The 144,179-nt window shown below is 37.5% G+C and overlaps 9 protein-coding genes across 17 annotated transcripts in view; 7 read left to right on the forward strand and 2 right to left on the reverse strand.

The window, feature by feature from the left end:
- Positions 1–9,866: 9,866 nt before the first annotated feature.
- cks1b (CDC28 protein kinase regulatory subunit 1B) lies at positions 9,867–13,357 on the reverse strand. The gene is made up of 4 exons (XM_020932770.2): positions 13,217–13,357; positions 12,960–13,027; positions 12,433–12,560; positions 9,867–10,639 (listed from the first exon to the last, which is right to left on the reverse strand). Exons 2-4 carry the CDS (start codon positions 13,016–13,018, stop codon positions 10,593–10,595), a joined length of 234 nt encoding a protein of 77 aa, XP_020788429.1. The 5' UTR covers positions 13,019–13,027; positions 13,217–13,357; the 3' UTR covers positions 9,867–10,592.
- Positions 13,358–14,931: 1,574 nt separating this feature from the next.
- pbxip1a (pre-B-cell leukemia homeobox interacting protein 1a) lies at positions 14,932–26,805 on the forward strand. 2 transcript variants are annotated; one of them, XM_020932523.2, is made up of 10 exons: positions 14,932–15,255; positions 16,064–16,192; positions 16,916–17,000; positions 17,078–17,145; positions 18,318–18,996; positions 20,027–20,245; positions 22,891–22,934; positions 23,064–23,159; positions 23,992–24,172; positions 24,254–26,805. In XM_020932523.2, the coding sequence occupies exons 2-10, from the start codon at positions 16,121–16,123 to the stop codon at positions 25,210–25,212; spliced, it is 2,403 nt and encodes an 800-aa protein (XP_020788182.1). In that variant the 5' UTR covers positions 14,932–15,255; positions 16,064–16,120; the 3' UTR covers positions 25,213–26,805. The 2 variants fall into 2 exon arrangements, with proteins under 2 accessions (XP_020788182.1, XP_055013494.1); XM_055157519.1 differs by lacking the exon at positions 14,932–15,255 and adding an exon at positions 15,346–15,507.
- A 1,397-nt stretch (positions 26,806–28,202) lies between these two features.
- Positions 28,203–30,466, forward strand: s100a11 (S100 calcium binding protein A11). Its single transcript, XM_020932862.2, has 3 exons — positions 28,203–28,231; positions 28,300–28,454; positions 30,264–30,466. The coding sequence occupies exons 2-3, from the start codon at positions 28,326–28,328 to the stop codon at positions 30,393–30,395; spliced, it is 261 nt and encodes an 86-aa protein (XP_020788521.1). The 5' UTR covers positions 28,203–28,231; positions 28,300–28,325; the 3' UTR covers positions 30,396–30,466.
- A 3,080-nt stretch (positions 30,467–33,546) lies between these two features.
- Positions 33,547–40,267, forward strand: s100u (S100 calcium binding protein U). The gene is made up of 3 exons (XM_020932786.2): positions 33,547–33,688; positions 37,031–37,157; positions 37,444–40,267. The coding sequence occupies exons 2-3, from the start codon at positions 37,038–37,040 to the stop codon at positions 37,948–37,950; spliced, it is 627 nt and encodes a 208-aa protein (XP_020788445.2). The 5' UTR covers positions 33,547–33,688; positions 37,031–37,037; the 3' UTR covers positions 37,951–40,267.
- Positions 40,268–43,137: 2,870 nt separating this feature from the next.
- Positions 43,138–45,026, forward strand: s100s (S100 calcium binding protein S). Of its 2 annotated transcripts, none has more exons than XM_055157385.1 (3): positions 43,138–43,265; positions 43,597–43,750; positions 44,525–45,026. In XM_055157385.1, exons 2-3 carry the CDS (start codon positions 43,598–43,600, stop codon positions 44,699–44,701), a joined length of 330 nt encoding a protein of 109 aa, XP_055013360.1. In that variant the 5' UTR covers positions 43,138–43,265; position 43,597; the 3' UTR covers positions 44,702–45,026. The 2 variants fall into 2 exon arrangements, with proteins under 2 accessions (XP_055013360.1, XP_020788369.1); XM_020932710.2 differs by having other exon boundaries at positions 43,233–43,261.
- A 10,681-nt stretch (positions 45,027–55,707) lies between these two features.
- LOC110167500 (SH2 domain-containing adapter protein E) lies at positions 55,708–68,546 on the reverse strand. Its single transcript, XM_020932860.2, has 7 exons — positions 68,428–68,546; positions 66,790–67,735; positions 64,831–64,957; positions 62,434–62,667; positions 61,281–61,488; positions 59,288–59,407; positions 55,708–58,620 (listed from the first exon to the last, which is right to left on the reverse strand). The coding sequence occupies exons 2-7, from the start codon at positions 67,279–67,281 to the stop codon at positions 58,437–58,439; spliced, it is 1,365 nt and encodes a 454-aa protein (XP_020788519.1). The 5' UTR covers positions 67,282–67,735; positions 68,428–68,546; the 3' UTR covers positions 55,708–58,436.
- Positions 68,525–72,967, forward strand: pygo2 (pygopus homolog 2 (Drosophila)). 2 transcript variants are annotated; one of them, XM_020932795.2, is made up of 4 exons: positions 68,529–68,664; positions 69,362–69,425; positions 69,985–70,037; positions 70,114–72,967. In XM_020932795.2, the coding sequence occupies exons 2-4, from the start codon at positions 69,374–69,376 to the stop codon at positions 71,743–71,745; spliced, it is 1,737 nt and encodes a 578-aa protein (XP_020788454.1). In that variant the 5' UTR covers positions 68,529–68,664; positions 69,362–69,373; the 3' UTR covers positions 71,746–72,967. The 2 variants fall into 2 exon arrangements, with proteins under 2 accessions (XP_020788455.1, XP_020788454.1); XM_020932796.2 differs by lacking the exon at positions 69,362–69,425 and having other exon boundaries at positions 68,525–68,664.
- Positions 72,968–73,757: 790 nt separating this feature from the next.
- Positions 73,758–115,249, forward strand: cgnb (cingulin b). Of its 4 annotated transcripts, XR_008632749.1 has the most exons (23): positions 73,758–73,960; positions 80,312–81,400; positions 81,475–81,554; positions 81,632–81,701; positions 90,575–90,672; positions 93,033–93,165; positions 94,098–94,310; positions 97,302–97,450; positions 99,438–99,464; positions 100,899–101,007; positions 103,303–103,512; positions 104,833–104,928; positions 105,740–105,994; positions 106,449–106,619; positions 108,417–108,578; positions 109,202–109,291; positions 109,384–109,467; positions 110,517–110,635; positions 111,584–111,692; positions 113,065–113,228; positions 113,695–113,744; positions 113,841–113,881; positions 114,533–114,601. XR_008632749.1 is itself a non-coding variant. In XM_055157671.1 (21 exons), the coding sequence occupies exons 2-21, from the start codon at positions 80,339–80,341 to the stop codon at positions 114,660–114,662; spliced, it is 3,531 nt and encodes a 1,176-aa protein (XP_055013646.1). In that variant the 5' UTR covers positions 73,760–73,960; positions 80,312–80,338; the 3' UTR covers positions 114,663–115,249. The 4 variants fall into 4 exon arrangements, 3 of the variants coding, with proteins under 3 accessions (XP_055013646.1, XP_055013648.1, XP_055013649.1); XM_055157671.1 differs by lacking the exons at positions 113,695–113,744; positions 113,841–113,881 and having other exon boundaries at positions 73,760–73,960; positions 114,533–115,249; XM_055157673.1 differs by lacking the exons at positions 113,695–113,744; positions 113,841–113,881 and having other exon boundaries at positions 73,761–73,960; positions 103,303–103,503; positions 114,533–115,249.
- A 7,205-nt stretch (positions 115,250–122,454) lies between these two features.
- Positions 122,455–144,179, forward strand: part of tuft1b (tuftelin 1b) — a 26,429-nt gene continuing 4,704 nt past the window's right edge. Inside the window, exons 1-7 of one of the 3 annotated variants that reach the window (XM_055157483.1) lie at positions 122,455–122,475; positions 137,321–137,374; positions 137,474–137,563; positions 138,616–138,702; positions 139,354–139,419; positions 140,040–140,126; positions 142,727–142,837. In XM_055157483.1, the coding sequence (XP_055013458.1) occupies positions 138,670–138,702; positions 139,354–139,419; positions 140,040–140,126; positions 142,727–142,837 (297 nt within the window). In that variant the 5' untranslated portion in view covers positions 122,455–122,475; positions 137,321–137,374; positions 137,474–137,563; positions 138,616–138,669. Of the gene's footprint in view, positions 122,476–128,732; positions 128,807–137,320; positions 137,375–137,473; positions 137,564–138,615; positions 138,703–138,896; positions 138,961–139,353; positions 139,420–140,039; positions 140,127–142,726; positions 142,838–144,179 lie in introns of those variants that run through there. The other 2 variants (XM_020932711.2, XM_055157482.1) reach the window with 2 other exon arrangements.

A 144,179-nucleotide genomic window follows, 5' to 3' on the forward strand; every position in this document is an offset into this window, starting at 1 on the left:
ATAGGATAGAATAAACAGGGCAGTAGACGGGGGGGTCTGTTGTCCCAGGTCCCTGGGTTTTAGGGGCCCAGTATTTGACCTTCTTCCTATTAATTTATATTACAGGGGGCCTGTGTGAGGCTTCTTGCCCCAGGCCCTCAAATTTCTGTCAACATATTTGGTAATAAATAGTGCACAAAAGGAGTAGTTTACGACACAACGATTGGTGCATGGTGCATGGTCAGTGGCTTGTACCCACAGGAAAAAGGTCTCAAATACCTGCTGGTGTCTTTCTGATTAGAGATTGCATTTGCATTTATTTTCATTTATTTATTTGTAAGGGGACAGCACATATTAATGAACAATTAAAATGTAAATATGTAAAGATTATAGCCAACTTGGCTCATTTCCATCTTCAGTCCCCCGGCAGGTTGATGTCAAATAATACAGGACAGGGAAAAGTAGAGCAACAATCACACAAAACTACATATAATTCCAGTGCACTCATGATACATACAGTTCATTTAGTTAGAAGTTAGAAGTTAAAAGTTAAACTAACAACCTCACAATATGAAAATTATATTTTGTTAAACGTGATGACATATTTGACCGTTACACAACTGCTCCTTTAAAGGTGCATTGTGTAACTTTTCTGTTGGAGGGTCTGCCAGATGCTTGTCTCCATGGAGATGTTATTGCTTTGTCTGGAATGTTGGAATGTCTGTATGGCATTAAACCTTTCCATCTTCATAAAGACCAAACCAGGTTAAGTTACAGGACAGATCTGTGGAGAGGCAGCCCCACCAACAGTTCAAATGCCTTTTTTTCTATGTATTTTTTGAGCTCTAAAACCAGTGTAAGGTAGAATTGTTTAATGTCATACTGTGCAGCATTCTGACATTTCCATAGAAACAAGCAGGGGACGGATGCCCAACCAAAAAGTTACACAGTGCACCTTTAAAGTTATAGAAAATGGTTGATTGTTTTTGACACGGGTTTCTTCAGGGCAATATATTTCCCCCATCAATTTATAACATGCACAATAGGCAAAATCCTCCAGCTAAAGTAGTCCTGACTAAGACAAGCTCAGGATCTAGGGATGGATCCTTGGGCTTTGCAGCTTTGCTCTCTGCTCCTGACATGTTGCCCCAGCGGCATTAAAGGATCAGTTAAATGTAAAGGAAGAGTTGCTAAGATAAGTGAATTTTTCCACTGTGATATCAATTAAAAAAATCTTATAAATCTTCATATAAAACTGGACATCCACGGTTTTGTTGATTCCTTGGGGTGATAAGCTCTGCTGATATTTCGGGATCGATACATAGGGCAGTTTTTGATTATTTTCTCCAAATTATGCCATTTAAAAAAGCATCCACAGCCTTTTTTGCCACAAACATTTTGTGCTTTTATCTTTTCTTATTGTGTTAATATAAAGCCTTATGAGTATTTTCAGGCAGCAGACCAAAACAAAATATTGGCCTTTGTTGAAGATTTGAGGCCAATAGCTGATACGTTAAAAAGCTCAAATATTGGCAAATACTGGCCTGATTTATCGGCCAACCATTATATAGATCTATATACAATCCTGCCATACAATCCTGGGGCTGTCAAACTGTGCCAATGGCCTTTTTCTGACCACTCTGCCAACCTCTTTCTCATGCTCATAATTTAAACAGGCAGTTTGGGTAAAGTTGCAATACGCCGAAGGACAGAACAATAAGCACTGACTGGAGCAGGAACTGAGTCACTACCATTTAAGTATCTATCACTCCTACAGGCTACAGTGGCGATGGTCACTTGCAGTTGCACTTTCAACATTGTTACCCTAAGAAATATCTTTATTAAATTATTTTTGGGTCAATTTATCTATGTCCTCCTGGGACCCGAAGAAAAAAAGTGTGTTGCAATATATGTATATTTTGTGATTTTCTGTCTGTTTGGAGGTAAATGAACACCTCAGTATTTAGATTTTGTTAATTTTATTTTTATTTATAATTTTATAACATGTCCTCTGTGATGGACACCAGGGACATTTTGGTGTTAAATCAATGTGAAGTTAACAACCTAACAATAACAACTTTTTTGATGACCAACATCTCTGACAAGCTTCTATAGTCGGCTCAAAAAGTCTTTAGATTTTTATTTTTTTTTTAAATCATAGTGCAGTCACAAACTAACTCCTATTGATTTTTTTTTTTTTTTTTTAAATATATATATCGTGGACATGATAGTACCCTATAATGCCTCAGCCCTATTTAGACAGAGGAACCTAGTCCCCCCATTAAGAGTCTGTCTCAAAACACATAAAAGATAGACTGGTTAACTCAATGTCCGCTATAAAGGGCACAAATGAATGGGCCAGGTCACAGGAGGATATACACGGAATCTGTACTCTTAATATTTCCACCAACCTGATGAGGAACTACAAGTGTAAATCAAAATAAAAAGCATATCATACCCTGCCACACCATACCAGTAATATTCACAAAACCACTCCTGAGTCCTGGTAATGAAGACATCTGGACTTGGACACTGTATCTATCTTGAGGAGGATAAGGAGGCTCACGGTGACCAATAAGACAGACAGTCCGTGAAGCCACGAGATAAATCTGTAGTGAAGCAGCCATTCATATTTGTGAGTGGTGTGAGCGGGGCGGGCCATTTAACCATTTCCATTGATTACAGGCGTTTTTGGAGCGCGCTGTCTTTGGGTCCTGGATGGAGAGGCTGCGCTGGAGCGGACACAGAGAATCAATACGAGAGTCTACAGCCCCGTGCACACATCAAAGTCCAAGCTCTAACAGGAAATGTCTGTTTAAAACCAACTGGAAAAAAACAAGGAAATATGTGTTGTTGTTGCCATCAGGTAGAGATAATTACAGTACTATTCCTTATATATATTTTCAACTTTATTTTCTGAAATATACCACAACAAATTACAATTAAAAAATGATGAAGATATGTGTTACACTGTTGACTACAATCCTAATATTTTCAACCCAATGCTTCACTATAAACACATAGACAAATCATTTAGCTTATTACAACCAAATAGCCTTTTCAATTAAATGGCATTTTGATAGTTAACTCTAATTTAAATCAGACCTATTATGTAAAATCGACCTGTCAGAGCTTTCAACCATCTTATAGTTTTTCCCCTCACCATTTACTCTCTCAAAATTGTGTTGGCATGTTTGAGCAATATTTAATCACTTATTTTCAAGACGCCATATTGCTGATCAACCCCAATTTTCACCGTCCCAGCATACGCCCACTCCTCTGTACTCACTTTGTTCTCCAATTTCATTTTCTTAATCTGTGATACACATAAGATTTGGCAGCATCGCATTGTCATTTTTGTATTAATGAAAAAAAAATCTGTTACTCGCTTGTGTCTGCAGCTATCCATCGGAGTTGATGGCTCTTTGTTGTCGTTTTAGATCAATATCGTGATTTAAAATGTGCAAATTAAAACATAGTGATCCACAGGTCTCAACATGTGTGCTTTAAGTATATTTTCAAAGAAAAGTATAATAACAGTAACATTTAAGAAACATTCAAGTCTATTAAAGTTAAATTCATCTGAAAATGGCAGTCGCGGGTAAATCTAGAACACAGGACCCGTACATTCTAACCATGACAGTTGGAGGTTAGCAGTTCAACATGGTCCATTAACAAGATGTCAAAATGGTCACAGATTCAACCGTTTTATAAAAAGACTCTTCAGACCTATAATGTGTAAAAGACCTCAAAAGGACCTGCCAAGGCTGAAATCAAGATGGAGCACAAAGTCAGACCTGAAATTGATTTATAAGCAACATCAATGCGCTCTTGAAAATATATGAACCTACTGCTGTGTTGGAAAGTGATCCCATTTTAAGAATTATATCAAACATTCTTGGACTATTATGTTGTCAAAGTTGCTCTAAAGAGAAGTCAAAGTCTGCTGGGTTACCAGCACATATACGTATACGTATGCCATAATAACATATCTGGACTCCTGCAGCTCTTATTGAAGTGAGTTATTTGTGAACCTATTGAACTTACAGCCAATCATCTTATAGGAACAAAGTCAGTAGTGCAGGTTTTCTGATGCTTGAACAGTGAAACTTTACTTCTGAACTTTACAGCTGAACTAACGCAGCCTAAGATTTTTGTCTTGCTGACTGTTGCCATGGCTTGATATAGAGAACTATTTTCAGCCTGCTTTTGGTTGTCATCACCAAACTGTTTCTATAGGTGATGATGAGGATGATACTAAAAAATGAAAATTCTTACTTAAGTTTTTATAGCTATGGAGAAATTACATTAACCTACAAACCCTGAGTTATGATTTCAGATATGATTGGAAAATAGTATGTAACTGGGTGGTTAGCAGAGACTATTCTGTAAATGCATCTGCCTGTGCGTTTCTGTGCTCCTGGCATCACTGATTAGTAACTAGTAGGGGTGTAACGATATCCAAGTCTCACAATTCGATATCGTCATGGTATGAACCTCACGGTGCGATATCATGGGAAAGCTTACGATATGGTGGGGAGGCTCACGATTAGGGATGCAACAATATCCAAATCTCTCAACGATATTTTCAGGATATACATCTCACAGAACAATATTTATTGCGATATTTTGTGGAGGTGAACAAAACTGTTAATATGCTACTTTTTCCTCTTAAAATGCCTTGACAAGACTTTATCCAAAGAACTAAGACTTAAAAGTGCTTAGAACTGTTATTCCTTCTTGTAGTCTACACTGAAATGGAGCAAAGGATCATGGTCTATGTAGTTCTTTCTTTCTTTTTAGCTATTGCTGCACCATAACCATTCATTTAAGCAAACAGACTTGTAATTCGATATATTGTGATGGTCCACAATATTATTTTGAGAACTTTGACGATACGATATCACAATATTTTGGTTATTGTTAGATTCCTAGTGACTAGAAATAGGTTGTCAGGACTTTCGGCTCATAAATGTAAGTGAAACTGTTTTCCTCAGACTGTCTCCTGTTAAAAATCTGCCCTAAATTGCCCGAATGTGTTGTTTGTGGAATCCGGATTCAAGGTGCTGTGTGGAGTTGGTGATGACGGTGGCTGCTACTAACTTGCTCCAAGCCCCATGTAGAGTGCACCCATCTTCCTTCTAAATTCTCGGTAAATGTAGTGTTCCCTGTGTAACAGATTGCCACTGCTGCTTTATTCTTGCTCTTTATCCTTTATTCTTGCTTTTTATCCTTTATTCTAATTCTTAGTGGTGTGGTTTATTTGATGAATGCCGTGGGACAGTAGTTGAGGTCTTAGAGATGAAGTGCAGTATCTGGCCAGGTTCTCAGTGCAATGCAAGCTTAGGCCCCAGTGTTAATACAAGTCACTTTAGCACAGATAGGCCTCCTTAGCACGAGCACTTTCCCCATCTGGAACTCTATGTACTTAAACTTAACAAAACCTACGTCAAATACCTCAGCACACACACTTTATGTACCAATTAGCACAGCATTCAATGAAATTATTTTTAAATGTCTAGAATATTAAATAAAGATATGTTAACTTTTTATACCACATTGCCCTTGTCCTTCCTTTTTTATGCCAGAACTATTTGTGTGAGTAATTAATAAGGGGATACATATCACTCGGTTACAAGTACATGCCTGGATTTTGAGTAGATTTTTAAGCTTATTTAGTTTAGTTTGTGCCATAGACTGTATAAAGAAGTGGACTAAGTGAGTGTGACGTCACCCATAGCGTTTGACTCCAGACAAATGAAGCTGACGAGGCTAGTAGTTAAAGGGACAAATTAAGTGAAATAAAAAGAGCAGGTGAATGTGAATATTTTACAACCAAAATAAAGAGAGGTGACTATTTTTCAGTGTAAAGTCGATGGAGCCACAGTCGATGGAGCTGGATGTACCCCAGTGCTCACTTCTATTTGGAACACAGCAGATTGGGGGTTAGTTATGTCTATTTACAGTTTATGATTTGTACTTAAGGGCAGTGGTGATGTTTGAGCACAAACCCACCACATATTTATTTATTTCTACATATTTAGTCTGGTGAACACGCATTCCCCTGCTGTCAGTGTAGATGGCCCAAGGAAGGGCATCCAGCATAAAAACTTAAATATATAAATCACATAAATGACTGTGCGTCTGCTTCACTAACAGCCCAGACTGAACCTCTTCACCTCTTACACAGAACTGTTTAAAATACCATTACAATCGTGGGTCATTTTCACCTCTTAAATGTTTTTAGTGCAGTTCACGATTGCTAAAACACACAAACGACTAGAATTTGTAACTTTACTCAATTAGATCCAGACTTTAATGTTTGAACTTTTTGGCGTTGTCCACAGTTTTCCGCGTAGCCTCCAGCCACTTTCATTTGAGTCTTTAATTAAATATGTGCTATTACTTTTTGAAAGATTGTCCTGGTGCCCTTGTATCTTGCCTATTAAATTTCAAATTCTCATTTCCTTTCTATGTAGAATGAAGCAAATTGGTAAATCATACGAGCTGAATTATACATTTAACCAAATGTATTATTCAGATATTAATTTTTCACTCACGGTTTGTTGTTTTACAGAAAATTAACCTCGAGATGAACCGACATTTTTTGTATACTTTGACAGATTAGTTCATGAATAATTTTGTCAGAAATTCACTTTTTTTTTGCAAGATTCTTGGTTTAATGGAAGCAATTTGGGAGCTTTTGTTCTATCCGCCTTTCCATCAAACAGTAGCTTTTTTCATTGGCCTATCCTTCACTTCTCCGAATTCAACTTGGCCCCTTTTAGCAGGCACCCCGCTGAGCTACGACTCTGCGCATAAATAGTCTTCTTGGAGGAGCACTCTCCATCTTTGCAGCCTGACCTTCTTCCTGTCCTCACGCTTCATCCTTTTTGTATTCCTCGCCTATTCACGACGGCGGTGCAAAACCCAGGCTCCTATCACTGCTATCTTTTGTATCTCTCAGCACTACAGCCTCCTCTCCTGTACGTATGCTCACCCGTCCTGGCCTTAAACCTTTAACATATTCACTCACACTCTGCTCTTTTTGTTGTGAATCATTTCTTTGTCAAATAATTCTCACTCAGCTCAAACTGCGAATACTGCTGAGGTCTTGTATCTTATCTCAATTCTATTTAAGAAAAGTTCATGATGCTATTACTCTGCAAAGGGACATACATCTTAGTTTACAAATGTTAAAAAGGTTACACGGTTAAATGTGATTAATATTGAGTAGGAGCCATTCATTTTTCTTCCCATGGCAACTTCTTTGTGGGCTGGACTTAAAATGTGAAATTCTGTGTGTGCATGGAAATAATTAACCACATATTCATCTATATAGTGCTATACTATACAGTAGTATAGTATATAGTGTATAGAAGTATGTAATGGAAATGAAATAAATGGTAAATGGTCACATTCACATAACACTTTTCCATCATGGCACTCAAAGCACTGTGCATTAAGGAATCACTCATCCTCACTCATTATATTAATGCTGGGAAGTAGCTGAATATATGTATCAAGAATATGTATTCTTAATACTTTTTTTCATTTGGTCTTATTCTTATTCTGGATACAGTTACTTTTCTCAAATCAAAAGAATACATGACAGTACTTAATCACACAATTTAGGCCTCAAATTGCTCTGTTCAAACTGATATGTGATTTTTCCTTTTCCAATTAGTGATAGCAAAAGGAGTAACAAATTGTGAAACAAATTTAAAGAAAGTTTTTATGAATGTTGCATTTACTTTTTATAATTTACCCTATAATGTAAATGCAACTCAATGTAAAAGTACTCTTAAGTATTCAGAATACAGTACTCTGACACTTTATTGCAGGTATTCAATATCCTGTAACTAAATTACAGAGTAAGTATTCTTCCCATCACTGCCCATTACACACACCCACACCAGTGTACGCACACACTGTAGTATTAATCTGTGGGAGCTGGGATATATCAATGAAGTTCATCATGTCAAGAGCGGGAATCAAACCTTTGACCTTAGGAGCAGAGGGTGAGCAGAGTACTAACTATATTTACAATGAAAAATGCATGCCGACTATAAAACCATTATGATGGCAAGATTGAATATATTTTAGATTTTTTGAAAGAAATATTCAAACTTATGATCCATAAATGTGGGTCCTTAGATCTGTTACTTTTTAGAGATTGGGTCCACAAATGTGCCACATTAATGCCACTACTTTCTGAAACTATTGTTAAAAATGTATTCACCTTAGTTTATTTATACTGAAAGAGAAAATGTGTCAGCTATGGCTATGATAAGGTAATAGGGCTTCATATTTAACTTGCATAATATGAAGACCAGAAAGTGACACCACTACACCAAGTTACAGGTCTGTTCTGAGGAGAAGCAAGCCTGCTCAAAATAACAATGCACATTTTTCCAACTATATTTTCTGCAGTTAAAACACAATAATGCGATGGTGTGGAACATTACAGGCAATAACTTGCCTATAGAGACAACTGTGTACTCTCCACTAGAAAAGTAGAGTATCTTTATTGTGTTAAGGTTTAAAGGTGGCCTATGATAATTGATTACTGAGATTCTAGACTTGCCACCTGTGCAAAAGGACCTTGACTTCAACACTGAAGCAAAAACATGTCAGCCTTCCAGTGACTCTGCGGGGGCCATCAAAAAGCTTTAATAGAAAAGCTGACATCATCATCTTATTTCGCTGAAAGCGTCTTTGCTGTAAATTCACTTGTAGATTGTAATTTGCGGTTGAAAATGTGTCTATTTTTCAAGATGATTCACCAAAACCTCTGGCGAAAGCTCTTTTTCTCCACAAGCGTCTCTTTCTCAGCTGGATGTCTTGATTGCAGGCCGACAGCATAGTGATTATGATTGCAAAATTTCCCCAAAATCGCCCTAAGAGAAAGAAGAGAAAAAGTCTTCCCCCTGCAATTGAAAAACATTTCTTATCTTCCATTACCTGCGGTTTTCAAAGTGTGGCAGTTACTACCCGTGGTGTGGAGAAGCTTGGATGAGTGGGCACCGGGCATGTTTTCTTTGTGGAACATCTTCACTTAATGTCAGAAGCATCAACATTCAAAACTGTTTTAGAAATGTTTACAATAAAAGGCAGTTTCATCAGTGTTTAGAATTCCATTGTCACACTGCTTCATGTTCAATTGATTCAAATGGATAGATTGAATGTATGCAACAAAATGAAACTTGTGTTATAGTGCCCCCTACTGTCCAAAAGAAGAAATATTAATAAGGTCAGACAGTTGCTCAATGTAATTCTGGGGCTTTTTAAAAAAAAAAAAAATTCCAAAATGCCACCTCTAATTGTGATGATGAAGAAAGCATGCACAAGTTCAATTAAATACATAATTCTGTTAAAATGAAACAGAATTTTAACAAATCCCAAAAAGAATAATTTTGCACACCTTACAGGCTTCTTTTCAAAGCTATTGAACTTGATGGAAAAAAAAAATATCTTGTCTTATGTCCAGAATTGCCAAAAGCAGGCCCGTCAGTACTAAGATTTAAGAATCCCGAATCATATAAAAAAAAAAAACATACATATTTGGTTCAGATCCTAGTTTTGGGTTCACAATAACTCATTTTGAAGTATGATATATTGCTGAAGAAATTATAAAACAATCGTACTGAAATGAATTTATGCTACCAACAATGTAAAAGCAGATTTATACAGCAAAAACAGTTCTAAATCTTATATTTTTACATCTTTATATTTAAGAAAAAACATACGAGATGAAGAATTAAACCCTTCTGTAATTAGTTTGCATCTGTAATGTATTAATTTAACTTTTTATTACTTAAATCTTATCGTATAACCAAAATAAACATTTTTTTCCAGTAGGGGAAAGAAAATAAGCAGACAAAAACTGTCATGACAAAGTTTCCATATTTATTAAAAATGAAAATGGCATCACGGTAACCTTCTCTGACCCACTTTTGAATGCAGGAAAGACTTTTCAAAAAGTTCCAGAAATAAAGAACGCAAAGCACAACTAAAAAGGATAAGAAAGTTACATTTATTTCAGAAAGGGCAACACATTCATAAATACTGAGCTGCTTACTGGTACTCAAGACCCAATGAGAGTTTTAAAGAGGCCAAAACAAAATATTCGCTTTCAAAACAGCAGACACTCAAATGCAGAGTAAACAACATGATAAGTATAGTTAAATGCCAATTGACATTTTAGCAGCAACATGTCAAACTGCAGATGGATTATTTTGAGTCTAAAGATCAACTATTTGAGTAGCTTTGTCTGACCAGAGCCTCACCAAGTTAGCATTTTAAGAACTCAAAATACGTTCCCTCGCTCCCCACATCTTATAGGTTTGTTTTAAAAGCTGGCAAATCCAAGCAGGTTGAGCATATACATCACAAGTCACAGTGCAATTTGATGAAAGAATCTGTGGACAGTGTTACACATGGAGAAATCTTGTCTGCTCGAAAAAGGAGATGGCGTTCCCTTGAAGACATACTTCATGCATCAACATCATAGTTCATAATAGTTCACTTTAAGGTCCAGGATCAGTCCGTGTCAGGGTCTTGCAGCATGATGAGATCCTGAGATTTGGGACGATCATGGACCCATTTGATCTTTACTTCTGAGTGGAAAGGGGGCGTCGAAAGAGCAGGATGTGGGGTTCTAATGGAGAAGAGAGAAAAATATTGAATTTAATTTGTGTAATGAAATTTTCATAGAATCAATCTGAAAAGTGCTAAACGTATGTAAACGTAACGTAAAGTATTTGGGTTGAGGCCAAAGTTAAATTGTTAATGCATTCCATAATGGTTTTTATTCAGGACTTTATTAGTAAAAGTAACATCTAAAAATATCATAACTATTGATTATCATTTGTTTTTATTATTTAAAAAAAAAAAAAAAAAAAAAAAAAAAAGGGACAATGCATACTAAAAAAAAGCAATATAATGCAAAGGAAAAACACAACATTCCATTCTTAGTCCTTAATTTAGAAAGTTAAAATGTCATAAAGCTAGAACAATCTTTTAAACTATTAGGATAAAAAAGTAAATATATGATTTCATTGTTTGGGCATGGCGTCTAGGTTTGTCAAAAGTAAATCAGATTCCAATCAATACTAAAACAAGTATGGAAACTGCAGGTATCCATACAAAAAGAAAATACACAATCACATTCAGGAGACAGATATTAAACTTTCCTGAGTAGCTTTAGAATGTATCAGAACAGGTATAAGAGAACAAAAGACCAGTATACGCCCTTGGACCACTATGGAACCTACTTGTATGACAGAGATTACATAGATTGTAATTTTCAATATTAAATAGTTTCTGTCTAAAGAAAGTTTGTATAATCACGGTATAGTAATTGAGTTTTCAAACTTCAGTATCAAACTAGTTCAGCATTTTTGTACTGTGACACTCCAATTTGCTCACAAAAATGATTTGTAAAAAAATTAAATGAGAAGTGAAGATATTTTATTTTTACCCTTGCTTGGTAAGCACAAGGCAATGTTTCTGTTTTGAAGATTACAAATTAGTTGTATTTAATCAAGACAATATTTTCACAGTTTCAAAACAACAATTTGGATTTAATCTTGTACAAAGTAGAAAGCACCCATCTACAAGGGCGTGTCATTTAGAGCCAAGGACAGCTGTGATGCTTTGATTTTTGGGAGTGTCCGACACCAGTGACCTGTATTCAAAAGAGGGTGTGGCGGGGTCCTGTTCACCATATGGTTGTGAATAACAAATCTCTGACATGTTTACTGCAAATCACTGCCTCAAGGTCAAAGACACTAGTTTCAGTGTTTGGCAGCTAATGTTGTTAGACTGTCAACTTCAATAGTACAAAGAGCACCCCTCCTAAATACACATCCCACCTGGTTAAACCGTTATGGTAATTAACGCCTGACAACTGAGCAACATTATAGAAACTAATGGGAGTGTCGTGTGTGTCTCAACTACTGGTAATGGCAGTCTCGGGAAGTAGCTGAATATGCATATGAATGAGTGCAAACTTTGAGTAACTGTAACTGGTAGTATAGATTATAGATTACGGTACTCATTTGATTTATGTAAACTACACATAATCTGTGAGAAATAGATAAATCGCACATGCTTCCCTCAAAGAGCAAAGTTATGTTCAGTTAATGATAAGAAATGCTTTAAAGACTGTAAAACTAAGTAAAAAAAAATTATAAAAAAATAAAAAAACTTTTTAATCTTATATTGAATCTAAAGTATTCTTCCCATCACTGTGTACTAGGAATCTGACTCTGGAATCAAATCCAACCCATGCTTTTTTGCCAAAACAAATGAGCAGCAGGGTTTTTATTTCCAATGCAAAAAGGGCAGACTTCAAGCATAATGAAGAATTGTATGTTGAGTATTATTTTCAGGAGATGTGACTAAATAAATGTAGTTTTGTAAAAAAGCTGTTAACAGCTGGGACTTTACCTGGTTGGTGGATCATATAGTGAACCCATCCCTGGCTTTGCTGCACACCCAGGTTCCTCCACTCAGATTCAGACATTAGATGAGTTTTGGGGACACGTTTGGCAATATCTTTTGGCAACATAACATGCCTAAAGAGGGAAAAAAAAAAAAAAGGAAGAAAAAAACATACATCAGGGACATTGTTGTTAAGTGAATCATTTCATCTTTCCAAAATACTTTAGCTTAAAATACTTTATTTTAAACATGTACTTCAATTCTTTTACTCAAGTATATTTTTTCTTGTGATAGTTTTATGTGAGTAATCTTCTGCCCCTGTATCTGTACGTTTATGTAAGCAACAAAATTGAGAATTGAACTAACCACTGCACAGGTATAACTCAGAACCATGGAAGTTCCCCAAACATACAGGTTATTGTCTCAAACCACTTTTACTTATGCTTCTAAACATGTGACTCCTGCAACGGACCACGCCACTTTGTCCCACTTATGCGTGTCACTTTTGTCCCACTTTACCATGTCATACGCACCTGTACTCGTATTTGTCATCGTCGTATTTGTCAGAATAGTAGATCTGTTTGTGTGACATGATGCAATCCTGAAATTATAAAAAGGTAAAAGGTTAAAATGTATAAACAAACTTTAATTCAGACTGTTTGCGTTTTAAATGTCATTCTGACTTGCTCGCATCGCAGGTATAACAACTAAATCACTACTAACAACATCTCTCGTTAAAACACGGTAGTATAACGCTAATATGTCTAGTAATTATATGTCAGTGACTTACAGAAATGTGAAGATTATTCCAATATTTGCCTTCCAAAAAGAGCAAAGTGTTCGCGTCGCTGTTTCCCTCTCGAATGTTCGTGAAACCGCTTTTCACCGTTCAAAAAAGCCTCCCCTCCTCCCATTGGTGGATTGAGCAGCGGAACTCGTTTCCTATTGGCTGAAACATTGACCGCGTCTAATTTCTGTTCCTTGTCTCCTTTTAACTTCACTTCCTCGATTCCTCAGCTGTAAGTCCCGCTCACTAAGAAGAAAGAGCCAATTGGAGACATCGTGCTCCTCTCCTCATTGGCTTATTCTTCAGCAGGCGTGACAGATGCAAAGGAATCGAGAAATTCAAGCATTGAAAAAGTAAGTGACTAGAAACGAGACGCACCCATAGACTTGTGACGTAATACTAAACTGAGATCTGATTGGTCAGTGTGAAAGTGGTGATTGGAAAAAAGTCTTGGCATAGGATTAGTACAAATAAACATGACACACATTCTTATTGTTATTACATAACTACGGATTAACAAATGTTATTGCATAGAGAATGTTATAGATCTCTCAAATAACGAACTCACCAGGAATATTGTAACTAAAACAGAGGGAGGGTTTTTTTCATCATAGAAAAGTGACCTCAGAGTAGATGACCCAGAGTTAAATTATTGATTACAACAGCTAAGTACAATCATCATAATTTTTAAAGTCTTACAGGAGAGCTATGCTATGTCATGGGCAAATGGAAATTGCAATGTTCCATCTGTTTGAAACACCTATGTCAATAATATTGCCTAATGTTTTATCACAATTAATACTAATATGTAAAACTGAAGATTCTACTAAATTCACTATTGTTAGGGAAAATAAGTGTTGTCCTAATGAGTTCTAGACTTGTAGAGGCAGAGACTCTGGATGTCTGAGGCAGGAGAAGTTTATTTACCATCAGGCCAGGACTGGGCTCGGTGACTTGAATACTCAACACTGCACATTAGTATTGGCTATTCAAGCCTGACTTACACGCAAGGAGTTTTAAATAGTAACCAAACAACAGCTTGGAAACAAACTGGTCGAGATAAAATGAGAAGTGCATAGCTTCTGTGAGACAAGTTGAGGAAACTGATCAGATTGAAAAAGGACAAATTCTTGAACCATTAGATGACGCCATAACAAGAGAGGAATATCAACAATGAAGTGGCGGTGTCCTTGCTAAAACTATGCAGAGGATGCAAAATTCCCCAACAAACATTAGGCCTAATAGACTGAGCAGTGTGCAGTGTTTGCATGTCTTCTTGCTCCAAGTGTTTAAGGACACTTGTCCCTGTTGGTTTGATCCTGACCAATCTACAGGAAGGTCACTGCTGAAAACAATTTGTTTATTGAAAGCAGTGCTATAATATAACCCAGATATAATTACTTTGTTAAGATTAAAAAATATTATTAAGGGAAAAAAAAGCATGTAGACATAAGTAACATGAGAAGCATTTATGGCCAGAGTTCCTGTTTCTTACAGTTACTGTTTTGGTCAGATCTTCTTACAAATATGTCAAAGGGAGCTTGAAAATGAGAGGGATGCAACAGTTAAAGACTAATTATGGAAGAAGGTTGAACAGCTGATGAAATGACCAACCACAAAGAGGCAACAGGGGGTTGTCCAGGGGTAAGTCCCAGTCAAATATAGTTAGGCAGACGTGTCAGTGTGCGGCTGGTCCTCTCCCCCTGTATATATACGTGCCAGTGTGTGTCTGAGGGTGTAGACTCACGCATGAAGTTGTATTATTACATTCTCCATCACCTGCCACAGTCAGCTGCGAGTGTCAATCAGGCTCAGACCAACATGGACCATTCGGACACGACACTTTAAAGTGATTGGCTGAGCGCTGGTTCGAGGGCGGGCTCAGTGTCCCTTTCCCAGATTCTGATTGGACGAGAGGCGCGTTGGTTGACGTGACGCAGCCTGGAATTCCCAAAGTTCCCAAGTTCACTGGAAGAGTACATCGCTGTGCATGCCGATTTCAACCAGATTTAAGAAGAAATAAAACCAACAATATCTGAAGTGTAAGTGATTTGCAATTAACGCTTTTCTGTTTGTGATTTTTCTGCATTTGGGCGTGTTTTGAAGCAGCTAGCAAGTGGATAGGTCTGTGTGAGAACGCGGAAGAGTGGGAATAGTCAGCATATAGCTACCAATCCCTTTGTTTACCTTCATGGGTGAACCTTGGATGTGGTTGCTACAACAGTAAGAGCCTACTAATCCACCTCAGTAATACATTTCAAGCAGAAGCGTGTCGCATACGTGCAGGCGGATAAGTGAGTATTAATCCCTCCATTGTTTCATTCAGTCCGATCCCAAGATTTGCCCCTGCGTTTGAGGTTTGACCATTTTTGGGCATTTAACAGCTGCACGAACTGTTTTCAACTGAGTGTTTTGGTTTGGAGAAATTGCGGTGTAGTTTTTGTAGGAGAAAGCTGAGTATAACTATAATATTTGTTGCTGAAGCTCTTGTTTAAGCGCAGTTGTTATGGTTGCCTCTGGAGTTACATAATGCATCATCAGCGACAATCTGTCCTTTTATCCATTGTGTACCGTGCATTCTGTACCAATGTGTAAGATAAAAGCAGTCTATTTGTGGCAGTAGCTTTTGACCTGGGAGATATTGTCTTATTAACCTGCTGTTTTCATGCAATGTTGCACAAATCGTACGTTTTAGTGTGTATATTTCCAAACTAGCTGTTAGCCTAGCTGCGTCAGACTTGCAAGCTGCATGAACGTGTTTACTGCTATTTTACATCACGGTGGACACTTGCAAAATCTCTGCAGCATCACGCTTTTATCCCTAAGGATGCATTTTGTTGTCGTCTGCAGAAACGAGAATAAAGCTGATCCCTCCCGTGCTGTGCCGCGTTGAGCCTGCAGAGGGCGATGTCTGACCACAGCAACAGCACTGGCAGCACTGGCTCCTCCACTAACAGCTGGACCCTCCTCTCCCCCGAGGTGAGACCACAGAACCGGCTCAGGAAACTCTGCCTAGGGCCCTGTGTGAGACGGGATGTCATCTAGAGGACTGTGTAATGTTCCTGTTCCATGATACAGGCCAAATATTGCAGGATTTAACATGCAATCCTGCATCTATCATAAGACAGTACTGCCAAATCATGACTCAGCCAAATGCAAATAAAGCTAATATGAATATTGACTGTATTTGTACACTACACACTGTAGATTTGCTATAGAAACAAGAGATTAATGAGCACAATGTTCAGACTCTTGCAATGGACACTTCCTTTGTGAACTGAAAAGATGTATTTAAATTACGAGGTACGTTTTGGCCATTATAAGTATTATGAAATAAAAGAGTTAAGAGTAAACACCATCCAGTGGAACATTTGGCTTCAAAACATAAGCTACAAAACCAGTGGCTTTCTTCCTTTGAATGTATGAAGTTCATTATGTCTTGTTGTGCGTGTGCTTTTGTAAAGATAAGATCCATATGACGGATGTTTATTTAACCTCAACATTCAGTACTCACTTCATTTGCATTTCTAGTAGCTCTCTGCAGCATCATATCAAGATATTTCCATTTAGAATAGTTTTTGTTCTCCTACAACACTACAACTGTGTAATGGACTCAAGGACTGTCTCTAAACGTGAAGAACTAAAACAAGCTTAAGTGAAGAGTGTAGTTTTATTGCCCCATTGTTGTTCTCTGTTCCACAGGAAGCAGCTGTGGAGAGTGTGGGGCCGGTGGATGACGGCACTGAAAGTTTGGGAGATGTGCCCAGTCTGTCGGAGGAGCTGGCAGGTCTGTGTGAAGCTGTGGTTAACGCAGAGGTGCCTATTCTTCTGCCCTATTGCCTCATTGTGTCTGTTTTATTACAGGAGCCACTGCAGAGTTCAAACACATTGACATTCCAATAGAGACGGTCCTGTCTGAGGAGGGTCACCAGGTTAGTACAATAGACAATGGATATTCATCTTATCACACACAGGTGCTACATGTATTGAATGAGCTTACCCAGGGGAATAATAATATACATGCTATTAGAATGTTTATATTTCCTTGGTATAATAATAATTGTAAACATGTAAAATTCACACATTAAAGGACCTATATTACGCTAGTTACAATGTTGTTTCGTCATCACAAACATACTTGGAGTTGCGTTATGTTTCATTGACACATGTTTAACACACAAGTTCTGCATATTTAGACTGAGTTCTTCTCTCAAATAGAAAACACTCTGTTTCACCTTGTGATGTCATGTGGTAGTACAGGAAGTGCTCCACTATGTTTTTTAATTTCATAGACCTTCACTAGAATCATTTGGATAATTGAAACTCTGGACATGTGTGGATGTAATGAAACACAGCTCCAGATTTTTGATGAGGTAACAACATTAAAATCTAAAATCTCACAAGAGCCAATGTTGTGTAATGTAGGACCTTTTAATGATGAAACCACAAGGCAGAAGCCAAAAGCTAGTAACTAGCTGTAACATGCACTCTTTCTGTTTTATAATTAACAAAATCGTAATTGAGTCTTATGCCAAGTGTGTGTGAGCTGTCATGGCATGTCACTGTATTTGACAGTCCTTCAGCGTTCATTATAATGATCTGGCAACCAAGTCGTAGCTCATTCTGTTATCTGCTTGGACTACTAAAACACAAAATGTTACTTAAACAAGATGTTTTTAGAATTGTGAATAAACCAAAATAACAATTTTGGTTTATTCACAGTGTTATGTTATCTAATGTTAAATTAGATGTTTAATGTTAATTTATTAATTTAAATATTATTGAAGTCAAATCTATCATTACAATGACATACACTTCGCAGCTGATGTTATCTGCATTCCTTGTGAGTGTGAAGCTAACTGTAGGCACAGCTCTGTCTGTAGCTCTGTTTCTCAAGTTAGACTTTAACCTGAGCTTTGTCTTCAACTGTTTTGTTTTTTTTTTGGCTTTGTTTGGTAATCTGTTAATTGTGTAAACACCCCCAGTGTGATGCCACTGCAAAGTAGATATGGATATGCACTGTTTTGTAGATGGTAGTAGAAAATCCCACAGAATACGATCACATTTAACATTAAATTTTAACACGTATTCCTTTATTGTTCAGATCTGTCAAGAGACCACTCCAGAACCAAGCGAGGGTCCCATCCCGTCAAGTCCATCCCGGGTCAGCCCGCTCCCATCTCACTCCTTCAGTCCCCTAGAGGAAGACCCAGAGAGCCAGCCTCCTGTGATCCATGACATCGTAACCAGTTCTCCCAGTGACAATGACAACCTGGGCACCGTCCCATTTGTCACTAATTTGGATTTGGGGACCCCTCTGGAGATCCCCACCTCTGATCTGCTTCAGGACGAAGAAGAAGTGTGCTGTGCCACTGACAACCCGCTCTCTGCTGTACCAGTGTTTGACAAACCTGCTGACATTGGTCCAATTAGTGAGACACCAGCGGAGGAGAGTCCAAGTCCTCAAGAGGAAGATGAATCAAAACCAGATGTCCCTTTAGAGACCCTTACGGCGGTTGAAGGCACTGAACCCTCACTGCCTGTCCCACACGATGACAGGCAGACAGAGGAGGAGAGCAAAGAGGAGCCCAGCACAGAGCCAGAGGTGAACGAGGAGCCATTTTGTCCCCCGGACCTGCCTGAAACTCCTGCTGGTGTGGAGGTTGAAGACATTGAAGGTCCAGTACCTGTCGAAGAAACAGGCGACTCAAATGTACAAAAAGAGGAGACAGAGGAGCCCCCAGAGACACTAACCCAGGATGAGGAGGTGGAAAATGAACCAGGTAACATTATATCATTTCATTGATAACCGAGAGGTGACGGTACTCAAGACGAATATCACTAAACATTACTAGCACAAACATTTAAAATCATACTCTGGAAATTACATGAACCAATTCAACAAAATATCAATAAATCAAAGTGTAGTGGTTATGTATCAAGCCATAAAAGAAACATGCAAATTATGTTCCTTTGATTTTTATTATTTTTTTGTTGTTGTTTGATTTAAAAGCCAAGATCACTTAGTATAAGAACCAAAATAATAGTCACTTGTAGCCCTGTTAAACATTAAACATTTGTGGAAATTTTGAATCCCATTTCCAAGTATATCCCATAACGGGTAATGATGGCCATAATCATTTTAACATGCGGTCTATGCCATTCAAGTCATAGTCCCATTCACACAAATCATGATACCACTTGGTTTCCCACTTTACCCGTCCATAATAGGTTGTATAATGTGTTAGTTTGTAGCTCCTGTAATTACCACTTGCAGATAGGCAGCGGTAATGAGAGCCCCCTTGTGGTAGGATTGTTAATCACGTCTCATATCCGTGGCATGCTGGAAACTCAAACGTGATTTATTGGCACGACAGAGAAGCGCGCTCCCTGTAGAGAAAATGAGAAACAGCCAGGCATGAAATTACTGTTGTCATAATTTAGAAGGAAAATGTCATGCATTTCCAGATGTGTAGGGGCAGACATTTTTACATATTGTTTACACTTTGTTTTTCTTGTTGTATTTTATTTTTGGCGTTTTAATTAAAGGTGCACTGTGTAACTTTCTGGTATGACATTAAACAGCTCCACCTTACATTTATTCAATTACAGGTGGTTTTATAACTCAAAAATATGTAGAAAAACAGGCATTCTGACTGAGTGGGGTTGCCTCTTCACAGATCTGACCTTTTTAACTTGGGTTTGGTTTTTCTAGACAGAGCAATAACATCTCCACAAAAGTATTTAACTCCTCCACCAGAAAAGTTACTTAATCCACCTTTGAATACCTTGTAATTTTACTTCCTGCTATAGAGCCATCTTACACTTTTGAGTCTGGAGACACACGTGGCTTCGATGATGGACTGAGGAGGAGGAATTTACCCAGGACGTCTGATGAAGAGGAGGATGAGGAGGATGAAGAAGTGGAGTTTAAAATAGAAGAGAAGAAAGACACCAAGCCATGGCTGTCTGTGAATAAGTGCATCGTGGCTGGTCTAGTCCTACTGTTCCTGGGATCCCTGTTCCTCTCAGGTGAGTTCCTCATGAATTTCCCCTCTACAAAGTACAAAAGTAAAAGTACAATACTTCAAAAAATGTACACAGTATCCTTTTTACTTGAACTTCACTACATTTGAGAGCAGTTTATACTGAAAAGTAAAAAGTACTTTGAGACCTGCTGAAATGGCTGAGACGTATTTGCAGCGCATTTGATTTGAGTTAACGTTCCAATTTTGAACAAACCAAATACACAAATACACAAAAACAGCTTGAAATTTTAAGAAATCAGTTGAACCACTCAAAATAAGATCTGTTTTAATCTAAATCACTTTACATTTGATGTTTTAATTTACAAAATACTTTTATTTTTTTACAGTAAAGGTACATTTTTGAAGAGGTACTTCAGCACTTTTACTGAAGTAGATTTTTTCATGTGATACTTTTACTTTTACTTGAGTAATTTTTTGCCCCTGTATCTGTACTTTTACTTACTTTTACTTTTAACAAAATTGAGTACTTCATCCACCACTGCCCCTGTATTAAAAGATGTTGTGCTTTGTATTCTCTGTGTGTTCAAACTTCATTAATCCCGTGTTGAAATCCCATTATATTAGATGTGATTTTTGACTTTCAAAGTGTCAATGAGACCTAATCAACGCTGATTAAATGCATGCTGTGTTTTAGAGTCTGTATAGAGTCCAGATAACAACCATTTATTAAGTCATTTTAATAAACTCATAAGATAAGAGCACCTTTATTTGTCCCACAATGGGAAATTACAGTGTTTCAATGCAAAGTACAAGAAGGGCAGGAAAATATTAAATAGCAATCAAAAATACAGATAAATAACTCTTAAAAATAAATCTAACCACTTCAACTAGAAGATTAGAATATACTTTATTTTAGTTTATGTATATTATTATTTTATGGTTTCTACATCTACAATCAATAATATGCTTTTATTTACTCATTATTAATGGTCCTATATCACCCAAAACTGATCCTTGTGAGCTTAAAGCCATATTATAATGATTTAGCTTTTTTTGTTTGTTTATTTGTTTTATTTACACATGTTTGAGTAACATCTCTGTCCATACCTCCAAAGCTCAAAATGCACCTTGTGATGTCATTAAGTGGTCATTTCAACTTAGCAACAAACCTCTTACCTTTAGTTCTGTAGAGACTGGTAATTCCAGTGTTAAATCATCCAAATGATTCTAGTGAAGGTGTGTAGGGTTTAAAAACACAGTGGAGCACTTCCTGTGTTACCACATGACATCACAAGGTGGAACTGAGTGTTTCCAGTGCATGCAGAATTGTGTGTTAAACATGTGTGAATGAAACAAAACACAACTCCAGATATGTCTGTGATGAGGAAACATCATAGATCTTAACACAGAGTAATATGCACCCTTCAAGAGTAAGACAGTTTTCTCATTTTCAAGTCTATAGGCCTCTACTTATCTCTCCATGGTGACGTAGTTGTGGCTGTGTTGAAGTATGGTCCGTGGCCTTGATAATGGCAGGTCCCGTCCATGTTGAGATAAGGCAGCTGTGTAAGCCTCCAGCTCTCAGGCCAACACTTAACAGCTTGTCCGGACACTTATCTGACCCCAGGCTTCACACAACGCCAGCAAATAAAAGGCCTTACTGACAGTGAAGTGAGGAAAGAAAGTATTATGGGGGAATAGAAAAGCAACATAAATAAATCTGAATATCAAAGTTGAGCAGAAAAAATTTGATATTAAAAGTGTACAGTGTCTTTTTTCGTACATTATTGTCTCCAGTTGTCTTGGGATTTTATGGTTTTACTTTAAGTGTTTGTAATTTATCTTTAACTTGGGGGTGGACACTGGCAGTTTCTCTTGTAATTTCCTCTCTTTATGCAGGTAAATAATAACATATGTTTGCTTTGCTCAAGACCAAAACATAATAAAACAGTATTTTGTTTCTTTTTGCTGTCATAAATTCTACAATAATATTTACTGACACCTTATAGTTACCGTATATATTGAAGTTAGACCATAATTTAACTTTTAAGGGCCCATACGTAGCATTGTCATTACCTAATCAGAAACATAGCTGGAGTTGTGTTTTGCTTCGTTCCCCCATATTTAGGCCGCGTTCTCCTCGTGATATCATGTGATGATACAAGAAGTGCTCCACTGTGTTTTTAAACTCCGTACACCTTCACTAGAATACTTCTCTCTACTGAACAAAAGGTAAAGGGTAGCTTTTAACTTAAACTACTACTTCATGACATCACAAGGTGGAACAGCATTTTGAGCTTTTGATATGTAGACAGATTAATAATAAAAAGTTACTCAAACATGTGTGAACACAACCCCAGGTATGTTTTGGTGAGGTAGCCACATTTTAATATGGCTCAAAGTTCACAAGAATCCATTTTGCATAATGTAGGACTTTTTAATTCTGTCATATCTTATCTTTAAATCGATTAGCTTTTTAATCTGAAAACACCTGTTCCTACTAAACATACTGGAACAATACTATATCAATATGCATAGCCATTTTCTAAAATAGTAAGTTTTAGTAAGTCTTGGTAACGTTTAGGTCATGACTCTGCCTACCAACACAATACACTGCCTTTCACAATAGTTGTATCTTTCACTGTTGTTTCAGTTTGTGTGAAGAGATGTTCCTTTCTTATGTGACAGGTGACATTGACGGCCCCGAAGTGACAGAAGGAGAACAAAGCCAGGTCTGTTCCCCTCTTTATCCCCGTTACTCAATAACCTTGTGAATGTTACAAAAAACAGGTCAAATAGCTAGAGAGGTGTGGCTGTTTTAAATGTTAATCTTATTTGTTTGCTGATTTGTTTTCATCTAGGACTGGCTTAGTGCTGATCCAAAGGAAATGAAAGAGCTATTGGACAAACTTACACAAGAAAACCAACAAATTGCTCAGCTTGAGGCTCAACTAAAGGTCAGTGTAGCGCTCTTATTAATGCTAATGATGTTGTTTGCCCTTTTCAGACATTAAAATGTGTGTTTCTTATAGACTTTATTTTACTTGACATATCCAGCACATTATTTAGGTGAACTTGGCTGAAAATATGGAAGGAGGGAATGTTTGGGCGAATGAATGAACTGTGGACTGAGAAGTGGGACAGTTTTTGTACTTGTCTGTTTATGTTTAATTGTGTAAATGTGTAAAGGTTTCATATTTCCAGTTTAGTTAATGTTAATGTACGTCACAATCAGAGTATCCTGGATATTTAGAGTGGTAACTATGGCAACTACAGCACAGATATGGCAAGGAGCGAAACATGTTTGCAACTTTGGTAACTTAAAGCTTTTTAGAGTGTTTTTAACAAAAATGGGACAAGATATACATTGAATTAAGAACATAAGACAGTTGAAAAATACTACAGAGTCCCACAACATCAGTTTAGTCCAAGAGCAACACAAGACTGATAGAAGTTTGAGTCAAAAGTTGCTGCTTTTGCAGTATTTTTACTCTACTTCAGTTCACACATGCTCAGTTAGGCACCAGTGGTGGGAAATCAGGATACTGTGTGTACATGCTACAGTATCCTGGACACTATCAGAATATCCCAGTGAGAGTATCCTGGGTTCTTATAACTGGAATAATGGCTTATCCAGGAAACTGAAATCAGGATACTGCGTTTACATGGACACTCACAAATCCAGGATACTCAAAACCCAATCATAACCCGGATACTAGGCACTAACTGTATTTGTTGCTAAATATTTGAACTATTAAAAAATAACCTTGATTTGTTTCCATGTGTTAGGCTCAGAGAGAAGAGTTGGATGCGGCGTTGAAGGCAGTAGCGGTCAGCGGTGATGAACAGAGGAGGGCAGATTTGGAAACTGAAAATGCAAAGCTGAAGGACGAGCTTCTGGTGCTGCCTGACCTCAGAACAGAGCTGGAGAGTTTGAGAGCCAGAGTGACCGAGCTCAGTGCTCTCTCAGGTAAGACAGAGAATCACAAGTTTCGTTTTTTTATATAGCATATTTTAAACGTACAATTTCTAACTACCTTTTTGTCCACAGCTCCTCAGACAGTAGCCCCAGCCCCCTCCCTACCTGCCCCTGAGCCTGAGGATGTAAAGTCCCCTGCTCCTGAGAGGAAGAGCCCCCCAAATGAAGCCCACGTCAAACAGGAACTTCAAAGACAAAAGAAACTTCTGGAGGAAAGCAGGAAGAGACTGGAGACAATGAAAAATAAAGATGTCAGCGACCGCAAACATGTCAGAGATCATTTGGCTGAAATTCAAAAGAGGCTCTCAGAAAAGGTTGAGAAGTGGGGCAAGAAGAAGCCAGAGGAGTTGAAGTGGAAAGGAAATAAAGATAAAAAACAGTGGAAAAAAGAGGAGAAGAAAGAGTGGAAAGGAGAAAAGGACAAGAAAGAGAAGTACAAAAATGATGAGAAAGAGGTCAAATCAAAATATAACTCCCATAAAGAGGCTTGGAGGAAGAACCAGGATGAGTGGGAGAGGAAAAAGGGGGAACGGAAATTGGACAGAGAGGAGAGAAGGAAGGAGAAACCATGGCATAACAAACCCAATAAGAAAAGCCAAGATGGCTCCCATCATAGCCATAAACACAAGCCAATCCAGCAGGATTTTTGGAAGGACCAAGAGCAGAAACTCAACCGAAATATCCGCCCACAGCTCGGGTGCAAAAATGTGGAGGACTGTGCGGCCAAAGAGGGGCTGTATCCGGTCGAGTTGTCCGAATTTGATGAGCTTCTAGAGGGATACTTGAGCAAACTCGATGACCTCTCCTCTTCCAGTGGCAAAGACAAAATTCGTACACTGACCGCTCAGTTTTTCGAGAACGGAGTGTTTATTCATGATCGGATGCGCTTCAGTGACTTTGCAGAGGAAGTGGCAGACATTTTGGAAGATGCTGTTGATATTTTAGAGGGGCACAAAGACAACAATTCACTGGAGGAGGAGATGGAGGAGTTTGAACGAGAAGCGCTCTGGAAGTTTGCAGCCACAGCCTAAAAACTGGACAAAGAAATGTAACACTAACATATTCAAATCAACTGTGGGCTGATTCCAAGGACACGATTGCCTACCCTCTGCTTTTCAGAGTTGTAATTATTTGAAAAAAGAGATAAATGTCTGTTATAAAAAAAAATAATAATAATAAGCTAGACTTGTGCTTGTCTTTTTGGACTTAGTTGTTGTTACCTACCTCCATCAGGTCACTCATATGTGTTGTGTAGATTTTCCTCTGCTTCAGGCTATGGTGTTTTCTCAATAACAAGTGCATGTCCCAGTTAATAGGATAACTAAATACACCCAGATTTGTTTTTAATAAGAATTTGAAATATGTATTCCTTTATTTTATTTAAAACGTTTAATTACAAGAAAATCATATTTAATTTTGCTGTGTCTGTCACAGTTCCTCTCTGATTTGCATGGGCGTTGTGTGAAGCAGGTTTGAACAAATACTAGTCGTGGCAGGTGTAAGTGCTTTCCCTGCAGCGAACGGGTGGCTTATCTACAGGACGTGGTGAAGAGACCATTTCAGGTTTGATGAATTCTGGGTGTTTGGGGTGAGCTGCCACTGTTAAAAAGCCTGGAGTGCTTGGTTTTTACACCTCATCGTCTGTACTTGTCCATGTGCTCGAGCAGTAACCGTTAGAGGAGTTATGAAACGCTACAGGACATAGCAACAGCCTGAACTCCCTCAGTTTGAATCACTTTGATTATATTTTTACCTACACCTTTGACTTATTTTCTGAAGCTTGTTTTGTTGTTAATGTCGCCGTGGAGATCTGCAGCACATCATGTACATTTACTGGGTATCCCAGAGCTTCAAGTGAAATACTAAAGAGTCTATGAGACAGATTCCTTCGATGGATTTTAAATTCACCTTTATGGGATTGGCAACAGTGTTTTATCATTTTTGTATGCTGTGCACATTGTTGATTTATTAGTATTAGTTGTTATAATGTTGATGAAGGATCCTAAGTTTGATTTATGTTTTCACGTGTTCTTAATGTTGCCATGGTCTTGTTTAGAGATAGAGAGAGTTTTAGTTTGCGGTTGAAGCTTGAAATTGTTCATTACAAGTTTATGTTTATTTATTCTTATGTTGAATTCTGAACCACATAGTTATAGACTCCATACACATTGAATGTGAATATGGTTTATATACAGTTTGCCAGCTCATGCTTATGTGCCTTTAAAATGGCTCTATTATATCAATGGGAAATCTTGAGTTTCAAATATCAGTAATGTGCATTTCACATGAAATGGTACTGCTGTTTGGCAGAGTGAATGTCAGGTTTACACTTTAGGTGTCAAACTTTTATGTGTTAAAAATGTCTTCTCTGCTGTGTACTAGAATGTTTTTGATTCAAATTATTTTAGACAATTTAGACCAAAGGAATTGGAAGAGAATGCCAAAATATCATTTTGTTTTTGTTGGACAACACCAGGGCTAAAACATGAAGCTTTGATTATTTATGCACCCTGTGAAAAGTGCATGTATTTGACCCCTGAACATGTTTATAGTAGTCTTTTCTTTCACCTGTAATGTCCTCTTTTAGTCAGTGTTATGTTCAATAAACTTTTTCACCAATAAAAGTGTACTGTACATACATTTGTGGCCATTCTGTTTTAACTATTCATCATATTAAATTAGTGAAATGAACAGGTTCTGTGATATAAAATTATTGTGCTTTTATAAAATATGCCCAGGCTTATCTACAGCGATACTTCTAAATATGCACTATTATTGATTTGTAGAAAGGAACGACAGGCATGTTTTTATCACACATTTCTGATGCAAAGCTGAAATATTTAACTCAGATTAAAGCTCTTGTTACACTGCACACTTCCACATACACGCACACACGCACACACACACGGTCTCTGGCCCTGACACACTGATGACCAAGAATGTAAGCAAAGAGAGACTGCCATTCTTAACATTCTGCCAAAGCGTCACCTGAGTTCACTGTGGTCTGTGAGCTGTTCCTGCATGAGTCATGTTTTGTATAAACTCATTAGTGCTTACGTGTGTATGATTCAGCTACTTGATTAAAGTGGACAGGTGCTGATAATATCTGGATTTCAAGGGCTTTGTAAACACACTATAGGTTACTGGCTCACAAATGTTATCAATGGAAAGCGTACATGTGGATTTGGTAATTAAATTGATTTAAATGTAAACTGTTTAAATCAATATTGATAAATGACTTAAAAGTATTTCAAAACTTTGATCCCGCTGTTTGAGGTCACCATGACAACATTAACATTTTTCCTCTGTGGCCTCCAGGATAAGATTTTGGAAGCATATATATTGAGTTAATTTGACAAAGGCCAGTAGTGATGATCATGAACAACAACAATTCTGCAAGTTTATACCACATAGAGAAAGCCTGATCTCAGTAGCTAAGGATGGTTGGGTCTGGTCAGTACTTGGTTGGGACACCACTGGGAATGCTAAAGTGTGGCTATAACTGCTGTGGTGTCCTTAGGCATGACACTTCACCCAGTGAGTCTAGTGCACGCTCTTGCTGTGTCTTTCAGCAAGATGCTTCACACCTTTCTTTCTGTGTTTAAAGTACGCTGTTGAATGACTGTGACTACAATCTCTAAAATCTGCTCTACAGAAAATACTCTACAATCTGGCATTTTTACACCTATATCATGTATGTAAATTCTTCAAATCTTTTAATTTGACAGGCCATCAGTAATCAGGTCGCTGCATCTCGTGGTCTTGATTAGATGATTCTGGCTGATCTTCAATAGTCAGCCTTTGTATGTTCAACATTTTGGGTGCACCAGCTTGACTGTGCTCTTCCTGTTTTTGGTGCTGCACATTTGAAGGACAGTTTGCTCATTACTGGTCTGAATTGTGTTTAAGTTTGAGATGTTTATCTTTATTAGTAATCAGAGAAGGTTCATTTGAAGGAGAAATGCATTTTCCACTGATGCTGCAAATTAAGTCTATAAAACCAATAGGCTCATGACTGTGAGGCTAGACAGACAAAGGCTGCATTCACAGGTGAGATCTCAGGTAATGGTTTATTATGTGTAAAATGATTCTCTAATTAATGTCTATTCTATTTTCAGAACATAGTATTTTACTCACATCCACCATGGAAGCTGCTATCTCTACTGTGGTGTCCCAGTTCAAGAATTATGCTGGAAAGGATGGGTCAGCTAGTACTCTGAGCAAAGACGAGTTTCAAAACCTGGTCAGCTCTCAACTCCCAAACTTTGTTAAGGTACTGTAAAGTTTTATACTTCTATGAATGAAGGTCTTATATGTGACAAAACTGATTCTTGTGATCTTTAAGCCATGTTAGTTAGTTCTTACCTCCTCAAAAACATACCTGGAGTTGTGTTTTGTTTCATTCTCATGTTTTTGTAACTCTTTATTATTTAATTACTGTCTACGTCTCCAAAACCTCAAAAATGCTCTCTTCCACCTTGTGATGTCATGAAGCAGTAGTTTTCAAGTTAACAGCTGCATTTACCTTTAGTTCAGGAGAGATTGGCACATCCAGAGTTGAAATCATCCAAATAATTCTAGTGAAGGTGTATGGAGTTTAAAAACACAATGGAGCACTTCCTATATTACCATATGACATCGAAAGGTGGAACAGAGTGTTTTCAATTTGAGAGAAGGAAAACTCCAGAGTCAAAATAATTAAATAATGACAATACTGACTCTTAAAATGGCATGTCATTGCTATTGGTCATGTTTTACTCCAGTTTAATCAAACAGTTCAATGTTTGTTCTCTAAAATTGGGTTCACTCTTTAAAAAATAACTCATTCAAAAGCCTACTTCAGATTCCAGGCACTTAAAAATTATTACTAGACTTACCATACAGATTGAAGGTTTTTTCTCTTTTTTATTAATATTCAAATATCTCAAATAAAATGTGTTTCTACATGTGCAAAAAAAAAAGTTTGAGAAATGAACTCGGTCTAAATATGCAGGGTTTGTGTGTTAAACATGTGTGAATGAAACAAGACACAACAAAAAATAATGTTATATGGGCCCTTTGACGTTTCCATGAGTCGCATTGTATTAGTAGTTTTGCTGACATCAAACATAACATAACAAAACAATAGCGTCAGCAAAGTACAAGTAATATTTGTCTACTAAATGTGGACTCTGGCTCCTTTTGAAGTGACCGATAGAATCCCACAGTAAACAGCCTAGAGCTACTTCAAAATCAACACAGCTACATACGTTTTTTCTTCTGTTTGTTCATTGTATTTTAACAGAAGACCAGGTGACAGGATTCTTTTTTCTCACTTTTTTATAGTGTTATAACATTGTATTATAACAGGGTAGTGCACACAAACTGACTGCAAGTTAAATTTTGATTACTTGAATTGCACTACACTTTGAGAAATGCTAGATTGTTGGGAATGACTACTGATTTGACTGATTGATTGATTTGGGTTACAGGTATATTCTGACATTATTTCACAGACATTATTTAATATTTAACATACACACACCAAAAAAATTTAGGCTGAAACTTGAGCTTATTATGCCTTTACCCTTTATTCTTTTATCAGAGCGTCATCTTGACACCAGTTCATCTTCATAAATACAGCAAGAGCAACAAATCATTAACAGTACATCAAAGTACTACACAGCCCATCTAAGGATCATAATTCATGTATCTGCCCAGAGTTAAACATTTAAACTTCTTTATAAATTGGAAGAAAGTGGTGCACAATTTTAGGTAAACTTGTAAACTTGTTTCAGAGCTCCACTCCTTTAACAGATAGACAAAATTTCATGTTCTGATTTTCTTTTTTGATAAACATGGCAGTTCCTCTGGGCTCATATTGGCTATTTTGGATTTTGAACATAATACAATGACTATTCATAGACTTTATCTTTATAACAGATAACTTTATAACTGACCAATATCCAACCTAGCACTCATCTTCCTCTCATGACCATTACCGCTCTTGACCAATAGGTGGCAGGACAGTCTAGCAGTCACTGATGTTGCACCCCCAGCTCATTCATAACTCATTGGGTCTCCTCTCCCTTCACACCCACAGCTCAGCTCTGATCCCGGTGCTATAGACCAGCTGATGAAGTCCCTGGATCAGGACAACGACGGGGAACTGACTTTTGCCGAGTTTTGGCAACTTATTGGAAGACTGGCCAGTAAGCAAGCAGGTCTCGACTAGCCCATTTCCTTTTACTAGTTAACCATTGGTGATTTTATGGAAATCTGGAATAAAGCCAATATTGTTCCTCACACATTGTCATTCATTCACCACTTTATATGAGATGTCACTCCTCCCACACAGCACAAGGGGCACATTACATCCTTGATTTAGGGGCTTGTAAGCTTATCCCATCCTCTACATTGTCCTCTACATATCTAGTTCCATAGAGCTTCATAATGCCTGTTCAAAGATGTCCAACCAGGCGTGAAATAGTGCTGATGCAATTACAAGCCAGAAGCAGTGAACTCAGAAATACAGGTGTCTCAGGGATAATTTTGTCATTCATTTACTTTACTTTACTTTACTTTGGGGTGTTTCATTCACTAGGCGTAATTCTTCAGTCTAGACAGAGTTGTGCAGCCCAGCCCTGGGAATTTGTCTGAAAAATAAAGCTGTTGTGAGTGCATTGCTTTTTTACTTTTTACCATCTGCTTGTGTCCATGGAGATGCTCTTGTGTTGCCTGAAATGTTCCACAGTATGGCATTAAGCATATTTATTTAGCACTTACTCTATATTACACAAAATTACTGCATTCTGCAAACATGTATTCTTACTGTGAGTGAAGTCGCCCTCCACCTGTATCTTGCTTGTAACTATGGAAACAGTTGATATGCTTAATGCCATACTGTGGAGCATTTCTGGCAAAAACCTCCACATCTCCATGGAGACAAGAAAGTACAGAGTATAGACCAGAAATGTTGCATAGTACACCAACGCTTCAACAGTTTAGTTAATTTGACCTTTGTATTGTGGTGGCACATTTACTGGTGCCAAAGTGGGCGGGGCAAAGTGAGTGGGTGAGTCAGCAGACGGAGTGTTGGCTGGGCACCGTACTGAGTAATTAATCACTGGAGTAATGGTGTATGAGTAATATGTGTACAGATCTGATAGAGATACAGTAATATTTGACTCCAATGATTGTTGTGCTTTAACCTTTAATAAGTCACCAAGTGTGTTTGGGACAAGTGATAGAGTTTGCACAAAGTTTAACATTACAAAGAAATATGAGGTATAACTGGTAACTTTACAAAATTGATTGTAAAGTTACATGATGATTGGTGTGTCTCCTTAACCTCCTGGAACCCGAAGAAAAAAAGTGTATTGCATTATATATTTTTGGGTGATTTTTCTATCTACACTTTAGCATTTAGAGTTTGTTAATTTTATTTTTATTTATAACTTTGTAACATGTCCTCAGTAATGGACGCCTAATCCAACCTTGGTCTCCTCAACTTGGTCTGGTTTGGTGTCTGTGAAGATGGAAAGGTTTAATGCCATACTGTAAAACATTCCAGACAAAGCAATAACATCTCCATGGTGAAAAGCATTTGACTGACTCTCCAGCAGAAAAGTTACACAATGCACCTTTACTACCCATTGCTGATGTAGAGTCTGTTGTCTGTTTGTCTTCACTGAGTTGTTGCTTTGTCTGGAATGTTCCAAACTATGGCATTAAATTAACCAACAGGTGACGCTGAGCCAAATTGCAGGTCAGATCAGTGGAGAGGCGACCCTGCTCAACATAAGAATGCATGTTATTCAAGGTGTCTGTTTTGCAATACAAACACATGTAACATATTACGTAATGTAATGAAAGCAAGATAGACAAGTTTACTGTTATACTGTGGAGCATCCCAGTTACAGCAATAACATATCCATGGAGACGAAAGTGGAAAATCCCATAGTGCAGAGGTGACAAACTTAAATTCAAAAACTGGGCCAAACTAAATATTTACTGAAAGATTTCAACAACATCTGCATGTTTTCTCTTCTTTCGAGATATAACGTTAAACCTTTTCTTATTAAAATAAATGTTTAACAATAGTTTTGCTTAAACACTGAATCCAGAACAAGCATAATATAAAATAATAACAGCTTTAAAAAAAACAAAAACAAAAAAAAACAACTAACAACAATTTTGAATGAATAATGTTTCTATAGCCCATCTGTAGTCGGCAGAGCAGCTCATATACATATTTGATTTGATCTTGCAGGTCTGCTTCGGAGATTAAGTACTATTTTTGCAAAGAAGAAAAATAAGTTTTCTCTTGTCTCGTTTTAATCCAGTATACTGAAAGAATCCTAATGTTAAAGGTGCATTGTGTAACTTTTCAGGTGGAGGGTCCGTCAAATAAATGCTTTTCTTAAGCATTACTGCTATGTGTGGAATATTTAACAGTATGGTATTAAACCACCTTCATCTATCTTCGTGGAGACCAAATTATCATAATTATCATTATTAAGATCTGTGGAGAAGCATCCTGCTCACAGTCAGAATGCCTGTTTTTGCCTGTTAGTGTAGTATTTTCGAGCTATAAAACCACCTGTAATTGAATAAATATAAGGTGGATATATTTTAGCCATACTGTGGAACATTCCAGGCAGTGTAATGACATATCCACAGAAACAAGCAGGTGATGGAAAGTTACAAAAGTTACATAGCCCACCTTTAAAATCACGCCATTAGACGATCCCACCTAAAGCCCATAGCTGTTGTGACTCTTTCAGCCTCCCATGACTTCCATCAGAATGTTTGCTTCTTATTATCCTTATCTACTATGAAACTTTCCCTCAACTATTTGCCAAATATTCATTCTGCGCAGCTGCAATAAGAAACGGCGTGCCTTTTTCTGTCTGACAGTTTGTGTGTGTAACTTTCGGTGATGCAACGCAGCTTTAAGACTTCTAACACACATCTGGGACATGTGCCATACAGATGTGGTAAGCGGGACATATTTTCAGTCTCTTTCTAACTTTGATTTGAGTTGAAGTTGAAAACCTGCATAATTTAAACCCTCAGATGGAGTAGCCTAATCCCACCGCCCTGCCCTCGCTGTCCCCTCGTCCCGGCAGCGCCAAACTGCTCCGAGGCACGAGCTGTGTTTAGTCTAAAAACTCTGCAACCCAAATGTGACGTGAAACATCTGGACAAAACACAAAAGAGAATGTAAACATAAATCAATTCTCTTCGGTTTTATTCCATTCTAACGCACTACTACACCACCGTAGTCGATCACATTCCCAGATCTTCCTCCCTCTCTCTCCCTCTCCCAGGTACACGCCCTTTTGACTTGTCAGGGGGAAACTTTTAGGAAAGAAAAAAAAATCACGGAATCGCGGAAGAGATTCTGCAGTCCTACTAGTTTGGCAAGTTCTCTGCGACTCAAAGCGGCGTAGAAAGGCGGGGATCGGTGCACTATCTGACTATTACGCGCGTTAGTTCACTTCGCAGTCCCGCAGACGCTAAACGGTGAGTTCAAAGTTTGTTTTTGAGGGGAGTTTATGAAGTTTTTCTCGCTGTTTAAGCACTGCATTTGGTGCTGCTTTTGCCACGTTTCGTTAGAGTCAAGAGCCATCCCCTGTCGGATTCATTGACTGCAGCCCGCTCTACTTTTACGCAGACATCATTGTGGCTTTTAAACTGTACAAACTTGTCTTTTTGTTTTATATGTGCGGGTTTGTTGGGTTTAAGCAGCGCTAGATGACATTTCACCTCGTCTCTGTTACTCCTCTGTTGGAAGGATATCTGATATTTTGATGTAGATCAGCTGTCAAGTTGCCTATCAACTGAAAATAGCCTATCAAAAATTGAAGTGCTGTGCAAGCAGAGCGCCAGGTAGCATCAAATAATGGTTGTGTTATTGGGATGCAGCTTAAGTGTTAAATCAGAATTTTGTGCGCAATTTACCGCCACTTATACGCTATTTGGGTCCATTTGGTAACATATGCTGCAATGGGATGCCTTCACAGAGAATGTTTGGCTCATTTGGTGTTGAGTATTGGCGAAACTGAAGGCGTGTTGACAGCCGCGCTCAGACCCGTGTGTTATGGCCAAACCGAAGCCAAGCGCACTGGCATGAAAGGCAGCCAGTGTCCGTCTGCGTACCGCAATTTACAGCCACAACCTAACTTGTTCCTCTGTTAATATTTGATGGCACACGAGCGGTAGTATTGTCATTACTCTGCGCACATACCGTATCGCATTCGCCTATTTGGAAACGCTACACTCAATCTCCTTTGGGCTCTGTGAGGAGAAACGGGAGACCCACGGTAGTAGCCTGGGCCTGTAAATTTAATTATTTGCGCAGGTTTTAAGGGGGCTTTTAAGACAAATAACTCGGATTAGTTTGTGTTCCCCATGGGACGAGATGCGGCTCTGACGTGGGTGTAGACCTGGGTTCATTTGTCGAAATTGTACCAAGTGTTTGAAATCCAAGAAACACCTCAAGACCGGTCTGGACGTAAATAATATATGTGAGAATAGACAAGAATAGCGTCTAAGAATAGAACAATATGTTTTGGACACTGACAGCACCCAGTGTGAAGTGCTGGAGTTTGGTTTAGAAGGGTGTCGCTACTAGAGGCTGAAGTCCTCTAGGTTCTTATACTCGCCTATTAACTGCTCTATTCCGTTTAATTTGCTCCATGCATTTTAACAAAAGCAAGATTCATTATTTCAGAAGATTTATGAGCAAATTTTGTTGTCATGGTTACTTATTCTATTCAAGCCTGGGCCTAAAAATTGCAGGCCAAGCCCCAACCCATGATGACAAGTTAGTATGATTAATTTAATAAAATCCTTAGTTTATGTTTTAAATCTGTTTTAAAATAAGTCATTACTAAGAGATAGACGCACTTGGCAATGCAAACGATTTATGTAACACAGCAATGCATAGATCATTTTAAAAGCTCCTTTACTATTTAAATTGTAAGAAGAAGAAGAAGGGTCTTTCAATTAAGCTTACTTTACTAAACATTCATGGATGCCCCAAAACTAGGCTCTTTAACTAGCATTTAACATAAAATCATTAACATAAAATCTAACTTGTCAACAAGTCTGTTTAAGTCATATACCGCTCTTCATATTTACTTTTCAGGTATATTTACTTTAAACTATTAAACAGTCACATGCAATCTGTGGCTCTAGTTATCGGAATTAACTAATCTTGATAATATAACTTAACTTAATTTATCTATCTGGGTAAAGTTAGATTTATTTTTCTTGTCTAGGCAAACTTCATAGTAGAGGGCATGACATAGTACAGGGCATGAAAAGTCTACAGTATGGGATCAGTAGGTCAGTGTGAAATAGTAGATTTTAATAGCACTGTCCTTCGTCACACCCTTCTGTATCTCGTAATGACGCTAACAGGAACACGTCCTAATTGGTCACATATGCTCACAGAGAAATTGCGTTTGCTCCCTGGTGGGTAGTTAACTGTGACATGCACTTTTAGTAAATTAGAGAATAATTATTGTAGACAGAACAATAGACACACGCACATACTGCGGCTGGTTACTGGTGCGTTTAAAAGCACTCTACATCCTGTCTGGTCAAGCTGTCTGTTGTCACCGGGTTGAGACTGTCATAGTCTGTGTTATTTGCACAGTAGTATTTTAATAACTAAGATGACAGACTATTACAGTCCTTTAAAACATGTAGCCCCCTCCTCTCAGCCTTCTGCTCCGGGCCAAACTACCAGCTTGGAATTGTTGGCCTGTAAATTCCTGTCTAAGTGATCTTCGCAGACAGCAATGAATGGAATTCCTGCCAAGATGTGTCACCTACTGCACGTTTTACACTTGTAGCGTCTTTGCTATGCATTGATCATAATCTACGCTGCGTCGTTCAATCATCTCTCTGTCTCAAAAGGAGTGGGTGGGCAACTGAATGGAATAGCTGGCATTTGTAGTATTAAGGGACATGCTGTTAAATTGTGGGCTTTAACTTACAGACTAGAGTTAGCCTTTAATCACAAAATGTATTATAATGGTAATCTAGTCACATATAATATAATGCAGGTAGTCTTCTAAAGGAAGATCAAATTAAAATGCAAGACTGCTTGTTGTCTGTGATACATACATACAGTCTTCCCAAGTCTGCATAGATTGCAAATCAATAAATACATTTAGTTAGAGTTGAGCCATTAATTATATTTTAAATGAGATTCTGTAATTTGTAAGTGATATGTTTGGGTATTTTTATAATGCATTTCATGATAATTAGACACCCAGGGGACTTTGAATTTGTAGAAATACCCTATTGTGTAATACAAGCTTCGAACAGGTGGCCAATGGGCTAAACTGTAATTACATGTGAAACAATGAGATTAGAGTTAATGAGTGAGAAGACAAAAATAAAGCATGACGACAGGCATTGGCCAGTCTAGTTCATGCCAGTGTATCATCATACATACATATACTTTACATGGGCGCAGGGGTGGGACCGGTGGCAGGGAAGAGGCAGCCACAGACATGTACTAGGTAATCCCTCAGGAAACCTAACACGGGTTCTGCTGGCAGCTTGAGGAGATCGGGTGACCTATCAAAGATCAGAGCGGCCTTTGTCATGAGCTTGTATCTCAATCAGACTTGCTCTCAGCCTCTTCACGTCACTGTCTCCTTCAGCTCCACACAGCAGATTAACTTGTGCATTTTCCACTAGATGTCTGTCACAGTTTAAAATCACACTGTAATACTTCCTCTACATAAACTGACACAGCTCTTGTTTACTTATATAAAATAGTGATGTTTATTGAAAGAATGTTTCATTATTTGTTCCTTTGTTTTGACCTTTGACCTCTGCCTGCAGAGGAGTCATGGAGCCTGCTATTAAAACCATAGTGGATGTCTACCTGAAGTCCAGCAAAGGGAAGGAGAGCCTGGGAAAGAAGGAGTTTCAGACCCTCGTCAAGACTCAGCTCAGCAACATCCTCTCGGTTAGAAACATTTCTTATAAAAGTGTCTCCCACGCTGTTGTTAATTATGTAACCACTACACAAAGTGCCAAGGAGTTCAGCAGACAGCCTGAGCTGCCTGAACCTGTCTGCTCTGGCAAATACTGGGATATGTATATACAGCATGTGAATGGGAAAAGTAATGTGATATACATGTGTATTATAATGTAAATAGAGGAGCAGATAAGAGGGTCATTTGCTCTTGGTGAGAGTCCAGCTCGAGTTACTTACAGCTCATCATCATGTCTCCTGTCATTGTGCCCTATAGGATACAGACAGTAAGGAGGCGATCAACAACATGGCTGCCGGTCTTGACGAGAACCATGATGGTAACCTGGGCTTCCCCGAGTACATGAAGCTGATTGGATACTTGGCCATCTCCCTGAGCGAACAGCGCGCACTTGCCAAAGAGGAGTCTAACCAGAACGCCACAGGCCAAGTGGCTCAGACCGAGGCTAACGCAGAGGTCAAGGCTGAGCCTAAAGTGGAGGTGAGGGAGGAGCTTGCCGCAGCAGTTCCTGCTGTAGAGCTCAATGTAGAGGCTCCCAAGGTTGAAGCAGAGGGAGAGGTGAAGACCGAAATAGAGCTCCCCAAAGAAGAGACCACTGATGTGGTGGTCACCACGACAACAACAACAGTGGTGACAGAGGAGATCAATGGAGAGGTCACTGAGGTGACGGAAGTGACGAAGGTGGTGGAGGAGGTGAAAGAGGAGACAGTAAAAGCAGAAGATGCTCCTGCGGCTGAAGAGAAGAAAGAGGAGACAGCTTCATAGAGGACAGTACTGACCCAAAGTCCACACTACAGAGCAATAGCCCTGCCACTCTCCAGTGGCAACAAACTCCTGATTTTGTAAAACACTACCCGAACCCTGAAATAATGAACTCTGGCAAACACTAAAATCAAGTCTAAAAATATCTAAAAAGTATATGCCTTTATATTTGATATCCCTTGTAGATGGCATTTGAGTGTGACTTTGTACTACTACTTTATGTCCATATGTACAGCATGTGTATCCCCTTATTTAGCACGTTTACCTCATGATATATGATGCTATGAGTCGATCCCTGTGAAACATGTGCCACTTGACAAACCACTAGAGCCAATGCGTCCCATCTCTCTCATCAGGCTCAGGGCTGTATCAACTGTCAACAAAACAACTCCAGAACAACTTTACACCATTTTAACATGACAATAAACAAGTCGTTTTGCTTTTGTCCCTATTCCTCCATTCACTCTCACTTCTGCCTTTTGTTAGTCTAAACCACACTGACCCCAGTTTTGGGATCCCCCAAAAGATTATTTTCTCTTGGAGCATCCATGGGTTACAAGGTGGACAGCCTGTAGTTAAATAATTAAGTGTCCAAGATGGAAAGCACACCAAAAGGCCCTGTGGTTCAAAGGAGGTCTGTGTCGTCCATTGGGATCAGGCTTTAGGTCAGGGAGGTGTTCGCTCATGCAACCTAATCCTGAGGATTAGATCTGGCCATAGCTCCACTAACTAAAGACTACAGAGTCTCGGACACGACAGGTGTCACTGGTGTTAGATATGAGAATATGTGCCTGATTCAGTCCTACTGTGAGATGTGGGCCAACTGCAGTAATGAGCAGAGCCCATATAGAAATACCCTATTGTTTTGTGAGCCTGTTGTTTTCACTTGTCCACGCTTGTGTTTATTGTCTTTGCTGGTCACGCCCCAGTACAGTTAAAAACCCTGTTTGACCTGCAACTGGATCCTTATGTCCCGAGCATTGGAATAGTGTGGATTAAGCATCTGGTGGTAACACGCCCAAGGAAACAAACAATTACATGAAAGTAATCCTGGGCTTCAGGGATGCGCTGATCAGACAAGAGCTGGTAGTAGTTTTATGATATGTGGAATAAAATACTGAGCCATCAACATGAACCTATGTGCTTTTTTATGCCAGTGTAAAACATTGCATGCTCAAAAATCTATTTTGTTATTTGCTGTTACTATGGCCATTGCTTCATGTATACAGGTTCCTACCATATTGTATTTATCGTTTTTATTGGACCACTATGGATATCACTTGAAAATGCTTTACCCCATTATATGAAATTATAATTTTATATTTTTTTATCATTAATAATTCAGCCTTATGAAAATGGCTGTTGTTTCTTTAATATGTTTTCTAGGAGGTTTGCTTGGCCAGCCTGTTTTACTTTCAGCTGTATCGCTGCAGCACCTGGCGCTCAAACCGCTAAACAGAAAGACAAATACAGTACTATATCCCTGCCTCTATGGGACACTCCCATTGTAAATACAACAGTCTTATACACTACTCAGCCTTTTCCTTGATATTTCCTGCATGCTTTTTACAGACTAACAACCATTATATTGGACATGTGGGCTTTTAAACAATATTTTTATAGGTATATTTTTATATTTTACATATTATGGTACTTCTTGTGAATATTGGAGACATATCAGAGCTTTGCACCATTTACAAGGGCTAAACTCGCATCTTGTACATGCAGACCACACCAGCAGGCTACATACTTTTGAGGTCCCAATAGGCCAGTGGTTTCATTTTGCAATCTTCTTTCCTCTCCCTCTTTCAGAATCAATGGAATAAGTGTCTCAAATTAACCAGAACTTGCACTACACATAAAACTGGACTCTTGCCAATACATTCCTGTCCAAATGAGATGTTATGTGCAAATTCTTTTAATGCAGCTTTGGAGTTTAACCTCTTAAATGATAGCGATAATAAGTTGCATAAATCTAGTGACTTTAGGGGCGCCTTTTGAAATGTCTGGCTGTAATAATGTAAGCTGTCCCATAGTGAAAACCCCACCCATCCTTGATGTTGATTAGAAACATTTGCAGGAGGGAGTGTTTACAGCCACACTTTTATTACTGCACAATACGTCTTATTATATGAAGAGATACCATTCCGGCGGATGTGCAGATGTGCTTTTGTCCCCATTGTATTTTTATTTCCTCCCCAATTAAAAGTTCATTGCAATGTCTTGTAAACATCATTTGTATTTCAAACTTGTAATGCTGTATCATTTGTGCCTTATCTATGTAACATGTAATGGCTAATATTGAATAAAACTGTGACAATATTATACTTAAAGTGTGATGATTTGGATCTGATGAAGGCAAAGTTGAAGTATAAGTAATTTGACAGGTGAGGTGGCCAAGTTGTTAAGTAATATTAAAGGTGCATTGTGTAACTTTTCCGCTTTTCTCCTTGGAGATGTTCTTGCTTTGTCTGAAGTGTTTCACAGTATGGTTAATTACATATTTCTATCTTCATGGAGACCAACCAGACCAAGTTATAGGTCAGATCTGTGGAGAGGCAACCCCGCTCACAGTCAGAATGCCTGTTTTTATATTTTTGAGCTTTAAAACCACCTGCAATTGTATAAATGCAAGGTATAGCTATGTGGAATATTCCAGGCAGAGTAATGACATATCAATAGAAACAAGCAGGTGACACACCCCCAAAAAAAGGTTACATAGTGCACCTTTAAACATATGGTAGTACGTTTATAGAGGCAGTAGAGCAAAGTTTTGAAAATGTACTAATGTCTAGTAGTGGTGGTAGTACTTTTAGTAGCAGTAATGGTGATAGTAGTAGTAACAGTAGTAATTACAGTAATAGGAGTGGAAGTACTAATTGTTGCGGAATCAGCAGTAGTTGTTAGATTGCCAAGGCTCAGGTGGCAGTGCCTCTAACCATCTGACCACAGGAGCAAAATGTCCTCAGAGTAGTGTTACTTCAAAATAATTTTACTTATTAGCGAAAGAGCTGGGGAAACTGTAGGTCAAATGGTATTTTTAATGGAAATAGTACAAAAACGTTTCACTTGGGAAGAGTAAGCAACATCTCTACACTGTAAAATATGTTACTTAAGAATAAATAAAAGTATGGTGTCTGGAAACGACTTGGGGAACCTGTCACTCAAATGGTATTTTCAAAGAAAATGCTACATAAACTTTTCATTTCCAAAAACTGGGAAGGGTAAGCAACATTTCTACACTGTAAAATATGTTACTCAAGTATAAATAAAAGTATGGTATCTGGAAACGACTTTGTGAAGTACTGCAAACTTGGGGAAACTGTCATTCAAATGGTATTTTCAAAGGAAATACTACATAAACTTTTCACTTACAAAAAATGGGGAGAGTAAGCAATATCTCTACACTGTAAAATATATTACTGAAGTATAAGTAAAAGTGTCTGGAAATGACTTTGAGAAGTATTGCAAAATATAATTAAATTATTTCAAATCGGGAAAAAAGTTCACTCAAGTTCACCCAAAATACTTTTGCCCAGTTGACTTTTTATTTTAGTTTCTTATGGATCCTACGTGGTTGACTGAGGGATTACACAGACATCTTTGAGAACTACTATTTTATTTACCACCCACTTCTGTGAACAAGACATTATACCCACCTTGGCTCTGGGCCTGTGCCAGTGGTGACAACACAAGCCATTGGCACAGAAAGCCGCCTATAAAAGCAGTGGGGATAGATGCGAAGAGAAACAGGAAAATGTTGTTGTAATAATAAAACTGGATTAATTTAAAGTGAAAATGAACAATTTTTATTAAAATAGAAGATCAGACTCTTACTGCTGTAGCACAATGTATGTCACACAGGGTTTGAACAAAATGTCACACTGATTACAAAAATAAAAGTCCTAAATAGAAGTCCTTTATTCTTAAAAAATGGTGTCCAATATGTAAGAATAAATAACTTGTATTTTTTCGAAGCCACAAAACTTTTATTTGCGTGCCCGTCATGTGCAGCTATCCTTCCACCTGTGCTTTGTGTTGATGTATTAATGGAGGACAGGTGGGGGTGTGTATCCAGTGGGTGCTGCTGGCCCGTTAGTGGGTGAAGGTGTTTTGGGGGGAGGAGAGGGAGGAGAAACAGGTGATATTTAAGCCACTGGACACTGGCTCTTCTTCCATCCTCTGCTTTGACTCTGTCTTCCGCATCTTTTCATTCACACTAACGAGGTCCTCCATCAACGCTCAGGTAAGACACACTACGCTCCTATGATCTATACTTACATTATTTATTGTTAACTATAAAATGTATTCTGAAAAATATTACATTTCAAATCTCCATATTTATGTTTGTGTGATAAGTGATTTGTTTATACAATTTGAAAATGAAAACTATTTCATACTATAACTTTTTTATATGACCCCTTGAGTAGCCATTGGTTATTTTTATTCAAATGTCATTTCATTATAGTTTATGATTTCAGTGAATACATTGTATGTATTTAAAATGTATATAGGCAACTAAACAAGATACAATTTTGCATTTAGTGATCTAGAAATATGAATGGACACCAAAAGATCATAGGTCATCCTCTTTGCATCAATTCAAAGTCATTTATGCATTATTAGCATACTTAATATAGAGTTACGGTTGGCATTCTGGTCGCCATGGTTTCCCTTTGTCCTGTGTTAGCCACTGAGACCGATGACCCCTATAGATTTTCCATTTAAGGCGGCTTTGGTGTCCACTGGCCTCTTTCTTTTCCTCTTTTGTCCAGGCCACCCACTGGACTGACCGCTGCACTACAATTCTCCATTCCACCTTAAGATGCCCTGTAGTAATCAATGCTTTATAAATCATGCACAAGTAAATATGCATGGTTGCTCAAAGTCAGTCCAGGATTAGCAGATTTTTTTGACAGTGTCTATATAGGGGTAGGTAAACGCAGGGCCCCTGACTGTACCATGCTTGAAAGTTTAATGATATAGGGCTAAGCGAGCGTAGAAATGAAGGAGCTCACCTGTTTGTGGGTTATGAGTACACAAGTTTAGTGTTACCGTCTTTCTCAATGTGATTACCAAACCAGTTTTACGTTTCACTTCTGGTTTCTGTTCAAATGATGGGGGCTTAAGTTACACGAGATCACTGAAGGACACTCAAAACTGTATTAGAAAGCATGTCATAAGTTGTTGTTTTATTGCTTACATTGTTTTTGATGCTTTAACCTAATCTTCCTCATTGACAGTGACCTGAGTCTGTCTGTGCACAGTCTCTCAACGCGCCCACCACTCCGACTGCCAAGATGCCCAACACAATGTGTGTAAGATTGTATAAAAGAAAAAAAAAAACTTCTCCAACAGATCTTTTCCAACTTTCCATCCAAAATCTCTCATCTAAACCAGTAAGGTACTTCACGCACTGGCAGACTAATACACTTAAATTACCTCTGCTCTAGCCTCTTGCATTGTGTTATCTGATCTTTACTCTTGGGTCAAGCTTCTCATCAGTCCGTCTGCCTGTCCAGCTATCACTTGAGTCTTATTGGCGGCTTCACCCTTGATTGCTATGTGACCGCACACATGCAAGGCCAAGGGATGGAGCGAGCATTTTGTTGCAGTCACTGACCTCTTAACCTCAATCTTCCCACACAGTATGTCCAAGGAGCCCAGTTCCAACCTGGAGAGTGCCATGCAAATGCTCATAAAGACCTTCCACAAGTATTCAGGCAAAGAGGGTGACAAGTACACACTGAGCAGAGGAGAGCTGAAGGAGCTGCTAATAGAGGAGCTGGGTAGTTACTTGGGGGTAAGTGTGGCAACAGATAACGACAAGGTTCACACACATACTTTTCACAAATAAGCAGCAAAAATCCTCTGACACACGAGTGAAGGTATGTAGTGCACACAAGTAGAGACAGGCCCATGTATGCAACCATTCTTAAGCCGCTTCTTCTGCTCAAGGGGGAAAGAGTAAAAGAAAATAGTACTTAAGTAGGAGTATTACTTTATATTACTTGAATTGTTAAATAAGCCGTTATTTGTATTTGAAGTATTAAAAAATATTGTGCTTTCTAATCAAATAAAAAAATACAGATCAAAATGCAAACTGTAAGCTTTGAAATCAGTTTTGCAACATTTGAGGATTCCTTGATAGCCAAGGGGTTGTGGGTTAAATTCCCACTCTGCATAGTGCGTAAATTGAGCAAGACATACTCACACTTTCCCAATAAGGTTATTTTATGTTGTTGGTTGTGACAGGTAGGGCATCTGGAACAATACATAACAACATAATACAATACATGCAGATACTATTTGACTAGTAAGAGTAAGAGTATGACCATGGGTTACTTCACTTTTAAGTTAAAAGTTGCGGTAAAAGTATGAAGTTACTTAAATGAGCTTATCCATGGGTTTCTGAATAATGAACCACAAGGGCCGCTGCCATAGACAATTTAAAACAAAATAATATATCTTTAAAAGGTTGAAAACTCCTCGAAATGTCACCTATAACTTGGCGAAGATGAAACCCATGAATTAGTATCCTACATGTAACCTCCTCTTTGCTCTCTCCGTTCTCCAGAACTCCAAAGATAACGAAGCCGTAGAGAAGGTCATGAACGATCTAGACGCCAACAACGACGGAGAGGTGGACTTCACTGAGTTCATCATCCTCATGGGGGCCCTCACGGTCGCCTGCAATGACTTCTTCCTCGAGTACAAGACAGATGACAAGCCCAAAGAGGAGAACAAAGAATGAAGGATAAGTCTGCACGAGATGTGTGGGAGAGGAGGAAAGCATTGTAAATTACAGGGAAAGGTTCACTATTGTCTTATGCAATTTGTAAACTATACACAATTACTTGCATTGCTGAATATGGCAGTGTCCAAGTATAGTTTCTCTTGGTGCAATCCAAGAGAGTTTGTTTTTCTTTTCTTGTTTTTCATACCAAAGCATGTCCGGAACACTGTCTCAACATTACCAACAGGATCCTCTCTCTTTTCTCTAAATGATGTGACACTTTCTGGTATGTTTAGAATGAGGCAATGGAAACAGGAAGCCAGGGATATTTGAGAAATTTGTGCACGTGAATTTGTTATTATATCAAGTTAGTTCAGATTATATTATTGTATGTACTCAAAAAGTGTTGAAGAAAGAAGTAATGTACCCACTTTCTTTTGTAATCTATTTTGGTAATAATCACCATAATGTATTCTGCAAAAATATTAAACTTGGTATTTAACCAAAGGATGGTCTGTTTGTTTTCTTGAGTGGGAATAGTATAGTAGTTTTTCACTTAGTCACTCTCCCTTTTTTTTTTTTTTTTTTAAATCTGACTCCTTAAAATGTGTTATGTAAATAAATTTTGTATTTTTTGTTCATTTTCAGACGATCTTGAAATGTATTTGGTTGTGTTTACTAATGAGTGCATAGTGTCTCTATAGATAACATTCTGGCAATAGACATACATGTAGAACACCCCTAGCGTAATGCTACTGTGAAGTATCATTATAGTTATTAAAAGTAGTTTTGTCAACAGATTATTCTATTAAGGTTGTGAGTAATTGTCAGATAATGTTTTTGAACAGTGGTTTTCAGTCTTTCCACATTAACACCTACAACAATATTTGTCTTTCCAAGTAGCACCAGATCTGAACCCAGAATCTGTCATCTATTTGTCGTTATTATTAACCCAGATGAGTGCAAAAACATGACTAGAATTGTCTTTAAAGATGCATTGCGCAACCTTTCAAGTGGAGCCTCATCTCCTTGTCTTCACGGAGATGTTATTGCTTTGTCTAGAATGATCCACTGTAGAGATTAAACCTCTATTTCAAGGGAGACAACTACAGGCTACATTACAGGTCAGATCTGTGGAGCGGCAACCTTATTCACAGACATTATTCTATTTTTGAGCAATAGAAACACCCAACATTCCAGAAAAAGCAATAACATCTCCATGGACACCACCAGAAAAGTTGCGCAATGCACCAAAACACTCAAACTGGAGAGGGCTTCTTGTACCACAGTTTGAGAAACACAATTAGTGCATTCAGGCAAATAAATAATAATAATTACAAGAATAAGAAACATTTACAAATTGTGGGACTCAGAATAATAAACATCTTATTATCATATAACCTGCCAAAACAAGCCACAGAAACAGAACACATCTATTACTGTGTGAGAATAAACAACACTGCCAATAAGTTTAATGGAGGGATTCAAACAATTATGTTCACATTTGTCTGGAATGTTTCACACCGTGGCATTAAACCTTTCTATCTTTATGGCGACCAAACCAGACCAAAGTACAGGTCAGATCTGTGGAGAGGTGACTTTGCTCACAGTCAGAACGCTTGTTTTTTCAGGTATTTTTGAGCTATAAAACCACCTGTAATTGAGTAAATGTAATGTAGAATGGTTTAGTGTCATACTGTGGAATAATATCTCTATAGAAACAAGAATATATGACTGACCCATAACCAAAAAGTTACATAGTGCAGCTTTAGGTATGTCACTATAAAACTGCTTTAAAAAGAGCTCTGAAAAACACAGAAGTAAATGTAAGCGAATATGTAATTCAACCACCTCTTCAAATTTGCTTTCAATTGCTGTCCCTTTGTTTTGACTGGGGGTGTGTGAGTTATTGTCTCTGTGTGAGTGTGTCTATTGGGGAATCCCACAGAGTAAACGGCTCCAGCTCCACACTCACATCCTGCCAACAATATCCTGCAAGTCTTGTTCCACGAGATATAAGCTGACCCAGATGTTTGCCTTGGATCCACGAGGAAACCTTCAAAAAGCAGAGAGAAGGGGAAGGCGTGTGTGTGCGGAGGAGAGAAGTTTGAATCAACGTCTCTATGGGCACAATAGGGAGCTTCGAGGAGAGGATCCAAAACTGTGGACTACATCAGGGAGGTATGTACGTTGGAAGGCAGTGGTATAATCAGACTGGAATGCTTCACTGGTGCATAGCTGAACCCGAGCTGTAAATCAACACAAACATCCACCTCATTGGTTTTCACAACTGTCTGTCACTTTCAGAACATGACAAAGCCAAGCCATTGCATCATACGCTTCATCACTGAATAAACTCTGAGGTGCGGTCCGGAAATTGGAATCGTTGTTATTTTAAATCATTAAGTGGAAGTAAAAGCTGTGTACTGTATGCTGTTCATTTTCTTGAATGGGGAGAGTAGCCAGTTTTATTTAAGTTTTTTAAAATCATATTAGATAGATACAACACATCATACAATACATAACATCAATTTATATAAATTTATAAATTTATAGTGAAGCTTGGAATAGCCATATGGCACAGTTGCAATGTGTTTTTAAGTTTTTAGGTAATAAAGTAGTGATAGACTGCAAAAAACTTGGCCAAAATTCAAGATATAAACACTTAAATCTATCAGAAAAAGACTTAAAAGTTGTGAAATTATGTGTCCATGCAGCAAGATAGTTTACTTGACAAGTTATCTTAAAATGAACTACCTCTAGACTAGAATTAATCAGTCTCAGAACTAGTAAGTAGATAATAAATCTGAAAACAAGATGAATAACCTGATAAAAGTTTTAAAATCTTGGCCAGATCAGAGAAATTTGCAGCTGATATCATCCACATTCCCTGGGGGTGTGATGCTAACTGTAAGCGCTGCTCTGTCTGAGGCTTGTTAGACTTCTGACAGTAAAGAACTGACTTAAAGGGACAGTTTGGAATTTTGAACATAGGACCTCATTTCCTAGTGAGCCAGAGTGTTGGAGACGTGTGGAGACACTTTTTAAAATATTCCATCCAGTCCTTGTATTTGCAGAGGTCGCTGGTGCTAGGCTAGTGCATGTCAATGGCCATAGTTAGCCTGTCTTACCCACTCCGCAAAACACCCGAAGCAAAACAATTATTACGCCAGATTGTCGATGTAAATATCTGTGTTGATATAATAATGTTTGAAATAAAACTAACCTTGCATCGCATGAATCGTTGCATGTTGAGGGACTATTTTCTCATGTATCAGTCCACTGATGCCAAGCTTTCTATCAGGAAGTACAACTCACTGCTGCTGCTTAGACATAAATCCTTCAAATGCAAGGTTGATTTTACTTCTAAAATTATTATTATATTGTTTTGTGGAGTGGGTAAGACTGTTTTTAGTGGCAGGCTAACTATGCCCATTGACATGCACTAGCCTAGCACCAGCGACCTCTGCAAATACAAGAACTGGATGGAATATGTGGAAGTGTCTCCACACGTCTCCAACTCTCTGGCTCACTAGGAAATGAAGTCCTATGGCCAATATTCCAGACTGTCCCTTTAACCTGAACTACAACAGGTGAGATGATTTGTGCTTTTAAACAAGACCCTCTCAAATAAATTAGTCCCAAGATAGTAAGCATTAACCAACAGTTTTTTATTTTAGTGTCTCAGCTTTTTGTTGAAACTGGACCATGAATGCTCTTATTGATCACAGGCTCGTGAAAGTGTCTTGTTTAAATCAATTTAGTATTTTTTCTTGAATTTTCAGATGATCTTTACTTCACTTCATCACTAAATAAACTCATAGGTGTAATCTGGAGATTCTCTTTGTTGTTATTTTAGGTCATTTAGGTGGAAGTAAAAGTTGTGTCTGTTGAGTACGGGGTTTGGATATCTGGTTTAGAATTGAATTACAGCGAGTTGGCAGGTTTATTTCAGACTGACAAGAATTATAAATTGACAACAATGAATGTACTGTTCAGTTCTTATCAATCATAAAGGTGCATTGTGTAACTTTTCTGGAGGAGGGACTGTCACCTGCTTGTTTCTGTGGAGATGTCATTGCTCTACTTTATATTTATTCAACTGCAGGTGGTTTTATAGCTCAAAAATACATAGAAAAAGAGGAATTCTGAGTGTGAGTGGGGTCATCTCTCCACAGATCTGACCTGTAACTTGGTCTGGTTTGGTCTCCGGAGAAGATAGAAAGGTTTAATGCCATACTGTGAAACATTCCAGACAAAGCAATAACGTTTCCATAGAGAAAAGCATTTGACACACCCTTCACCAGAAAAGTTACACAATGCAACTTTAATCTCTTTAATCTCTTTTAATCACTGGGCCTTGAGGAACAAATTTCCTTCTGTCATGAGTTTTTCTTTCATGTTTGAATGACAAATGAAGAACCGGGAACTTTGAACTTTGACCGTTTAGGCAATCAAACCACATTAGTAGAATTATAATAAAATGTTTTCTTTTTGGTGAAGATCTGCATCCTGTTCTGAAACTGTAAAATAAATTAAATAAACTAAATATCTATCAAATCCATGTCTAGACAAATAAGCCAAAGGCAGCAGTCAAGTGACAGTATTGCAATCTCAAACTACCTATTCAAAACTACCTTCATGCACAATTACACATACACCCCTTGTATAAACATAAATTATGGTTTGAATTAGACTCCTCCCCTAAAACTGACAGATGATAACACTTTATGAACAGCGAAAGGGGCTAGGTCTTTTCTTCTTCTCTTCTCTCTCGGTGACCTCATTCATTGTGATTGGTGCGTTTGAATGTTTGCGCTCAGAGACAGGTAAACAAAAGAAAACAGGAGTGTCAGTTAACCCTAGAGTCGCCTGCAGACAGACCCAGTCAAGTGCGTTCATGTTGGAAAGGCCAGAGAGGACATGCAAAACAGGCCAAACAAAAGCAACCACTGAGCTGTATTTTATACCTAAAGCTCTTTTATTGTTTGGTTATTACATTGTTTTATTGTATTCTATTGTTATATTTTGTATCAGGCCTATTTAGAGCGGGGCTTTTGTGGGAATGTTTTATCTTTTTGTCATGTTGTGATTGACGCCATTCAGGATTAGCATGTCGTGTCTCCTGCCAAGTCAATTTTTAATTTTAATTTTTAAATCCAGTCTAATCTAACCACTCCTCTGAAAAATAAAGGGCAAATGCAAAGTAGTATTAAGTAGTAGTAGGTATCTGTACTTTACCTACATTTTGAACTGGACTGAAAAGTAAAAGTATTTTTTATTAATGTTTGACCTGCTGAAAAGGCTGGGGGTTCATTTTTTAACATGTTTGTAGTTTGAGAAAACAAAAATATACAAACAAAAATTATAGGTTCAATTGTTTCTGTTGAACAAAATTCATAACAAAATTCAGCACAAATCTTTACATTTGACATATATACCGATATATACAGAGATATACATCTCTACATTTGAAGCTTTATAACACAAATCTGTAGATTTGTAGATAAGAAGATGTTTCATGTGATACTTTCACTTGAGTTTTTCACTTGATCCAATATCTGTACAAAACTGAGTACTTCTTCACGACTGGAGAACTGTGAGCATATTACAGATTATGCTTGTGAAATTGTGGTTTTGTTGGGTTCGTTATTATTTTTTGAAAAGTCATATAAACAGTTACGTCTGATGTTGAGTAATTTGATTTCTCTCAGATTCTTCAAACTTGAGCAAGTTTAACAAAGAACATTGTGCAATAATGAGGCAAAGGCAAAATGAAAGAGAAAATGTTCAAGACTTACAGAGTTATTCATTCATTGTTCTTTGTCCAAATCCAGCAGACGCTTTAAAGTCCATTGATTAGCTGACACATGTTACCGGGTGTTTGTGATCATCTTTATGCATGTGAATAAATGCTGAAGCTCACATCTATTCTTCATTAGTCATCTGATTCTTATTGGCCATGCAAATGTATCCACTACTGGTACTGATTATATCATTACATGCAACATGTATGTTTTTTTTCAGGACATTACTTATACTTAAAGATGTAACTTTTCTGGTGAAGGGTCCACTACCTGCTTGACTCATGTAGATCTTATTGCATTGCCAGGTTCCACAGTAAGGCAGTTTTTTTTTTTTTTTACCTTTTAAGACCTACAAAAACATGCATTCTTCCTGTGAGCAGGGAGATCTCTCCATAGAGCTGAGCTGTAATTTAGCTTACTGACAGTTTAATGTCTTAATGTGAAACAATTCTGACAAAGCAAAGGGAGAGATGCAAGTGGTGGACCCTCTGTCAGAAACGTTGCATAGTGCACTTTTAAGAGTTACGAGTAAATGAGTTTTGCTCCAGTGTTTTCTCATGCAAAATCAAATTGTAATACATTTTTACAAAAATATCTCAATACAAAAAATATATGGTTTGTATAATAAAATGTCACCTCATAGTGGAAACTGACCTTTTGATGCAGTAAGATTGTTCCTGTAATGTCTTCAATGATTTACACATTACTCCACCATAGAAGAAAAAATATTTGAACTGTTTCTGTATCTGATTTTGTATCTTGTATCAATTTAAGCCATCAAATGTCATTTGTGGCTGTCACCTCACACTAAAGCTGCTGGCAAGAGCTCCAACTCCCTCCAAAAATCTGACTGTTGCAATAGAAAGTATATGAATGAAGAGAATCATAAACCACGTCTCGTAACCCACCATAACAACACATGATAAATGGATTTTGGCTTGAACAATGGGGAAAATAGTTGTTCGTGTTTAAATATTTGATCAAATTGTTTCTATTCAACTGAGCATTGAGCTGAATGAAGTGTGTGTTAACAGAGAGCAGATGGAGCGCTCATGTGACTGTTATAAGATAAACAGGAGGATACTGTAAACATGCACGCCACACCTGGCCTCTGCAGGTGAGCGCAGGTGGGACAAAGAATACATGTATTCAGCAGACCGTAGCATTATTACAGGCTTTGAACAAAACATTTTTAATATATGAAGCTGGAATACTGCTTGTACAAAGGAATTTTACATACAGGGAGATAAAAAGTAAGATATAAAAGACAGATAAGAGATAAAATTAATGGATGGTATTTTGTCTGTGACTGATATAAAACTGATATTTACTATTTAGTATAATATAAAGTAAGAAAGCAAGTTAGAACAGGACATCTCTCTGATTTTATATCTGAAATGAGAATGACCAATGGTGTATGGACTTTAAAACACAAAGGCGAACCTGCTCCACTTAATGACATCATGAGGTGCTACCAAATGTTTTAAGCTCTTAAGAGAGATACAGCCTACAGATGCCAAGTTACTCAAACAAATGTGAATGACAAACACAATATATTGGAAGCAATATATAGGAAATGTTATAATATGAACACTAAAAAGGTAAGTTTTGCATCTCGAGTTTTTTAATATTTGGGAAAGTAAGAGTACATTTTTAAGCTGTATCCAACCAGACTTGTTGAAAGTTCAATAATAATGTATAATTCTTGTCTTTCTAAAGGTACACTATGTAACTTTTTCTTGTGGAGGGTCCAACATGTGCTGTTTTGTCTCCATGGAGATAAGATATTTCTTTAACATATCCATAAACACCACCAGGCCAAGTTACATGTCATATCCTTGGAGACTAGAGAGGTTTTTAAGGAGTTTTGCAGAGAGAAAAAAGTTCAGTGTCATGCTGTGGAACATTCCAGGCAAAGCAAAAACATCTCCACATTATTCCTTCTGCCATAAAACCTTTATATAGACAGTAAATTTTCTGTGTACCCTGCTGCACGGAAGCTTGAATGTACATTCTGGTGTATGCTGCACGCAAAGGAGTCGACGGGGGGGCAGGTACATGATTTTATTTATGGTTTGTGCACGACCAGAGATCTGTGAACTGATATGCCCTCAAAAAAGTTACTTACTGATCGAAACAGTTGACGTCAGTGAAGCTAAATAGTGTACTAAATAGTATACCGAAAGTCTACCGTTAACCGAAAGTAACAGTACATGTTTTGACCGTTGCTCTTGTGTCTGGGGTCAGAGGTCAACAGGCCTCACTTTGATACTCCTGTACATAAGACTGTTTGTTTGTCTGGATGCCACACTGGACACTGAGCCACCCTCTCCAAGCTCCGATGGGTGCGATAAGGATGGCAACACTTGGGTTACCTCCAGGGTCAAGTCAAGCTACACCCAAATGTCAAACCTGGACATCACATCCAGCCCGGACATGTCAAAGGTGCAGCGGAGCAGTTTAGAATAGCTACACAACATGAGAACAAAATGAAATAATTTATCAAAGTATAATGTAGCATGAGGGGATGGCTTTGCATGTGTCTATATGATCTGATAATTAATCCTTGTCCAGCTGCCTTCTTGGGTTGAACTTGAGAAGAGTTTGAAATCCATCTTGATAAGCAACCACAGGAGGCTGACCACTGCCAAATAGCGGTCACAATAGACATTCATTCTGTGTATGTTTATGCCAAAGGTGCTTTCCAAGTCACCTGCGATCTGTCATCTGCATTGAAAAGGTCAAGTCCTGAATCTCACAGTCTTAGATCACGAAACACAACGCTGTACCCTCATAAATTAAAGGTTTCTTGGCAGCAGTCTCCTATCCAAAAAGTCAAGGTGATAGACAGTCTGTGATCCTCAGGTATCATTGGGTGCGTTTGGGTTCGTAAAGGAGAGGACAGGCATGGAAAGAGAGATGGGCGGTGTCAGTTGCGTCTTTTTTCCCCTTGACATGAAGTGCAATGATACAACACTTACTGTCTGTTTTAAAGTGAGTCGTTTACCTGACGCTGACTGTCCTCAATCCCCAGTCTCCTCAGCGGACCTTTCCTCTATAAAGGACCCATATTATCCTGTTTTCTATGTTATTATAATGTTGTTTCCTCATCATAAACATACCTGGAGTTGTGTTTTGTTTCATTCACACACATTTAAAACGCAAATCCTGCATATTTAATTTGTGTTTGTCTCTCAAACAGAAAACACTCTGCTCTACTTTGTGATGTCATGTGGTAATACAGGAAGTGCTCCACTGTGTTTTAACCTCCATACACCTTCACTTAGAATAATTTGGATAATTTCAGCTCTGGAATTGCCCATTTCTACTGAACTAAAGCAAAAAGGTAGGTATGGGTATCACAAGGTGGAAGAGAGCCTTTTTAGCTTTGGAGATGTAAGCAGACTAAAAATAAAAGATTACTCAAACACAGGTGAATGAAATAAAACACAACTCCAGCTACGTTTTTGATGAGATAACAACATCGTAACATCAATCAAAACATTAACCATAAGCCAACCAACTATCATCTTGTTTAGGTAAAGCAAGATAAAAGGTGAAAGCTTGCATTTAATCGGTTAGTCCACAGATGTTTTGTTGCTCAAAAAAATACATTCTTACTGTCAGCGAGTTAATTTCTCCACAGATCTGGTTTGTAACTTGTTGTCTCCTGCTTGGACAAATTTAATGCCCCACTTTGAAACATTTCAGGCTCAGAATTATTGATATTGTGGACCTTGATGTCAGACGTGGGAACTTGCAAGTCATGACTTGGACGCAAGTCAGACTTTAGCCACTATTTTTAGGACTTGAGACTTGACTTGATAAAATACGACTAAGACTTGGGATATGACTTGGACTTGAAGGTCAATGACTTGGCACTTGACACAGACTTGAGGCCTATGACTTGAGAAGACTTGATGCTTCTCCTAAAAATATATACATTTTTAGAAAATACTTTTCTCTTTTCAGTTATAAGCAGTGCTTAATTTTACAAGAACACACTAAAATATGTCCTTCCCACTTCTACATTTGTTACTTTGGATGTAACTGAAGTACTATGAGATGGTATCATCAAATGTACTACAGTAATATACAGTACAACACAGTAAAACAGAGGGAACAACATAGAACATGATTCTTCCACAAAATAACTGTTATTTAGCACTGAAAATCTGAATTATTTCTATTCTGACCATAGTGAGACACACTAAGACTCACACTTGTCATCTTAACAACATTTCTAGAACTCTTATATAAATACTCACATACCATGACTTCTTAAGTACAATTTAGTTTAAAAGTCATATAAATTGCAAAAGTCTTAGCTATATTTGGTACTTTGGTTTAAAGACCTGAAATGACTTGAAGCTCTAAGCAGACGACTTGTGACTCGAGACTCGACTTGGACTTGCCTGTCTTTGACTTGGGTCTTGACCCGGACTTGAGGTCAAAGACTTGAGACTTACTTGAGGCTTGCAAAAGAACGACTTCACACCTCTGCTTGATGGATTAGACCACAGGCTACTGGATGGGAGCTGCCAGTAAGTGAGAGTTTTGATGTGTTGGAAACAGTGGTAAGTTTGTGAGCCATGTTGACAGGTTCAGAACATCTCCAAAAGTCCAGCTCTTGTGTGTTTTTATAATCTGCAGTAGTCAGTATTTATAAAAGTGAATCAAATAATGTAAGAGCTTCATAGATGGTAGCAGACTTGTCAGTTAGAAATTACATACATTTTCCAATATTTTACCACTATTTTACAACATGGTGGCATCGCCTCTCCACAGATCTGACCTGTTACTTGTTTTGGTGGCATTAACTGCTTGTTGCTGAAAGAAAATGAGTTTAATACCATCTACCTCACCACCAGAAAATGATTAATTATGAACCTATATTACATTAAATTGACTCTTGTGAGCTTTAAACCATGTTATAATGTTGTTACCTCATCAAAAATATACACAGAGTTGTGTTTTGTTTCATTTACACATTTGAGTAACTCTTTATTATTAGTCTGTCTGCATCTCAAAAGCTCAAACTGCTCTGTTCAACCTTGTGATGTCATGTAATGGTAAAAATATACTGCACAAACTAAGTAGGCTAATATCAAAACATAAATACAGAAACATCTTATTCAATTTCAGGTACTGTAGATCATAAACTCACTTGAATCATGTCATTTTGAGTATCTACATTTGACAGAAACACATGAGCTGTTTGCATTGTCAGTGATTTATTCAGATCAAAGAGAAAGCCCCGTGGGAACCTTCTCACTCTGACATCCCGTTTATTACCGACGATAAAGGGGTCGCCCATCAACCCCCATTTTGTTTATCTTTCAAAGCTTACACAAATCTACAAAACTCACATCAAACTCTGGCACATATTCAGCTCCCCAAAAGAAAGGAATTCAAAGATATTGTGCGATTGATGGATGTCTTTTGGTGAAGGTATGCATTCTGGGAGTTACAATATGTCTTCCACAAATCAAAAAGGCAAGAAAAAATGCAAAGCAGGTGTGTCTTTGGGCCAGAGCTCTATCTGTCTGCCAAAAAGCACAAACCCTTCCCAAAATGTTTGATTAGGAAAAGGCAGGTCTCCAAAGAAACAATATGAGCTGGACTTTTTAGATAAATGTTTTGGATACAATTGGATTACACATGTGTTTCGTAAAAAAAAAAAGTCTCTTGGCAGTAAAAGGGAATAGCGGTCACTCCTTTGGCTTGCTTTTCTGTTTCCTAGCACCAGAGGGCATTCAACACTGAGAACAAACAGCTGTGAGAGATACAGGAGGGGTGGTAGCTTTAAACCAGTGGGACCAAAGACACACACAGTTAATAATTTTAAACACAAGGCTTTTCAACTGGTTTAGTTAAATCCAATATGTCTTTAACTTTTTAAAGGTGCACTGCGTAACTTTACTGTGTGTCCATCAGCTGTTTGTGCACTGCAAAAAAGCTTGGCCAAAATTTAAAATATAAACACTTAAATCTATCAGAAAATGACTTAAAAGAAGTGAAATTATCTGTCCATGCAGCAAGATCATTTTACTTGACAAAATATAATCTTAAAATAAACTACCTCTAGACTAGAATTAAGCAGTCTCTGGTAAGTGTTCATGGGCTGGAAATAAGTTTATGGATGTTTTAGTTTAAGATAAAGGGACTTGAGTTTCAAGCAAATCTGTATCACTGAATCTAAAAACAAGTGTTACGGGGAAAACTATGGTAAATGGATTGTAGCTTCTTTTAAATTTTTATTGCCTAAATTTAAGATTTTCTGACTAGTTGAGTCATGGAAGGAATATATGTGATTTTTTATTTTATTTTTTTTAAGATTATACAACCAATTCAATTCTATTAAGTAGATAATAAATCTGAAAACAAGATAAATAACCTAATATAAGTTTTAAAATCTTGGCCAGATCAGAGAAATTTGCAGTGTGCCTATGAAAATATTATTGCTTTGGGCTGAAATGTTCCACTACAGTATGGCAATAAACTTATGTCTCCATATGTCACCAGACCAAGTTACAGGTCAGATCTGTGAAGACGCAACCCCAGTAACAGTAAGAATGTGTATTTTTAACATTGTTTTTTTTTTTTTTTTTTTCAGTTAATAGATCCGCAATGAGATAAATGTTTAATACTATACTGTGTACCATTCCAGACAAAGCAATAACATCTCCATGGAGACAAGCAGGTGGCAGACCAGACCACGCAGTGCACCATTTAAGTAATTGCGATCATAGTAAATTTGAGCTATATTGCATTAACGTGATTACATTTTCTTAACTATTAACTATATTTTGATTTCACTATAATTAAAAACAAACCTGCGAGATACTTTTTGGTCAAGGCCCTACTTGGAAAGCACCAGATTATATTGCTTTGTAATTAGTTCAACACACGCCTACAGATGTGGAGAAACACTAGACTAAAAGAAATCTTAAGATCCATATTAACAGTTAGTAAACAGTGGTAAACCAATAGTGAAGGAAATACAGAGCCTTAAAAGTACAATACGTAACTTTTCCTCTGCCCAGTTGTTTCCATGGAGATGTTATATAGGAGGTTCTACAGTATGACATTTATCCATGTGACACCACCATATAGTGTCAGATCTGAGGAGAGCCTGCTCACAATAAGAATGCATGTTGGTTATTTTTGTTTTTGTTTTTATCAATAAAGCTCAAAACTCAGACAAGATAGAAAAGTATAATGCCATACTGTGAACATTACAGGCAATAACAGGCGTATCCTCCACCTGAAAAGTTCCACAGTGCACCTTTAAGATTGTGCATTATCACTTCTTCAGATTCATATTGAAGCCATAAATGTTGTTCTCGATTGTCAGGCCCCTCCAAAGCACATTGCATCCATCTGAATCACTCCGAGCTCCACAGTGAAGACAACACCCTCATTCACAGTTACACAAAGACAGTCCTCCAGGCTCTGTGGTCACGGAAAGTTGAAACGCTTTTCTAGTTCTGCCACAAAACACAGATAAGAGCATTTTGGTTTGATGTGGCGTGTCATTGACTAAGTCTTACCAGCTTTTCAGAATGAATGGTGGTTTGTTAGGGAGGTTGTAATGTACCAGATTGTCCACAAGAGGGCACAACAGTGAATAAAAAAATAAAAAGCACACACATCTACTTCATCTTAGGCACTGGAGTCTGTAAAGGCACAGCAGGTGGTAACGTTATAAAAACTTAATGTGTATCTCTTACAAATTAATCTATAACACATATTTAATTTTTTAAAAGTGCCTGATGTAACATGCTTCCTCCTTAAGTCATGCAAAACAGTAGCCTGCGTGTTTTGCATTGAAATCAAAACAGAGGAAGTCGTCCAGAAAGTAAAAAAATACACACATACATATAACACATTTAGTCCACTTTCATAATAACTGTAATAATCAAGTTTAGTTTGAGTCCTTTGGTTCAGTGGATGCGAGGGACAGGGTGCAAAAGGGTCATATGTTCAGCTCCGTTAAAAGGCAGTCGTTGTGTGCAGTAGTGATGGACCACTTCAGGGATACTCAAGAAAACACAGCTGCTCTGATCCAATGTGAAACCGTTCTCTTTGGTCTGGGCGACGATAATGTGCACACAGCCTTGGCTTGTTCTGAGGAAGAAAAGAAAAAATACTGAATGTGCGATTTTTGAGATGGGGTGAAAATGTGATATTTGAGCTGTTCTCTTTGGTCTGTTCTCAAATGTCTGCAGATATCATCACAAGGCCACCCACTTTGAAACACACTCTCTAAACAATTTCCAGTGAAACAATTTGTAGAGAAATAAATGAAAGACACAATAACAGTCCTATAAAATATAATGTGAAAGATCTGCACTGTAGCACACAATGTACAAGTTTTGACTGGAATATGTCTGGAGGGATTGTTTGTCATCTCTGTTTGTCGTCTCATACAAATCCACATGTATCTGTGTATATTTACACTTTGTATCCATTTATCAAAGCTTTTATGCAATATTTGATTTATAAATCTATAGTTCGACGTGTAAAGGAAATAGCCTTAGGGTGAGATCATTAATTCATACATAATACATATTCATGAAACAGAGATTTCCAACAGATAACAAAATATCTTGTGTTACATTTACATTTACAGTAGATTTTGTTTAGATCTGATGGATAGTCTGCCATATACATAATACTATTTACAACCTTTTTTTCTTTTGAGAGGATCAAATTACTGAAATATATGTATAAAAGAAACACTCAGGTAAAATTCATGAAGCCACCCTCAGGTGCAGTTCCATGTTTAACTCACTTGAGGGCGATGGAGTACTTGCTGTTGTCGGACTCACTGTTCCTGACCAGAAAACTGGCTTCTTTACAGGACTGCAGCTGAAACTCTGCCTCCTGGCGAGTCACACAGCCATGGTACCAGCTGAGGGGAAAAATAAATATTAGATGTTTTCCCTCAAACTATGGTTATAAAACGCATCTAAAATTTAACAAGATTGGCTCTGTACGTTCTGATTTTATTATAGAGTCGTATTTGTGTTTCCATCTCTTCTCAACTGCTCTCGGAAAGTTGTTCAGTGTTCACTTATTTAAATTCTTTTAGCCTCATTTACAGGGTTCATTTGAGATGGGTGAAGTGTAGTTTTGCCACTGAGGTGTAGTGTAAAGAGAAACTGAACTGGGCAGTTTTACATTATACCAACACAATCCAACACTAATGTTATTTAAAGAAATGAATGAGTCTGTTATCCTCAGTGTATGGATGTATTTGTTTGGTTTTTTGGCCTGTAAGTTTTAGTAGTGGGCACAGAACTTGATTCACTCACATCTGTGGCGGAGAAGAGGACCCTAAATAAACTCCTCTCCATCCTCGATAAACCCCAGCAGCCCCTGCACAGCACCATCACCAGACAGGAGAGCACCTTTGGCTATTGTCCCTGTCCTGCTCTAGAGACAGACTCTAAGGTTCCAGATGTCTGTACAAGGCTGATGAATGCAAGAGGATGGACTATAACTTTAAATATCTCCTCTGTTTTCTTGTTTGTTTCTGCTGCCAGACTTTGAATTTTCTTCAGGATTAATAAAGTATCTATCTATTGAGTTACAACAGTGATTGGAGAAGAGACATTAAGCAAAGTGTTGAAGATGGGAATTAACGTAACTACACAAAGGCCTGCACTACCACCTGACAGTGCCTGATTGCGTTTGATCTCGGAATCGAAGTAGGGTTGGGCCTGGTTGCTACTTGGATGGGAGACCGCTGGGAATACCAAGTGCCACAGTGGGGCATTAGTGCTTCTAGTGCAAGGGTGTCCAAATCACGGCCCAGGGACCAAATGCAGCCCTCGAACTCCTTCTTACTGGCCCTCAGGCTTTCTGCTGAACTGGCTCAATTAATCACAGGCAGCACTTTTGACAGCTAAGGGCCTGTTTACACAAGAACACTTATGGGTAAAACGACAAAATATTTTATCGGAAGAAATGCCTTTCTTTTAGACGATGATGGCATTTTTGGGGCTTAAAAGCGCACAAATTTGAAACCACCCTCCAGAGTGGAAAAGTTGCTGTAGCGTTTCTGTCTACACTGCCCAAGATGCAAAACCCTGGTGAAATCTGCTCACGTCCTGTCCGCATTTTCGTCATATACATACAGTAAAAAGAAACAAATGTGTCAGATGACATGCATAGCCAATAGAATTCCACACACTTTTGTCTAAACGCGGAATAAGAAGTGAAGATGCAACGCCACTTTTGTGTCTTCTGTTCAGACCGTCATCATATAAATGTAGCCTAAATTAGTAATTGTACCACCATAACATCAATAACATCACATTGCATGTTTATACAGACATAAAATTCATGTTGAAAGCCTTATTAAAGACATGGCGGCTCTGTTAAAAATGTAAAATGCACCATCTGAATGATCCACAGTATTAACCAGTCTGTAGCCTCCACTTCAAATATGTTTCAACATGCAGAAATACACAGAAAAAGTTTGGACACCACTGTTCCAATGGAAACTGTCATTGCATCTTTTAGAGAAGACACTTTGTATGACTGTGGTGAGTGGTCAGATTTGCCGTCTCACTTCTGTCAGTCTACCCCAGAGCAGCTGTGGCTACAATAATGGCTTAAAACCACAGAGTATGGAGTGAATGAGTGATTAAAAACACTAATGCACTATTATTATTTGTATACTTTTTTAGTTTTTATCAAGCCCAGATCTGAACCTATGATCTCCCTTAAACTAATACACCCATTTATAACTAATTTAGAGCTCCATTTCTCCTCCTCACCTTTGCCTTTCGAGGGGCAGTGTGGGGTCGACACAACAACTCTCACTGTCAGAGCTGGAAGAGTTGGACGAGGAGGACTTGAGCATCTTCTGAGTCCAGCTCTTCTGTCGGTGGTGCTGATGTTGTGCAGGGGGATGCTGTGGTTGCCTGGTGAGAGTCAGGTGAGGCGTTTCATCTTTGTGCTGCCGCTCGGGGCTGTCAAACTGAGCTGAGGAGGGGAAAAGCCAACAAGAGGTACATAAATAAGTGCCCAAAAACAACTGTGGATGCCAGATTTGGAAACTGCATGCATGAGTCTTTCTGTAAATAAAAAAGGCCGGTGCTTTGATGTCTCATGCAAGATGGTGTTCAGTATGCCGCTGGTCTGTGCAACCTATAAAATATACATGAGAGGCGGTTTTTCAAAAGTACTTTTATATTGATCCAACACAGAGAAATGGCTTGGTGGGTTCAGAGAATAACTTCCACAATGCGAAGAGGAAATGTGCAAAGTCAGTTATATGGTTTTGACTCTATCTGTGTCTATGTTTAGTGGTGCAAGCTTCTTTATAACAAGAATACACTTAGAAATGTCAAGACAGCATTCCAATGAGGAGAAAAATCCAGAAAAAATGCAACTATTCCCAAATTTAATTTGACAGAATACTTAAATAAATAAAGGCTTGAAAACAATGCTTCAACTGAATAATTCTATTAATATAAATAAACCCAAAAAGATGTTTTTTTTTTATTGTGGAGATATCTAGATTTGCATGCAAGAATTGTTGAAAAACATCAAGATATACTATAAATTTCATATAATAGGTGCACTGTGTAACTTTACTAATTGGGGCTCCACTTTGCTTTGCACAGAATGTTTCACAGTAATGCATTAAATTGATCTTTCTCCATGGAGACAAACAGGTTGTGCCATCAGGTCAAGTTATAGGTCATATCTGTGGAGAGGTGAGTCTGCTCACAAAGCAATGAAAACACCTTGAATTAAATAAATTCAAGTAATTAATTAAATAATTACTTTTCTATCATTGTCACTATTGTGTTGACTGTATAAGATGCATAAAGACTAGCCTTCTTTAGGAGAACTAACTTGCCTACCTTTTAGTATCAGATATGCTGATTTGACATTATTTTCAGCGTACTTGCACTGTAATACCTGACAGAGACCGGACGATGCGCTCCTTCTTCCACTCCCAGGGCAGCTCATACTCAGTCAGAGGTCGTAGGTCAGGCTCATGTCTGGTCCCAGGGCTCTTGTCCTTCTTCTCTGTGCTCCCCTCGTATGGGATGTCATAGAGCTGAGGCAGGAGGGAGTCCTCTTTAGGGCCCTCACCGCCCTCCATCAGCACACAAACCCTCAGCAGGTCCTTTGAGCCACGCCGCCGGATCTCTGGCAAAAGAAAACAGAAAATATCTTCAAAGAATTTTTCCCATTCAGATAAGTAAGAAAACATAAGCCCATTAAGGGTGTGCTCTATGTGAATTAACAATTAAATAGAGATACTGCTGCGTCCGGTATTACACAAAATTGATTCTTGGGATCTTTAAACCGTGTTAGAATGTTGTTACCTCCTCAAAAACATACCTGGAGCTGTTTTTTGTTTTATTCACACATTTGCGTAACCCTTTATTATTAGTCTGTCTACATCTCCAAAATGCTCTGTTACACCTTGTGATGTCATGTAGAGGTGGTTTTCAGGTTAACGGCTAACTTTTAACTTAAGTTCAATAGAGACTGGCAATTCTTGGGTTCAAAAACACAGTGGAGCACTTCCTGTATTACCACATGACACGGTAAGTGAAAAACTGTGCAGTGTTTGTGTGTTAAACATGTGTGAATGAAACAAAGCACTACTCAGTGTATGTTTTTGATAGGGAAACAACATTATAACATGGATCAAAAAATAGTGTACTATAGACTAAGACCTATTCTGTGTATTTGTGCTATACATTGAATGATCCAAATTATTCATCATTCCGAAGCCCATAGTTATAGTTAGCTATTTGCAAAGCTTTGAGAAATAATTGCGGATCACAGTGTATAAGATAATACAATTTCAAACTCAAAACACCTCGACACTTGATACTCCAATTGTAATTAATAAAGTATACGTTACAGTAGAATGTCATTATAGACACAAAATATTAGTAGTTTCTGTATTAGTACCATCTTAAACTACTTTTGATATAGATCCAGACGATTTTGAAACTCAGGAAATGTATAACGTTGATAAAATATTTGCAATTTCTTTATTAGTACCATCTTAAACTTAAACTTGTTTTGATATATATCCAAAAACAACAACAAATTTACAACTTTGACATACTTTTTTTATCAATGCAACTCATTCATATAAATATCACTACTTATTTTTATATCGATTAGTATCTGAGTATCGAAATTGTGACCATCCTGGCATAACCTATCACGAGTTTAGTGAATGAAAACTCCCATACTCCACAGCTCTGAATCAGTGTGACTCCAGATCCGCTGCTGTTTCCTTCGAATGATTAAAAGAGTCATAAATTGAACAGGTCACATCATCAACATCCTCCAGTAACATGCGCACGAACTGAAGCTACAATCTGACTCCCTGCCATAAAACATGTACGCAGACACAGCAGGGCATTGTGTTACCCTTTTAGTTCAAACAATAGAGCGATGGCATGAAAGGTCAAGCCAGCGTGTGATTGGACGAGAGAGTGGCAGTCTTCCTGGATGCTGGGAAGTTTTGATAAATGTTCGTAACAGGTCCATATAGGGGGGGAAGGCAGAGTAGTGGAGTGGAGGCAGGAGGGGGGCTTCCTTTACGGAGAATAGAACCAGGAAACAGAGACAGGAAATGGGAAGCAGGATCAGGAAGCTGCACCCATTGTCCAGTGTTGCTGTGGTAACTCTCAGGGGGTTCGCGAGCGCCGGGGGAGAGGGTTCATGTCCGCGAAGCAGCACAGAGACTGGAAATGTGAATTGTGTTGTTCGCACCAGTGTAAGCAGTAAAATGTCACCTGTCTCTAGTGAAAATAAATACTTTTGTCGACAGGGACGCCACGCTCCTGCAGATGGGGCCAGGAGTCAGTATTCTTTTGATCAATTATATAATACTTTTTTTAGGCAATATCCAAAATGTTAGACAATACTATTATTTAGATTACTAACAATGTCCATTTTCCCCATGTTTATCTAACCACATCACAAAATCTAAACTTCATCCATTTTTTTCCCTCCATATCTCAATGATCTCTGTGCATGTTGTGACTTTTTTTCATTGCTTTCAAACTATCGCAATGATCCTTCATTTTATGCCAAATACACAATTAATCAAAATCCAAATACAAAAATATAGAAAAAGAAAGGAAAGGAAACCCCAACCCATGTGTAATTTTAAATCTCAAAGTTAGATGTGACAAATTCAGAAAAAAATTAGCCTCTCCAGACCTTTGTACAAGCTTATATAATTCTTTAGGGTAATCAATGAAAATTTAAAAATGCATTTAAAATATATTTTAAAATGACTCTTTGATATTGTGACATTGTCAGATGTGGCAGTTGTACCTGTGATCATCTGCTGAGCATCGTAGGGCTCCATGTATCCATCATTCTCCCCGACTCTCTCCGCCTCGCGCTGCTCTCTGGTTTTCTGAGCGTCAAATGGGTCGGCGTAGTCTTCAAGGATGATCACCTAAATCAAAACATTCAAACATTCAAAAAGTAAATAGATTTCATGATTAATTTACTAATTTCTCAATATTGTACTTGTTTTCATTACACTTGAATTCCAAACTTGACCTCAGCATAAAGCATGGGAAATCCAGTATTTACATATTCAAAAGAACAAGTTTCCAAACAAAGTGAAGTCTTCTTTGCATGTGACAATGGTACTGTGGTCAAATCTCCTCAGTGTTATGATATATTATGTGTCTTTTATGTATCTTGTCTGTGATTATAATAAATATAATAACATGACAATTTTAGAAGCAAAAAATTGTGAAATTGAATTTAAATTTTGATGTTGTCAATAATTGTGAATGATTGTTAAATGCCGTGCTATTATGTCGTGTTATGTAATGTTATTTTAACAATAAACATAAACATTTATTCAGTGACATCTCCATTTGTCAATAGCGTTTTTTGTTTTTTTTGGTTTGTTTGTTTTTACAAAGGCCAGTCATTAATTATACCTTAATAATGTTGTTATTGCCTATCCTTTCTATTGCTGTTGTCTTATCAGTCTTTAAATGTATTGTTTATTGGAAAAACCATTACACAGAGGGCAGACAGTCGTAAAATGAAGTTGTCTTTCTCCAATCACTTCCTGTCAGGCTCACTTGCCAAAAACAATTAATTTGACATTTGTTACCATTTGGACTTTGGGAGTTTTAAAGGCTTTGAGGAGGTCAATTAAGCTGAGTGGAGCAGATGGAGATTAATGGTAAACAGGTTTCAGGTTTTCATTTATTTCATCTCCTCATTGAGAAATTGGCCTCAGAGCAAGGGTCAGTAGCATTAACATTAACATAAAGACATCACCTGAGAGCACAAAAGACAAAAGAAAAAACATTGCAGAACTGGACTATATACAATCAATCTTCAATAATAAAACGTTATTATCAAATGACTGCATTATCTAAATTTTAACTTAAATTTTACTAACTAAACTCTTAGCTATCAAACGTTAAAGCTGCTGCTGCTACTGTATTATAAAAAATAAAAGGCGATTTACACCCTGCTGAAACATTACACCCCTGTTTTATTCTTGCTGTCTTTTATCTGTCGTTTTTCTCACCATCTCTCCTCTATCACCTCCCTGTTTTTCATTTTTTTCAAAGTCAGCGCTGGAAGGGACTTGGGTTAGCGCCCGGGTGTCAAGTATCACCAAGCTTTTTATAACATGATAACCTTCACCAGGGGGCCCGAATTCACTGAAAGAGGGACAGAAGGAAGGGGAACACCAAGCAGGATTGACCACTGTGGCTTTGTGCCGTAGGTGGGGGAAACCAGTGGGAGTGAGATGGGTGAGGGGTGGAGAGGAAGAGAAGGAGAGATAGGAGGAAGGCAGGGGAGAATTGGACACAATGGGGAGCAAGACAAAGAAAAAAATGAAACAATATCATTTTTCAGAGCTTGGACTAGATCCTGGTTACTTCTTTGTCAGCAGTATTGTCTTGTTCTATGCAACTATTGAGTGCATCATGCCTCAAAAGTATATTCTCTGTTAATCAAACTAACAAATAATAACAATAAAATCACAAAACTACATGTGCAAGGTTAAAAGTGAAATTTGGATTATGATTTGGGACTTGCAGAGTTGGGTTAAATGTATCTTGTTCAACAAGTTTTAGGTTTCATATGATGCAATGTTTGTGAAAAATGAACCTTTGAATATGACACATAAAAAGCAATAAGGAAACCACATTCTATTTACAACATGCAGGTGTCAAAAATAGTAGTTTTGTGGTTAATAAAGTTGCATTCTGTGTGTTGTATGTAAATTATATATTGTCAGTAGCTTACCGCCTCTGTTTTGCCTTGGGGGGATGTTTTCTCAACTTCGGGCACTTGGTTGTTGATGGCAGCACTGTTGAAGTTGGGGCTTTTGTCCAGCTTGTCCACTCTAATCAGTCTGCTGATGTAAGCATTGGCAGAGGAGGAGATCTTAAGAGGCCGATGTTGTTCCTCAAAAACAGATTGGTCGGCTTTGGAGTTTTTGCACATTTTCCTCGAGAGCAGGTTGTCCCAGACTTTTCCATCCTTTTGTGGAGAGCTGCCACCACTTCTGTTCAGATCTACGGCTGAATTTTTCCTGTTTCTTCCAGACAGCAGAGACCCAACTCCTCCAGGGCTGTCCGAGGAGGAGGTTTTCCGAGTTTTGGATGTTTTGGTACCGATGCTGGCCACAAGTCCGGCTTTGTTGGGTCTCGGCTGGGATCCGGACTCAGAGGCAGAGCGGATCCTGTCAGTACCATTTTTCAGGTTCATGGGGAACTCCTTGAACCACTTTGCCATTGTGAACCAAATGGATACCGGAACAGTTGTGTGTCTGCTTCAAAACCGTCCAGCGCCATACACCAGGGCCCCAGAGACGCTCCTTTACAAATCACAGTCTTTTGTCAAAGAACTTCCGCTGCTTTATGCTCTGATACAGGCTTGTATGCTGCAGGATCTCCACACCTCACTTTTAACCATGTCATAAAGGCAAACTAGGCTCTATTCATGGAAGCCACAAAAATGCTGCAGGTCGGCAATTCACAAGCCTCTCCAGCTCTTTTATCCCATTTGTAATTTGCTGTCCCACCTGTTTCCTCTGTTGAGATTATTCCCCTGGAGTGAAGAAGTGTCTTTTAAGAGGGAAATCCCAAAAGTAGCACAGGTTGCTCCTGCTGAAGATCTTTGGTCCCATTCCCAGAGTGGCCCTTTTGACAAGACTTCCCTGATGCACAGAGGCTCCTGACTGGAGTAACTGTGGAGAAAGGAGGGGGTATCAGAAGTTGAGAATGGGCTGGCAGGAGCTGTGGGCGGTGATAACATGCAAAGTGGAAAGACCCTAAAGCCAAGGTGACAAACTTTCTTGGACAATAGCTTCTTATGGAAACTGATAGTCAGGAGATTTCATTCATAATTTTATCATTAGCTTCTATAAGAATGTGACACAAACATGTTTTAACCTCCTGATGGGCTACTTAGTCTACCTATTGACAATTCAAGCTCATTTAAATTCAGTTTTAAACTAAATCCAATTAAGTTGCAATAGGACAAGTATGGTTAAAAGGTCTTTAATTATATAGTTTGCTAAAACCATGACTGCCACAGCCACATCTTTGATTTCTGTACAAATTTATATTTAAGTGGAGCCCAAAACAATGTTTTCTCCATTCCCCTTGAGTGATCCACTGGGTGGTTGAGGGTGACCACTGATTATTATTAGTAGAAAAAAATGTTTATGTAATTAAGTTGATATGTAAGAGGCTCTATAAAAATGAATCCGCTTAGATTATCAGCAGCGAAAGGTGCAACGCTGAATCTAGGGACTATTTAGCAGCCCATCCCAATAATAAACCAGTTCAGTTTTTGTATACTATTGTCTATTTTGGTGTTATAATGAAAGTAGATGTTGTTTGAGGTGCATATAGTAAATGTGTGAGAATTTCTTACTGACTGACTGCAATCCCCCACTCGGTCTCTAGTTGGTATCTTCCAGGCTGCGCGATGCTCTGCTCGTCCCTCTTTGTCCGGTTGCGACAGAGGCCATTATAATTATGGGGAAATTTGCGTTTTTGAATGAATTATAAATGAATGGTGGATCAACAAGCAAACGCCGAGTGGGGACTGGTTTGGCAATGACACACCAGAGAATTTCGTTTTAAAGGACAGCAGAGCTACGGAGAAAGGGTACAGTTTGCTTCCAAGACAGTCTGCAAGATGGCTAGCTTTCTTCATTAGCATGCTAACATTAGCTAACTAGCTAACGTTAGCATAGTAAACAAGAGCTTTCATTGCGTGTGCGGTTGCTTACAGAAAATGGGATACACCCAGTCTGATGCATATAGCTAATCATGTAAATATGACGTGCACTTTAGTCTTCATATCTGAAGTTTAGAGAAACTGAAAGAAGCCTGAAATATTGGTAACTAGCCACATTGGATAGCGTGGCTAGCAAGTTAGCTTGCATTAGCTTCAACTTAGCTCCACATCTGTAAGTAATCATTTTAGAGAGGGAGGGGTGCTTGCTAAATTGCTTACACTGGCAGCCAGGCCAGGTAACGTAGATCCTTTCTTCTTAAAAAAAAAACAAGAGTGTTGTAGTAAATTTCAGCAAAATAACGTGCACCAGTGCTTTTTATCTGACGCTATTTGGTGACCAAATCCCGGCGTGACAGACACCGTGGGATACCTTTGCAGCTGGAAAGGAGTTTGCAGACCTGGGCCATTGATTTTTAATTTGGCTTGGCCATTACTTCAAATTATAACCACTCACTAGTAAATATGACTTGAAAGTAGACACTTCTTCTCGGCTATAGCCCTTCAGACGTCTTCATTTTTACTTTTTTTCTTGCATATGAACGGTGAAATGCCACTTCACCGACAGTCATATTAGCTAATGGCTGCCGAATCGGGGAGACTACTGGCGGGACAAGGAAAGCGAACCAAAGGTAGGATTTATTTTCACCCATCTGCCGATCCGATCGGATTCATCCATTACTGCGCTGCAATGGGCTGCTCTGGTGCTAGCAAACCCCATGTGTAAACTTCACGACTGTCTCCGGTGGTGGCTGCTCCTCACAGACTGAATCTGTGAACGGGGCCATGTCTATCTCGCTATGAATGTATCTTCAACTACGTTTCCTCGTTCTCATGTCCGTCTTCTCCTGTCCCTCATTGACCTTACCTTACTCTGCCTCTGTATGCGGTCTCTTTCCCTTGCCTGGGTCATTTGGTTTGCCTGGGTCATTTGCGATTCAAGGCTTCATAACCTGGCGATGATAGCGCCTGGATGTAGAGCATCTTGTCCTCATGCCAGTCTTTGTCCCATCATTGAACCCATCTCAACTGTTGGACTTGAAATGGAGGCCCTAGGTTTAAAAGCTGCCTGTCTGTCACTAAGGGGTATTGGCCAATCCAAATGGGATTTTCTCTTGGTAGCTGGTAAACCAATTATTCAATTGAAATTATGAAAAAAATTATAATAATTGTACATCTCTTTACTTTCAGCTCCACAGATGAAGAGCCCAGAGAAGAAGAAACAAAGAAAGTCCACAGCTCAGGTAATGATGTTAAAAAAAAATCAGCAACCTAACAGCAGCAGTATATCTAAGGATAACGTGTTTTATTCTATTTCAGTCAACGGGATTTTCCCATCTCACTGAGTTTGCGCCCCCACCCACTCCTATGGTGGACCATCTAGTGGCATCCAACCCTTTTGACGATGACTTTGGACCCCCATCACGACCTGCTGGGGCAGGTGGTCCCGGTGGTGCTCCTTTTCTTCCCAGTCCGGGTGGTGGAGGAGGAGGCGGCTATGGTGGAGCCGGTAGGATGGGAGGAGGCATGGGATTCATGGGGGGCCCGGGAGGACCAGGTGGAGGCCCTCCTGGGCGACGACCACCATTTGGCCCTCCATCCAACGCTGGACCTCATCACCAGCTAGGGTTTGGTGGCATGCCGGGTTTTGGGGGTGGTGGCGGAGGAGGAGGGGGTGGAGGCGGAGGAGGATTTCCCCCAGGTGGCCCATCGCAATTTAATATGCCTCCGAACTTTAGCCCACCTATGCATCCGGGATCAGGATTTAGTCCTATGCTTTCTCCTGGAGGTATGGGTGGTCCTGGTGGAGGTGGACCTCCACATCCTAGGTTTGGCATGCCTCCACAGCAGCAGCATGGCCAGGGAGGGCACCCTTTCAACAGTCCCCCATTACCGGGTGCAGGTGGGCCAAGGGGACCTTCTCATGGTCCCATGAATTCAATGGGAGGCATGGGCCCTGGTATGAACATGATGGGTGGCATGGGAGGTGGACCTGGGGGTAACATGGTGGGAGGGCTGCCAGGCCTGCCTCCCCAAGGACAGTTCCCGCCTTCACAGGATGGACCCTATCCTGGGCCCAGTCCACCTGGACCTGGAAATGAGGAAGGAAAGAACTTTGGAGCTGGGCCACAGTCTGGACCACAGCAGCAACAAATGAACTTAAATCCCAATGGTCCGCCCCCAAATAACACAACCCCAGGACCCCCATCCAACTCTGGTCCACAACCTGGTGGAGGCTTTCCAGGACATGACGTGCAACAGGCTAATGCAAACACCCCTGGCCAGCCTCCCTCTGCACCTCCACAGTCAAACCCCAACTCTTCTCCTACGGGACCCTTAAATGGGTCAGGACAGCCCCCTCTCCCAGCGCCGGGTCAGCTGCACAGCTCCAGCAACACAAACACCCCAAACTCTAATAACTCGAACCAGCAGCCACAGTCCACACCGCCCCACTCTACCCCAGGAGGCACTCCCTACAGTCAGCAGAACAACACTCCTGGTAGCGGGGGGCCAATGTCTAATGCGGGTCCCAACTCTGGACAGAACAACATGACCAACAACAGTGGAGGCAATACTCCTGGTAGCAATCCGAATCCTCCTTCAAACTCCACCTCCACCCCAAACACACAGTCCCCTCTGCCTGCCGGTCCTGCTCCAGCCCCTGCTGGTCCTGGGTCCGGTCCTGGGAAGCCTGGGGGTCCTGGTATGGTGTTTCCCTGTGGCCTGTGTTTGGCAGAGGTGCATGATGACCAGGATGCAATCTTGTGTGAGGCGTCGTGCCAACGCTGGTACCACCGTGAGTGCACCGGTCTAACGGAGCCAGCCTACGGGCTGCTGACCCGGGAGAGCGCTGCCGTTTGGGCCTGTGATTACTGCATCAAGAACAAGGACATCCAGGCCGTGTTTGTGCGCCAGGGCTTAGGCCAGCTTGTGGCCGCCAACGAGAGCTGAGGAGACAGAGCAATGTACAAGTTCACTCGGACAGAGGCAGTCTTTGGTTGGATTTAAATGACCATAACTGCTACTTAACTTTCTCTTGACTAGCCCTTTATTCACTACAGAGACAACACTCATTGACATTCATGCTTGTAAACAGCACTTTGAGTGTCTCCAATTATTATTTTTTCCCCTAAATGAATTGAATCTTGATGAATGTTGTAACTTCAAATAGCCCTTCAAAAATCCAGTCTGCCAACCAGCAAAGCACTGACACCAACACACTACCTCACACAGTTTTGACTGGCATGGATGCACTCGCACTGACTGTGATCCACTGAGACTCGTGCACTACATGAGTGTGAGGATATTTAAAATTAACATGAACATACCCACTCTATGGAGCGGGTATGCACCACTGTACCTACATTAAGCCCCAAATGTCTGATTACATTGGTTAACAATAAAGTCAAAATTCTTGAAATGATACTATCAGTGCCTAAAGTCAAAAGGGCCTTGAATTATAATTTGACAGCTTGCTTGTATAAAATGTTTATTGTGAAACAGAAGCTCATTCTCTGAATAATATCCCATTCATACGAAACCGCACTCTGCTTTATGCTTTTCTTTGGCCCTGTTCTGACTTCTTACCTCAAGCCAAATTCACCATCAAAATAGCTGTAAATATTGAAATGAGACATTTTCATTTGTGAACACGATTCACAACTGACCAATGAACAAAATGAGTTGTCTTGGGTTAAACTGTAACACATTGGGTTTTATACAAATACCATTTCTTTTTATCTGCAGTAGCCTGCTCATAATTTGTGAACACAGTGCTTTTGGGTGGTGTTGGCATAGCAAGTAGTGGCATCATGTCATATCAGATGTGCTTAGTCCTTTTCGTATAAATGGGAGGGGGTGCATGAAAACCAATGCAGTAACTGTGTTTATGTTCTGGCCTCCACAGCAGGCCTTGAAGTAGACCAAATAACTAAAGAACAATTTCATATTTCTGTCAGGCTGAAGGTGTTTGTAACTATACTTCTCTTGTTTTTCCTCTATTTGATGTCCAAGTTGCCTTTGCTTTTCTTTCTCTCTGCTTTTCCTGATTTTGTACTGACATTTGTGCTGTGCTCTTGCTCCACTTTGGCGCCTCCTGGTGGAGACAAGCGGGTCCCACACCAAGTGGGAAAGGGAAAGGTACTGAACTTTGAAGTAAAAACTGATTTTTGTATGTGTGGTACAAGTCTTTTTCTTATTTGTGATGTGGTTTAATCAATGCCTTAAGCCACTGATCTAGTAATGAAATAATACAATTGATTATGCAGATAGCAGTCAGGGTTTTTACTTCATGTGAAAATGTAGTAGCTTAGAATAATTTAAAGAAGCAGAATCAGATCATAATTATTGATTGAAATTATGAAAAAAGCTGCCTTTTTTGTATTAAGTGTTCTTGTAAAGGGTCTGTAATGGCTCAACACACAATTCCATAGAGACAAATCTGATCAAATTTATTGGCAACTGGTTTTATTAGAAAAAAAAATCTCCTTTTGACATGGTTTCTGAATTTAATTTGTAAGGAAAGTTAAGTGGCTGTAACCTACACAATATTTTTCAGTTTGCCTTTTCTATGCTCTATTTTTTATTTATTTAGCAATTTTGTGGATTCTTTGATAAAGTGAATTTCGTTTTGAGTCTTCAATAGCTTTCAGATCAGAAAGGCATTAGCAGTATTGCAACCTGAAATCCTTTATTGAAATGGCAGAATACAGTGGCATAACTTGATAACTTCAAAGAGGTTCATTAACTTGATAATGTTTTAATAGCTAATTATATCATTGCATTTGTACTTTGATTATTGTTATTTGCGTATAATGAGAAACAACTTTATACAAAACTCATGCTGGGTTCTTTGTTTTGTGCGATTTGACCATCAAAAAGCCTTACACTCAGAGAGAGACCTGAGTCCTGACAAGCCACGCCCACACGGAACCTCCCACCAATGGAGTCGGTGCTGAGGCGGGTTCGTGTCTTACCCATATTCTGGCAACAGGTTGCACAGAGGAGCGATGTCCGTAGTTCATGCAGTTCTGAGTACCATCTTTTCATCCCACCAAGTGCGCGCTGAGGGGCTGGCGTAGCCTTCAGACGCACGTTTAACAGGAGAAGAGGACACAGCGTATTCAAACTGGAGATTGTTGCTGTCTTCGCGGGTGCACAGAAATAAGTGAGTACTAGTATATTGGTACAGCTGGGAGTTGGGATTCAAGTGCACTGTGGGAAGTGTGCTCACTGTAAACCGCGGTTTGCTGAGTGGACATTAGATTAGATATTGGTCAAATGGACACCTGTGGCTTTGTGATAGGACTTGGCAGGGGTTTAAAGACCCCCTCCCCTGTCAAAAACACGCTTTGTAGTCTGCTTCGTCCCGCACGTTTCACGGGTTTGGATACTGCTCAGGTGTCCTTATAATTGGATGTGACGGCGGTGCGTAAAGAGGATATGAGAGGAGGTTATTCTCGCAGGTAAACACTTCAAATCGGATGCGACTGCGTCTCGTTGTGAGGCAGGCGGGCTATTTTAGACCCGTGGCTGGACTTGTTGCTGTGGATTGGACGGGGGCTCGCGGGCGCGTGTAAACAAACCCGGTGGTTTCGACGCGCACCGATACTGACTTACCGGATAGGTGGGTGTGACGCAACGGATCCATGGTGGAGGGCTGGCAGGTGCACTTGGATACTCTGCTCTCCTGGCAGCTGTTTCTTATTCACCAAAGTTGACACATAGTAAAGGACTCTTGAAGCTAATGCTTTATTCTCCCAATTAGTAACCTAAAAATAACTTGGCCAAGGCTATTAAACAAGATGAAAGGTGCATATGCCTATTAAACTGCTACAAAATAGTTCTAACCTAACATGTCCTTGGGGCTATACACTTCAAGGTATCAATGTAAACAAAGCATTTAATGAGAAACTGAAAGGCCGCTGTTGTTGTTATTATTATTATTGCTTTACACAACAGCTTGTTTATTGTAGCCTGTAGGCCTATAGGCTACAGTACATAGCCTATAGTGACATAAATAGCCTATGTAGGCCTGTTAAGTACTTGGCATTTCAAAATACCATTCAAACTAAACTCTTGAGTACAAATTATGCTCCAGCCAATGATTAGCGATAATTCATAGCCCATATAAAAGAATAACTTAGTGTTATCAATAGGTTAATGGTTTGCAGTGGGCTGCTTTAAAACATCTAGAGTGCAGAAGCAAATAAGATATGGTCCAGCAGTAGCTTCGGGACTGGTACTTAAGTATGTTTGGATATTAGGATAGGTTAAGGTTACATAAGGTTGTTACATAGATAATACCATGTGTAATTTTATAGATCAATCCAGTTAAGCATATTAATACCACTTTTTTCTTTATTCTATGATAAGCTGCCATAGATTGTGCAAAAGTATGTTTCCTTTCTGTTGTCATGTCCAAAGGCAGTGAAAATTTTGAAGGAACACAAGATGACACGTGTTGTAGGTATGAATGTGTAAAAGAGGTTGTGCAGTGAGGCTCAGATGTTGCTGGTGGTGGAGAAAAGGAAGAGTGGCGGCGGTGGACTGTCCCGTTCGGTGGCATTCCTGTCTCTATTGACATAGCCTTTTCTCATGACCGAATGAGAGAGAGCACGAGGTGAAGCTGCTGTAAAACATGTAGGAAGAATAGTATGTATTGATGATCTCATCATAGAGATAGGTTATTAGACTCCAGACCAAGAGATTTATGCAGTAGCCTATGGATGTAAGAACAAAGACGTGACTAAATCGTAAATCACCACGGTGAATAAAAATAGAACTAAATAAACCAAACCAACACCCGGACAAAAACAACAGGACTTAAGGTTGTCATTGACATATCTTGTTTGTGTTTCACATTTCACATAATTCACAATTAAATGTTGTTGGGTTTTTTTTGTTTTGTTTTGTTTTTTTCACTTTACTCCATACTGTCTAGCAGATTACAATTGTAAAACAAGTAGTCTAATGTTAACGTGGCATGAAAAAGCAAACTATTAGTTTGTGCTGAATTTACACTCAAGAAGGGTGTTTTTGTTTTTCTCTTAGCATTGTGGTATCAAAGTGTGTTGAATATTAAAGTAGTTGGAAATGTTAGTATTGTGACATTTATAATAATCAAGTTTATCAATTAATTGATTCATATTGATATGCTCAGTCTCAGCATAAGGAGCCCTGTACTTCTAAACTCCTGTGGCCTATATGGCGCTGCTGCTGGTGCTGGGCAGATAGTGATGTACAACTGGGCTATTGTTGGAGTATTTACCAAAGGAACATGTTTACACCTGGGAGCTTTGAGAGAGTTGTTGCTATGGGGCTGGCTTCCTTGACAACTGGATCTTATAAATGTTATAATGTTAACTGATATATTTTTAGTAGAAACTCAGAACAATACTTTGAAATGAAAGTGTAACAATTCCAGAAAGTTTACTTCAAAATGTAAAATGTTTAATTGTCAGTTTGTGACCTATAATATCTTAAATAATTTGTGCTAGTAACTTATTGAATGGTTTTGATTAGTGAGTAATTGTAGCACTGGGCTAAGACTATCCCAGCCACTTTGGACTAGAGACTGGGTCCTCTACACTCATTTATATGGTTATTACAAGGTTAATACTTGGAGACACACATTAACCAACATACAAGTATTAACATCTGCACTTATGTTTTACAATTTCCTCTGATTGTACAAATAAAATGGGTTATGTAAGATTTAAAACATCAAAGATGTATTTGACATTTTTGGAAATAGTGATGCATTTTATCAGAATTATGCACTATGTTTGGCCTTCGTCAATCTCCATCCTGTGTATTAATCTCCTTTATTCTTGTGTACAATGAGCCTAAACTGACAATAAGCATAGGCTTTATGTTGATGACATCCCACTTCTTTCCTCCTTTAATCTGCCCTTATTTTACTAATGCAAAGCACGTGCGATGTAGAGTTTACGGAAAACTTCTGGAATCCCAGGAATGTTTTTGACAAAGACAAAGGCTGACTTTGATTCACTAATCTAACCTCATTACTAGTCAAACAGCCATGCTGGTTACACTATAACCTGTCCACACATAGGGCTAGTTACCGTTTAATTCACTTGGCTGGGAAAGTCAAGCAGAGGTTTCAAAACACACAAAAAACAGACAAAATGAAACATTTTTATTCAAAAATTATTTGAAGGTGCACAATATAAGTTTTCTTGTTAAGGGTGCACAGCCTGCCTGTGTCCAAGTGTTTTTCCAGAATGTGGTGGTACACTTCTCTCCCTGAGGACAAGCAGGTGACGCCAGCAGGCCAAGTTACAGGTCAGATCTGTGGAGCAACTCAACTGTAAGAATTTTGCAATAAAAAGACCTGTAATTGAATAAACGCGAGAAGACAGATGACCTTAATGCCATATTGTGGAACATTCCAGACAAAGCAATAGCAATTCCATGAAAACAAGCAGGTGACAGATCCCTACTTGAAAAGTTACATGTGCTCCTTCATGGTGATTTTGAAAGAATTCATGGGTTTCAGGCAAAGGATTCCTTCCTAATTTTCTTAATTCAAATTAAAATACAGTATATATTAACATTTGCCTTAATATGCACAAATATGAATCAAAGATACATCAATCAGTGCACATGTACATATGTACACGTATTCAGCTGAGAATCAAAACTTGAAACACAACACTGGCTGCTGTACATTTGCCAAGAAAACAGTCCTCTCCTTGGGAAATCTAATAAACATAATCTTCAGGTCCTTAGTTCAATATGTCAAAAGAAAACCCAGGATCTAAACACATCTGAATCTGCACCAAATTATACACAAGTTATATTTAGTCATTTTTGGATGCATTGCTTATTAGATGGATGATGGGGGTGAACATTTATTGATGTGTGGATGCCTTAGCTAGAGTTAGTTTATAGCGCAGCGCCACGTCTCAAAGTAAACAGTGCACGCCTGAGTGAGTCCTCTGAAGTGTGGGCAACGGAGAGAGCCAGAGCAGAGGCCCTGTCCTGACATGGGCCCTGCTGTTTAATGCACCACAGACCCAGGACAAAAGCATGAGTATACACAGTCCCAAAGTCCCATCACCGCCCTCTTCCTCATCAGCCACACATATTAAAATTATTAATGACTTCAGATGAGTGCAGTCTTTCAATGAGAGACAAAATTGGTATAGGGTTACTCAATAGGAAAATTGTATCTTTGAAGAGGACCTTTAACAACATGTAGGCGAATTGCACCAGTTAAGAAAATGTAAATGTTAAGGGTACACTATGTAACATTTTGGTGAGGGCTCTGTCACCTGCTTGTTTCTGTAGATATGTCATTGCTCTGCCTGGAATGCTCCACAGTATGAGATTAAACAGCTCTGTCTTACATCTATTTAATTACAGGTGGTTTATAGCTAAAAAAAATCCATTGAAAAACAGCCTCTGATTGTGAGCGGGTTTGCCTCTACAGATCTGACCTGTAACTTGGTCTGATTTGGTCTCAATGAAGATAGAAACATTTCAGACAAAACAACAATGCACTTTTAAGTAAAAGTATGTTTTTGTAAATGTAAATGTACTTTTTTTTTTTCTTCGTTAGGGGACAAGGGGGGACTCATAACCAGATCGTGAGCCAGGATTTTGGTCAGAATTGCCTAGGAGTAAGATTGGACCTCTCTGTAGGTTTAGGTGTTGATGGGGGACGCTGAGTATGTACCCAGGAAGCCCACCCTGACACGCAGAACACAGCTCTACCCAACCCAGATTCAACCCCTAAACTCTCTCACTGTGAGAGAGAAGGTGTCAGTGCTGCCTGCTCCATGCCCCAGGGCTCCAGTGTACCAAATGTGACAATTCAGTAACTTAATTCTATTTTGGCATCTAAAGTATCCCTATGCATCTCCATCCTGTAATATGATTTGATTGAATGCTGTTAGTTTTACTGTATGATTCATCTGGTCAAATGACTTCCTTTTATGTGAATTATTTGGTACAAGTACATTATTACATAGTGATATTTTGTGTGCCATTTTCAGGAAGCCCCATTTTGATGAATTGATGGGTTTATTGATTGAAAAGGGTCAATGTGGCAGCTCTGCAGTGCAAATATATTGACAACTGTGTAGTCACCGTCTGAGCTTTTAGCCAGTGGCTCTTTATACATAATATTTTGGCTTTAATATTTCACAAGGTACCCCCACAAACATTCATGTATGCCTATATCCTGCAAAACATAGTTGACAAATAATTTTGTGTAATATGATTATTAACATTCAATATTATAATAGAAGCAAAAAAATAATAATACTTTGTTTTTCCCAGCTGCTTCTCTACCTTCTTCTCTGGCCCATAGTAAGTAAAAGTTACACGCCTAGAGGTGCACAAAGAGCTCCTCAGTGGAATATTTTGGCCTGGCATGAAAACAATGCATTCTGGGAAGATGACAGCTTTATCAAGATGTACCAGTGAGCTGACTTTTCAGCCTCGTCACGGTGACTCCACCTGGAAACAAGAATTTGGTTCACACAAAAGGACTCCAGGGCTGAGATTATATGATTATAGGTAGGCAGGCAAATTACCCCCAAAAGCAACAAATATGTATAAATGAAAAGGAGATTATAATACTGACACTTATTCATTCACTTATTCAAGTTTCACTTGAGAGTTCAATGAATATTTGGGTCAACAGTTTTTATGTGTTTTGTAGAATTTGATTTGATTGTTTGTTTACACTTTGTTGTTTAATTTGTGTGCTTGTTGTTTTAGATACAGAAGTGTTGAGTAAATTCCATCCATGGCATTTCAGTTTTCCCAAATTGAATAAAAAATAATTGTATCTTTGCCGTGCTCTGTGTTTTGTGACTGGTTGAAGCTTCATCAAGTTGTGTCTTTAAATATCAATACATTTGATCCAACTTAAATTCTCATTTCATGTAGAAAGAAAAAAATTGGGATAGCTATGCAGTCTGTTAAAATTACAGTTACAATATCTTTTCACAGACTTACTGAATGTTTCCAGTTCTTTACCTTGTTTGTTATAACATAATTTTCCACTTTTGCATTGCAAAAAAATAATAACATTTTTGCTTTAAGGCAGCTGATGTAACTTGAAATGTAAACTTACCATGGAAAGTATTATTATAAAGTAATCTACTGAAATTGAATCTTCTTTTTAATTCAGAAAAGCTGTATTTTTCTGGCACTTTTCAAAACAAATATGCATTTATAAACCTCTTTACATTGCCGTGTTACAAATTTCATCTGTTGCACTTTGACCATAAAAACTGATGGTAGTGTTTTTTGAATGTTTTGTTTTGTAATATATATTGTAGTTTTGAGTTCCATTTGTAACGGATCAATATGCTGTGTGTTTGTGTGTATGTGAGAAGAGAGAACTGCTCTGAGAATGCCGCAAATGCATTGCCCTCTGTGACCAATAAAGTTTTCAGAATCTGAATCTGAAACACACACCCTCTGAGAATTGGCAATAAATAAACTGTTATTGACTGATTATTTTAAATTTATTTTCCAGGAGGATCTCTAAAACAAGGGCACAACCATGAGCAGTGTGTCTGGTGACAGGAAGCCGCTTGTGGACTACGGCGTTCAGATCCGCTTCATCAAAGATCTCCACGATGCTGGCAGTGGTCTCCCAGACAAGACCAAAGCCCCTCCCACCTCTGCCCCTGCCAACAAGTATGGAGTCGCTGTCCGGGTTCAGGGCATCTCCGGGCAGCCTTACGTCGTTCTAAAAGATGGAGAGAAAGGAGATTCATATGGCGTACAACTTAACACCCCCTCTCCCAGTTCCGGACCACCTTCACCGTACAGCACACTTGCAAAAAACAAAGAATCTCCAGATTTTGTGAACCCTTATAGTCCAACTGCCAACTCCTCTCCCTCCCCTGTTTCTGCCGCTGAAGAGGAGATAGGTGAGATTTTTGGGAGTCCTCTTAGGAGACCCCCAGGAGATGGCCAAGCTGGGACACAGGGTGAAGATGAGGCAGTACCCACTAAGAAGCTAGAGGGGCACACAAAAGTTGAGATTAAAGCCACTGAGGCAAACAAAGACCAAACAAGTGAAGAAAAGTACAATGAAGCCGGACTAAAACCGGTCAGACCAAACGGACTTGGACCAAAGGGGGTCAAAAGCTCTAGTTACTCGCTAAATAAAAACGATTCTTCCTTGGACACATTTCCGGACCCTCCCAACTTTGAAGAGGAAGCCCCAGCTCCAGCTATTGACACTAAGTCTTTAGCCCCTATAAACAAACTGATTAGTAAATTTAATTCAACGTCAGGTAGTGCTCAGCAAACTAGGGGGCGCACTGGAGCAAGGCAAAGACTGAAATTTGATGAACGTCGACGATCAAGAAGTCTGGATGCAAGAAAAGAAATACAAACTGAAATTTCCTCACCTATTAGTACATCTCCCACTGTGAATCCTTATGGTCCACCGCTCTCCTCTTCGTCAAACTCTATACTGAATAATAATAATAGTCTTGGTAGAAAATCACCGACTGTTGCTAAGGTAAGTGCACTTGAGGCCCCAAAACTGAGCTATAAACCACAAGGGAAGTTTGTTACCAAGGACACGCCGCCAGCAATATCAAAAAAGCCTGTAAGTGTCTATTGGAGTTTAAATTTAGCTTTCAATATGTTTCTTTTGCTTAACTGTTGTCATCATTTCTGAAGGAGATTCTGCCAAAAAGCTTTAGCACAGATGGAGAGGAAACCCGGATCAAGCAGGCAATTCTCAACATACTGAAAGAAGGGTATGTCAAGACAAGACTCAAAACTGTCAATAATTGTTGTACTCTATTTGTCATTTATATTATCATTTATCTTATAGATCTAATGAGAATGAAATGGTGCTCAGAAGAAAAGCCAATAATGTCTATGAGACGACCAAAAGCATAAAGGTAGGAATGTTGTTACTACTATTATAGTAATTTGAAGCTTATGAAATAGGCGAGGTGTAATTACTGCTGTGCTGAGTCAAACATTGCTCAATTTACCTGAATGATAATTATTCAGTATCTACTTTATGCAAGAACATTTTTTATCAGTCCTTTTTTCAAATGTAGACATACTATATGAAGCTGATGTGTATTATATTAAATGGAAAAGGCTGTATCAGAGATGGAATGCTTAAAGGTGCACTCTGCAACTTTTCGGGTAGAAGGTCTGCTACCTAACCTGATTCATCAGCTGGTTTCAATTCATGGAAACCATCTGATCTCGCAACATTAGGATTCATTTGCTTGACGGTAGGCGGGTAGTTTTTTTATTTAACTAATCGCCGCTATTTGGTCGTGAGGTATGTAATACGTCAAATCACGTAGGAAGAAGGGCAATAACGTCTTTCCCCCTATTAAAATTCACCAAACATTCTCTTTGTTTCGGCTTTAAATCCCAGATCTCGGGAATTGTTGCCAGCACAGAATGTCTGACTTCGTCTACATTCATCTCGACCACTTTGTTTACTGTTGCGCTGTACCACAAAAGGGACACAGACAGGAGCTTGAGTTTGACATCATGGCTTCACAGCTCTTCGCTGATTGGCCGGCGTGCAGTCCACAACTTCCGGGGTTCTTGCAAACCGTCTAGTGTATTCCGAGTCCTTACCTAGTCACTGGAGAGAAATTAAATTGAGCAGAGGCACTAGCTGCGCCAGCCTGGCTATCTGCTACCTACTTGTCTCCATGGAGATGTTATCTCTTTGCTTGGAATGTTCCATGATATGACTTTAAACATATACATAGCATTCATTATTCATTACAGATGCCTCTAATGCTCAAAAATACCATACTTCCTTCTGTGAATAAGGGCGACTCTCCACAGATCTGACTTGTAATATAGCGTAGTGTTGTAACCTGCTTGTTTTCCTTGTGATAGATAGGTTTAATGTATACTGTGGAGCATTGTTTCCCAAAGACTGGGTTGCATGTTTTGTATAACTTCTAATCTTTTTGTAATTATTTTATTGGCTATTTTGTTCCAGTGTTGCTGGTTCAATTGAATGCTGAAAAGAAAAAGAAATAGGCTACATTTAATGTCCAAATAGGCAACTTATGGAAGCCTTTTAATGCTGGTTCAATTATTGTTTTTCATTGTTTAAAACTTGAGTAATACTAATTGTATAGAGAGACACGATCACTCAGTCAACAATAAAATATACTCATTAATGTTCAATATTGGTCAAAGCCACCTTTATTTTGTGATTTACGAATAATGTCTTCTCTAACTTTTCCTAACTTCTCTATAGAGACACGAGACAAACAGGTGGGGGATCTTCCACTATGTATGTTACACAGTGCACCTTTAATCAAACATATGCCAATTTAATGATAACTTTTCAAGTGACTACGTGATGGGGGAGGCAAATGGTTCAGATTTCCTCCCAAGACACATTAGTAATTTGTTGCGTGTGTTAGAAAATAGATACTGCTGTGAATGTATTAAAGAGTCAATAACAAAATTAATATTTGACTGAATTAAGTACTAGTAAATATCTGGGGAGAGGGAAACTGTGTACTCAAGATTTACATTGTGGCTCATATAAAGCACTAGGAACCATTTTATATATCTATCTTAGTTACAGTATTAAAATATTCAGTTTAGCTGTTAAACCCTTCCACCTACGACATGATGGAGAGAAAGCCAAATGAAACTAAATTAAGGTTTATAAATAGCTGAGTGCCCCATAGGTAATTAGTTTGTGCAGAGTGCGTGTTTTAATGTTGGCTATACAAAAGGGTTAAGGGTCACTTTGACTCTTCTAGTTGCTGTAATGAAGCTGACAGATGGTGGGTGGCCTCGTTATTGAGATATGAAGTTTCAATTTCACGCACTTTGTCTCTGTGGTGTCATGTTTCTCGTCAAGGTCTAAAATAATTAAAAGCCATGCTGTCTTTGTGATGCCATTGATACCGTATTAAAACCTTGCATTAAAATTTTTTTTTTTAGATTTTAGACTTTAGACTTAATGGTAATAATACCTTCTAAATAAGTAGCAAAAATAGTAAGAGACTGGAGTCAAATAAGGCATAATTATATAAATGTATATGTACAAATTAAAATAAAGTGTAGAAATATAGTAATAAAAATATATTTCAGCTATATACAAGAGGTCGTAAAGAAAAACAGTGCAAAGATGATATAATAATTGGCAGGACATAGGGTTATCATTACATAAGGGTGAGTTGTTGTACAGTTGTATGGAGTGTGATATGAATGTAGTCCTGTATGTATTTATTTTGCACTCATATACATAGCAATAAAAAGAGCACACTAGATAACAAAGTTCGTGCAGGAAGAGACAAAAAACCCACAAAGGTCTTATATTAAAGTCTTCACCTTAAGGTTACACAACACTGAACTGTATAGCTGTGTATTGCTTTAAAAAAAAATACATACCTTAAAAAATGAAATTCAACATAGGATTTTAACAGGGGACTGACTACACTTCCTCAACATTTGCATAGTTTTGCATACATCTCCATGCCAAAGGTGCCCTGCCTCATATCTCTTCTTGACTATGCATGAACCCTCATTATCTAGTGCTTTTGTGGTTGCATAGTAGCGGAGTTGCAGTCATTTGCCCGCCTCGTATCATGGCAACGTGGCACCCACAGAGGGGAGATCCGCATTGGGCCGTCCCGTAAGGATGAGGGCGCAGTCACTGAGAGCTATCAATAATTGAGTTGGACTGGAAACCTGTAGCCAGCTGGTGGTAAAGGCTTAGGCAGGGACATATCCCTCTTATATGGATCCTTATACTCAAAGCTGCATTAGAAATGGTTCAACTTGGTAGATTTGAAGTGGTTTCCTAATAGCCATATCAAGCTCTTAAAGGTGCTACATAATGCAAAATTGACTCTTGTGAGCTGTAAGCCATGTTAGAATCAAAAACAGACCCGGAGCTTTGTTTCATTCACACATATTTGAATAATCCTTTATTAGTCTGTCTACATCTCCAAAGCTCTAATTGCACCATTCCACCTTGTGATGTCATGTTAATTGCTACCTTTTACCTTTTGTTAAAGGGACAGTGCGGAATTTTTGGACACAGGGCCTCATTTCCTAGTTTGCCAGAGTGTTGGAGATGTGTGGAGACACTTTTTTAAATATTCCATCCAGTCCTTGTATTTGCAGAGGTCACTGGTGCTAGGCTAGTGCATGTCAATGGCCATAGTTAGCCTGCAACTAAAAACAGTCTTACCCACTCCACAAAACACCCGAAGCAAGTCTATTATTACACCAGACTTTCGATATAAATGTCTGTGTTAATAGAATAATGTTTGAAATAAAAGTAACCTTGCATCGCATGACTCGTCGCATGTTGAGGGACTATTTTCTCAGCAGCAGCAGTATTTTACTTTGCCAGTAAAATAGGTGCTATGTGATATCAGTGCACTGCTGCCAAGCTTTCTATCAAGAAGTACAACTCACTGCTGCTGCTCAGACTTAAATTCTTCAAATTCAAGGCTTGTTTTTACTTCTAAAATGATTCTATCAAGACAGACATTCACATCGACAGTCTGGCGTAATAATGGATTTGCTTTGGGTGTTTTGTGGAGTGGGTAAGACTGTTTTTAGTGGCAGGATAACTATGGCCATTGACATGCATTAGCCTAGCACCAGCGACCTCTGTAAATACAAGGACTGGATGGGATATTTAAAAAGTGTCTCCACATGTCTCCAACACTCTGGCTCACTAGGAAATGAGGCCCTATGTCCAAAATTCCAAACTGTCCCTTTAAGGATAGATTGGCAATTCCAGGGCTGAAATTATCCAAATGTTTCTAGTGAAGGTGTTTGGAGCTTAAAAACATAAAGGAGCACTTCCTGCATTAACACATGACCTGACAAGATGGAACAGAGTGTTTTCCGTTTAAGAGAAGAACTCAGCCGAAATATGCAGGGTTTGTGAGTGAAACAAAACACAACTCCCAACTCCAAGTGTTTGTGATGAGGAAACAACATTATAATATAGATCAGAAAATAGCATAATCTGGGCCCTTTAAGAAACAACAGGCACATCTTGAGACCCAGACAAAATACATGATGTTGTGAGATGATCCCCCTAAGGCTGTTTACACACTGGTCCCCCCTTAGAGATTTGTTCTTGTCCCGAAACATAAGATCAGCACTGTCTGACGATTTCAAATATGTTGTTTCAGAATATTTTTGCAGTCTCTTTTCAAATTGCAATGGTCCCTCCCTATATCATCCTCTCAGATCTTGCAGACTTGGCAAATAGTGTACTGGGCTGAAATCCTTTTTGCCACACTCTAGTTAGATGTTATGCTATCTCAAAGCCTTTGTACTTATTTCGCATGTTATTTCATTTGCATTTGTCAGATTTTAATGTAATATTTTGTGTTTTTCATGGACTTGGTAATATTCTAACAATGCAAATAACATTTATTGAAGTTTTGTTTGTTTGCTTCATACTTTTACTTTACTTACACAGTTTTGTATATGATTGTCCTATATCCATTTTGCATGTAAATTCTATTCAAAGTATTTCTATTTTTGCTTGGATTTAAAGGTATACTATGTAACTTTTATGTTGGAGGTCCATCATGTTCTTGTTTCTATGGATACGTCATTGCTCTGCCTTGAATATTCCACAGTATGACATGTTTAATGTCATACTCTACCTTATATTTATTAAATTACAGGTAGTTTTATAGCTAAAAAATACCTAGAAAAACAGGCATTCTGACTGTGAGTGCGGTCGCCTCTCCACAGATCTGACCTGTGACTTGATCTTGTTTGGTTTTCATGAAAATTGAAAGGTTTAAGACCATACTGCGAAACATTCCAGACAAAGCAATAATATCTCCATGGAGAAGAGCATCTGACGGACCCTCCATCAGAAAAGTTACACACTACACCTTCAAGTCTCTTCTTAATAGTTATTTTTCTTTATTTTAGATTTATGTATTTATTTTGGGCAAGTAAGAAATTTACATTCTTTTACAATGGAACATATAACATTAATGAAATCATATCAGAAATAACAACAACAACAAAATAAATAGAAAACTTATTTCATTTTGATTGCACATTTCTATATCTATAAATTTTCTATTCTTCTGTTCTTGAACTTTGTGTTGCAACAGCAGAATATCCCCATAGTTGGACAAATGAAAGTCCTCTTATCTGTTATATTTGAAGCACTATTGTAAACTCCACTGACTTCTGCGCCTGTGTTGTGTCTTGGTAAATGCCTGTTGTCGTATTTGCTGCAGTCGTGGTGTAATGTGTGTTAGTGGGAGGATAATGAAGTTAATGCTCCGACACTGTTTGTTCCCTTTGGTTAATTGAGGAGACAAGAGGTGCCCAGTAACTTGACTCTGGCCTCTCTGCGTGTGCTGTGGAAATGAGACCCTTCTGTGTGTCCCTGAAGCAGAAGTCTACCAGAAATACAAAAAAAGAAAAAAGGAAAGAATACAACAACACAAGATAGGCTTTGATATAGCTTCTCAGTGCATTTTTACAGGTTTACAGGTGCATTGTGTAACTTTTCTGGTGGAGTGCTTCAGCGCTTGTCTCCAAAGATGTTGATGTTGTTGCTTCGTCTGGAATGTCTCACAGTATGGCATTAAACCTTTTTATGTGCATGGAGACTAAAGCAGACCATGTTAGAGGTCAGATCTGTGGAGAGGTGACCCCCACTCACAGTCAGAATGTCTGCTTTTCTTGGTATTTTTGAGCTATAAAACCTGCTGTAATTTAATAAATGTAAGATAGATCTGTTTAAAGTGGTGCTGTGGAACATTCCATGCAGAGCAATGTATCAGAAACAAGCAGGTGACAGACCCTCCACCAAAAAGTTACATAGTACACCTTAATGAAAGTATCTTTTCTTAAAAATGCAATATAATCTGGCAAAACTGTTGATGACAGAAAATAATGTTCTAAGTTAAAATACCCAAAAAATGAAAAGGGCTAATTGGGCCAATTCTAGTCTATGTGGTTTTGTACTTGTTCTGATACAGCTCAAGATCATTCTATTGAGGGAAGGTTCATTTCTGTCTCTGAATGTGATTTTTTTTGTACCAATACTTGGTCAAATAGTGTATCTAGAGTTAATACTCCTTTTCTCTGATTTTTTATACTGTTTTTTTCTACACCTCTCACAACCCCTTCTCAAACATGTTAGCTCAGAACTGCACAGCAAATTCAAGAGTGATAATTCAACTCGTATATTTTTAATTTTAACACTTTTACCATGTCATATGAGGTCCACAGTAAAATTAGTTAAAACTACACTTTCCAAAGTGTAGAAAGCTCAACACTGGTAAAGTGATGTAACCACACTACTCATAGCTGAATTTGACACTGATTAAGATTTTATATTTTTTTACACTAGTGTAAAGTGAAAAACTAATAACTCTATATTACTATGTTTTAACACTTTATGAAGTAGAAATGATGCAGAGTGTTCTTCATGTTACACTATTCAATAGTAACACATTTTCTTGACTAAATACAGTGTAAATGCTGTGGTCATTCTAGTTCATAATCCCTTTTACAAATGTAAAATAATGAAAACCACCACAAAATTCCATTTCAACTTAACTTGTATTAAAACAATGCACATCATACAATCAACACAATTTAAATAAGTCATATGACACAATACTATTTTTGCAAAATCCAACTGACAGGAATTCTTTGTGCCCTCAACAGTTGGTCCCAATGATTGTCATTTATTTTTTTAAAGTTGATTTTTCAATGCAAGCAGTCGATGGACGAATCAAGATCTTGTTGGATGCATGGAATTCAGGCATGTTCATCTCCAAAAATGAGAGGAGCATGTCTGACTGTTTGAAACAAGATCTTCTCTCCATTATATAAACATAACAATGTTCACAATAGAGGCAGTCCTGCTAATTATGAAACATTAACAGTGCAGAAACTTTTTACCTCAAGAGTCAGTCTTTCACTCTTGAGGTTTCTTTTGACACATCTAAAGTCCACATTGTAGACAATTCTTTGAATACAGGTGTAAAGTTTGTGAGAGTGAGGACCATGTGCCTTGAAGTGTTCACCAAATTCAGTTAACAATGACATAAAAAACCTTTGTCATTCCCACTTCAGTCACAGGTAGAAAGGCTGTCCAGGCTCAACCAGCAAGAAATGTGTTCATACAAATCTGTAAAATAAAATATAGAGTAGAATGAATATAACATATTCAAGTAACCACCTTGCAAAACAGGCTATGCAATATTTAATGAGCCATGAATAAAAATTAAAAAGTAAATATATAGTAAATATATTATGGTGCACATATCATTAATTTGTTCCTATTAAACAGGTTATTCTGTTGCATGAGCTGTATGTTTTTGTATATAGGAACCATTCAAATAAATAACTTGAAGGGTATTTTGAAAAAATTTAGCCCCTTAGAAAAGATTATTTTTTAATGCAAGACCCACATGAAACAAAACACCTAAATGCCATTAATCACGAAAATAGAATGAGCTAAAGGCAAAAATTACAACTACTTAGCACATATATAAAATGCAATTAGTCAATTACGAAATTATTGATGAAATTACATTTCAGTTCTACATTTAACCATTTCATGACATACCTGCAAATCTCTGATGAGTTGGTTAATGGCTTGAGCCTTCATCTTTCCACTGTAGCCTTTAGGAGCTGGGGATGCATGTGAACCAGCAGCAAGACACTCACCCTAAAGAAAATACAATAAAAGAAAGTATTATTACTCTTTTTGACTAAAGGTCAATAGCATGTTAAGACATTATATTGGGTAAGACATCATACTTGAAGATATTTTATTTTTACAGAATACTAGTAACCTTTTGATTCAGATAATTTTAATAATTCTCCACTTGGTACACTATCCTACCTCAACACACCACACAAAAGTGTGCACGTTTATAAGTTATTATTAAAAGAAATGTGAATACAGTGAATGAATGCAGCCCCAAAGTGTGAAAAACACGGTTATTTTAATAGATCCATGCTTCCCCCTCGGACTGACGTTAACACTGCGAATCAACAACTACTCATTTTATGTCAACACTGTGACTCAACAACTACTTATTTTACTCTACAGCACTGTCATAGTTGAAATAACTCTCTACTATGTTGAAACATATCTGGATTTTCTTTACTTTACTTACAACAACATCTACACCGTGAATTTAACACTTTTGAATTTGCTGTGTGGAAAAACAAATGTGCACTATCTTTGCATTGTGTCTGTATGTACAAAAGATTTATTTTTTTTTCCCAAAACAAACAAAACTCTTTATAGAAATTGACTGTTTAACTCCACATGTGTATGTATGGGGGTAGAGCAAAAACTTACACAGACATGGGGGTTGTAGTCATTGTTTGAGATAAATTAATGCTGAATTCAAGTGTAAGTGCGATGGTTTTTTTGGGTTTTTTTTTTTTGTCTTCTCCACTCTGGCTTTGCAGTAAGGATCATGTAGGAGGCTGCTTATAATAAAACTCTATAATATTCTGTGTAAAACTTAAAGCCCTTGTGCTATACTGATGAAGTGGGCGACTGGAGGAGCGGCTCCCCTTCAGCCTGTCACATGTTGTTTAAGAGATTTTGTGTAGCTTTTTCTGATGGTTGGCTGATGCTACAGAGTCAGTTTTCTCAGATATTTCTGACTGAAACAAAAACTAGGCCAAAGACACCGCTGGCGTGTGTACAGAGCGTATAATGCAAACTGGGGTTGACACTGTGTAGCAAAGTTTGAAATTCTGTCTCTCTTCGGTTTCTGTTTCTGAACAGACGGGAGCGAATGAAGGAAGTCTGAAAAAGAACTCACTTGAAGATATCCAAGAGCAGCTCATTCGATACAAGAGAGATCTGCAGTTAGCCCATGATGAGTAAGTATTCTGTGTAAAAAGTAAAAACAAACACCCATTCTGGGTTTCTAATTGTTCAAGGTTAAATGAGGATTTACAATAAATAAAAAGGGGTCAAACGTGACAACATTTTACCTCACTCAAATCTCAATCTGATCTATTGCTCATTCAATTTAACTTGTTTCAACATGAACAAATATGATGTTTTAATATAAATATTCAGACTTACTGATCTGTTTTTTCTCTAGATGATTTCTTTTTGATTGCATGGGTGATTTTGCATTGTATGTTGAAGAAACATAAATAAACTCAATTAAACTTGTAGACACTGGACTTACACAATGGAGCCAGCTCTCCAACATATGAAACACGGTCTTGAAAATGTGATACCTTTAATATTTTAGCGGTGTCTTTGTGTCATTTTTACCAACGCTTGATTGACACTGTTCTCATAAGCACCACATTATCATTATAATGCATTGGTAATGTGTGCCCTTGGTTTCCTAATGGACTGAAAAATGCATCGGTAGTCAGCACCCACAAGAAATGCACCAGCAAAATACATGCCATTTCTGTTGTAGCTTTTTCCAATGTCAAAAAGTTTAAATTTTGTAAAACTCCCTCCAAAAGCTCTTATAGTGTTGATTGTTTGCCTCTGATTTATCATTGGATCAGTTAAGTGGTCAGATCCACTAATTCACAGTTTGGCAGTGCTATTCCAGCTCCCACAGATGAATGCTTTCGTTGTGTCTTTGGGCAAGACAGTTAAACCACCTTTTCCCCCAGTATCTGTGTACACTGGTGTATGAATGTATGAGTGTGAATGGGTGGGTAGTTCTTTGATGTAAAGTGCTGTGAGTGTCTTGAAGGTGGAAAAGTGCTATATACAAATGTGAGTCTGAAAAATGTTCAGTCTGCTATGTTACATGTTTTCTATGAATGACAGGAGGACATGGTTTTATCAACAACTTGTATAATTTGTTTGCAAATATAGATATATTATACAGAAATAATGAAAGATTCTGCAGCTCTGCTTGTCAGCCTGTTGTGGTTTAAGGATCTTATCGAGCTTCACCCTTAACTTAAGTAAGAGTGATTTAACAAATGAACCACATCCTGTCAGACCTGTCCTTTGAAGGGCACATGTTTTATGCAATGATTTATTTGTTTAAATACTGTAGCTGCATGTTTATACAAATGCTTTTGTTTATTTTGCCAAACTATGTGCTTGTTTGAATTTGCCAGACTAATAGGCGTGGAAAAGCATTCATGGAGACTGCTACTGTCTGTGTGTCTGTGTTTCCATCTGGTTTGATACAACTTCTTGCAGTTTTTGGTATTCATTAATACTGCTAGTATATTTAAAGGTGCACTGCGCAACTTTTCTGGTAGGGTTCTGCCACTTGCTTGTGTCCATACAGATGCTATTGCTTTGCCTGGAATATTCCATGATATGACATTAAACATATCCATCTAACGTTTATTTATTACTGGTGTTTCTGTTGCTCAAAAATACATTAATTCCTTCTATGAATAGAAGGGATGATTCTCCACAGATCTCAGCTGTAATGTAGCATAGTGCTGTAACTTGGTTGTCTCCCTTGTGATAGGTAAGATTAATCTATACTCTGGAACATTCTAGACAAAGCAATACCCTCCACTAGAAATGTCACACAGTGCACTTTAAAGCTAAGATAACAATTTTACTTTAATAAGCTGAAACAAACAATGATAGATCAAAATCTATGTGTGATTTTTGTGAAGAGGTATCACATGTATTTTTTTGTGTGTGTTAAGAAGTTAAAAGATGCCAAAAATACAAGAGTTAATACTGATATAATACTCACACAGTCACTCAATAAATATGTTGCTTTAGATGCTTAAAAGATTAAAACTAAAATGTAGAACATGCCCATATTACAATTCAAAGCTACATCTGATAGGCAGTGCACTCATCAGTTCACTCATATCAGCCTTGGTTATTATGTTCAGATCAATCAGTATCCTAAGGTGCATTATGTAACTCTTTGGTTGAGGGTCCGTTACCTGCTTGATTCTATGGAAATGTCACTGCTTTGTCTGGAATATTCCACAGTATGACATTAAACAGCTCTACTTTATATTTATTAAATTACAGGTGGTTTTATAGCTCAAAAATAACTTGAAAAACATGCATTCTGACTGTGAGTGGGATTGCCTCTCCACAGACTAACCTGTAATTTGGTATGATTTGGTCTCCATGATGATAGAAAGGTTTAACTACACTGTGAAATTTTCCAGACAAAGCAGTAAAATTACGGAAAAATGTATTTGACAGACCCTCCACCAGAAAACTTGCAGAGTTCATCTTAAAGTCTTCTAAGATTAACTCTTTCATTTAGACTCACAGTGGAGCGAATGTCCCGTGAAGCAGCAGAGTCCCGCCTGCGTCTCCAGGAGGACCAGCTGGCCGGGCTTCAGGAGGAGCTCAGGAGGGTCTCTGAATTTGCCCCTCCATCAGACTCCATACAGACGGTAATTATCAGTCAATCATTCTTTATTTAGAGAGCCCTTTTCAATTTAATCAACACAATATAAAAACATGCAGAAATATTAAACAATGATATAAAACAAAGAAAGCTAGACATGGTTGAGAAAATAAAACCTGCATTTTAATATCTAGAATGTTGGTAGATCTGTTGTGGAAAAAAAATTTGTATCATAAATAAAGAAGGAACTCTAAAAATGAGTGAATCAGTTTTCTTGCTGACACTGTTGACAACAGGCTCCAGTATTGATTTTGTGACACAGCGTAATTTACAACATACAGTTGGACTGATCAGGTCCCAAGAACACACAAACATACAGTTGACTTCTGCTGTCACACACTGTACTTAAGCTAAATTTTCTGCATATAAATCAGAAAAACTTTTTTAATTGTTGTCACAGTTCAGAACAGAACTAAAATAAAAATTTTCTTCATACATTTTCTTCATACATTTTACATTTACATAATTTGAGAGATGTACTCCTCCCTTGAATTTACTCTCCCTCATGAGAAAGTCTTAGCCCATCTTTACATTTAAAATACTCAGGGAATCTCACCCTTTTGCCTTTTCTAGTCTAACCCTAGATAGGAGTTTCACTTAGTGATTGTTTGCTAAAGAGCAGGAACTGTTCACTAGTTAGTTAAAACTAGAGGGAAATTTCACCTGGTGACTGTTTGGTAGTTAGCTGTATTGACTTACGTCTACTTTGGAGAATAAATTCAGGTAGTCCCAATGCTAGATAATATAAAGCAAAGTAAAGCAAAGTGTAACAAAACTAAACCCATGTTCACCTTTAAACAATGTTTGTAGTTATCATGTTAAAATGCAAGGACAAGTAAATCAGAAAGAAAAAAAGTCAGATTGAGATAAATAAAATAATAATTAATACAAATTTTATTATGATTTATTTAACCACAGGATCTAGCGTCTCTTCAGGCAGAGCTAGCTGAAGCCACAATGCTACGTCAACGACAAGAGGAGACGCTCCGACAGAGAGAGCGTGAGCTGACTGCCCTGAAGGGGGCACTAAAGGAGGAGGTTGAGTGTCATGATCGCGAGATGGAGACTCTGAGGGAACAGTACAGTGTGGACATGGAGAACCTGAGGAGGACCATGGAGCAGGTCACACAGGTGGGACTAGATCCAGCAAAACATGAGCATTACAATTAAACCCATTATCACAATTAAAGATGCGGTATGTAACTTTTTGTTGGGGGCCTGTCCCTTCCGTGTTTCTCAGGTATGTCATTGCTTTGCCTGGAATGTTCCACAGTATGACTTTAAACAGCTTTACCTTACATTTATTCAATTACAGGTGGTTTTATTGCTTAAAAATACCTAGAATAACAGATTCTGACTCTGAATGGGGTTGCCTCTCCACAGATCTGGCCTGTAACTTGGTCTGGTTTGATCTCTGAAGAGAGAAAGGTTTAATGCCAGACTGTGAAATATTCGAGACAAAGCAATAGCATCTCCATGGAAACAAGCATTTGATAAACCATACACAATGCAACTTTTATATATGAAATTAAATATAAACTACTGGTATTATTATATTCATTATTATGTTAATGTGTAATGATGATCTTATTAAAACAATCAGTGCTTTGGTTTACAACAAAAAAACTAATCTGATTTAAGACATAAGCAGCTTTTAACAAAATCTGCATTTAACCGAAGAATTACCTTTAGAGGGCCAGTCATTATTTTTTAATTACTTCATTATTTTTAAAGAATTATATATATTTTTTTAAAACTTAATTGAAAAAATATATTATATTTTAGGATGCTCTGCTTAGATACTGTATTTAAATGTAAACTATTGTCTTTTTTCCCACTGTGGTTTAGTGATTAATTATTTTTAATCCAATAACTGATGGAAATGCAGTCTTTCCCCTATGGCCCAATTCATACATTATACATTGTACAAACTGGGGCAAACTGGATATTGTGTATTTCCTGATCACAACACTTCTAATCCTAATTCACTGGTGATCTCCTCAGAGGATTTAACTGGAGCATTTGGGCTTCACCTGACAGCTTGTAGTGTGCAGTGAATATTTTATTACGATAACACATGTCCTTTGAAGTTGCGTACGCCAATTTCTCATCCTGGCTTTGTCTCCTCATTCCTGTTTCAGTGTGCCAGCATATTAAGTGGCAAGTTTGACTCCAGGTTTCACGAGGTCACATAAACATGAAAATATAAAAGAAATATTCAAATGTGGTTTTGGCAGCAGGCTATTTTGGGAGAGGCATGACTTTTGGACAAGTTTTGAATGGACATGTGCTAATCTTGTTATAATTCGTCTAAAGGAGGTTTAAACCAGGATTTAAGATCTGAGCTGGAATTTAACCGGAACACACACCCTAAAGAGAGATTTTAATCCAGAACTATACCAGGTTTCAACATAGTCAAAACTAAACCTGCTCTCAATTAGTAATACACAATGCTATAACCAAACTAGAACAGTGCACATTGTGTTCCCACTTGTACACACACACACAGACCATAAAATTTAAATTAAAACTGGGACTAAACTGGGACCAAACCTGTAAATAAATGATAAATGAGCTCATATTTAGATATATTTTTTGATATTTTTCCACACTTTTTCACCTTCAAGTGCTTTAAATCAAGGAATCACTCACCCATTCACACACCAGTGTACATAGACACTGGGGGCAAGGTGGGTTAAATGTCTTGCCGAAGGATATAACGGCAACATTTATTTGTGGGATTTGAACCGCCAATCAAACAAACGCTCTACCAGCTGAGCTATCGCCTCTAAATAAACCTGTAACTAAACCTGGGCTGGACCAGGACTAAACCAGGACTAGAAGTGGACCAGTCCAAGTCAACATCTGGGCAAAGTGGGTTGAATCAGGACAAATGTGAACACACCATAACCCAGATCTAAACTGTAACTAAACAAGTACTAAACTGAGATATCCAAAGCCAGCCTTAACCCGGACTAAACACAGGTATAGACTAGGCAAAACCAAGTCAAATTGTCTCCGCTCCTGGCAGGTTATTTCAGTGGATGGATGTGGATGTGTGGATCATTATGAGGATTCAGGAAAAGTAACAGCACTGTCAGGGAAAAGTGTAGCCCAGAGAGCAGGAAGTGACAGACTGACAGAGTCTTTGATGAGTGGATTTAACTGACTCATGCTCTGTCTTCATGGATGTGTTTTCGTTTCCAGTGGTAATTTGAAAGTTAAAATGTTGACGTGTTCCTTCCTTTTCCTTATGTAATAATAGACTAAACACTATTGATGTCAGTGTATGTTACATTGGCCTCAATTAGTCATTTAAAAATTGAATGAGATTTAAAGTATAATAGTCTATAAGAGAAAAAAACACCTACTATTCACACAATTTTAATAGCTATAAACTCCAAATGCAGAATACAAGAACATCTTATTGATAAGTGGGATGGGAACATGCAAAACAATCACATGTTAATTAAAGGTGCATTAAGTAACTTCTCCGATCTAGGGTGTGTCATCTGAATTTTTTACATGGAGAAAATTTTCCACAGTAGTCTTGCGTTTATTTAATTACATGTGTTTTTATTGCTTAAAAACACGAGTACAGTCTCCTCCCCATAGTTCTGCTGTGTAACTTGGCTCGGTGGTGTCACTTTTTTGTCTTCATGGAGATAGATACGTTTAAGGTAATACTGTTGACCATTCTGGACGAAGCAACAACATTTCCATGGAGACAAAGAGGTAACAGACCGTCACCCAGAAAAGTTACGCAGTGCCCCTTTAAGACCAAGACTAATGACTTAAGATTTTCACATTTGGGTGTTCGAGTTAAATTAGTACACAAAAAGCATGTATAATGAATCAATAAATAATAATAAATTAACAAAGACATAACAACTAAAAAGAATACGGTGCATTGAAAACTGTTGACAAAATGTGAACCAAATTATTTATTGTTTTTATGTACAGATGTTTTCTCAAGGTCTCTAACTCAGTAGTCTTCCAATTGCACAAAATCAAAGAGGCATTACTAATTGACGAGCTGATGAGGTTAGCAATTAAATAAATGAACAGCGTGTCCTTGTACCTGTAAACAAGCCCTGATTGTTTGTGGCTGTTTTGGTTCAGTCCCAGGAGCAGATCGAGGAGGAGAGGGAGAGAGTGAACGCCTCTGTGCTCACGCTGGAGGACGAGCTGGAGAGGAGCAGAGTCGAAGGAGAAGAGTGGAAAAAACAACTGGACTCCACCAATCAGGAACTTACCAACATCAAAGACCAGTATGTGACAGATACACTCAGTACAATGAACAGTGTGATTTATACGGAACTGAAAATATTACTTTTCTTATCTTTATAAAATGAAGGGAATTGCAACACACTATACCAATTATCAGATGGGTAGTTTCCCTTAAAGGTGCACTGTGCAACTTTTCTGGTGGAGGCTCCGCTGCCTACTTTTCTCCATGGAGATGTTATTGCTTGGCCTATAATGTTCCATGAAAATACAGTAATCCTGTCTGTGAATAGGGGCCACAGATCTGAGTTGTAGTGTAGCGTATCACTTCTTGTTTCTGTGGAGATCTTAATGCTTTCCCAAAAATGTTTCACAGTATATCATTAAACTTGCAAATATTGTGTTTTTATGGTGAATTTAAAGCTAACAATACTTGCATTGTATGAGCAGACCCTCTTCTCCACAGGTCTGACCCGTAGGGATGTAACAATAACCGGAATATCGTGATATCGTATCGTCAAAGTTCTCACAATAGTATCATGGACCATCAATATATCGAATTACAAGTCTCTTTGCTTAAAGGTTGTATAGAGGATTTTTTTAAGGGAAGTGACATACAGTGACGGTCCTTTTTCAAATGTTGCGCATGAGTGACACCACCTTCCTCCTCCACCGCTCCTTCAGTAGAAACATCTCCTCCCGCCTCTTTACTCTAGAAATCACGCTTGTTTACATCCAGTGCGTGTTCAGAATTACTGTTGAAGTGACCTGTTTAGAAATAATTTATCGACCAGTGCATCAGTTTTTAGACCGTTCATCCGCTTCATTCGTCCAATCGCTGGAAGAAATCTCCAAGAATCACCTCAGTTTGTCTTGGCTCCTTTTCCCCTTCTCTTCTTCTTTCAGCGACCTCAAAAATTGACTTTCTTTTACAGCGAACCGGTCGTTGATTCTCGTCCGCCATCGCGACAAACTTTGTGCGAATTGCGAGGAAGCTACAGTTGGAAAAATTCTCTAAAAACTGCTGCATAAACCACGTAATCCCCGCGCACCGACGAGTCAGTTACACTAGAAACGTAGGGAGTTTGATTGACAACCTAACAGCCAATAGGAAATGAGGTAGCCTTGTTTTCTATTGGCTGATGTTTATCTGGCCTCACTACGTCCACAGTTGATAGATTTTCATTCTTTTTTTTTTGGTCATCATAATTACGAGGCTGCTGCGTCTCTGTACTGGTATTTTAAACTTTCATTGACAATTTGAAATAAAAAAAAAATCCTCCATACAACCTTTAAATTAAGAGTTATAGAGCAGCATTAGCTAAAAAACGACAGAGGGAACTACATAGACCATGATCCTTTGCTCCATTTCAATGTATACTATAATAGATAATAGAAATAACAGTTCTAAGCATTTCTAAGTCTTAGTTTTTTGGATTAAGTCTTGTCAAGGCATTTTAAGAGGAAAAAGTAACAGAGAGATTTGGATATTTGTTACATCCCTAATCGTGAGCCTTCCCACCATATCATGAGCTTTCCCACGATATCGTAATAAATTTCATAGTGTGAGGTTCATACCGTGACAGTATTGTATCGTGAGACTTGGATATCGTTACACCCCTACTGACCCGTAACTTGTCCTGGTTACATCACCTGCTTGACTCCACAGAGACAGATAAGTTTAATGTCATACTGTAGGAAAAGCAATAACATTCCAGGACGACGCCAGGCCAAATTCTAATCTAGTCTCCAACTTCAAAAACATTAATATCTTTGAATTGAGGCTATGAAAAATGTACAGCCTATGTTAAAATGTTGAAACTGCAGACTTCATGTGACTATCTGATCTTACAAAACGCCTTGGCACTTATGGAGCTTTAGTGTTTTATTACATCTTTTTACATCATCATTTTCTCATCATGATAGCTGGAGTCGCCTGCATTTCAAATCATTTTTTTTAGCTATGATAAGTTTCTCTTGAGTTATTTTTAATGCATGCGTCTTTCTTTTACTTGACTTTTCACTCATCAGGACGGAGAGGCACTGCAGCAGCCAAAAGTGAGAACTGAGAATGACTTTTGCATTGATTTGAGTAGATTGTAGTCTACATTCAAATCTGACAAGTCTGAACTTGAGATATGTGTGCTAAAAGATACACAGACTGAATCCAGACCAAATTGTACTAATATTTTGTGTCTATGAATCATCCAATCAACACTACACATATCTGGATTGATTTGACATTGATTTACAAAACAAAATGTGATATGTTGTGATGTGATACAACTTAAAGGCACTGTACCTGATTTTTTTTTTTCACTCTTAAAATGTGAAAAAACAGAACTACTTAACTTTAAAGATCCTATATTATGCAAAAATTATGGTTTCTTCCTCAGAAACATATCTGAAGTTGTGTTTTGTTTCATTCACACATGTTTGAGTAATCCTGAATTATTAGGCAGTTTGCATTTCCAAAGCTCAAAGTGCTCTGTTCCACCTTGTGATATCATGAAGCAGTAGTTTTCAAGTTTACTGCCAAGTTAAACATGTGAACTGAACAAAACTCAACTTCGGGTATGTTTGTGATGAGGAAACAACATTATAACATAGATATAATATGGGCTTTTTAAACAGTTTGCAGTGATCCAAAGGTATTCCTCACTTATCTTATGCATTCCAAACATCCTAATTATTCACTGCGATGAGTTTATAAGCGCTTGTCACAATTCTCAGAGACCAGAGCGGAGTTTTGCCCTCATGGTAAAGCAGCAATTGCATGCTAACACGAACTTCCGGATTATCAGACAATAAAACATTTAATTAGATGCAGACAACACGTAAGGAATTTATTTTGACCTGAGTTTTTTATGCAATATAAGGCGACAACATGGAAAATCAGGTACAGGCCTTTTAATAACTAACCAGGTACAACATTATAATAACCAGTGATGGGTAGGGGTGGATATATTGACCAAAATGCATATGGCTTTGTCTTTTTGTAGTTCAATAAGAATATTTTAGATTTATTTTAGCACTTCAATAGAAACATGTTACAGTTGTTTTCTTTTATATACAGGTTTAAGGTTTAAGTATAGATGTGAGAAGACTATATATTCCCCACAAAAAATCACTTGTTTGGAAGATTACAACCTACATTTGTTCCTTTTTTCATTTTTATTCAGCTGTTTTTTGTTGAGATCTTTCTTAGAACCTGTCACAATTTGGTTTTTAAATCACATTAATGAAGACCTACGCATAGTCTTTTTATATCATCTTTGTGAGGTTACTATAGCTACTTACTTTGGATCTGCTTAAAACAGAAAAGCAGTGAATCACAATGCACTTTTTTTTCATCCATATCATAATGTTGTGCCTGGTGTATGCCGTATGCTGTTTAAAGAACATTCAATAGATATGTCACAATCTTTTACTATACTAGTTTGATCTATTGTTCCCATTACTTTTGAATCTAATATTTATTTTACATTACAGATTGGCAAAAACATCTTCAGAAAAGGAGGAATTTGAAAAGGAAGTCAAGAGTCTCAAGGAGTCCATGAGGAAACAAGGCCCTGGATCAGATCTGAGTGGGTTGGCTGAGGTACTGTTCAGATGTTCAGATTTCTTGGCCCAAATATTTGACTTTTGTTTGACACCTTTTCTGTATACCATCAAACCATATAACAGGATAGTCCCAGAGAGAATGCTTATCTCCTTTTCAGGCATGTTCTGTCCTTCTTATGTTGTTCTTTTGTGTAAATGTTTTGGGGGTTGTAAAGGAAACCTAAAACTTTTTGGGTGGGGGAAAGGCTGCGCAAACATGAACACATCCTTTGTTTAGAAAATGACTCACAATCCTGTCATAATAAATACATCTGTTTGACTAAATATGAAATCAATTTACAACTTAATATACAAATTCTGGGTTTCAAATGACTTTACAACATTCTATAGGCAAATAATATTTAACACAGATGGGTAAAATGAACATTGTTAAAATTTGAAATAGTGAGTTCTAGGGTCTAGTCACTAAAATGATCAGGTTTAAAACAGTGAATATGTTAAGTGTATTTCATAAATTAGTTTCCTTCCATTAAATGAGTAACAAAACAGTGGGAAGGTCACAAAAATTGCTAAAAGAAACCAAAAAATACTATTTATTGATATATTGATACAGCAGCAATATATCAATATTTTTCCATACCCTTACACTTTAGTACTAACTTACTGCAGCCACTACACCACACTAAGTATACTTAAACATTCACATTCACAACTTAACTGTCTTGCCCAATAGACCTTTTTCACAGCGGCCGGAAATGCCGTGATATAAGGTAAATGTCACTTACATTGATGCTTTTCTATGTCAAAATATCTGTGGAAATGTTTCGTGCATTTTCCACCAGCTTCATAAATCTGCCTCATCATCAAATCTTCATCCAACATGATCGACAAAGGACATATTCTGTCCATGAAGAATTTATCCACGACTATCAAGACTAAGAAAGACAAAAACGTAAAGGCGAACAACGACTAGCATTAGTGAACTACTCCTGAGCAAAACTAACATTATGGTCATGAATAAAACTTAAGTAACTTGTTAACTCAGACTGATTCTACAATTAAAATAAAAAATCGATTTCACGATGTCAATATTAGCATAATAGCATAATCTGTGAACATCTGGAGCATTCTACAATATCTACATCATGAAATAATTTTTTTATTTCAATTCTAGAGTCAGTCTGAGTTAAGTTACTTATTAACAAATTACTTAATAATTATGTTTTATTCATGACTATAACGTTAGTTCACTAATACTACTCGTTGTTTGCCTTTACGTTTTCATCTTTCTTATCTTGATAGTTGTGGATAAATTCTTCACAGACAGAATATGTCTTTAGTCGACCTTGTTGGATGCAGATTTGGTGATGGGGCAGATTTATGAAGCTGGTGGAAAATACACAAGACATTTCCAGAGATATTTTAACGTAGAAAAGCATTAACGTAAGTGACATTTACCCTACATCGCAGCACTTCCGGCCGTTGTGAAAAATGTCTATGACACAAGAATAATTGTAGGCCTACTGGCTAGACGTGGATTTGAACCACACACATTCTGAGTATAAGATTACCACTTATACAACTAAACCACTGCTGCTTTACTGGGATTAATGAGGATTTTATTAATTGCATATTTAGTCATGCTTTTCTAGTACTTCATTGCTCGCAGCAACGTAATACAATAGTCTTTGAACACAGCAGCACGCTAGCTAGCTTACTGTGGCTAACAGTCACTTGAAATCATAAAACATAAAATAAACTGCCTATTAAAATACAAATGAATTAAAATAAAGGCTAGCCAACTATTTATAAATGTAGAATACTTTAATTTGTGACATATTTATTTATTAGGCCACAAAATTAACGTTAGCATTGAGACTCAAACATCTCTATTTCTAAAAGCAGAAGTATCCACCAGTGAAATATTTGTTTTATTTGTATAGTTTTTAACATGTTGTCAGCCACAATTTGCCCATAGCTATACAATTGGACAGGAAGTAGTGAGGCTAACAGTGTTGTTGTTTATTGTGTATTATCTTTATCACAACACAAACTAAACAGCAATTACAGCAATAGTAAACAGCAATAGTTGTAATACATGCATTTTGTCTCTCTCTTCTTTCTTTGCCCTCTTGTTTCATTTCATCCATTCCCTGCACCATAATAGACATCGTTCTGCCTCATATCATCTTATTCATATTCCAGCAGCACACACAGAAACATATCTCCACTTGATAGCCCTATTAGCCCACTGTTTGGCGCCCCCGCACTCTCCTCTTTTTATTCATGTCATCGTCTCTTGTCTCGTACTGATTACTGATTGTGCTTTAAGGAGCTGCGGCGTTGCCATGAGGACCTGAAGAGGGCTCGGGCCGATCTGGAGAAACAAAAGGGGGAAATGAGCGATAAAACTGAGGCACTTCTTACTCTGAGAAAAAGCAGCATGACGAAGGAGGCAGAACTGCATGAGGAGATCAGAAAGTTAAAGGAGCAATCGCAAAAAGACAGAGACGAACTGGAAAGAATCAAAGAGGTGAGAGAGGTTGGATAACGATTCAGTCTTATCTAATGGCATAAATTTAAATTGAGCCACAGGAGGTCACTGTGGAGTGTGTGTCAGTCCCAAACCTGGAAAAAAAAAGCCAAATGTTATGTCAGAAAGGGCAAACTCAAGTCAAAATACAGCAAAATTTTACAAACAAATGTAATTATGTCATAGTTTCTCCTTTTGTATAAATTTGTATAAATTCCACTTTGAATACAATTCTCTCTTCATTGGAAGCAAGTGGACATTCAATCTTTAAAGAATCCTTAGACTTACCTGGTTTATTATTGATCCACAAGTTAAAGTTAGCTTATTTGCCATTTGTAGGTAAAACCGCCACCACTGGAAAAAGAAAAACATGTGCAAGAGTCTCAAAGCGCATCATGAGACATTAAAAACAACTATTTGGACACAGTAGCTCATACATTACGATATATTAACAGACGTACAGTATTACAATTCAAAATAATGTTATTGCAAACATACACAGATTTTTTGTAGGTATGTACTAGTATATGCAAAAATCAAATAAAATACACTAAATACAACATCTATCTAGGCCAGTGTTTCCCAAACTTTTTTTCTTGGGGACCCATATTTTAAAAGTCACAACGCAACCCAAGTCAATAGACAAAATAAAAGTGGATTTGACCATTATTGAACATTAATGAGGATATTTTATTGTTGAGTGAGTGATCATGTCTCTCTGAACAATTAGTATTACTCAAGTTTTAAACAATGCAAAACAGTAATTGAACCAGCAATAAAAGGGATCCATAAGTTGCCTATTTGGACATTAAATGTGTCCCTGTATATCACAGACACATACATGTCTACATGCAGAACGTGACAAGGCAACCCAAAAAAAATCTCTTGTGACCCACCTGAGGGTCACAACCCAGTCTTTGGGAAACCCTGATCTAGGCTATGTACAAGAGAATTGTTTGAGTGAAGAATGACAAGGATCAAACCAAACTGGGGTGGGGTAAAAGACTGTTAGAGCCTTTGTGTAAATCCCTTAGAGACTTCAAGGTTACACTGCTAACCACCAGGTCCACCTTCAACATTTAGTCTGCCTAAAGTAAGCATAAACATTGGACTCAGTACAGTGAATTATATACTGTACACCCCCAAGTGATCAAGAGAAGGTTTGTTTTAATAATGTTTCTAATGTTTGGCAGTATGTTTACCCAATTGAATTGCAATAGTATCAATACAAATCTGGTGATAGGATATGACGTTTTAAAATTCATAAATGAATCAACCAAAATGACATCCTACTCAATTATAATATAAAGTAAATGTCTTTCTTTACAGTTATCTGCTGGAAGTGGAAAAACTGTGGTGGACTATGGCTCCAACTCTGAGCTGCAAGAAGCAAACAGCCGTCTCCGTGAGCGACTGGCCCGTATGGTACAGCAAACAAAAAGCACCAAAACAGATCAGTTATTCAAACACAAAAACACCCACCTTTTTCAAACACACAAGCAGTATAAGGGATCATGAATGTCCGCCTACGCACTCTCTGTTTTCTAAGGGCCATGCCAAATTAAAACCAAGCAATCACACCAACACAAAATAATCCCCATATATATATCCCCCCATTTGCATATTTTCTATAGGGATCGGAGCAACTGTGTGCTCTGCTGTAGCTGTTTTAATTTGTTTTTGCTTACTTCATTTAAGTCTTTACCATAGGCGCAAGGTTATGTTTTTAAGAAATACTGTGTCAAAATCCATAATACATTATTTGCAATAGGGTGGCTTCATTATGTTTATTAGAATCTGAAGATATATTTGAATTCATGCATAAAAGTGCTGTAAAATGTATACACTTAATGTATACACTGTAATAGCCAGTTTAAAAGTCCTCTATTACAGATAAATGACTCTTGAGAGCTTTAAGCCATGGTACAGTGTTGTTACCTTGTCAAAAACATACCTGGAGTTGTGTTTTGTTTCATTCACACAAGGTGTATGGAGTTTAAAAACACAGTGGAGCACTTCTTGTATTATCATGACATCACAAGGTGGAAGAGAGTGTTTTCCATTTAAGAGAAAAAATCAGCCTAAATATACAGGGTTTGTGAGTTAACCATGTGTAAATGAAACAAAACACAACTCCAGGTATGTTTGTGATGAGGAAACAACATTATTACATAGATCAGAAAATAGCGTAATATGATTTGTTTAATTTGTTTAATGATTTGTGTTCCTTCTCCAGACCAGGCTGCACGCTACCCCCAGAGGCGCAGAGACGGAGGAGGCTGTGGAGGCTTTAGAGGACGAGAACAGAGCCCTGAAGTCACAGCTGGAGGAGGCAAAGAGGGCCACAACACGTCTCACCAAAGAACGAGATGAGCTGAACAGACGCCTGGAGGAGAGAGACTTGGAGAGGGACGCCCTGAGGAGGGGTAAAAGTGACCTCGAGGAGCAGAAGAGGCTCCTCGACCGGGCTCTGGACAAGATCAACAAAGAGGTGAGTTCTACGGAGGCTGATATAACATGAAATGAAATTTCAACATACATGGAGGTAACAGTGGAAGGGATGTTTCTGCTCAAAATCAAATGAATAAATGCTCCTGACAGGTTGCACCAACAGCATTGATGGATGGGTCATATTGTACTTATGGGTCCAGTAAAGTGTACCTTAATCTTAATATTTTAACAAGATGACAAATATTTATATACTGTCATTTAGTTATTTTATTTTTTTACTTACATGTGCAATATACAGCTTTACTATAGTGAAGGACACTCTATCTGCAAGTCTCCATGGAAATATTATTGCTTTGCCTGGAATGTTCCACAGTATGGCCGTAAAACTTGTCTGTCTCCACGGAGACGAGCAGGAGACACCACCAGACCATTTTACAGTTTGTGTGCTTGAGTTTTAATGACCCTTTCTGTGTGTGCTGCTGTTTCTTTGTCAGATGGAGATGATGATGGGAGACTCTCGTCAGTCTGTGGCGGCTCTTCAGTCTCAGCTGGAGGAGTACAGGGAGCGATCCCGTAAAGATCTGCAGGAGGCCCAGAGGAACTGCAAAGACCGACTGTCCGAGCTACAGAGGGCCCAGGGAAACCTCAAGGCCCAGCAGGAGGAGGTGAGCACAACACAAGGATAATGACTATCTCTGAGTGTAACATGGAAACTGTGGTGGAAGGTAACAAAGTACAAAAGTAAAAGGACGATACATCAGTACGAATTTTGCATATCTGTACTTGAGTCAATTTTACAGTGGATATTTTTTACTTTTACTTCACTACATTTGAGAGCAGGTATCTGTACTTTCTACTCCACTACATTTTAGACCTGGGCTGAAAAGTAAAAAGTACTTTTCTTTACAATGTGAGACCTGCTGAAATGGCGGATATTTGGTTTTTAGCACATTTAATTTGAGATGACGTCCCAACTTTGAGCTAAAGCAGCTAGAAAAATTAAGAAATCAGTGGGAGCACTTAAAATTTGCTAAATTCTTTTTTAGAATCACCACATTTCATTATTTTATTGTTCTAAAAATCTCAGCAAAATACTTTTACTTTCTACTCTTAAAGTACCTTTAAAATGTACTTTGACTTGAAAAATGTAGATTTTTACTTTATTTTTACCTGGCTTCCTCTTTACTTTTTGTGTCTGTACTTTTACTTAAGTAACAAAATTGAGTACTTCATCCACCACTGCATGGAAATGTGATGTCAAGAAGTGTTTTGAATCAATAATGTTGATTGATGTTGATGTCTTGTCATAATAACTATATTCATTTTATGAATGTTGGAACAATATATTTTGGGGGTCAGTATTTATTTTTGCATAAATTATTTTTATTTTGTATTTTTTGACAATATGATATGATAAGATTTAAGCTGTAAAAGACTGAATTATTAACTTCTAAGACTCGTTACTGATGCAAACAAAAAAAAGTACTAAAGTCTTTTTTTCTGCTGTTTATTTATTGCAGCTCATGTTTTTGTATCAATATTGTAGATTTAGAGTATTTTTTTGTGGTTTAAATCTGCTCTTGGGTTTTTTGTGTCAGTGCCATAGATTAGTTTCAATACTATCACTTCTTCAAAAACACATATACACAGAGAAAAACTGGCTCTGTTGACTGAATGAAAATATCTTCTTTGTTGTAGTAGCCAGTTTACCCTTATTCTATGGAAGCAGACAGGAGCAATGACAGAGCAGTTTGCTGTTGTTTTTTTTGGGTGGGTATTTATGACATTCCGGAGACTGAAATTTGTACAGTCACTTGACGTGTGTGTGTATTGAAGTCATCAACACATGAAAAGACAATATGTGTGTGTATGTGTGTGTGTGTGTGCGCGCGTGTGTGTTAGGTCTTAATCTATATAATCCGATTCATTTGTGTTTTCAAGTATCCACATTATGAAAAAGTGCTAAATCATGAAATCGAGGATTATTATGAAACAAGTTTACTCCTTGCAAAGCAGGGTTATTGTGCAATTACAATTAGATGACTAGGCAGGTTAAAATTGTTAAATAATAGCATATGATAAGAATGTAAACATAAAGCTCTAACAGTTCCTGCTCTGACTTCAGTTAAAATCGAATACAATCATAATTGTCGAGCATGTGCAAAAAGATTTTGATTTTATTTTTTGGCTGTATGACCCAGCCCTTGCATGTGTTTGGTTCGGTTTCATGTGTGTGCAAAGTCAAGACTGTTTAAGGCTTCCAAACGGTGAGTCAAAACTTTACTTTTAGAGCTTTACCTTTGAAACCATTTCTGTCACACCTTGTTTTACGTAGTGACTTTATCTGCTCCTTCAAACTGGTATTGTACTGTACCCACATTATTATAGTCAAACATCTAAATCTGTCATTGCCAATAATTATGCCAATAATAATTTTTGACTTGATTTGACTTGATTTTCAGGTTTCTCGTCTGAAGAAGGACTTGTTGACATGCAGCGAGGAGAGAGACAGTGCTCAGCTCGAGAGGGACCTCCTCAGTAACCGTCTCAAACATTTAGAGAGCGAACTGGAGACTGAGAAGACCAGCCAAACTGACCGATCCAGAGAAATACGTGGGCTGGAGGTGAGGGAAAAGGACACAAACTACTTATTTTAATGTTGATAATTAAAGGGCTCATATCAAACAATCTGCTGTATGGTATAATGTTGTTTCTTCATCAAAAACATATCTGGAGTTGCGTTTTGTTTCATTCACACATGTTTAACACACAAACCCTGCAAGTGAAACAATATGATGCAATGAATAGTACACTTAAAGTGCACTCAACTTTTCTGGTGAAGGGTCCGCAACCTGTTATCTCCATAAAAATGCTATTGCTTTATATAGAATGTAGATTAAACCTTTCAATCATGAGGGAGACAAACCGGTTACAACACTACACCACATTACAGTTCATATCTGTGGAGTGATTGTATTTTTGAGCAACAGAAACACCTGTAATGAATAAATGCTTGATAAAAAAAAGTCATATCATGGAACATTCCAGGCAAAACAATAACATCTCCATGGAGACAAGCAGGTAGCAGAGCTTCACAAGAAAAAATGCATGGTGCACCTTTAAGCCTGCTATTCATTGCAATGTATTGTTTAGTTTTTAATACTACTATTGTTGGCACTCTTGAACTATTACACTTTGGACTCCACATAAAGCTCACTGTTTTTTTGTTTTTTATATTTGTGTTTAGGATAAAATAAAGTCTTTAGAAATTGAACTGGATGAGGAGAAGAGCGGTGTCGAGCTCCTAAACGACCGGATCACACGCAGCAGAGATCAGGTGAGAAAAAAGTACCCACAGACATATTTGAATATCATGTAAAACCACGGTCATATCAGCCACGTGATGTCACTTCTTGTTTCACTTTTAAGGTGGACCAGCTGCGCTCAGAGCTGATGCAGGAGCGGGCAGCTAGACACGATCTGGAGATGGACAAAAGTGCACTCGAAAGACAGGTACAGTGAATGAGCATTGCAACAGTATTTGTCAAATTACAATCTCCACACACATAGATGTTCATTGTACTGTTTAAATCTTGAGGCAGTAAACAGCAAGATTAGACAAAATAAAGTCCATATCTCATGCCAATATTCCTTCTTAAAGGTGCACTATGTAACTTTTTGATTGGGGGTCTGTCACTTGCTGGTTTCTATGGATATTGTCATTGCTCTGCCTGGAATGTTCCACAGTGTGACATTAAAAAGCTCTGCTTACATTTACTCAATTACATGTGGTTTAATAGCTCAAAAATACCTAAAAAAAAAAGTCATTCTTACTGTGAGTGGGGTCACCTCTCTACAGATCTGACTTGTAGCTTTGTCTGGTTTGATCTCCGTGAAGATAGAAAGATTTAATGCCATACTGTGAAACATTAAAGCATAACATCTTCATGGAGAATTGACTGACCCTCCAGCAGAAAATTTACACAATGCACCTGTAAGTGAGAACTGATAAAAATTAACTTTTATCTTTTAACAAATAAGTTGTAAATCCACAATGTAAAGTTTATCTTTAAATTTCAAGTCTACATATTAGTATTACATTAATTGATTAATGAATTAATTACATAATAGTATTTATAAGCATCTTTGAGTGTCCAAAATGTTCTTTATTTTTGTTTTTCTATCTCCTTCTATCTACTTTGAGGTTGTTTTTATCCATTCCAAATACCCATGCACTTGCTACTTAGTACTGTTTTTCTCTTCATTTCACTGTTCTTGTTTATTTGTGCTTGTCAGGCTCTTTTTGATTTGTATCTGTGAAAGGTGCTATATAAATAAAAATGTTTCTTCTTTATACTCCCTCACTGACTCTGCTGTCCAAACAAATCACAAAAGAAAGTCCAGAAGGGTTTTGTGTTATTCTGGAAATTAGTTTGCAGATAATTTTGCTGCACTTCTATCTTTGTTTATGTGGTTTAGTAATGTGCTTTGAAATGTCCATCTCATGAGACTCTAAAGATGTTTCTTGTTCAGTATTTAAATTGACTGTACTTGTTTGTCAGATTAAAGAGCTGAGGACTCGAGTGGCCGACATGGAGGGGCAAAACAGACCTGCGCCTGGCCTGGCGTTGATGGAGAGCAAGATCCAGGAGTTAGAGGAGAGACTGCGCAGTGAGGAGAGGTACAGATCAAAATATACTCCAAAAACTACAGAACTCTATAGCAGGATTTTATTTAGGTATTTATTTATTTTAAATTAGTAATGCAGAAGATGAGACAGGCACGGGTGACAAGAAAAAACATCATAAAAGCAACAAAACTAACTACAATGCAACACAACATACAGTACCACACCAAGTACATTATAAACAAAGTATCCTTGGATTGAGTATAGATTAAATTTATTAAAGCTGCTTGGACTATTTTGAGTGTATGTGTGCCTGCGTGTGTGTTGTAGCACTCAAATGTTGGATAGGAATGGTCAATATTGACATTTTGGATTTTATTTATTTATTTTGCATTATCTTGTTGACAGTGCATCAGGAATGGCATGGTTAAAGCTCAAACATTGCACAACATGAATGGACCATAACCTGAACTACAAAAATACAGGAATATTGCTTTATACCCTGTTTGGAAAATTACACTAGACACTTTAAGGCAAAAACTGGTTCACACAAAGGACAAAACCCCAAGCCACAAACAAAGCAATGTGATTTACTCTGTTTATTGTATTGAAATGTGCAGATGTTGCTTAAAATTTTTTGTAGTTTTAAATATAGACAATATACTTGATTTACTTTGCATATCTCCATAAAAACTGTAAAATATTATCTCCTACCCTGCAGTACAAATTATCAGTTTGTTACCTCAGTGCCAGTTTTAGAATATCCATACATTTTCTATAAAGATACAAGTGAATTCAACAAAATTCAAATATGTCACAGATATCTTGGAAAACACTTCAAAGAGTAACCTTTATTGGGTATTTGAAACTGCATAAATATTGAGGGGAAGAGAGCTTGAACAAACTCTTTTTAAAAACAAAGTTACTGCAGTTTTCAAATGTAAATATTGTATGAATTATAGATGAATGTACATTTACTGTGATTTTTTTTTTTGCTCTCAGGGAAAAGGCCAGCATTTTGGCCTCTCAAAGACGAACAGAGAGAAAACTTAAAGAGCTCAATGCAACACTGGACCAGGAGAGGACTCAACACGTGGAGCAGAGAGATCAGGTACAATCTAATCTTAGACGATAATTAATTTTACATACAGCCTTCTAGTTAAAGATGCACTGTGTAACTTTTCTTGCTTGTCTCCATGGAGATATTATTGCTTTACCTTGTTTATTCTGCTGTATGGAATTTAACTTGGTAATCACAATGGAGATAGATTAATGATCAGATCTATGGAGAAGCAAACCTGCACATAGCAAGAATGAATGCTTTTTAAGGTATTTTTGAGCTATAATACCTGTAATTGAACAAATACAAGGGAGATATGTTGAATGCCCTACTGTGGAACATTCCAGGCAAAGAAATAACATCTGCACTTAGAATTTAGAAGACTTAGAAGTTACATAGTGCACCTTTAAAATACCTTTGTAGCCCAATCTTTGTACCAATGTGTACCAATCTGTGAAAGGTTTTCAACTCACGTGTGTAGTTGACAGAATTGCCATAGAAAAGTTAACATAGCACTTTATAGATGAGAAATGTACCTGCCAACTCGTAATGTTCAATTAAGTGCAGTTAGATTGAAAACTGTACATGCAATAAAAATCAAGATGAGAAAAACAACAGCTTAATCAAATGTAAACATATATAAATTGTGATGTAAATATGTATGTAATCTAATATAAATTTACTGTAAATTAAGACTTAAAGGGGAAAACCAACAACAGTTTGGGAACCACTGTTGTTGTCATATATTCTCTATTGATACTTTGCATCTGATGTCATCCACAATCCCTGGGGGTGTGGTGCTAACTGTAAACATGCTCTGTCTGAGGCTTTGTTAGACTTTAATCTGATCTTTATTTGAATATAATCTGAATATAAAGAGCTCAGCTCAGTTGGAACCACTGTACAACAGGTGATCTGATTTTTATTGTTTTAGAATTCCTTCTCAAGTAACATTGCAGTCACAAGATACTGTAGTTAGCGCCAACAGTTTTTCAGTTAGTCACTCTCACCTTTTTGTTGAAAATTAAACACCTAAACAAGACCATGAATGCTCGTATTGATCACTGCCTCCTGAAAATGTGCTGTTTAAATCCATTTGGTTGAGCTGAGTTTTCAGAAAGTCTGTGTTTGCTAATGTGTGCTTTGTATCACCATGGTAACTCCTAAACATTCTGCCACAAACATACATGCAGAACACCCCCAACACGATGACACTGCAAAGTATCAATACATTGTCAGTAATGTTTTTCAATACTAATTATAGCCATGCTCCCCACCAACCCAGATCACTCCTTAACCTTTATCCCTGAATAAAATTAGGCCAATACATTCCCATGCTTGACCCTCGCTTGACCCCACCTTGACCCCACTTGACCTTTGACTCTTCCTCTTTAACCCCAGCCTGTCCCTATCTGTCCCACAGTTGACCCTGCGAGTGAAGGCTCTGAAGAGGCAGGTGGATGAGAGCGAGCTGGAGGTGGAGCGTTTGGAGGGCGTCCGGAGAAAAGTGCTCCGAGATTTAGAAGAACAGCAGGAACTACAGGAGGCACTGCAGGCAAAGGTGTCCGCGTTAGAGTCAGAGCTCAAGTAAGAATAATGCACCATGACAGATTAATGACACTTAAAAAAAAAAAAAAAATGAATCCACCTCTCACTTATTTTGGACCTGCCTAGATTCTGTGTGTTTGGCCCTTTCTTATGAACAGGTGCTATTTGGTTTTTGCAGTGTGCATCATATGAAAAGTAAACAATATTATTGAATGAATGGATATGAATCAGTAAGAAAGTAGAGGGAAAAAAAGCAAAGCGCTACAAAAAGGCACTAGACACAATATTACACAAAATTGACTCTTGTGAGCTTTAAGCCATGTTAAAATGTTGTTACCTCATCAAAAACATGCCTGGAGTTGTGTTTTGTTTCATTCACATGTTTGAGTAACACTTTATTATTAGACTGTCTACATCTCCAAAGCTCAGAATGTTTTGTTCCACTTTGTGTCGTCATGTAATGATATTTTGTAAGTTAACAGCTGCCATTTAACCTTTTGTTCAGTAGACACTGACAAATCCATCGCTGAAAACATCCAAGTGATTCTAGTGAAGGTATACGGAGTTTAAAAATACAGTGGAGCACATTTTTGCATATTATCACATCAATGCATGCAGATTTCTTATCCATGTATTATATTCCTAATGCAGATGATGTAATTGACTGGAGATCTGTACCAAATGTAAACTGTGTAAGTAGTTTGTGTGTTGTAGTCATAGTTACGTAGTCACTGGAAAATAAATGCTTCATAATTGCGCTTATTATAGGTATTAGATACAATGAGCAACTGATGCAAATTTACGTAAGTTTGTTTTTTCTATTGAACTTGTGTCCTAGAAACCTTTCCTTCAGTCAACAAGTCCCAGCAAAGCCACATAAAGCTGTCTTCAGTTTGACCCTTGTATTTACACATTTTGGAGGTCGCACCTGCAAAGAAAGTTAAAACAATTCTTTGAAAAATTCTCCATGAAGATAAATCATTTTAGCCAAAGGAACAACATATACATGGAGACAAGCACATGTATAGTATGCCCACTTTCAGACCAACTAAGAGTCAGGTGTGTGGAGTTGCAAGTCCGCTCACTTTAAGGACACAAGTGCAATAAAAACATACAAAATGTAAACACCATGCTTTTATTTTAGTCTGTTTTTCGCTCAAATGTTACGCTGTGGGGCTTTTTCACTGCATTCTCTGTCTTCAGCCAGTGTCAGTATTTCTACCCCATGTAACTTCTGTCCAGCAGGTGGCAGTCTGTCTCTTGCCTTTAATTGTAAACCCTCATTAAATTCAAATATATTAATCTTGACTCTGCTTTTTTTTTTCTCTCTCTCTCTCTCTCAGGCGTAAAGGACATTCTACCCATCGCTCCACTATAGGCTCCACTTTAAGCTCAGAAGACGAAGATGGTTTCTACGACACCAGCCTCTCCACCATTTTGAACGAAAGTCACCTTCAAACCTCCAACTGCTGAAGAAAAAGAAACATTTGTCTAATTACCCCCAGCCCATAAAGAAAATACTCAGGCTAAAACACAACTATGAAAATGATCATTATGTTACGTTAAATTATTTACTATTTACAAGATAAAGTACTGTGCAAAAATCATATTATTTTTATGAGCAAAGGAATATATTATGATAAATTATGCTTATTGATACTTTGCAGTGGCATCATGCTGGGGATGTATTTTGATACATTTCTATGGTGTAATGTTCATCATCAGTTACCACGGTGATTAGCAATAACTACCAAAAACGTATTTAGATTGTCTGAAAACTCAAGAAAAAATACAAAATGGATTTAAACAACACATTTTTAGGATAATGTGATCAATATGAGTGTTCATGGTCCTGTCTCGGTGATTTTCAACAAAAATGTAAGAGTGACTAAATGAAAAACTATTGTGACTCTAATGTTATTTGAGATAATTGTTTAATTGCACATTCTGGTCAGATTGTGTTAAAACAAAGCTCAGATTAAAGTCTAACTTGAGTAACAGAGCTTCAGACAGAGCTGTGCTTACAGTTAGCATCACACCCCCAGGGAATGTTGATGATATCAGCTGTAAAGTATCAATAAGAAAGTAGAAACACTTTTCTGGTGGAGTTTCCATCAAATGCTTTTCTCCATGGAGAACTCCATGGAGTTTTTTTCTTTGTCTGGAATGTTTCACAGTATGGCATTAAACTTTCTATCTTCATGGAGACCAAAACAGACCAAGTTACAGGATCAGATCTGTGGAGAGGCATCTCCGGTCACAGCTAGACTAGCTTTTTCTAGGTATTTTTGAGATATATAACCACGTATAATTGAATAAATGCAAGATAGAGCTGTTTAATGTCATACTGTGGAACATTCCAGGCATAGCATTGATGTATCCATAGGATAGGAACAAGCAGGTGACGGACTTCTAATCAAAAAGTTACATAGTGAACTTTTATATTTATTGAAACATTTTATTTCACCCCTCTACAAAACTAGTACTGGACATAACTGGCTTACATACTGTTCGTTTTTATTATTTGTATTGACCTGTGCATGGTTTACTGAAGTTTTGCATTGAGAAGAACCAAGACCAGATTTTAAACTATACTTTGTGACCAAAAGTTAGCTTTTTAGTCATTGTTTTGTTTGTTGAAGCTTGTTGTCTATATTTGTGTTTTTGCATGGAATTATATCTGCCAGTGTTTTAGCGGCTTTAAGTGTTTTTGTGTTAAAAGTGAAGTTTTTACCACTGAATGTGACACTATTGGGTTATGTGAGACTGAGCCTGTATTTTACATTGTATTAGCTACTGTTCAAGACAATCGAATCCAAAAAGCTGTATATTTTCAATCGGTCTTCATATTGAGATTTTCTACTTTTATAACTACATGTATACCATAACTGTGCGGTCATTGTCACTGTATTAAGGGAGCTCTGTGGTTCTGAACTGGACGGATCTAAAGTTACATTTTACTGTTGCTTCACCCATCCAATTAAACAAATATATAAACAAATAAATTACTTTAGTCCAGGCCAGGTTTACTCCCAGTTTAGTCCTACTATAGACTGTATATATAAATAGGCATATCTAGCTCGCTTGTAGCTGCGTTTCAAATAGGAAGTGAGCATGGAGGCACTTCCGGCTCCATCGACTCTGGCTCCAATTGGCTTGACATTGAAAAATTGTCTCCCTTCTCTCTAACTGCTGCAGTGAGCCTTGTGATTTTGGTCTTGAAATGTTCATATTAACCCACTCTACATGATTGTATTTTTTTTATTTATTGCTATTTTGACAGTTAATTTTGTATGTTAATATATTCCTATTCCTAAAATGGAAACAAATTTGCCTCTTTAACCACTAGGATATGGATTAACACACTCACATAGTCCACTTTTTTATACAGTCTATGATTTAAGTTTGCATTAGATTATATTTTGAGGACTTTTTACTATTTAGACTTTTTACCATATATATATTTTTTATTTGCGTTTAATTATTTTTTGTTTATCAATGGACGATATCCATTCTGAAACTCATGGATATGCTATCTTTTTTCCATAGGTCCTTTTTTTTACCCCAAACCACCAGTTTAGAACCACTGGCTTTTCCCATGCACGTTATCACTGAAAATGCCTTAAAGTTATCTGTTCAATTATTTTGCTGTAGCTTGCGAATCTTGTGGTTGTTTTGTTGATGCTGCTGTTTTATTGCTTATTGATAATGTTTTGATATGCTTGTCTGTGCTTGCATCCGCTGTACATTCCCACTGACATTAGCTCATTTGGTGGCTTTCGAAAACCAGTTGCACTTGGCTATTTGATTGTTATTATTACATAATTCTATATTGATGTTTTGATCATGTCACTTTTAAAATTATTGCTGAGAAACATTCTATGAAGCATTTGTGTTTGATATGAAGTGCATTGCTTTGTATGCTTTTCCAGAAATTTGACAGATTTTAAAATATATGTACAATAAATATGCTTATTGAGTATACACCAAAATAGTTAATTCATATTGTCTCTTTGTGGACTGGGATTCAAAAATAAGTTACAAAGAATCAGAAAAACAGTCATTTAATTATATTTTGAATCATTTGGAAAATTTTATTGAGCACAAATCAGACAGTCTAGGTAAATTAGTAACTGGCCTTTAATAATTTTAATTCAATTAAAAAGTTAATAAAAGTTAATAAAAAGATGGATCAGAGTATTAAAACCTAAAGGTGCACTGCGTAACTTTTCTTGGGGAGGGTGTGTCACCTGTTTGTTTCTATGGATGTGTAACTGCTCTGCCTGGAATGTTCCACAGTATGATGTTAAACAGCTCTACCTTACAATTATTAAATTACAGGTGGTTTTATTGTGCAAAAATACCTAGAAAAACAGGCCTTCTGACTGTGAGCGGGGTTGCCTCTCCACAGATCTGACCTATTACTTGATCTGGTTTGAAGAAAAGCATCACCACCAGAAAAGTTGCACAATGCTCCTTTAAGCTCAGTTGAAAACCTCTGCTCTGTTGTAGACCTGATCTACAGTGTTATAAATAGACATTTTAAAATAGTTTTTGTCTTGTTTGAAGCCTTGATAGTGAATAGAAGTGAGAGTAAAAATCCTTGGTTAAGACAAATATGTGTGCTTGAGTATTACACTGTACAAAACAAAGGTTGCGTCACATTTGGGACTGAATAGACCCTTATGTAATTTAGTATAAAAGTAATTAGGCTATTCATTCATTTTGTGACATTCCAGGTTTTAAAGTTTTAAGAGGTACTACATAAAGACACACATTTGAACAACAACATATATAGACAATTAATTTGAGATTCATTAAATGCTATATTTCTTTTGCTTTTAAAAGTGCAGTGTAACTTTTCTGGAGGAGGGTCTGTCACCTGCTTGTTTCCATGGATATGCCATTTCTCTGCCTGGAATGTTCCATAGTGTAACATTAAACAGCTCTACCTTAAAAACAGGTGGTTTTATAGCTCAAAAATACCTAGAAAAACAGGTACTCTGACTGTGAGACCGGAAGTCTCTCCACAGACCTCAAACTTGGTCTGGTTTGGTCTCTTTGACGTTAGAATGCCATACTGTGAAACATTCCAGACAAACCAATTATGTCTCCATGGTAGTATTTGAGTAAGGATTTATTTCTCCATAGAAAAGTTACACAGTGCACCTTTAAGTAACAGAAGTGAAAATAAAAATTAAGTTGAACTCCACAAGTTCAAGTGATTAATTAGGAGCACAAATAGGCTTATTGTGGTACAAAAATGATTGACAATACTGTAGAAGACTAATTTTGTCCTAAGACACTATTATAAAACGTCAGTATGGGTTTCAGTTTGCTATTATAGGTGCCATTTTGAGGACTTAGACATATAATATTTAGTTTCAAATGGTCAATCTTTATGGCACCTATCCTATTTTTTCATTATTCCGATTGAAACCCATGGATAGGCGTTTTATTTGATAAAGCATGTCACGCAGTTCTGAGGCTTTAAAATGCTGCCTCTCCTTATAATGTGGTTTGTTAAGAGTTTGTGGTCCAGTAGCAACAGAGTAATGTGTGCGTAATCCTGGTTTACCGTAATTAGTGCAGACACAGATCTAAACATGGCTCCTCTTTTTCCTCCCGCTTCACCACAGCCAAGACTCTCGCTCAAACATGTATTTAACTCTTACATAAGCAGAGCAGCGTCCAAAATGGGATAACATCAAGTCATACAAATTAGGGAAAAGTGTAGGCTCTCTCTGGAACTTTTAATGGAAAATGTGCTCATGAGTAACTCTACAGTCTTTACTCTGTTTACTCCAAATATGATATATTATAGTTATTTAGGTTCAGACAACAGACCAGACAGAACCTTTAAGCTCTTGCCTTATATAACAGTGTATGAAAGTAGATCGATTTTGTCTCCATACCCAGTCTTTCTGTATCATCGGTTCTTTCTTTAGTTCACTTTGGTATTTGCTGACCATTGCAGACTGAAAACACTGTATCTTCAGGTTTACACATTTCTTTATTTAAATACAAATAAAACTTATCTACTAGATCACCCAGCTGCAAAAAGTAATATAATTGTTACCCTGAATGTGTTAAGGGACAAATGTATCTATTGTTATTGGTCTAAAGCCTGATTTAAGTCCATGTTTTAGGAGTCTGACGCTATCCATCCATCCATTTTCTTCCTCCAGAGACTTCCTCTAGCTCTTCCTGGGGGATCCCAAGGTGTTCCCAGGCCAGTCCAGAGGCGTAGTTCCTACGGTGTGTCCTGGGTCTACCCCGGAGCTTCCTCTCGGTGGCACGTGCCCAAAAATTTGGACTCTGACGCTGCATTCATATTTGGTTTGGTCCTTGTTTGAGCACAGTCTCACCCTGATTTGAAGGTCCTGATTTATCCTTGGTTCAGGTTTAGTCCTATCCTGGTCCAAGTTTAGTTCCTTGTTTATAATAAAATATAATATAAGATTTTGATGTGGTGTATGAGCAGTGTTGTGAAGTAACTGAAAAGATTAACCAAAAATATCTATTCTGAATACTAATTTTGAGTTTAGTTTAATTTATTTTGTTTATTTGACAGAGACTATATACAGGAGCACTGTAAACCTATTCCGGTACAGTTATTCATTCAGTGATGTTCAGAATGGTAGTGTTACTTTTCTAACTTAAAGGAATACATGTCGATACTTTATCAAGGTAGTTTGTTTGCGAGAAAAAAGAAAACACAGCTCTTGTGGTGCTTGCATGTGTGATTTTTCTTTTCTATTTTGACAAAAAATTAAGTTGTTTGTAATGATATGTCATGTTTTTACACCGTGATATTATGCAATTCGACACAAAAGTATTCAAAATATTCAGAATACAGAACTCTGATTGGATGATGTAACACAATACATTACAAATAACATTTTAAAAAAGGTATTCAGTAGTCTGTAACTAAATATATTTTAATGTATTTCTTCTATCACTGTGTATGAGCAAGTGTGAAAACAAACTAAACACAACTTTGAACTAATCTCTTGCTTTACAATTGATCTCATAACTAACAGGTGCGTGATGATTCAGTTCAATAGAGTTTGTCACTTCACTTGTTGTGCTCATATTTTATGCATGATCTGTGCTTCATCGCCGTGTCTTCAACGCTGTCTGAAGATGAATACTGGTCAGACAACTGAGGAGGATGCCCATTCAGATCCATTCAAATGACGTTTCAGTTGAAGCTCAATGCCTTTACATGACATGCAAGAGAAGGTTAACAAAGCACACAACATGACGCTAGCTGAAGACGTCTTTCTATGTCTAGGGTCAAAAGGCTACAAGATAATTAGGGGATTTACTAGAGAATTAAAATCTCCTGAAGTCCATAATAAAGGAAAAAAAAAACATTGTAAGGATACAATAAGTGGGTCTTACAGTTAAACCTGGAGAGGATTAGGCCTGATTTGGCCTCGGTGCACCCACCACACCTCTGTCTATAGCTAGTCACAACATGAATGCTCAAAGACACAGACACAGGAATATGGAAATATTTTTAATCATGATGAATTTTATAAAGAGGTGAGGTAATAATGACAACATACATTTTGGATTTCAATTAGATCATTGTTTTTTTCTGTCCTTAACTCAAAGGCCATTTTTTTCATTTTTTTAAATTTAAGTAAAAGTTTTAGGTGTTTTTAGGATTTTAAGTGTATACATTTACTTTTACTTCCCTACATTTGAGAGCAGGTATCTATACTTTCTATTCCACTGCATTTTTGATCTGGACTGAAAAGTAAAAGTTTGTTTTTTTATTAAACAGCAAGGGGAAAAATTATCTATTCATTTGTTTCTGTTTAACAAAATTCAGAACAAATCATCAAAAGCAAATCAAAAATCAAATTAAAACCTGATGAGACCTCAAAATCTGTCCAAAATAGTTACTTAATACTTACTTTTTACTCTTCAAGTACATTTTTACTTGAGTAGATTTTGCATGTAATACTTTTACTTGAGTATTTTGCTCCGGTAACTGTACTTTTACTTAAGTAACACAATTGAGTACTTCTTCCAGTATTGTTTATTTCTTTGATGTTGTTTATACAAAACAGAGCTAGAGGAAAAAGTGATGACTTGGCAAAAAATATTGTTTTACAGACAGTCCACCATCACTTTGTTATGGAGGTTAAACTAGGTTGCTGATTGTATTATTCAGCCTCAGTAAACAAAAATACATTTAGATGTTCTTTTTATTATTATTATTTGAGATCTAGTTTATGTTATGTTTATTTTGTTGATTGATTTCTTATGCTGATATATTATATTTCTATTTAGTTTGCATGAAAAGGCAAATAATGTAGGTTTCAATGCTATTAATTCCCTCCATGTTTAGTGGCTTAAATCACAGCAGGTGTCCAGGAGAATGGCTTCAGGTCAAGCAGGGACAGTCACATGTGAGCGACACTTATCAAAGACGACTACATCCTCTTTAGAGGTGCAGTCCCACAAAGCTTCAGCTCAGAGCAGGAAGTGCTTTAAAGGAGAAATTGTTCTGACAGACTCAAACATGAGGCAGAAAGGTACCGAAAATATGGGATTTAGGGGGAAACATCTCAAAGGGTCAACGTGGAAGAAGATCAAACAGGTCACAGAGAGCAAGGTGCAGTGGTTCAAGAGCACCAAGAGTCACCGGCCTGCAGGTGTCGCTGTTCTGTTCCCCCACGTGAGTAACTACTCCATTGTATCTTTGAGTTAGTGGCATAAGTCTAAAATATTTTCTCTTTGTCTCACCAACAAAAAGCTTAATTTATTTTAAATGTCCGTTTAATTATTAAATTATTATGTCTAAAACAACTGCACATAACCACTGTCACTGTAATAAATCTTTAAAGTAGCTTCACAATGTACCCACAGTGAAATAAGCTATTGGTTATAGGTTCACAAGTGTTAACTGCAAAAGTACGAATTATTGTTTGGGATTCAGGCAAAATGCTTTAGCTGTAAAGTTTATGCATCCTTCCGGATGATTTACGCGGTGGTAAAACGCATTCTTTTGACTTGAGCTTCGTGCGTAAAACACAGTGCTACCTATACGAGCGCCTCATAACACAACACACACTGAGAAAGAGCGCTCCCGGTGTCTCCTCTGTATTATTGTCTCTGTGGATCAACATTAACACTACGACAGAGGGGCTCGGTTTAGTTTTGTCAGGCAGATCATTTACCGGGAGTATTTAGTGCTTGGTCTTTTACTTCACCGCTGTGCGCTGTGAAGATGGACAGCAGCGGGACACGGACCAGACACTATTCAATCGTGAGTAGACATTAAAACTTAGCGAAAAGACTGAAAAGTCTTTTGTGAAATGTATCTTACAGATATGATATATAGAAACCTAAACATGTGTTGTTTTAAGAATGTGTCATGGACTATAAATTAATAATCTCATATTGTAATGCATGCTTTTGACTGAATCGTAACTTTACCATGAGTTGAATTATTGGACCTAAAACACGATGGGAATGATGATACAGGATACTGTAGGCTGCTGTAGGCTCTATTCTTATGGTCCATTGGTTTACCAGAGCATCTACAGTTTCAGCAGCTGAAAGGGTTATTTAACCAGGTCCAGGATACCACTGTTACAATAGCGGACTTGTCTTTTGAACACCTGAGCTTAGTTTCTTTGACTCTGAGCAGGATTTAATGTTTAAAGGGACTCTTAGTAATTTTTTAATTTAAATTAAAAATTTTTTAGAGAGCCTTAACTCTTCTATACTCTGGAGATGTTGTTTTGACTGCAATGTTCCACATTATGGCAAAAAAGAAGCAATTCCCATTGAGACAAGCCGGTGAGCCCATTAAACCAACTATTTTTGTGAATAAACTTAACCGAATAAATGAAAGATAAATAAGTGTATACCATACTGTGAAACATTCTAGGCAAAGCAATAATATTACCATGACACAAATAGGTGATGGGCATTTTTCATGGGCTTCTTTTGTATTACACATTCATATTCTTTATGATCAACTCAAGCAAAACAAAATCCTTTAAGACAAATCAAAATGTGTATTTATTTTTAATGTGTCTTCATCTTATAACATCTCACTACAGTATATTGTAGACTACTTAGCTTATTCAGCTTGTGTGTGTAGAGGAATAGTTTTCTTATTTCTTCTGATTACAAATTGGTTGTTGTAGATTCTCAAACGTGATGATGTCATGCTCCTAGAAGACAGGTAGTTTTCTATATTCATTACATTACATTTTCATAAGAAATATCTAAAAACAAACAAAAAAGTAGAATTCACAAATGTTGAACCTGATTACTTATTGTCAGCTAGACCATACTCAGTATATTTATAGAAAAACATAGCAATATTCATTATAGCTGCCTCCACTTGTATTAAATATGATTGGCCTTTATATTATATTATGATGTCATTGGAAGCACAGCAACAAGCTATATTTTCCCCTGGAGTGTCAACACTATGATTGTGGTGCCCTTCACTCTTGGCGATAACCCTCACGCATAACCAGCCTGTGCACAGCTGACTTCATGAGCTGTCATTGTTATGGAAGATCACCTGAGTGTGTTACATAATGTCCACTGACCTTCATTGCACTGGTCTAAGTCGTATCTGTGCCACAGTGCAGTGTAATCTTTTCAATGTATCTGTACTATTATTAAATTTGTGTTATCTGAGTCAGTAGTGTGCAAACATGGCACTCCTTTCCGAAATAAGCACTAAACTGGAGCAAAATCTGGATTTAACTGGATCAAATACACTTAATCTGGGCTAAAACTGAAGCCTTGAACTCTTGAAATCTCATTTATTTCTACTTGAGGTTAATTCCTGCTATTTCCAGGCTATTTCTCCACTATTAAAACTCACTGAAGCATGGCAGAAACAGCCTTGTCCTATCAGCATCATATCAGTCTATAAACTGCCCCATTGGCACCAGGTGTGTATATGGATTAGAGTTAGACAAGTCTAAGTGAATTCAAGTGTATCCGTCTGAACTTGATAGCGTTAGCTCACTCACTTCCTGCCAACTATCAGGTAACCTGTTGGATCATGTTGTCATGCGCCAAACCTGCTGCCGTTTCATAACATCCCTCAATGATTTTAGTAGAAAATGTGTTGCTCCTTTAAGGGCACACTGCATATTTCTTTTGCTTGTATCTACTGCTAAAAGTATTTAAAGGTTCTATATTACACAAAATTGACTCTTTTGAACTTTAAGTCATGTTATAATGCTGTTTCCTCCTCAAAAACACACCTGGAATTGTGTTTCGTTTCATTCTCACATATTTGAGTAATCCTTTATTATTAGTTGTCTACATCTCCAAAGCTCAAAATGCTCTGCTCCACCTTGTGATGTCATGAAGGCAGTGGTTTTCACATTAATAGACTTTTACCTTTAGTTCAGCAGAGATTGGAAATTTGTACTACCATATGACATGACAAGGTGAAACAGAGTGTTTTCAGTTTGAGAGAAAAACTCAGTCTAAATACGCAGGGTTTGAATGTTAAACATGTTTGAAAGAAACAAAACACAACCCCAGGTATGTTTGTGATGAGGCAGCAGCATTATAACACAGATCACAAAATAGTGCAATGTGGTCCGTTTAAAGACCAGTAAGTGGCACCACCAGGCAAAGTCACAGATCTGTGGAGGGGCGACTCAACTCAGAGTTAAAATCATGTTAATTACTCTTGAAAAGTTACAAAGTGCATCTATTTTTAAACATACAAAAGCCAGTTTTATATATTTTTTGCTGGAGTCTCATCTTACTAGCAGTAAGAGTGGAGTTGAACAGCGTCTGGTAAATAAACCAGGACTGCAATTTGAATATAAGTTAGAATTGGAACAAATAATGGCATAAAGCCATGAATATTTTGTAAACATTTAAAACCTTTGCCAGAAATGTGTTTGCTTGTGTCATTTTATAAATATATGATCTTACAACGCACATTTGCATATCTTTCTCTTCATGTCAACACCTGCTACTTGACTTGATGTGCGTGCGGTGATGGTATGAGAAAAGACTCAGAAAAAGTGTCATGCAAAGGTTATTATTAAAATAGCTTAGCTGGATTGTTTTGGGTTTTGGCTTCTTCAGTCTGTAGTTATAGGCAAAGAAGATAGTCTACGTGTGGGAAAAATTATGTGGAATAGTGTGTGTATTTTTGTCTGCAGATTAGTCCACTATATGTGTACATGCAAACAAAACAGTAAGAGATGTAAAGAGGGTTTAAAGGTAAAGTAGAAAGCCTAAAGTAGTACGGTACTTAAAGGGCTCAGATTGCGCTATTTTCTGATCTATGTTTTAATGTTGTTTCATACCTGGAGTTTTTGTCTCAAACAGAAAACACTCTGTTCCACCTTGTGATGTCATGTGGTAATACAGGTTTTCAACTGTGTTTTTAAACACCATACACCTTCGCTAGACTCATTTGGATAATTTGAGCCCTGGAATTGCTCTCTACTGCATCTACAAATCTCTACTGAACAGGACATTTTTATTTTTGGAGATGTAAACAGACTAATAATAAAGAATTACTCAAACATAATTGGATGAAACAAAAAACAACTCCAGGTATGTTTTTAAGGAGGTAAGAACATTATAACGAGCTCACAAGAGTCAATTTTGCATAATATATGACCTTTAATAATTGAAATCAGAAGTGTTGGGGAGTATTGACAGAAGGTATTTGAATTTAGGCATATAGCACAATTTTCAAAATTTTCAAAAGTTTCATATTAATCAAATAAAATTAAAATGGTGACTAAAAGCTTCAGTGAAAATGTGTTCATTGATTTTGACATTTTGATAAATTAATGCCACTGCTTTATAAACAAAAAGTATTTTCTTATGCATATAGAGTCTGTATAGTGCAGTTTGGAGGGGGGGCCAAGTGAGGCCCTAAATTTCTGATGATGGGCCTGATAAAACCTGATCATAGATGTATTTTGATAATTGTAATATTTATCTAGACCTGATAAATATTACAGTTATCAAGATACAACTATGATCATGTTTTATAGTTGATTAGTCATTATTAGTGGCTTAGCCCCAACAATCAGCATTATTACCCAATTTTCCTCTGTACAAATGCTTTGAGCAAAACTGGGGCTCATCAATTTTGCCACTTTTATGCATCTCAAAGTCTTTCCCATAGGTAGTAAAAGGATTGTTGAGCAAGTTATTGCAGCTGCTGAGTTACAAAAGGCAACTGTATTGAGAAATTTGTGAATTCAGTACAGTGGAGCTTTTATTGTCCACAGATGGGCATAGTTTTGGCAGAATTTCATGGTGTTCTCTAGTAACGTGCCAGTCACTGTTATATAAAAGTGTTTAATTTATCTCACTTACATAAGTCGTGCCACACATTCCTCAGAGGGCTGCTACTGGCCAACGCTGTCACTACACAGCAATAAATGAAGTCTACCAGAGTTTATCCAGGGGTTCTGCGCTGGTCCCCTGTTGTGTAATAGGTTTTTGGCATACCACACAGTTCAGTATTTTCTCAAGCCATGGACTAAATGTTATATGGAACTTGAGCATTGAAAAAAAAGTAAAAGAGGTAATTACACTGATTTGCTGAATTGCAGTTTTTCGTTCAAGTGTGCTGTTGTTTGCAGTAGCCATTGCAGTAGTCAAATGTAGCACATGGCAGCATTATGATAGTAGTAGTACTGTATTATTGTATGCATAGTCAGTCTGGTTATCTATTTTTATTTTTATATTTTTTTGATGGAAATTTAGTAGTTATTTTGAGCATTTAACAGTGTTGCTCAGTTGTAACCAATAGCCCAATAGCAGTAGCAACATAATATACATAAATTAAATGACTGGGTATCCAAGGGTCCCACACTGGTCCCCCGTTGTGTAATATGTGTTGGCATACCACACAGTTCAGTATTTTCTCATGCCGGGGACTAAATGTTGTATGGAAGTAATGGAAAAAAATAGACCAGGACCACACATGTCAAACTAAAAACGTCATACACCCTAACACCGAAATTACTACTTGCTCAAAATGAATGTTGTGTAAAATTGTTCCCATCATAATAAGATTACAACAGTTATGGTACTGTGTGTGCTGCAGTTACTGTGACATGAAGTGTCTTGCACAGTGGCATCAATATGTTAGCCAGGCTGGCGCCACCTAATGCCTCTGCTAAATTTAATTTCTCCCCAGTGACTAGGTCAGGAATCGGAATACACTAGACGGTTTGCAAGAACCCTGGAAGTTGTAGACCGCACACCGGCCAATCAGAGCTGTGAAGCCATGACGTTAAACTCAAGTGCCTGTCTGGGCCGACACAAAGAGAATGTTTGGTGAATTTTATCCAGGGGAAAGACACTATTGCCTCCTACGGGATTTGGCGCATTACATACGTCTTGACCAAACAGCAGCAATTGATTAAATAAAAAAGTATCCACCTACAGTCAAGTGAATGAATTCTAATGCTGCAAGATTAGACGGTTTGCACGAAGTGAAACCAACTGATAAATCAGGCTATCAATATGCAAGTCTGTTGTAGGAATCGAACCGTCAACCTGAATCTTGGCCACAGTGTTTGGGCATTTTAGGCAGCACAGAACTACACTTGCTATCAGTATTTGATTCAATGATTGATTACAAAACAAAATAAGGCTCAGACATTTATCTATTCTAGCCTAATTTAAAAAGATTTAAAGGTCCTACAATATGCTAAATAAATTCTTGTCCACTTTTAATCATATTCAGATGTTTTTACCTCATCAAAAACATACCTGGAGTTATCTTTTATTTCATTCACATATTTGACTAATCCTTTACTAGTCTGTCTACATCTTCAAAATTCAAAATGCTCTGTTCCACTTTGTGATTTCATGAAGCTGTAGTTTTCAAGTTAACAGCTACATTTTGTCTTTAGTTCAGTGGAGTTTGGCAAATGATTGTAGTGAAGGTGTGGGAAGTTTAAAAGCACAGTGGAGCATTTCCTGTATTACAGCATGACATCACAAGGTGGAAGAGAGTGTTTTCAGTTTCATAGAAGAACTCAGCTTAAATATGCAGGATTTGTGTGTTAAATGTGTGAATGAAACAAAAACCCCAGGTATGTTTTTGATGAGGAAAAAATATTATAACATAGATCAAAAAAATAGCGTAATATGGTCCCTTTAAGTTAAACTAAAACACACACACACTAAATCTAAAACAGTAATACAGTTATACAATTCAGCAGCAGAGAACATTGTGTTATTTCAGGCCATAGTAAACCCACTTGCCAATGTTCCTTTGCCTCCCATGTGTTTTCTCTTCTGTTTACAACTGCGGTCTCTTTGCCTTCCCCGCTGGTTTGTGTGAAAGGAAGGATTTGTGGCGCTGTGTACTTGGCATGGCTCTCCAGCAGGGGGTGGAGGCTCAGGATGTGTGTGCTCACCACTAACAGCTAACAGCTAACAGCGTGCTAGCACTGGCACGCTCCGGTATTGTACTGACAGTGAATGGAACAGGGCAGGGCTGCAGTGGGAGGAGTACCAGCCCTGCCCTGAAAGACTAGAGCAAAATACAGGACGTCCCACTCAGAGATACACAGGCAGAGGCAGGCAGCGTGGAGCAGCCATCACTGTGGGGAGAAAAGGTATTTGCCATAATCGATTTGCTGAATTGCAGTTTTTAATCCAGATGTACTGTTATTTCTAGTAGTTATTGTTGTAATCCATTATAACACATGGCAGAATTATGCAGTAGTAATCATAGTAGTAGTAGTAGTGATGTATTGCTTTGTTTTCCATGTGTAATCTGTTTGGTTATCTCTATATGTATATTTTTTTCAGTCAAGTATAGTAATTACTTTGACCATTTAAATGTATGTATGTGCATTTGTAGTCAATTAGTAATATTGGTATAATATATGAAATAGCAGCATATATAACATACTGTGGATCTAATTTGAATTAAATAACTGGGTAAATGATGTAACATGTACTATTTTACAATTTTGATGTCAGCTTTCAGAATTATTGTCATATTTGTGGCAGCTTTAACAATAGTAGTTCATAGCAGTAGTACTAGTACTAGAGTAATACTGTGGACCGCATTGATTTTACTGCAGTGTCTTGCGAAACCAGTAATTAACACATTCTTTAAACTAACCTGCTTTTTTTTCGTTTTGAAGTAAATATATTCCAAGTATTTTAACCGACTTAGCGACTTTAACAACAGAAAATAGCAGACACCACCTGGCTTTGTTTTGAAAGTGGTAGTATCTAGGCCTGTCACGATTTTAACTATATAGATTTATTTTGGGGCTCAATATTTATCATGTGTACATTTGGGGTATTTTTTGTTATAATACAATAAGATTTGATCTGCAGAGGATTGGATAACTAATTTCTATGGCTAATTAATGGCTCATTCTTCTGTGTATTTGTTGGAGCTCAGGCCTTTTGAATGAAACTATCTTTAAAAATGGTTTACTGGGACCATCTTGTATTATTATTGTGTCTGTGGCTCAAAGTATTTTCAATATTATAATTTATTACAGTATATCTCTGTAGAAATATAACGTGCTTCAAAATTTGTTATTGTGACAGATCTTGTAGTAGCATATAGCTGATATTTACAGTGGATATAATGCTTGCTTGTTTATTTATTAGGAACTTTTTCATTAACTTGTACTAAAACCTACACTAGCGTCATTAATGTACGAGTTTCGCTTTGTGCGAGAAACTCCTATTGCCAGTCAGGCGCAGTTATGAAAGTGACTCACAATGACGCACAAAACTGGCATTTATCTGGAAAGGTGTGTGAGCGATATTTATCTGATTTGCATGCATGTTTTCTTCCTACTATTACAGTTACCATGATGTTGCTGGACCTGTCACTCTAGCCAATGATGAAGCACAATACGGAAGAATATTGTGAGAAATTATCATATTGAAAGTACTTTATGGCACTGACACAAAGCTAGATAATCCCAGTAAACACATTTTTGAATAGATAGTATCAACAAACAAATGTCAGAATGAACTAATATGATCAATGCAAGTTATTTGTTAAACTTTTTACAGCTCAAATTAATACATAATTACATAAACATGGCAAAAAATCTTCACTCTATTGCAAAGAAAATGTACTGTAATATTATCCTGACAGGCTTAGTTGTTGCAGAAACAGCCAGTTCAGACCACATCTGTTGTAAAGATGGATTGCTTTTGCACATAGTTGCGATGTTTGTTAGTACCTAGGCTGGGAATTCAAAAATGTGCAGTACAATAACACAACTTTACAGCCTTTAAGGTGCGCTATGTAATGCCATGAAAATGTTTTTGGTTTGCCTGGAATGCTCCACAGGTTGGCATTAAATGTATCTGTCTTTTACCTTGCATTAATTCAATTTCAGGTGATTTTAATTACAAAAAATAACATTCAAATAGATGCATTTTTATTGTAAGCCTCTCCATAGATCTGGCATCACATGCTTTTTTCCATGGAAATAGATAAGTTTAATGCCAGAACATGCAAACCAAGCCAAAAGATTTTTCCAGGGAAATAAACTATATAGTGCATCTTTAACACAAACTTCAGATATTTTCCTGTAAATAATTCTGTACTAATGACATCATATTTTAGACTGTAATAGGAAGGCACTGCTCAGTAAACAGGATAGGTTGCGGTGTATTGATTGTGGGTAGTCACTGACAGTAACAAAGGAGACAGCAAGTCCACCCCCTCCAATAGGACAGTGTAGATAAAAGCGTAAAGAGGAGGGGGTGGTCTGTATAAATAGTGTATCCTGGTGCAAGGTCATGGCAGAGGACCAGCCTGTGTGTGTGAGCTCTTAAACACCATAGCACTATTTTATTCATCTACTGCTTATGTCATGTACAACAGTGACAACACTAAAACTGCTGAATCACTTTACAACGCCACTTTCAACCTTCATCTTTGTTATCACTAAATATTTGATTATATATATGTATATATATATATATATTTTTTTTTTTGTCTAAAGCCACAGTATGTCAAATAAAAGCTTTTGTTTCATTTATATGTTTTTAATGCACCAAAAACATGCATTTGACTGACTGACTGGTCTGGAGGAAAATGTGTTTTTTTTCCCATGAAAATGTTCGTCCTTTGGCTTTAACTTTATGCTTCCATGGAAACATGCAGGTTATGGACCTCCAGAAAGTTACATACTGTACTTTTAAAGATTTTAAAGTTGGCTTCAAAGAATATATTTTTTTCACAGATTTGTGAAACTTTTCAATGTTTTTCAAACACATTTATTCTCAGGAAATGTCTACAAGGAATGTAGGATTTGACTTCTGAATCTGGATAATTGAGTTTATGGTTAATTTTAGCTCTTTGTTGTGCTTCTATATACAGCCATGTAGCAGATGTCTCATTTAGCATCGAGTGACTGAGTTAAACTAACACATGGAGCTTTGCAGGTCTAAAAGTGACAACAAACTTTTGAAGAGCTTTTGCCTAATCCTCCATGTTAATAATGATTTTAATGTTATCATTTGTCTGAGGCTGAGTTTGGCCCAGATCCATGACCTTAAACACACCAGAACCTAATTAAACAAGGTATTTGATAAAAACATTTTTTATTAAGCAGCTCCACCACCTCGGGCTATATTCCTATTTGATCTTTAACTATTTTCCACTTTGCGATTTGCTTGAACAAGTCTTAGATGCAGGGTACATTCTGTATTATTGGGACTTTGAAGCAAGAATTACTGTATGTATTTGTGTATGAACTTTACCCCATCTATTACCTGAGATCCTGAAAACACACTTCTCCAAAACTTGAGATGTGAGTCTGGTCACTGCTGTACCTTGAGTTCAGATGGGCATGACTGACAAGAGGATTAGCCAGTCAGGGATAAGCAGTGGTTTGTATGTATCAAAACAAATATGTGTGCTTATGAGGAAAAAGGAAAAAAAAATATTACAGGGGGCTGAAACTGCGTATTTCTGCAGAATTAATAAGGAAAGCACTGAAGCGCCTTTGTTTCACATGCGTCAGTGGGGAAAAAAACAGATTGCACAAACATGTTTAGTTCAGAAGACGTGGGGACCAGGCTGATGTGCCTCTGTATAAAGAATAGAAGGAGATATGATTCTGGATTTGCTTGGAAACCCCATCTATACTGTATATTTATGAATTTTTTTATGGTATTGAAATGAGTCACTTCAGTTTTGTAGTTCAATTTCACAAGGATAATCATGGTTAATTCAAAAGAAAAAACATAACCAAAACAGAAACTCATAAAGAAAGTTAAGAATGTTAAGCAAAATAGTCACTTGAGGAGAACCAAGCTGTAGGAGCTGGATGGAAAATCTGATTTATTTCCATGGATGAATGAAAGCTTAAAACTTAGCTGAAAACTTGTACATGCAATGAGGTGTAGACTGCACACATGCATTTATAGTAATATGAGACACTTGAATTTGGCTTTAATGTGACGAACAATGAGTTTCAAACAAACATAAAATTAATTGGGTTTTTTATGCACCGTATAAACATCGTAAAGTTTTGGGAAGGTATCCAGATAAAAGTAATTTAGGTATATGACAAATACTACTTCACATAATTACTTTCACTTAATTACATTATTAATTCAGAGTACATCCATTAACTTATGCAGTTGTAGAGGACAAAATGTACCATAAAATCAGACTGGTTTCTCTCGTTGTATATACAGGTGGCATTACTTGAGTATGTCTAAGGGTGTGTCTGTGCGTGTGGGGGCTGTCCCTGTCTCAGATCCACCGCTTGTGTTTTGAATGGTTTTTCAGGCATGAGTTTTATAAACAAAGCGCTGCCGGTTGAGTTGATTGAACATGCAAATTAGACACCACCTTGTTATGTAAGGCTCAAGAGCAGAGGTTTCCCGAGGCGCCCGTGTAACCTTATTCTCTGCTTGTGTGACATGTTAACATAGCATGTAGCCCAAACAAACTACAGGCTAATCATTTCCATCTTTTGGCTCACTGTCTGCTGTTGAATGACACAACAGCGGAGAGACAAACTAAGCGATTTTCTCAAAGTTTTAACAAAGAAAAGCTCTTCAGGCAAATCTGATGGAAATTTAACACTAGATAATTGCTTCAATTACATAAGCATGCACAATAGGCAAAGATAACACAATAAGAAAGGAAGATAACTCTACTTCTTCATCTTAATCCAGCTATTATAGGAGTCTCAGTAGACTGAATAGGTCTCCCTTCCCTATGGGCAGGCCCATCAACAGACTTTGGGGGCCTGGGGCAAGAAGCCTCACATGGGCCCCCTTCTGATATAAATGAATAGAAAGAGGGTCCAATTTTGGGGCCCTAAAACCCTGGGGCTCTGGACAACAGACCCCTTTGTCCCTCCCTGTCTAGTGCCATGCTTATGAGAAACACAGCTTTTTAAGTTCAGATACTGATTCCAGCACTATAGCTTGAAGTAAGTGACTAAGTCCAAAGATGGAAACCCACATTTATTTCCTTAAAATAATCCCTAATGGTAATTATTGCTTATAAAATGTTTCTAGTAAAAATACATTCAATTGTGCAAAACACTGAGAGTTGAAACTGTATAGATTTTCACAGAAGCTGATATATTTCAATGGGAAATTAATTAATTATCTAGACTCTGCACTCAGTTGGATGCTATATGATATAGCACATCAAATACAATGTGATTTTTTTTTTTTGTCAGATGGACCTTGTATCTAAATACTGATGATAGGATAATGAGAGAAAATTATGAATATTGTCTGAATTTGTTGATTTATTTAATTATAAGACATTATACAAACACCATTTGGAAGTAGGGTATTGCTTTTGCGTGCTCTCAAAAGTGCTTATTTCAACTTTGACATGGCACTTAACCCTAATAACAGGTTGTGGTATGTAGACACCATTACCAAACAGTGTTTTAACAGGTAATTATTAAAAGTGTGTGAAATAGTTTTATGTATGTATCTTTATGAAGTCAAACTCTTCACTATCACGCAGGTTCAAAGAGTTAACACAACAAGTCACATATATAAGATTTATGTTGTGTCTTAATTCTACACATGACAGCTCTTTTCTTCTATATTTATGTCCCATGTTGTAGTTTCCTGAGTCACGCCTGTGTGTAAATCTTGTATAAATACCTCAGTGACGTGAAAAGGGGCACAGAAATTTACGAGGGAACTTTCAGGTTGGGTAGAGACACCTGCTATTTTAATGCACCTTATGGTATGGAAACTTGTAAAGAATATATGTCCAGATGTGGAAAGTAACTATAATACTTTTAAAATATTTGTGTAACTAACTATATTTTGAAATCTGAGGCACGATACTATGACTTTTAAGGTACGTTGTGTACCTATACCTAGATAAACAGGCATTCTGACTGTGAGCGGGGTTGCTTCTCCACAGATCTGACCTATAACTTGTTCTGGTTTGGTCTGCATGATGACAGAAAGTTTTAATGCCATACTGTGAAACTTTCCAGACAAAGCAACAACGTCTCCATGGAGAAAAGCATTTGATGGACCCTCCACCAGAAAAGTTACACGATTACACAACCGATTTTTTTCTCTCAAAACACTGTTAACGAATATGATGCAATTATATTATGTAACTTATTTATCTTGCAAGTAACTACATAACAACTTTGCATGGATTAGTTCAAACATTTCGAGATGCTCTAGGCCCACATCAGTCAGCAGATAGTCTTATTACATACAATTAAATGCCCAACCTGGATATCAGCTGTCAAAGAAGTATAACAGTGCTCTGTTCTCTGTAGAAAGAGAATATTACTGGCCACTAATTTCCAAGACAGAGATTGGGTGACTATTGCAAAAGATGTCAGTCATACTAATAATGTAATGCTGTTTTTTTCATTGCAGTGTTTCCCATAGATTTTGTTAACACTATGATGGCACTTTTTGTTTATATATAATTTCATCTCCATTAATTTGCGGAGTATAAATGTCACTTAATGCCTGTTTTTAATTTTAAGCTCTCGTTATTTACCCCTGCAGTCTCTTCTTATACTTCAGTCTATCTTAAACTTCTTATAAGTTTATGATAATACAATGAGCATCTAAATTTGTTATGCAAATGTATAATCCAGATGCTATAATCTCCTATATGAATGGGAAACACTGTGTTCTCCTATGAGTAGAGGGGAGAGCTATATCAAAAATTTTAATTGTTGGTTTGGAGATAAGCAAAATTAGATTAGATTATAAAGTAATCACAAAAATACACTAAAAGACTGCAAAAAATAGCTGACTAAAAACTACATTTGTACAAACTAGTAATATTTTTGCACATTTGTAGTTCATTTTATAGTCCTTAGTAGTTAGTAGTAGTTTTGTGCAATACTTGGACATCAAGACATACAGGTGTATTTTTGCAGATTTGTGATGGATTGATAGCACATAGCCTAAATATTGCTTTTGGAATAATACACATAATAACACTTTCAACTGCACTAAAATTAATACCAATACTAATCCAGTTTTTCATGCATTGGCTACTTTTTTATCTGGAGTACTTGTGACTGAACCTTTAATACATACGTTTGAAACCATTTTGTTGACTTTTTCTCAAATAACTGAAATGTCTTTATAATTAATATTTGTTTTGTGTTACTTGACTTCTTTCAGGTCTTGCGTGTAAAGCTCTGAATTTATATAACCTTCTGCTAAATCAACAAACTCAGATCTGTACAGGTGCGGATTTGATGGTTTTGTCAGATGAGATAAAGACACTTTAGAATCTTACATAATGTTCCTTTCTGGGTTCATTTAAATGTTTTTCATACTTCAAGTCTCTCTTAAAAGATTTGTCAACTTGACAAAAACAACATTTTCAAAAGGTGTCGCTTCAGTTACTTTAGGTTACCTGGGAGTTGCCAGCAAGGGATTATATGTATTTTCACAAGTATTTGCTTTTGGGTGAGGTTGAAATGTCACTGCGTGTAGTCGTAGTGGTACATACTGATCAGGCTCTCAGGCTGTCAAAATGTAATGTTTAAAGACTTAAAAGGTTAAAGACATTAGAGAGAATCACCTCAGGGTATAATGCAGGGTTCTCATTATAATTACTGTATATGTTATATAGATTTTGCGCATTAATAGGCTTTTGTACAATGACGTCACACTTTTTAATATCGGCTCAACTGAACTATTTTTGGCCTTTGTTTTAGCAGTGTCCTACTTTTTCATAAAACAACACACAGAAGGAAGGAGGACAAAATCTGGTTCACTGGGTTATCTTTTATTTTTATTAGGAACTGTGCTGCCCTGAAACCATGTCTTGTTTTTATTTATTTGTATATTAGAAACACATAATTTAATTAAAACCATATATACAATTATCCAGAAAAATTCCTTTGTGGATAAATAAATTTTTATTTTATTTATTCAATATTTTACCAGGTAAGTCAGTTGAGAATACCTTCTCATGTATAATGATGACCTGGTCAAGAGGCAGGATAAAACAAAAGCACAAACAGAAAACACTCACACATAAACTATAACATGAAACAGTGAATAGAGACGTGAGACAGTGAAACATTTGCAGATTAAAGATATGAAAGTGTTAAAAACATGTGCAATTGTCCTGTAAAATACTCTGGATGGAGTTTTTAAAAGTCAACAGAGGTATTAAATAAAGTTTAAATCTTTAAATCTTATTGTAAATGAGTAAGTAAACATCATTTACATGGCACTTTTAACATAGTTACAGTAAAAGCCTGTTACGTAAACAAATATAGATACTTCCATTGACCCAGTAATTCCTCTCTGGCCTACTGTTCCACTGTTCTTGTTTTTGTTGCTATAGTGACAGATTTAGCTTGAAGTGACTCATCCGTGTGCTCTGTGGTATTTTCGATCCATAAAGTGGTCATGCTTCTCGTTTTAACTTGGAAAGTTGGTCACCAGACTCAACCCTCGAGACTGAAAGGAAAAATGTAGCTTGTTGTTATGGGAGACAGTCAAACTATGTGGTACCAATTCGAGTGTAGAGGTGGTTTTTCTGCCCCAAACGCCCCGCCTACATCTGCTCCACCCACAGCGAGACACTTTCAATTACAGACAGAACACCACACTGTCTTTCTAGTCACTTCTCTCATGTCTTTTTGCAGGACACAAGACGGACTGTAATTGAAAGGCAAAACCAACAGAGACACATAAATAAGGTAATAAATTAGAAAGTTTATACATTTTAATTTTAAGTTTATTCATTCTAATTTTAAAAAAGGGTTGATGAGTTAAAAATTATGTATTTTTTTATGCAGGAAAGCAACGTGACAGTTTTGTTGCCACAAAAACTAGAGGAGCAAGAAGGAACGCACGTCACAACAGAAGAGAAAGTTGAAGTTATCAAGGTTAGTTTTTCTTTCTTTTTTATTTTCTTTAGTCCTTCATTTAGTAGACTAGAGCTTTGGGTTGAACATTTATTATTATTCAAACTCAAAATACCATCATATAATTTATGCTGGTGACCTTTTGTTATACATCTTTGGAATGAACACAGTGTTCTTGGTCTAACTCCTGGTTTAATATTGTATCCCAGACGTTTAGTCCTGAGTTTTCTCATCTTGAATCCCCATATTAATGTGTAACTGCTACATTACAAACATTAATTATTTCTTTATTTCACATTATTTAAATGAATTGCTAAATCTTTTGGTTCTAATGAAAACATCCTTTGATTTATAGAGCATTTAATCACTGTTTTGAATGAATGTTGTCATGTTGAAAAGGCATCACATGTTTGAGCAGCCTCTTTACATGAGTCTGGACTTGTTTTATGTTGTGTAAACTTTTAATTCTTTTTCTAAGTAAAGCATTTATTGTAAATTAACTTTTTAACCGTTTAAAAGGCATTTGATCAAGTAAATTAGCAACAGTAATTATGGTTTCACCAAACAATTGAATTGAATTCAGTGTGTTATTGTGCCATGAATACAGATATGCCCATCCCTTTCCTGGGCTTAAAGACACCTCAAACAGAACACAATAGGCCAGTTGCCAGACGTGTATTACAAATACAAATTGATTCATTCATTCATTTAAACAGACATGTCTGCCGCTTCTTCCAGGCCTTATAAGGAAATGATGCCAGTTTATAAATATTATAATTAAACAGCCATTTCATCCTGTTGTCATCCTTACATAACAACATAACAGGGCACTGGTGAACATTTCATAGAACCAAGGATTTCTAAATTCATCATAAAAAGAACAATACAACAAAAAATGAGCTTCACTTTCCCTTCACCTCACACAAACCCAGAGTCTGTCTTCTTCAGGGGCTTGTGAAATCCTCCCGGTAGTGACACCTGTTTTTAAGCCCTTACATCATTACATCATGCACTCTCACCGCACTTACCACTTCATTATTTCATCCTCTCTAAACTGTTCATGTGTGACTCAGGTTTACCTGGAGTCCCGTCCAGACACAACAGAGAGCCACCAGCACAACCTAAGGATGCTAAACGACGAAGTGTCCCAAATACAAGAGGTGAGTGAGAACATATCCAGACAATGAATCAGCACCTGGCACACACCAGCAACATTACTATAGAGGTGGGACAGGAAACAAGACTGGATCCACGACAATGAGACAAGACAAGATTTTGACATAATTTTTAAAAATAAATTGTGCACTTTAATTTTGGCCTAATTTTTTTTATTTATTTATTTAATATTTTGCAGTCATTGTAGCTCTGCTTTTTGGATCTAAAGCTTCTAAGGAAATGTGACTCAGCAGCACTTAAAGGTACACTGTGTAACTTAGGTGGTGGAGGGCCCGTCAAATGTTTTTCTCCATGGAGATGTTCCACAGTATGGCATTAAGCCTCTCTCCTATCTTCATGGAGACCAAAACTGACCAAATTAACCAGACTAAGATACAGGTCAGATCTGTGGAGAAGTGGCCCCGCTCACAATCAGAATGTCTGTTTTTCTAGGTATTTTTGAGCTATAAAACCACTTGAAATTTAATAAATCTAAGGCAGAGCTGTGTAACATTCCAGGCAAAGCAATGACATATCCATAGAAACAAGCAGGTGAAAGGAACCCCTACCAAAAATGTACACAGTGCATCTTTAATGGTATTTAGTGGAGTATCTATTGTCATCTTTAGTATGTTTTTTTTGTTTGTTTTTTTCAGGTGAGGTACTGTCTGAAGACCCTGAGGGAACAGATGGCAGCCAGACAAAACAGCAACAACAACAAAGTATGCACGAAAATATATACATTTACTATATAAATAATGATCTTATTTCAGAATAGCAAATGTATACCCGTCGACAGAAATTTGGGGACTTGGGGCAAGAAACCTCACATTGGCCCTAATTCTGGGCCCCTAAAACTTTGGGACCCAGGACAACAGACCCCTTTGTCCCCTTCCGTCTACTGCCCTGCATGTGTATATGAAAGCGTGTGTGTTTGTGAGGTGACGTGTTTTCATTCATGTCTCTTCACACTGTCCTAACCAAATACTCAAATAAGAGACTGTTTACGTAAATGATGAATTATTGTAAAGGTTAATGGAAAGCATAAACGTTAACAATAATTCACTTGTCAGGCTGATAATAAGTCAACTTTTTTTAAGAGAGCTGCTTCTTTGCATGTTGCATCTGTCTGCCAAAAGCCTCAGGTGTGCCTAGACTTGTTCAAAGGATTTTTTATAAATTATACTTTCTTGTTACGTAACAGCAGATGTTAGCTGAATATACACAAAGTAGCAGTTGCCCTTGATCAGAAATCATTTGAATGCATTTCCTCTTTAAGTTGAAGCATTTCTTGCATTAAAGCCACTATTGATTTTTCCCTCTCTCTGTATTCTTCCTCTAGTATCCAACCAATGGCTACAGAGTGAGCTTGGCACATGTCCCGCCCACGATGACCAACGGCAACACTGTCATCGAAGAGGAAGTTAATGTGAGATCATTATCCATTCAGTTTTCTCAAAGACAGCCTAGAGCCCACACAAAACTGTTTATTTGTCATAACTACAACAAACAAACTGCATATGAGCAACCAAATATTAGCCAAATCTTTTATTTGAATGTAAATTACAACCATGACGTTAATGGAAAGATGACAGACCCTACAGCTGTTTTTCCACTTACATATGCGATCGGCTGCGGCACTAAACAGGAGAAGAACAATCTGGAAAATTCTTGGTTTTGAATTCACTTTACAAGTCCTGGGCAGAGCGCTTTATACGGACAGGCCAAGAAAAGAACCATCTGAAAGCTTTTGTCTTTAATGCATCAAAGAACAGTATGTCCTATCCATGGTTTCACAATCATAAAAAGTTATAACATTGCCATAGCGACTAACAATTGAAAATAATAAATAATATGTCTTTTGAATGGTCAACCGTCCTCAAAATGGCGCCATATAAGAACTCATGAATAGCAGATAGACATTAACTTTACAGGAAAATTATGATATTATTAATGCTCTGAAAAAGAATAACATAATCCAGTTCATAAGAGATAAAGCTGTAAAACCACACTTTTTTAGTGTAACAATTCAAAACAAAATTATATGTAATTTGAACAGTCAGCTACCCTCAAAATGGCACCATATAACAGGAAGCTGAAACTTAATAATAATAGCTTAATAATAGATAGATAATAATAGATATAATAATAGATGAGCTTTACTGGAAAATTATAATAATATTAATTTATTAAAAAAAAAATTATAACACAACCCAACTTATAAGAGATGAAATTGTACAATTGCAATATATATATATTTTTTTATTTTGTCAATTATTTTGTTAGTCTAGTTTGTCAGCATTGATAGAAACTAAATTAATTGTGTGTCACCGGTCTTGTATGATTCAGTTTACAAAATTTCTTTGCGTGTCCCTGAATGCATCATAAAACGATTTTCTTCGTCACCACATATAACCCTCACTTTCGCTGTTGCTGACATGATTAACTGCAAATGTAACAGCTCCCTGCCAACACAACACACAACACAACTCCTTTGTATTATCTTCCTTCTCATTTATTTTAGATTCGTCATAACATGCCACACAACGCCATTTTGTTCTAGGGAGGTAACATTAGAAGGAAACGGGGTGTGTGGCCTCTATGCGCAGAGACTATAGGATAAAGTTACAATGCCCTCTATACGACCGAATGGTGTCAAGTTATGCACCGCTGTTCAAAATGGATGCTCTGTTTGGATAAGATTAGTCATATGATATGTGTTTTGATAAAATGAAGTAGATAATGTGTTAATTATTTAAACGATAGGAAATCATTTTGACACTTCCGCTTTGTTCAAAATAAAACAAGCGTGCAAAGTGGATTATTGTCCAAAAATGATAGTGAGATAAACCAGTGTACACTACTCTACGTTTATTTTATGGCTTATATGCAACATTTTGAGGACTGTTACTCATTCAAAAGATAAAATATTTAGTTTTAAATTGTTAATTGCTATAATTATTAATTGCTATGGCAAGTCTCCTACTTTTTTATCATTCTAAAACCCATGGACATAATGTAATCAAGGCTACACCACGCTTTCCAATTAGTTATTCATCACCACTAATGAAAAAAAAACAAAAAAAACTACAACAAAGGAACATGTGCTTATTTGGCACAACACTTTCTGACCCAGCTTTCCTGGCTTGTAACCCCAATGGTTAAACAAAGATAGAACATGTTTTTGTAAATTCTAACCAGGGGAGTCGACACGGGGTCAAAAAGCTCTGTTGTCCTGTCCCCAGTGTCTTAGGGGCCCAGAATTTGACGCTCTTCTTATTCATTTATATTAAAGGTGGGTCCATGTGTGGTGTCGTGCCTCGGGCCCCCGAATTTCTGTCGACGGGCCTGATTCTAACATGTTACAAAATATTTTAGGTTACTGTACAAATATGTTCATTATATATACACAAAGAAAAGAAGAACATGTATAACACCATAATTTGTCTGTCCAATTACATTAAATACAACAGATATTACATCCAATAGTTTTTACAAAGTATTGACTCCTGGTTGAGTAATGCTTTATTAAAGTAAGCATACTTGAATCCAACTTTCTCCATGGAAATTTTATTACTTTGTCTAGACTGTTCCATAATATAGATTAAACCTGCCCATCACAAGGGAGACAAATTACAGCACTACACTACATTAACGGTCAGATCTGTGGAGAGGCGTTTCTATTCACAGCAGGAATTATTGTATTTTAGAGCAATAGAAACACCTGTAATGAATAAATGCTAGATGGAAATGTTTAAAGTCAATGTTTAAAGCAATAACATCTCCACAGAGATAAGCAGGTAGTGGATCCTCCACCAGAAAAGTTGCACAGTGCATCTTTAAGTAAGATCTTGAAACATTTATTGATTTAAGCAGCAACTCATTCAGCCAGCTTTAATGCCCTTTGGCCACTCATCACTCTCTCTTCTTTCCCTTCTTCTCTCTCTTCTGCTCTCTCACCCTCCTGGCCTGGTACTTTTGGCTCCATTAATCCTAATTGATCGTGTCACTTCCTGTCTGCCTCTTCAGGTCGGGGATAATCAGGATGAGACGGCACGGCTCAGAGAAGCTACGAAGCGACTGTACGCACAGCTGAAAGAGATGGAGAAACGCCACCAGGAGGAGAAACAGAGGCTGCAGGTCAGTTCAGTGTGTGAGTGTGACAAACTATAACCTCTGTTACAGTGGATACAGTTATATGGCCCGTAAAAATCACAATCTAATAACCCGGTAATTAGATCTGAGTTTTGGTGTTTACATGCACAACATAAACCTGACTACCAGAAACACCCAGTGACGTGCATCAGTTAATTTGTGGATTTTTTTAGTGAATGTTGTATTTGGAAGACAAAGTACAATGAATTTTAACATCACAACAAACTTTCATTTTGTCTTTGCAACATTAGGTTACCCTTTGTTGTTTGTTCTTTTCCATGTCTAAACCATAGACTGTATAAAGAAGTGAACTAAGGCCGTGCGACATCTCCCACGGCATTCGGCTCCAGTCAAGGATCATGCAGAGTGACTTAATAGAAACATTTTAAAATGACCAAAATGACGAGGCTCGCAGCACACAGTTATTTTCAAAGGAAAGTCAATTGCAGCCAGGTTCGCTATGTCCATTTGTATATACAGTCTATGATCTAAACAGAAGTGAAATCCCATTACTCATATCAGATATAACTGTTCACAAGACAGTTCAGCGATCTGAATTCCAGAAATCAGATAAAGATCTGTCCGACCCCATTTTCCTCTCACACTATCATTATCCGTCATTATCTGACAGTGGAATCCGTGCTCTGTCCTGTGATCGTTGGTGTTTGCGCAGCCACAGTGCAGCGTATTCATCTGTGAGGTCGTGCAGGGACAGTGGCAGAGTTTCACATGTCCCGGGGCTGTTTTGTCATAATAGACAGCTGTGGCAGCATTTGAAAGTAGACTGTAGACATGGTAGACCGAGAGAAAGGCCATTGTACAGGGTTTATAACAATTAAAAGCAAGGCAAGTACACAAAGTTATTCATGGTGGTTTACATAACAAGAAAGACATTAAAACCACAATACAAACCAATCAAAACATAAATAATCATCAAAAAATGTTTATTAGTATGCGGATTCAATTCTAAAACACCAGACAGAGAGATAGAGACTTAATTGCAGACATACTTAATGTGTTTTGGCATACTGCAGTGCAATCTCAAACCACTTTATATCCACTCATGGCTTTCAAAGTGTCATATATCAATTAGCTATCTGACTCTGACTATCCAAAAATAAATATTATATCTCTTGAATTGTGAAAAGTACACAAAAATACACCAATAAATAAGAAGGAACATAAGAAGCTGAAATGTCAAACTCCTTTTAGTACCAATAATCCATCTATAGATTAAAACCTTATGATTGTCCACTATCAGAGAGTGTAGTGCAGATATAAGAATTAGAGAAGGAATACTGCGCCAATATTTGGACTTTGTAGCGTA

This window comes from Boleophthalmus pectinirostris, unplaced genomic scaffold, assembly GCF_026225935.1.
Source record: "Boleophthalmus pectinirostris isolate CB_2022bp ecotype Guang Dong unplaced genomic scaffold, ASM2622593v1 HiC_scaffold_21, whole genome shotgun sequence".
Taxonomy (NCBI): domain Eukaryota; kingdom Metazoa; phylum Chordata; class Actinopteri; order Gobiiformes; family Gobiidae; genus Boleophthalmus; species Boleophthalmus pectinirostris.

Excerpts from the sequence above, each read along its gene's own strand:
- cks1b (XM_020932770.2), bottom strand. The coding sequence starts at position 13,018 with ATGTCACACAAACAGATCTACTATTCTGACAAATACGACGATGACAAA. Across the intron at positions 12,561-12,959 it reads GATGACAAATACGAGTACAG|GCATGTTATGTTGCCAAAAG; the intron begins GTGCGTATGACA and ends TTCCCTCTTTAG. Across the intron at positions 10,640-12,432 it reads CTATATGATCCACCAACCAG|AACCCCACATCCTGCTCTTT; the intron begins GTAAAGTCCCAG and ends CTTCTCCATTAG.
- pbxip1a (XM_020932523.2), top strand. The coding sequence starts at position 16,121 with ATGTCTGACCACAGCAACAGCACTGGCAGCACTGGCTCCTCCACTAAC. Across the intron at positions 17,001-17,077 it reads TCTGTCGGAGGAGCTGGCAG|GAGCCACTGCAGAGTTCAAA; the intron begins GTCTGTGTGAAG and ends GTTTTATTACAG. Across the intron at positions 18,997-20,026 it reads GGAGGTGGAAAATGAACCAG|AGCCATCTTACACTTTTGAG; the intron begins GTAACATTATAT and ends TTCCTGCTATAG.
- s100a11 (XM_020932862.2), top strand. The coding sequence starts at position 28,326 with ATGGAAGCTGCTATCTCTACTGTGGTGTCCCAGTTCAAGAATTATGCT. Across the intron at positions 28,455-30,263 it reads AACTCCCAAACTTTGTTAAG|CTCAGCTCTGATCCCGGTGC; the intron begins GTACTGTAAAGT and ends TCACACCCACAG.
- s100u (XM_020932786.2), top strand. The coding sequence starts at position 37,038 with ATGGAGCCTGCTATTAAAACCATAGTGGATGTCTACCTGAAGTCCAGC. Across the intron at positions 37,158-37,443 it reads AGCTCAGCAACATCCTCTCG|GATACAGACAGTAAGGAGGC; the intron begins GTTAGAAACATT and ends TGTGCCCTATAG.
- s100s (XM_020932710.2), top strand. Across the intron at positions 43,751-44,524 it reads AGCTGGGTAGTTACTTGGGG|AACTCCAAAGATAACGAAGC; the intron begins GTAAGTGTGGCA and ends TCCGTTCTCCAG.
- LOC110167500 (XM_020932860.2), bottom strand. The coding sequence starts at position 67,281 with ATGGCAAAGTGGTTCAAGGAGTTCCCCATGAACCTGAAAAATGGTACT. Across the intron at positions 61,489-62,433 it reads CATCGTCCGGTCTCTGTCAG|CTCAGTTTGACAGCCCCGAG; the intron begins GTATTACAGTGC and ends TCCCCTCCTCAG. Across the intron at positions 58,621-59,287 it reads AAGTACTCCATCGCCCTCAA|AACAAGCCAAGGCTGTGTGC; the intron begins GTGAGTTAAACA and ends TTTCTTCCTCAG.
- pygo2 (XM_020932795.2), top strand. The coding sequence starts at position 69,374 with ATGGCTGCCGAATCGGGGAGACTACTGGCGGGACAAGGAAAGCGAACC. Across the intron at positions 69,426-69,984 it reads ACAAGGAAAGCGAACCAAAG|CTCCACAGATGAAGAGCCCA; the intron begins GTAGGATTTATT and ends CTTTACTTTCAG. Across the intron at positions 70,038-70,113 it reads AAAGAAAGTCCACAGCTCAG|TCAACGGGATTTTCCCATCT; the intron begins GTAATGATGTTA and ends ATTCTATTTCAG.
- cgnb (XM_055157671.1), top strand. The coding sequence starts at position 80,339 with ATGAGCAGTGTGTCTGGTGACAGGAAGCCGCTTGTGGACTACGGCGTT. Across the intron at positions 93,166-94,097 it reads CATCAGACTCCATACAGACG|GATCTAGCGTCTCTTCAGGC; the intron begins GTAATTATCAGT and ends ATTTAACCACAG. Across the intron at positions 97,451-99,437 it reads CTTACCAACATCAAAGACCA|GACGGAGAGGCACTGCAGCA; the intron begins GTATGTGACAGA and ends TTCACTCATCAG.